Raw genomic sequence first — 108,913 nt, 5'->3', positions numbered from 1 at the left:
TCTGGTGTTCACTATAGACGTGGTTCTCTTTCTGGACATTTCACCATTGATGAGCTCTTTAAAACTCTTACCTACGCTGAATTATTTATAATGCTATTCAATATGGTTATTTTGCATAATGTTCCCTTTTGGCAGTGAATAGAAAATACTCTAGAGAGTGCAAAAGCAGTCACACCTGCTGAAAAGTAAGTAACGAGAAGGGAATTTTGTTGCAGAACCATTATGCCATAGACCTGGGGTGTACAATCTTATCCAGTACGGCCCGGTGTGGCTGCAGGTTTTCATTCCAGGTTGGCAGAAACTGCACTTCTATAGAAAGTTAAGATGAACTGATTTAAAGAGGTAGAATCAGGTGTGGCTCCTGCTTCGCTAGAATGAAAACCTTTGCGGATAAGATTAGTCACGAAGTACATGCAACGTCGTACACTCCTTTATTAGAAACAACTGCACACCCACACCTTAAATATACTGTACAATTATCCAATCAGCCTATCATCTAACTGTAGTGCAATTCAGATCGCGTAGCTGCAGACCAAGAGAGTTCACATCAAACATCAGAACAAGTGTGATCTCAATGAATTTGACTGTAACATGGTTTTTGAGGCCAGTTTGAAGATTGGAAAAAGACCAAGCAACGTTTTTTCCTATCTTCAGCTGTCCAGTTTCTGTGAACCCGTGCACACTGTAGCTTCAGATTCCTGTTGACCATACTGAAGCCGCTGTACTGAGATCATTTCTGAGCAGGTCTGGATATGGTGTGTGTTTGTAGACAGTCTGTGAGGGGTCAAAGATAGAAGTTCATGTGTTGTCAACACAAAAGTGCTGAGTCTTCATTCTGAGAGCACTTTGAATGCTCGGTGTATAAAAACACCCTTTATCATACTTGCTTCGATTGCTTTTTTATTCACAAGTGCACTAAGAGGTATGGCTTGATTCTGATGTTTCATAGTTTTGTTTTTTTTTTGTATTTGAGGTATTTTCATTCTCCTATAGGTATTAACTGGAGAAAAAAACCTAGTTGAACATTTTAGAAAAATGAAAATAAAGTGCTGGGGTAATTAAAAGAGAGCGTGTATCTTTAAATTTCTTTCAAGGAAACAGCTCTCAGAAATTCAGTGAAAGGTCAGATAAGGTGTCGATCCTTCACAGTTAAAAGTGAAAGTGAAAAGTTGATACCTTTAAATGGGCTCAGGTATTAAAAAAAAAAAAAGAGCAAATGATTTAATCAATAAAATTAAGCGTCATGTTTTCACGTACAAACTAACGTTTACTACCGAGGCATACTATTAAACTATAGTCACTCAAATGAGGATGAGGTTCCCTTCTAAGCCTGGATTCTCTCAAGGTTTCTTCCTCATATCATCTCTATGTCTATCACCTCTCTCGATGTTTCTAAACATCTGTCAAGCTGCTTTGACTCAGTGTCCATTGTTAAAAATGCTATTCAGATAAATTGAATTGAATTATATTAGCTTACTGGAATCAATGCCAGGCTAACCTAGAATTAGCAAAGAAAACGGAAGCTTAGTTAAATCAAGTCAGTTAAAACATTAGATAATCAATGAAATATATCTCAATTGTGTTTTTTTTTTTTTTAATATTAGACAAAGTTCATGCTTTCTAGGGAGGAAATGAGAACGCTGCATTTTATATACACAGTTATATTTCTATACCTGATGATCACCTTAGATTTTCACATGTAGAGGCTCTAGAGTTTACTCAGACTGGTGCAAAGAATCAGTAGTTCTGCAGAATGTAAAACCATGTTGATGAGAGAGGTCAGTAATGAATGGCCAGCTGACAGAAAGGCTAGAAGAACTCAATCAAAAAAACGTGATGAGCAGAAATGCATCTCAGAATGAACAACATGTGAACACTGAGGCAGATGGGAAACAGCAGAAAACCAAAAGAAATAACACTTCTGTCAGAGAATGAACAGAAAGAGTAGAAAGCTGGAGCTGTAGTGAGGACAGACAAACTAAAACTGGACTGTGACCTGGTCTGATGAAAGTTCACACAGATGATTGACACCATCAGCAATGAATCCACGAACCCAACCTGCCTTGTGTCACCAGTCCAGACTGGTGGAGGTGGTGTAATGGTGTGGAGAATGCTTACTTGTCACTTTATCATTTGACTCTTTGATACTGACCATGTGCTTTCTTTCATCACCACAATTTACCATCTTCTAGTGACTAATTCCAGCATGATACTGGACCGTTTCACAAAGCAAAAGCTGCCTCAAACTGGTTTCATGAACAAGACAATGAGTTCAGTGTTCTTCAGTGGACTTCACCCGATCAGAATCCAGTAGAACACCTTTGGGCTATTCACAGCATAAAAGTGGACCTAAAAACCTGCAGAAATTTAATGATGCCCTCATGTCAACATGAACCACTGAGGCTGCTATGAGATCAGATGCTGTATCCAGCGTTAGTATAGTGATCCTAATAAAGTGCCCAGAGAGTGTACATATAAAAATACAATATTTATCTAAATATAAAATGATTCATTTTCATGTTGGTTTTGTTTTTAAGAAGAAAAAGAAAAATACAGTGTGCAAAACCTGGTAGTACTGGTAGTTTGTTTATTTTTATTTCTTCTTTTAATACACTTTAGATCATAGGAAATATTTCTCCATAGTCTGGGATTATGTAAGCAGTGGTTCAGCTCTGCCTACATCCCGCCTTCATTTTCATGCCGGAACAGGTGAGGTTATTTGCCACTGAGAATCTGAGCGTCTCATGCTGGGATGTCAGTGGGCCAATCATACCAGAAGCTGCCTTCGCTACCATATAAGGCAACAGGCTGAGCGCTCACAGTAGCACACAGTGTGTGTGTGTGTGTGTGTTTCCCTGCAGAAGGCCTGCATTGTTCCTCACTCAGCCAAAGGGGATACAGATGCCAACCACATGTCTAAATATAGAGCCTAATTTCACAATAAAAATATGGTGGTCCCATCAAAAAGGGACTGACTCAATACTAATATAACCTCTCGGGGTGGACCAATGATTGCTGTTGTTTGTTTGTTTAACTGCTGATGTAAATATACTACTATTACTACTAAATGTACTACTACTACTACTTAACTATTGTAAGCTGAAGTAAATATATTTTTAACAGTGATGGACAGGGAATTAAAAAAAAACCCAAACAAATAAACTGATGCTGTTCTCTAAAAGGAATGTTGATGGCGTAAGTCATTCAGCCCAGCCCTGAAACCATTATCTGATCTTCTGATACCTGTGAAGATGTTTGGTTTTAAATCCCTCCCTCAGGACAGTAGGGGATTTTTCAAACCCTTTGGTGGAGATTTATAGCTCTTTTTATGGTAGTGTTCTCCGCCAGCTAGTTTCCTGCATGACATAATCTCTCGCTTAACTTTAGGTATCTGATGATTAGAGCTTGTTTTCATGCCTGCCAGTCACTTGAAGAGGAAGGACAATACAGTGCGAGAGGCAAACCTGTGGCGAGAGTGTGGAGCGATCTTGTCCTGAGTATTAGCGCAAGACTAAACTTTTCTCCTAAGTCATGATCCTTTCTGCTCTTCCTATAATCAGCTCACATTTGTTTTGTCAGTTATTGTATCACTTTTAACTTCCCTAACTGCTGTTAAATTGTGTGTTTGTGTTGTCTTCCATCTTACATCTAATTTCATTACTAGTCTTATGAGGTACTATATTACCAAAAGTTTTGGGACGTCTGCCCTGACATGCACATGAATGTAATATGGAGTTGACCCGCCCTTTGCAGCTATAACAGCTTCAACTCTTCTGGGAAGGCTTTCCACAAGGTTTAGGAGTGAGTATGGGAATTTTTGACCATTCCTCTAGAAGCGCATTTGTGAGGTCAGGCACTGTTGATGTCTCCACTCTAATTCATCCCAAAGGTGTTCTATCAGGTTGAGGTCAGGACTCTGTGAAGTTCCTCCACACCAAACTCACTCATCTTTATGGACCTTGCTTTGGTGCACTGGTGTGCAGTCATGTTGGAACAGGAAGCGGTCATCCCAAAACTGTTCCCACAAAGTTGGGAGCAGGAAATTATCCAAAATGTCTTGGTATGCTGAAGCATTAAGAGTTCCTTTCACTGGAACTAAGCAGCCAAACCCAATCCCTGAAAAATAACACCTGAACTCAATGATTTTGAGGGGTGTCCCAAAACATTTGGCAATCTAGTGTATTTTGGGGGTATTTGTACTCTACTTGAGTGCTTTTTAAACCGACTACTTATGTAATAACAAATCCATAAAAATAGTATATTTATCCTTGGTACATTTTTATTTAGACCTTCGAAGACTCTACAAGATACTGCAATCTCACAGGCTCAGTGGAGCATCTAATCATTTCAATGTAGCATCAGTGTAGAAAGAAAACTATCCAGAATTGTGACTTCCACAATGTATCCTCTGTAATGACCTTTTCATGCTACACAGTATAATCACTGAGCACTGAGTAGAGCCTCATTTTGCTCTCAAAACAGTCTCAATTCTGCATGGCGAGGATTCCACAGGATGTTGGAAACATTCCAGTCAGATTCTGGTTCATGTTGACATGATTGCATCACAAACTCTTGCAGATGTTTCAATGCATTTCATGCTTCAAATCTTCTGTACTGCTATATCACAAAGCTGCAAAGATCCCAAAGATCAGCAGGTATAGAAATCGTCAAACCAGCCTGTCTGGCACCAGCAATCATGCTACAGACAAACCCAGTGAGATCTCCTTTTTTACCTTGTTATGATGGCTGATATGAACGTTTCCTGAAGCCTGCTGTCTTGTATCTGCACAATGTTATGTATTACGCTGCTGCCACATGATTGGCTGATTAGATAACTGCGTGTATGAGAAGGTGTACAGGTGTTCCTGAGTATTAAGACTACTTTAAATAAAATAAAAAATAAGAAATAATTACAATTTTTGGATTTGTTTTCTATGAGAAAGTATCTACAAAAATGAAGGACAATATTTCTGTAGTATCTACAGAAATATTGGACAATATTATATGACTTGATTTGATATTACATGTAAAGAAATTCATTTACAACAAACATATTTAAAATATTTTGTTTTTTTTATTAAATATTTAAAATATTTTGCTAAAATATTGTCAAACATTGAATGACAATAATAAATGACAAATGCTGTTCTGTGAGCCTCCTGAAGTGTCTGAAGACTTAAAGGGATTCACATCATCATGAACTATTAGCAGTCAAGATATCTTGATGAACAAATGCATTCAAATGGGATGGAATGAAAGAAACACAACAGCCTGAACAGTGTGGTGGCAGCAATTTGTAGGTTTACAAAGCGATCTCCACCACCTAGTGCACAGAATCAGCATCGCATCTTCTGACCAGCTTTAGAGAGGAAACAGAATAGAGTTTCAGCACAGGGAAAGGGTTGAGGAACATGATAGGTTTATTAAAGATTCATGCAAATGGATCTGAAATAACAAACTGCTTTTCTTTCTCTCTCTGCTTCTCTCTCTCCACACACAAACCAAATTGCTCGAATGGATTGAGATCTAGGGAATTTGGAGGCCAAGTGATCACCTCAAACTCGTTGTTGTGCTTATCAAATCATTCCTGAACCATCTTTGCTTTGTGGCATTGTGTAGCATTATCCTGCTGAAAGAGGCCACAGCCATCAGGGAATACCTTACAATGCTTAGGTAGGTGGTATGTGTCAAAGTAACATCCACATGGATGGCAGGACCCAAGGATTCCCAACAGAACATTTCCCAAAGCATGACACTGCCTCATCCGGTTTACCTTCTTCCCATAGTAGTGCATCCTGGTGCTGTGTGTTCCCCAGGTAAGTGACGCACACGTACCCGGACATCCACGTGATGTAAAAGAAAACATGATTCATCAGACAAGGCCACCTTCTTCCATTGCCCTTTCCATCACATGCCCTTTGTTGCCCCTTTCAGTGGTGCACAGGGGTCAGCATGGGCACCCTGGCTGGTCTGCAGCTATGCAGTCCCCATACACAACAAACTGTGACGCCCTGTGTATTCTCACACCTTTCTATCAGAACCAGCATTGAAGATGCAATTTGTTATTCTCTTTATATAAGAGAGAGAGAGAGAGACTGTGGTATCGTTACTGATGCAAAAAGGGCTGGTTTCAGTATTTGTGAAATCTGAAACTGCTGATCTCGTGGGATTTTGCATGCACAATAGTCTCCAGATTTTACACAGAATGCATTACATTGTGCTGCTCCCACATTTCTGGCTGATTCGTGGGCTCATTTCATTATGTACTGTGTCCGCTATATATGGTTGAAATGACAAAAAAAGCTTCTTGACTCTTGACATGAATTGATTGGATAAATGTTTGTATGTACAATGGACTGTGATTTTATATATATATATATATATATATATATATATATATATATATATATATATATATATATATATACATACACATATATATATATATACACACGTGTGTGTGTTGCAATCTAAATTAAGTTGTAATGTAATATTAGTAAATATATTACACAAGTCGCCATATGAAGCATTTACAAGGTTCATTCATCCTCAGTGCTGGTTTGGATCCTCTTGTTAAAATTAAGTTGGTTTGTTTATATTTTAGGAAACAGCTACAGATGTACAGATGTCTAGATCTTGTCAGTTATGTATTTTTCAGTTTTTCCAAAGGCACAGCGGTAGGGGAAACCCCTTTTCTTTTAGACCACACCCACTTCAGGTCTAAATCTGAAGACCGCTATCGATATGAATATTGAGAGCACTGAACAGCTGCACCTCTACCACGCACACATCTGCCATTTTCGTCATTCATTGGTTTCTCAGAGTAAACTAACAGAACCGGTGTCTTGCTTTTTAAACTATTCTAACAACTTGTACTCATTACCAACAAAAATTCAGATGAAGCACACAAACCACAAAGCAAACTGGTAATTAAGGCACTTTTAATGGCACATGGCATCACCTGAGGCATTACACAGAGCAGCACCTTGATTTTTAACATAGGTGTACGAGTCTGTGTTCCATTACTGTCTTAAACACTCTTGTCCACTTCCACCTTAATGAACACCTGCTGTCAACACTTTATCAGCTCAAATAAAATCAGCTTGAGGGACTGAGCTAAGTGCTGCAAGACTTCAGCCCAAGAGGCACTGCAACTCCGTCCACAACAGCTGACTGTTTATTACAATGCTAAGCAGTTAGCAAGCTGATATGCATGGTTCAAAGGTAAAACTCACCATGGAAACGTTTCTATGCTTACGCTATATCCTGTTCCCTGGCCACATGTGTCAGATAGTAGGCACTTGTGAGTTGTGAGGGAAAGATGACAAGGGTGTATTAAAACATTAATGGAAAGCAGGACATCACCTTCACCAAGCTCATCATACTTTAATCATCCAGATACATTAAGGAAACTGAGCACAGAGTGGTACATTCAAACACCCCAGAGAAAAGCAACTACACTAACTAGGGGACTGCTTCGTGTTTTGGCTTTGGAACGCTTCAAATGTACATGATTCAAGAGGTAGCGTGGAAAAACATTGTGCTCGTCCTCATGCATCTTCAAACCTGGAGTTTTCACCTTGAAAGTTAGAACAGGTCAATGAACGACTGCATAGCCTGTGGAGGGTAATGATGCATTCGCCAGTAAACATCACAATAATCACAAACATCTGATCTGCTGTCCACAGCTTTTAGAGTAACCTTCTCAGTCACTTATCCTAATAAGGTTTAAAAGACAAATAAAAAAATTCGATTAGACTTTAAATAAGAGAAAAAAACAAAAAAACAAACAAACAAACAAAAAAACTCCCAAACACGAATAGAAATCAGACAGAAATGAAAGTTTAAGTTGTTGTTAACCAGTAAGGCATGTTGAGCTGTAGAAGGTTCTGAAGAAAAAAGGTTCTTGAAACGTCAACCTTCCACTGAGGAACTGAGATATTCCCCAGCTCTGTGCTTAACTCATCAGGAAACTGCAAAAATACAAACAGACAAGAAAAAGCCATTCATGTTAGTTAGAGAATAATTACTACATTTTAAACCAATCCAAAATCTGAAATGTTTCGAAATGTCTAAAAATACTGAAAAATAATCCATTCAGCTTTACCAGGATCGATGAATTTCGAAGCCCAACTCTTATGTATGTCTCGGTGATAAACAGTGTCTTGATTTGCATGTTATATTCTTAGCAATTTATGTAAAAGGAGCCAAAACTGTGTTATACAAATTCATATACACCGATCAGGCATACCATTATGACCACTTGCCTAATATGGTGTTGGACCCCCTTTTCCTGCGAAAACAGCCCTGACCAATCAAGCACTGTGTATTCTGACACCTTTCTATCAGAACCAACATTAACTTCTTCAGCAATTTGACCAACAGCAGCTCGTCTGTCCCCACGGGCATCATTGAGCCTTGGTCACCCGTTGACCCTGTCGCCGGATCACCACTGTTCCTTCCTTGGACCACATTTGATAGATACTGACCACTGCAGACTGGGATGCTCTGATCCAGTCGTCTAACCATCACAATTTGGCCCTTTATCAAACTCGCTCAAATCCTTATGCTTGCCCATTTTTCCTGCTTCTAACACATCAACTTTGAGGACAAAATGTTCACTTGCTGCCTAATATATCCCACCCACTAACAGGTGGCATGATGAGGAGATCATCAGTGCTATTTACTTCACCTGTCAGTGGTCATAATGTTATGTCTGCTTGTTGTATATAATCATAACACATTTTCATCACTTCAATCCTGGCTAAGGTAAGAGTAGTGTTTCTTTATGGAAACACATACATTGCTGTGAACCCAGGAGATCAGCAGCTTCTGAAATACTCAAAGCAGCCTATCTCTGCATGTTTTTATACACCATGCTGCTGCTGCTGTGTGATTGCCTCATTAGATAACTGCATAATTGTTCAGGTGTTCCTGATAGCGGTCTTTACTGGATACTTGTCTTACTAAAGCTAAAAAATGTAACATGACCTGAGTGTTACTTATGCTCTGGAGCTCGTGATACAACAGCCATTTAAAAAGCCTGGCTGTGGTTTTATCTAATCAAGTAATTGATTTCTACGTAAACACAACATGTGGACGCCACGTGATGTGCTTCAAATTGAGATGATCATGAATATAAAAATAAACATAAGTGTCATGAAAATGTGCTTTTATTGTAAACAGGACTATAATGGATATGAAGAATCTACCTGTAAGGATATCCATGGTATTTGGCCTTGAAGATGGACAACAGCCAGCTGAAGAAGAGTACCACCAGCCCAATTCCAGCCACACACATGACTAAGACATAAGAAATGTGAAAGGATCAGTGCAAACGTGTCCGGATTATGGCACTAAAACGTCATCTTGTACAATGCGACCCGGAAAGTGTATTGCTTGCCATTAAATCACTTCTAAAAGGCTTCACATCCTGAATGAAAGCAGAATAAAGGGACATACATTTCCTCTTCCCGATGTCCATATCAGAAGTCGCCGCGTTGTGGAGAAGCACCATTCCGAAAGTAATAGCTGCATCTGAACCAGGGCGTTAAGGTGTGTCTAAGAATGTTAATGTAATTATATTCTCCTTATACCACGGTGCTGTCGAATTCTCAAACTCTGAAGATAATTTCCCGTGACAGTAAATCATACAGAAGTCAAAGGTTTATAATAATGCACTAATGATACTGTTTCAATAACAACTCTTTCACATGGACCTGTATGTTGGACACCCCACAAAATCTAAGCCTTATAATAAACAAAGTAAGAAAATGTGTTAGAAAAACATTTAATCTTCAATATGAGAAGGATTTCTCTAAGGAAAAGGTTATTTAACATTTATGTTGTGGTCAGTATGTCTACTATGGGCATGTCCAGGACAGAAGACTTTTCAGTTCTTAGTAAAATGAAAAGCTGTTTGTTTGTCTCTTTAAGAGGGAGAAAACAACTGAGGTGAGGCAACTTGTCCTAACGATGTTTAACATTACTAGTAACCATAAATGGTTTAAAAAAAAAAGCACTTTTTGACATGATATAATACAGATATAAGCAACTTTGAGAGATAGGTAACTCTGCATTGGGCTGAACACAAGTCTGTGATTTTAGCACTCTGGAGCTATTTGAGAACTGTAGTCTTAACAATATATAATATAATATATGGATACTGAACAGAAGAACAATGTGTGTCTCGGCCACAAACTGAGCTTGACTGCTGCCGTGGATGTAACTCTGAAAACACACAAAGAAATTCCCATTCAGAATTATAAAAAAGACTTATGTTAACATTCTGGTGCTTGAACATTAAACTCACCACTTGACCACTGTTGGGATTTTTGTGAGCGTATGGAGGCCCTCGAATGTGGTTCCACATCTGACCAGATGTCATGATCAAAACAAAAAACTGAGGAGGTACAGAGAATATTTGTTTGACTAATTTAATGACATTAGCTGTGTAAAAAAAAAAAAAAAAATCAGCAGATTTGTCATTATGCTGTTGTTTAAAAGTTGTGGTGAAATGCAGTAAATGAGCAGATTGCAGGTAAGATGGATGCTTTACACAAAGAGATATAAAATTAGTGAGATGGTGGAGCTTTTCTGTGTGATTAAGTGTTTGTGTAAGTAGATTTTAAAGAATGATGCACTTCATATGACGCAGTATCTATATACACTAACTAGTGCTACTTGTCACAATACATTCCAGGAAACCCTGTCTTATCTCTTATGCTATAGCATGTGGGCTCAAGCCTAGCAGTAGCAGGTAGTCAACAACAGCATGCTGGATACAGGAGGAACATGTTTACGCTGTTTACGTATAAATGTGGTGAGTACTGACCAGTGCTGAGAAAGCCCAGACATTTTTGTTGTAGAGAAACTCGAGATTGTTGCGCCGCACATATGCCAAACTCCCAATGAGAGCCAGGAGCAAGCCCAGCATCAGTGGCCCAGCATAGTTTGGTGGTCTAATCACCCTGATCTGTCAGGACATACAACAATATAAAAAGGTCAAGCACAAACACAAAGCCTTCCAGAATTATTGGCATCCATAATAAAAGAACTAAAAATAATTATACACACAATAATTCATATTTTCTACTACTACTACTACTGGGGATGGGGGTAGCACAAGTGGTCTGGGTCGTTGACCAGAAGATCGGGGTTCAAGCCCCATCACTGCCAAGCTGCCACTGCTGGGCCCTTGAGCAAATCCTCCAACCCACCCTGCTCTAGGGGCGCTGCATCATGGCTGACCCTGTGCTCTGACCCAAACCTCCCGAGGATGGGATATGCGATTTCACATCACTGTCCACTAATGTATATTAAAAGAACCTCTTTTTGCTTTTGCTAAAAAAATACTTTAATTTAAATATTAATATTTTCTCTCAACATATGTGTCAAAATGATCAATTCTTAATAAATGCAAATAAACTATCATTCTTGAAAAAATGATTCTGGCTTCTGTCCCGGTCAGTCCCAGTGAAGTGCTGGTCAGTTATACAGAACTAGACCTGCTATATAACACTTTCTATAGTAAAATAGAAATGTTTGCATAACACTCAATCACTATCACACTGAAACCAAAAGGTTTTGAATGAATGTTCAACATCCAGATGTGCAATGTATTGTCCTGAAAGGAGATCTACATACACCTTTAAATGTATTGTTTTGGAAGATTACAAATGAGTTTAAACCACAAGCTTCTGCTGGATTACTTGCAACATTATACAAGACAGAAATGTTTCAAAACACTAAAGCAATTCTGCAAGTCGCACTGGTGGGAAAAAAAGCACCAGAAACATCAGGAAAATAACATATGTAACATTTTTAGGAAACGGAATAACTTACATGGACCTCGGTTCTGTCCGCAACCCATCGAGCGAGCTGCTCGGCCGCAAAGCCTCGAACCTGCAGCTCGTAGGTGTCTGCACGCTTGGGCTTCCCCTTGGGTGGGAAGTTGATGAAAGTGGGGGCCGAGTTCATATTAAGCTGGAGAAAGAGATGTGAATTAGTGCTGTTCTTTAAACTTTCTGGCTGTTTGTAAACAAAAAAAAAACCATGGTTACCATCTGAAACACATCTGCGCCTTCATCAAAATCCACCATGGCAAAGAAAATCTTGTTGGTGAATGCGCTCGAGTATCGCCAGGAATTTGCAAGGATTTGGTATTCATCATCCGCCTGCCTGTATACATAATGACAGAAGAGTAGCGGCTTAACAAAAATATTTAAACTATCACATGTCAAAGTGTTATAAACATGTTATATCACATTATTAACACTTTAGTGTTAGTGTCTTAATAACACAATGTTTTTAGAATTTGCATGGAATTATCAGTGGCTTAGTGGTTAACACGTTACTCTCAGGTTTGGGTTTTCGATTCCTGTTTTCGCCCTGTGCATGTGTGTGTGTGGAGTTTGCATGTTCTAATAAACATTCTCTATGCATACTCATAACATTTTCCTTGCATGATTTATATGTGTGAATAGCTTTGAGGGCTTGTGATTTAATTTTTAACGCCCAGACTCACTCCTACACTACCCTGATTGCTCAGGTTGGTCATCCTCACGCTCTATTACAGATTCCTCATGCTCGATTACAGATACTGTTTAAATGCCAGAACCGGAGCTCGAGGAATGGACAAAAAGGTGATTTAAGTTTTCATTAATGTAACCTGGGCCAGGGGTGTCCAATCTTATCCACAAAGGGCTGGTATGGGTGCAGGTTTTCATTCAAGAAGAGTTGATTAAACAGCTGGAATCAGATGTAGCTTCTGTTTAATTGGTATACAACCTGCACCAACACTGGCCCTTTGTGGATAAGTTTGGACACCCCTAACCTAGGCTATTCATGCAACTATACCTGTAGCATGCTGTTAGCCATGATATCTACACCTGATACACTATATTGCCAAACGTTTTGGGACACCCCACCAAATCATTGAATTCAAGTGCTGTTTTTCAGGGGTTGGCCTTGTCCCCTTACTTCCAGTGAAAGGAACTCTTAATGCTTCAGCATACCAAGACATTTTGGACAATTTCATGCTCCAAGCTTTGTGGGAACAAAGTTTGGGGATGACCACTTCCTGTTCCAACATGACTGCACACCAGTGCACAAAGCAAGGTCCATAAAGACATGGATGAGTGAGTTTGGTGTGGAGGAACACAGTGCACAGAGTCCTGATCTAAACCAGATAGAACACCTTTTGGGATGAATTAGAGCAGACACTACGAGCCAGGCCTTCTCATCCAACATCAGTGTCTGACCTCACAAATGCACTTCTAGAGGAATGGTCAAAAATTCCCATAAACACACTCCTAAACCTTGTGTATTCCCGGAAGAGTTGAAGCTGTTATAGCTGCAAAGTGCAGGCCAATTCCATATTACATTCATGTGCATGTAAAGGCAGACATCCCAGTTTTGGTCTGGCTCGCAGTCTCCGATCTAATTCTTACAAACAAACATTCACAGGTCCATGCTATCCGTGTTCCCTTTAATGAAGTTGTTATTATAGCAAAATTTGCTCATGATTCGTGACATAAACATAGCCAGGTGCCAAGCAGATGTTTATACTTGTTTATCCACTGAGTGATAAGTAGATTTAACTGGCTTTGTGGCTTATCACAAATATTTTGTTTTGAACCCAGCTATAACCCAAGCAAAGTATTCATCCTGTGTATCTTCTCACCTGCAGACTCCACACTGCCTCTGAGGCTGCAGGGCCGTGAACATGATGATGACGGAGTAGTTGCGTGGAGGCGCTCGAACAAATCTCCTGAACTTGTCTCCGTTCATTCGGATCACGGCTCTCTTCGCAGCCCAGTCCATCATCTGTCCCACTTTTTCAGAGAGCAGCGTCTGAGGACAATTATTCAACACAACACGTATAACTGACTTACTTCAGTTTTATCAGTCAGATTACTTTCAGAATGAAAGCATGGACACAATATACAATTTAGGACAGACAAATAAACCAACACACTATTTTTATTACTATTACTATTAATATTATTATCATTATTATTATTCCATATGTACAGCTGAAAGAACAGGGAGCTCTGTGATCGTCTAAAAGTCCTGTACTTACAGATCGGAGAAGAAAAACTCATTTGTTTACCATCAGTTCCTGATTTTTGGTTTGACTCGAATTTCTATCTGTACTATGTACAGCCGTGCTTCCTGAACAAGGACAAGCTCACCCTTTATCACTACACAGCAAGCACTTAAAGACCAGGCTCAATAATGTCAACCTGGATAAGCGTCATTTCAGCATACACTATATTGCCAAAAGTTTTGGGACACCCCTTCAAATCATTAAATTCAGGGGTTGTTTTTCAGTAGTTGGGCTTGGCCCCTTAGTTCCAGTGAAAGGAACTCTTAATGCTTCAGCATACCAAGACATTTTGGACAATTTCATGCTCCCAACTTTGTGGGAAAAGTTTGGGGATGACCGCTTCCTGTTCCATCAAAGCAAGATCCATAAAGACATGGATGAGCGAGTTTGGTGTGGAGGAACTTCACAGAGTCCTGACCTCAACCTGATAGAACACCTTTGGGATGATTTAGGGCGGAGACTGTGAGCCAGGCCTTCTCATCCAACATCAGTGCCTGACCTCACAAATGCACTTCTAGAGGAATGGTCAAAAATTCCCATAAACACACTCCTAAACCTTGTGTCTTCCCAGAAGAGTTGAAGCTGTTATAGCTGCAAAGGTCGGGCCAACTCCATATTACATTCATGTGTATGTAAAGGCAGACGTCCCAAAACTTTTGGCAACATAGTGTATTTTCACTTGCTGCATATTTACATTCACCTCACAACCCTTTTTTTTTTTGCAAGACAGAAACAGTGGTTTCTGTCTCTCCTGAACAGCTCATTTGTTTAGCTTTACTTCCGGACTCATTTGCTTACCTTCCTTTGTTTCAGGATAAGAAGGGTAGGAAATAAAAGGTTTATTCACACTGTAGAGTAGTGTAATTACGGAAATATTGGAAATGTAGACGTGGATTTAGTTATTTTATAGCTATTATATAAACAGGTAATTCAAGCCAACCATGACAGCTTACCTTTCTGATATATCTAGATTTTTGTGCATACTAGATCTAACACCTCAGTGCTAGACACACCTAGAGCTCACATTACTAATGCACTAACTAACAAAGGTTTTATAATGCACTGTGTAGCTCGCGCACATCCTGCATATCATACATCAGTTAGAGAAGCAGAGTGGCGGATGAGGTTTAGCTCGGCTAGCAAACACCGGGCTAAACGGATTAACTGACAGCTCGGAGACTTTAAAACAGCCCCATGAACTCTCCGCGACCACAAACATAACTCACTGACCTCTTTCTTCTTCTGTCCATTTGACGGAGCTCCGTAAAAGCACAGGACAAAGCAAAGCGCGAGCAAAAGTTTAAGCAACATTTCCGAAAGTGCCACGGCGAAGCACGAGCGCTACTCCCTTACACTCATGTAACTTTTCTATTGGACAGATTGGGCGCGTGCCACCGCCTTTCAAAATAAAAGAGAAGATATAAAATCTTATTGTATTTAGTTTTTTTTTTGTATTGTAATTTATTTTAAAGTTAATTCGAGTTTTTTAATTAGCTCTTAAACGTACGTAAACGTTATTTATATATTTAATTCCTATATTTGTATTTCTGACTGTAGGCTGATTTTGTATATTTATTGTTTGTAAGGTGAATACTTCATTTTTAATTCATTTACTCGTTTTTTTAAAAAAAAATACTTGTTCAAAGTTTATTTACTAATTTACAGACTTAATTCGTGCGTAATTTTATTGTATCAATATTTGTTTTCTTATTTTTATATTCATTGATTTTCAAATTATTATGCATTAGTCTGCATGGACAGTGTTATTTAGATAGATAGATAGATAGATAGAACTTTGTCATTGCAAAGTACAGGTACATAGCAACGAAATGCTGCTTAGCATCTACCAGAAGTGCCAATATTAGAAACTGTGCAAATGAACAGTACATCAATACAAGAGGACATCAGTGACGTGCTCTTCTGATTGTGTAGCTCGTCTGCCACTAGGTTTGATGTGTTGTGCTTTCTGACATGCTTTTATTTGCAAAGAGTGATTGCTTGAGTTATTGTAGACGTCGGTCACGGCCGGTCGCCCAGCCCTGTGCGGGGCTCGAACCGAGACCTCCGTGGTGTGCATGCTCCGGCACGCCATGGAGACAGACCCATACGCAGGATTCCACGAAGCACAGCTTTATTCACACAGACAGACAGACATGGGGAAGACGAACCTAATCACTAGACTAACATAACACTAACTAAACTAAAACAAACAAAACCTCTAACATAAACTCCAACATGACTTTAACCAGACCATGGAACATTCAACAATGACCAACAAAGATAGGTACGCAAGGATCCCTATTTAAAAGGCTACACATTAAGGTTAATTGGGAATAGGCGACACAACAGGGTAAGGAGAACAATGGGAAAGGCGTGGCACAAAATACACACAAAGAAGCAGGCTTCCAAGGTTCACCTGCCAGTGCCCTCTCCAGGCCTGGCAGGGAACTGTCCAGATGTTCCTGACAACATCCTGACAGCTTTAACCAGTCCAGCCATTTGTCTCTGATCTCTCTGACCAAAAATCCAAGAGATCAGTAGTTTTTGAAATACTCAAACCGGCCTATATGGTACCAACAACCATGCCACAGTTAAAGTCACAGAGATCACATATTTTCTTCATTCTGATATGCAAAATATGATGGGTCCATTGCAACTGGCCCGCCCTTGCAGGTACTCGGCCCTGCACCAACTGTGAGCCAGTGGCATTGCTTCTACTCTCCTTCTCTGTTCCTTTCAAGCATCAGGTCAGGGCTTGGCTACATCTCTGAACTGTACAAGGGTTGGTAGTTACAGCCGGTATGTGTATGGCGAATGTACATTATAGCAGCTAGAAATAATCACGCCCTCTCTTTTTTCTCTCTCATGGGGTGAGCATTACGGCTTGTCACGTTATTGAGATTACTGAGTCCTTACTCGGAAGAATGAACTAAAATGAAAGGAACAGCTTTCCACCTGACTGTTACTGAACAAAGCACTGACACTGGAGAATCTTTCCTAAAATTTTAAGTAAACTTTACATCATGCATTTAAAAAAATCCTTTTGTGATAGATGAGAGGCATGATTTCTTTTTCTGTATGGCTTTCATCTGAAGACAGATGTGACACAGATGCTGAGCACAGCTGAAATACAGATGTTAGCTAAAACAATGGATAGAAAGTTTTAAAACAATGCTTCTTGCTTGTAGACATACACACGGCACATTCGACATGTCCAGCTTTTAGTGATGTGTCGTTCATTTTGTACGAATCGTTAATATTACTCGGGAACAAGAAGTCGACTCAGAGAGCGAGTCGTTCATTTTGTATTGACTGCGCATGCGCGCGATCTTCATCTTATTCATCTAGTTTGTCTTATTCTAAATGTGATTAACGTAAGCCTAAGTAGATGTGTCGAGGTAATTGGCTGTTAACACGTAACACTGTAATTATATTCTGCTGAAATGAACGACGTGAACTCGTCAAAAGATCAGTTCATTTTGCTGAACAAGATTCAAAGATCCGAGTCACTAAAATGATCCGAACTTCAAAGATTCGAGTCATTAAAATGATCCGAACGTCAAAGATCCGAGTCACTAAAATGATCCGAACTTCAAAGATCCGAGACACTAAAATGTTCCGAACTTCAAAGATCCGAGTCACTAAAATCATCCGAACTTCCCATCACTACTCTTTAAAGAGCAGGCCAAACACCGGCGTCTCCAAACTCACGTCACTTTGACGTGATTTTTTCCCAACACCTGTAACCTGACAGATCAGGCAGTCTACACTCTAATTGGCTGTTCACGCAAACTTGCACAACCGCCGGCCAATAAGAAACGTCATACTTCATGCGAGTGTGAATCGTGAGCCAATCATAGCGCGGGTGATAGGATGCGTCGGAAAACGGGTAGGGGGAAAACAACGCCCCTTGACCCCGGAGCGTTGTGCTGAACATCCGGGCAACAGTGTGGTGGTGTAGTGGGGAAGATGGCGGCGCTGATCCTCCCTACTGATTGGATCAAAAATTGGGAAAAATCCGGAAAAAATGAGTTGTGAGTTAAATTTTACTCTTGAGACATGTAGCGAGATTGCAACGATTGTTGTTATCTGTCAGGTTTAACAGTTAAAACAGCGGATGTCGGCGCGGGTGAAGTGTATAACATCACTGTTACGGCTCCTTCATTGTCATTATATTCCATCCACTCGCACTAGTTAGCCTCTTTAGCATCACTAGCAGTATGCAATGCGGTCAGTGCATGGATATAAGGCAGTTTAGCATGCTCAGGAGCTAACTTAGCAGCGTCTCTGTACGTGCATATCTGCGCCGTGTTTTCCTTTTTGTAACTAAAAGAGCCAGAACTAACGATCATAACATCCTGTTAGCTCGAGACGAAGCTAACTAGCAACTAAGAAGCGCGTCTCATCGTACATATACATATACTTGTAGGCTAACATGCTCGCATTAGAGAGATAAACGTTCTGGCTTCCACGAGCAGATCTAATCTTCGCGGGCGAAAAAACTATGTACATTAAAAATATGCAGCTTTAAAAAATAATGTCGGCTCTCGTGTACTGCTAAAAACGGTTATTTCAAACCTATTCACATTTTGTTGGTGCATATGCACGTCTAAAAACGAAATCAATGCAAATCTATGAAGAAACTTTTTAAAAAATCCTACAAGTTAATGTGTTTTTGCGTGACAGGTTATATGGCGCTATACTGCCTGTTCGGTGCTCACGTGCACTGTCGGTTATCGGATAGTTAGCAGCCTCCACGGCTAAAGTCAGCTGTGGTTATCTCTTCAGCATTTAACTTAAATATGAGCGAACTTTACGGAGCTAGCGGGTTTATTGGCGAGTATTCTAGCTCTCGTTAATTCCTCTTACATGTAACCACTTACATAACCTCGCATTAGCTCTTTAGTTCGTTGCGCAAAAGAGTCTCGCGCACTTGGCTAATCAAAACGTTGCCCTTTTATTTTGTTCAATAGTTGCGCGCGTGCTATTGACCAGGATGCTCAGTTGTGTTTAAAACACAACAACAACAAAATGCATTCATTGTTACATAAGCAGGTTAAGCAGTCTGAATTGTTTTAAAAAGCACATTTGTAAGATGTTCGAGTAATGAAGAGAAGACAGTTAGCGCCAGTGCTAGCAGCCACACGTTTTGGCGGTACAAGCAGCCGACAGTCCTGACTCGATTCACCTTTTAACTCACACACACACACACACACACACACACACACACACACACACACACACACACACACCAGTGTTTTGTTAAATGTCATTACCAGTACACACACACACACACACACTAGTGTTCGTTAGGACGACATCTTGTTGCACTGAAACAAGTCCAGTCGGTTTAACTGTCACTAAAATATATATCTTTACTCACTGGAATGAAATGTCGTCTCCACACACAGGCGAACAGCACCCAGTGTTAATACACGACACTAAAATACCCCTGGTCTTATAATACTGGACTTCTGGGTTCAGATTTCCACCATGTAAAAACCTAGTCTAGAATTATAAATATTATTTAGTAAATCTTACAACCGTGTGGTGAAAAGTCAAGGACAAATTTAGGAGGAATGTACAGATGTCTCAGGCACATCCTTGTGACCCAAGACCAGAAGAAAATATCATTCTGTATGCAGAGAGTCTTTATGGTGGACATATTAATGTCCTATTAACACTGATACACTATATTGCCAAAAGCTTTGGGACACCCCTCCAAATCATTGCCCATTTGTTCCAGTGAAAGAAACTCTTTCAACACAATTTGGACAATTGACCCCTCCCTGTTCCGACATGACTGCACACCAGTGACCAAAGCAAGATCCATAAAGACCTGGATGAGTGAGTTTGGTGTGGAGGAACTTCAGAGTCCTGACCTCAACTTGATAGAACACCTTTGGGATGAGTTAGAGCGGAGGTTTAGGAGTGTGTTTATGGGAATTTTTGACCATTCCTCTAGAAGAGCATTTGTGAGTTTAGGCACTGATGTTGGACGAGAAGGCCTGGCTCACAGTCTCCGCCCTAAATCATCCCAAAGATGTTCTATCGGGTTGAGGTGCAGGCCAGTCAAGCTTCACACCAAACTTATGGAATAACCAACTTTTGGGAAACGATTGAAAACGATAATGTGGACGTGGAATGTTTTTAGATTAAAAATTTATCTGGATTAGTGTAGACGTAGCCAGAGTGTCCATGCTGAGTCCTATCCCCTATCTGAGGTACATACAATGGGCGTGTATCAGAACTGGACCATGAAGCCGTAAAAGAAGACGGCCTGGTCTCATGAATTACGTTTTCTTTTACTTCAAGTACGTGTGTCACTTACAAGGGGGAGAGATGGCACCAGGATGCATCATGAGAAGAAGGCCAGTGGTTTCAGTGTTCTGGTTGATCGGTGTATGTATGCTGAACCTGTGCTAGGGTCTTAGTCTCTTACATAAACCCTGAGATGTGCTGCTTCTCTCACCGCTTTTATGAACATTGACTTTATCTTATTCACCAAAAAAAAATCAAATGAGTGTGTCCTAGAGTACCCCTTTACTTTACTAAAATCCCAGAGATAGTCCAGTATAAATGACGTCCCTATGTTAAATCAATCCAACCTGGAAAAGATGTAAGAGCGTATTTGTGAGCATGGCCTTTCTAGAAAATGTCTTTGTCAGTATTTCATGTTCAATGTTATAAGCTGAAAGATAAAATCAGTGTGAAAAAATGTGTCCGATGTCAAAAAGCTGGAAATGCAGAATAACTGGAACTGCGTAACCATACAGCTCACACTAAACAAAAAGAAGAACAGTGCTGTATGGAATACAAGCAGAGTAAACAGCTGGCTGTCTCTACACGGGCATGATGTTGAGCTAGACTGAGTAGCAGCAGGATGGAGAAACCGTAACAAGTGTTTATCAAGTGCACCAGCCGGTTGCTCCAGCTTATTTAGTGCTATAAAGTGTAGGGAGCTAGTTGTCGAGTTCAGTGACGGACTGAAGGAAGGAGTAAGGATCATGTATGATGTCACGTTTGCATCGTCGTCAAAACCAAATTTCCATTATTCAGGTCACACCTGGTTAGTGCAAAGCTGAAGCTTATTACATTTAAACATTTCAGTCTATTTATCCTCTGTGCAGCTCAGCAGACTGTAGGTGAGACCTGCTTGTCCTGGATGCTCAGGCTGTATCCACTTCTTTTGTATTTTTCAAGCAGAACCTGCAGCAATGTAACACATTCCATTATTTCTCCATTCCTGTCTTGTAGCCTGCAGCTGTGTCGGGACCTGGCAGGCAAAGCCGATGATGAAGTGTTCCTTAAAGGTGAGTCAAAATGTCTTTGGGGATATACATAATTGAGTTTTGCTTGACTTTTACAGAATGCATCTCTGCTTCATGCACTTTTAAAATGATCGTGATTGTGAGTTTTGTACGTAAGAGCATTATGTAATTCTAACTTGAAATATCCTTCATAAGTGGAAGCTTCAATAATATGTTTTCATCTTGTAATTTTTACCTGATGGTGTAAAGCCTGGGTAGAGAGATGGATTTTTTAAAAACAACTACTTTATACACTATATTGCCAAAAGTTGTTAAAAAAAAGAAACGTCATTTTACATACACCTTTTAAATACACCCTGATGCACTGTATTGCCAAAAGTTTTGGAACACCCCTCCAAACAAATTGAATTCAGTGGCCCCTTAGTTCCAGTGAATGGAACTCTTAATACTTAAAGCAAGGTCCATAAAGACATGGATGATCGAGTTTGGTGTGGAGGATCTTGACTGGCCTGCACAGAGTCCTGACCTCAACCTGATAGAACACCTTTGGGATGAATTAGAGCGGAGATTGTAAGCGAGGTCAAAACTGGGACGCCTGCCTTTACGTGCTCATGAATTTAATACGGAGTTGGCCTGCCCTTTGCAGCTATAACTCTTCTGGGAAGACTTTCCACAAGGTTTAGGAGTGTGTTTATGGGAATTTTTGACCATTTCACTAGAAGCGCATTTGTTAGGTCAGGCACTGATGGACGAGAAGGCCTGGCTCGCACTGTCCACTCTAATTCATCCCAAAGGTGTTCTATCAGGTTGAGGTGCAGGCCAGTCAAGTTCCTCCACACCAAGCTCGCTCATACATGTCTTTGTGGACTTTTGCTAAGCCCAACACCTGAATTCAATGATTTGGAGGGGTGTCCCAAAACGTTTGGCAATATAGAGCATGTCTGACAGCTGCACTGTTTAAATAACCAGGTTTCACAGGGATTGATACTGATGTGGATTGTGTCTCAGTATCTGTGTAGGTAAGCCTCTCTAACAGTTTACATTAGAAATAAAATCAAAATATTTGAAATAGAAGAACATACATATTAGCTACAGCGATGAAGTGACATTTCGGGCACAGTAAGGCCAAATGTTCTGTTATTTTTGCTCCATTTGTGGAAACGCATCCTGAAGAAGCCAGGGGCTAGCTAGCTCTCATCCATTTGTACAGTCCTGTTAAATGCCTGTTCCTTTTCTTCTTTATCTGACGGGCTTTATATTTCATAGCCAAAAGTTATATTCCTAAAAAATGGTCTTCGCCGTGTCCACTGATGATGTCAGTAACACTGCTGTAATAACGTTTCAAACCAGTAAGTGGAATTTAAGGCGGAGAGCAGAGACGAGCGGGGTGGTGCATGCGGTGAAACCTCTGTATGGTTTTAGGAAATCTAGTCACTCTTGGAACACTGCTTGACCAATCGAATTAGTAGATTGCCTTATAATGGAATTCCAGGCTCTCCCAAATGGAATTATGAGCTACTTATAGATGGACCTTTTCATAAAACAGGCTGTGTCATGTCTGTCTCCACCACACAGAATAATAATAAGTTTTCTTTTTCCATATTTAACAAAAAATAGCTTTAAAATCAAGGAAGTTGCGCTCATTTGCTATTAATTTATTTGTAGTACCTGGGCAATTTTTACATTTGCTGATCATCATTCAAGTCCCCATAAATTGGCTTCTTAGCTGTGGTTTAATTCCATTCCATTTATGATTTATTTCCTTCCGAAACGGGAAGTCAGTGTGAAGCCTTGCTGAATTGTGTGACTCTCTGTATCCATGGCAAAGCGCACACACTGCTTCTGTTCATCTCACATGACCAAATCTCCCTCCTGATATGGAACACTAGCTCCACCCACTGATGAATATTATTACCATGGCAACCAGTTGCAGGAACACCTATTGCCGACTTGGTTCAGCGACTGGAGAAAGTGCTGTGTGTGTGTGTGTGTGTGAGCGTAGCATGAGGGACACAAACTGGTAAAACACTCCTCTGTGAAGGGCCTGTGTGTTCTAGACAACAGTTAGACCATCAGAGTTTTACCTAGAAATGAAAAGACACATCAATCGTTTTTCATGAATTAGAAAATTAAGATGAGATTTCTCTCTCTCTCTGTCTCTCCATCTCTCTCTGTCTGTCTCTCTCTCTCTCACTCTGTCTGTGTCTGTATGTGCCTGTCTGTGTGTCTCTCTCTGTGCGTGGCTCTTTCTGTGCATGTCTCTCTCTCTCTCTCTCTCTCTCTCTCTCTGTGTATGTGCCTGTCTGTGTCTCTCTCTGTCTCTCTCTCTTTGTCTATCTCTGTCTATCTCTCTCTCTGTGCGTGTCTGTCTGTGTCTTGTGTCTCTGTGTGTGTGGTTGTTTGTATGTGTATAATCACTGAGGGACAGGTTCAGAGACTAATTTAATTCCAGGTACACTTTGTTAAAAGATCTTGTCTGTCTGTAACACTAGTGCCTTTACAGAACTCGCGTCATTTAAGGGACGAGTCAGTGGACTACAGAATCCCAGAATTTACTCTTTCTGTTTGTGTCTGTGAAGAGTTAATGTCTGTGAATTAACATCATTCACCTCTCAAGAAATCGATGATTAGATGAACAACACAGAGGACAGAAAGCCAGCATGTTTCTTTATGATGTTTAGAAGCACATAGCTTCTTAGAAGACGCGTTTCTTTTAAATGCAGCATGGCTTTTCCCCATGCAGCGTGCAGACGAGGTAAACAGGGAGTCACTTGGGATTCGGCTGAACTTTATGTAGACGGAGCTTAATAAAAATATCCCTCTGGTGATACCCAATGTTTTTATTTCGCTTGAAGGAGAACATGGAAATGGTGGCATTATCGTGAATTGAATATTTTATTAAAAACAGATCCCATTAATAGATTTAATTAGCAGCCTAATTAGCCGAGGCATTATAAACAAATTGAATGCATGTGGAGGGTTTTGTTGTTGAATCTGTATTGTGCAGCGCTTTAATTAATCAAAGACAAAAAATGATCGAATCTGAAGAGGTGTTATAATTGAGACACTTGATGTATATATTTTTTAAAAATAATTTAACCAGCGTGTTCAGATTTAGAAAGAAATATTTTTTCTGTTTGTTTGCTGCTGTTATCATTTGGCACAGCACTGAATTGTGTGGCACACCACGGTGCAGCTTGTCCCCCAGGGTTCGGAGGACATGTAACCTAGATTCCTCAAAGGCTTAAAATAGTGTCTTAAAAAGCACAGCGGTGCCCCTCTTTCATTTTGTCATCAGTATTTAGAAGTTAACCCAAGGTTTGTGTTAACTGTGTTTTCTCTCTGCAGATCTCCAGATGGCCCTGTACGAGCTCTGCTGGCACGTCATCCACGGCGGTCTGAAGGTTGACGTGGCTGCCAGCCTTCTGGCTGATGTTACGGTGAGTCTCAGCACCTCACCAATGCCTTATTAAACTTAAGACCATCTGTTAGGACTTCAGCGTGGGGAAATCTCCTGACGTTTACTGAGCTGCAGGACAGTGCAGCCAAGCTAACTGCACGATTTTAGCCCTGATTTTCAGTCGCCGACAGGTATTTTTGGGAAATCGCAGACAAAAGTCCTGAAAGCGAGTGACAATTACAGTGAATTACCAAAGACGCTATCTGAGCGAGTTGTCAGTGTGTCGCAATTATTTGGCATGCTAAATATCTGGACCTGTCGGCGACTCAACATCGTGCAGTGTGAAAGGAGTTCTGACTGAAAAATACCCCCAGCCAATGAGAGAGCGAGATACAGTGCAGCGGGCAATTCGGGGAGGAGTTATAGACCATGATATCAGCAAGCATGGCTTCAGTTGGAGCACAATATATATAGTTTATAGGTTTTTATCAGTCTTAAATATAGTTATATCAGAATAAATAAGCTTTACAATAGTATCAAACAGAAATAAAGCAGAAATATTTGCTTGACCAGCCACATCAGCAGCAGCACATTGCAAAATGTGTCATTTGGTTAATTCTGCAGAACGCACAATTCTTGTTCCCCGCACAGACCATGTGGCTCGCAAACGTTTTGTGGTGTATCATTTCCAGTCTCGTGCGAGAACTCTGACATCACGTGTGATCTTGTTATTTCCTTATTGTTTCTCGCGTACGTTCGGTTGTGAAATGGGGTTTGCAGAGCAGACAGAGTTGTGGGCGATTGTTCCTATTGTGAAATCATGCAGTGTGAAAGCTCCTGTCGCTGATCCGTCGTGCAATGTGAACACGACAGAGACTGAATGCTAGCCTAGCTAGTCATGCAGTGTGGAAACAAGGCTAAGCCGACTGCTGTGAAAATCGTACAGTGTGAACTCGGAATAAAAACTGTCATGATTACCTGAATGCAGAATGATGCTTCATTCCTTCATGATGGGGAATTTTGTTTCTTTCCAACACGTCTGTATGAGGTACACATACTTTAAGGCTCTTTTTTTTTTTTTTTTTTTAACTTCTGTCACATAGGCAAACAAAATGTACATCAAACTCATTGAGATGTTTATGGACTTCGGCGTCACACAGCGCGTCTTTGTCTCTGCTGTGCTGCAGTGTTTTATGTTGTAGAGCCGCGCCTCTTCGTTCTGAAGTGAAAACAAGTCTTCGGACACTTAAGCCAAGTGCACACTACACGTCTTTCAGACTCTCTCTTCTGTGATCTGATCACGCTGTATGACTTTGTGTACAGTACACAAGCTCTCACACGCTACAGATAAACACGAGGGCTGTTTACGCAGAAGGAACGTAAGAGAAAAACGCGAAGGAAGGATGGCATCAAAACTATAGACCCTTTCTCTGTTAGTAAACATTGTGACATTTTTTGTGGGCGGAGCTTAGGTGTAGGCCGAAAGATTTCCCTGACCACTTTACAAGCGGTAGTTATCAAGTTTTGTTACTCTGGTTTCCAGACAGTTTCCTTTGTTTAGTGTCCGGTCGTTGGCTACCAGATAGCTAACGTGCACGCAAAGTTACTTAAGAAATCATTTAACTTGTTCCCCAATTTATGATGAGGTGGGCATGAATAAGAAATATTTAGATACGTAACCAAACCAGACCAACAAAAAATTAAGTTGTCTTTGTCACATATACATTCCTGCACAGTGAAATTCTTTCTTGCGTATCCCATCCTTGGGGGTTGTGGTCAGAGCACAGGGTCAGCCATGATGCAGCACCCCTGGAGCCGGGTGGGTTGAGAGCCTTGCTCGAGGACCCAGTGGTGGCAGCTTGGCAGTGTTGGGGCTTGAATCCCGATTGTCCGGTCAACAACCCAGAGCCTTAACCACTTAAGCTACCACTTGAGCTTTAACCTTATCTGATATGAAGTGTGTGCTGTAAACATGAGCATTTTTGATGATTATTGATGTCCTGTCCGCTTTTATTGCCTTTAACTAATATGTTTTCGTTTAAAAAGTGCCGAAACGTTTGAAAACTATAATGTGGAAGTGGAGCGTTTTTAGACGGAAACGTTGTTGTCAGATTTATCCGGATTAATGTAAACATAGCCTTTATGGCAGTGGGTTTGGTTAACAGCGCTATGTAAATAATATTTTGAATTGAGTGTAGAAAGTTGCTTTTTGCTTCTTTAACCTCAGTGTTTTGTTGTGGTCTCTGTATGACATTTCTTTAAAATAAGCAATGTAGAAACATTATTTTTTCTAGTGCTCCCACCCAAATTACATGGATAATAAACTGGATGTAGGATCCTGGATGTAATCAGAATTGATAAAGCTCATGTCTGCGTTCCTGTAAGATGGCTGTCCTCCAGCAACGTGATCGTGATGACGCACTATGTGAGGAAATCGCTCTTAGCTAGAAAGGTTTATCTTTGCTCAGATCCCTGCTGTGTTTACTTAGTATTATCTTTATAGAATGGTAGCTATGGTGAGATTAAAAAGTAAATAAGAACAAATCCACATGGTCCCTTTGGTTTAGTCTGTGTTTAAAACTGGATTTTGTTCACACTGCCATGTAAAGCTCACTGCTAATAACATGAACGCTGTGATGTGTTTGTTTTGTTAACAGGGAGTTAGCAAATGAAATGTTCTTGGTTATCAAGATGATGCCATACTTTATTTCACGGCTAACAGTGCTGCCTGTACAGGACTGCTGAGAGTGAAATGATTACAGAAATGGTCATAATCACTATATTGTGACCGTTTGAAAACTACTGTACCATGTATATTGAATAACCTGACCTCAGTGTAGAGGGGTGGGCAGATTACGAGCCCGGACAGATGGGACAAGTTAATTACAGGTCTGGGAAGACAAGGAGGTTGAGAATACCAAGTGCTTGTAGTGTAACCAGTGGTTGTAGTTCAGTGTGTTTCCTTTATTTATTCGTTCGACAAGGAATGAATAAACAAGGAAGAGGAATAAACCTCCTGGGTATTTATTACTGCATTCATGTATGTACACCGATCAGACATAACATTATGAGCAGTGAGACAGGAAGTGAATAACACTGATGATCTCCTCATCATGGCACCTGTTAGTGGGTGGGATATATTAGGTAACAAGTGAACATTTTGTCCTCAAAGTCGATGTGTTAGAAGCAGGAAAAATGGGCAAGCGTAAGGATTTGAGCGAGTTTGATGAAGGGCCAAATTGTGATGGCTAGACCACTGGATCAGAGCATCTCCACAACTGCAGCTCTTGTGGGGTGTTCCCAGTCTGCAGTGGTCAGTATCTATCAAAAGTGCTCCAAGGAAGGAACAGTGGTGAACCGGCGACAGGGTCAGTGACCAAGGCTCACTGATGCACGTGGAGAGCGAAGGCTGGCCCGTGTGATCCGATCCAACAGACGAGCTACTGTTGCTCAAATTGCTGAAGAACATTCTGATAGAAAGGTGTCAGAATACACAGTGCATGACGGGTCAGGGCTGTTTTGGCAGCAAAAGGCGGACTAACACAATAACAGGCAGGTGGTCATAATGTTATGCTCGATCTGTGTATACATACATACAAGCTGTGGCTTGCTTGGTGTGCTAGCTTATAAATGCATTAGTAATGAAGTGCACTTCCTGTTGGAATCCAGTGTGTCCCACTGCCCAAAACTTTACAAATAAAACCTTTTATATTGAAATTTCAGGTATCGGCACTTCCTGTAGTTTGACCTTCTCCCAAACCTGGATTCGGTCAGCTTATGGGAACTTGGTGTGTGTCTCAATCAGCTCTCTAGCTCCCTAGCTGGGGAACATCTGTCTGGCAAACTAATAAACATAATAAGTTACCGTAAACACAGGTTCTCTGACTTTTCTTTTCCTTTCCTCTCAAAGTAAATAAGGCAATCAAACCAAAATTACTGATACACAGACTTCCACAATGTTACATAAATGTGTCCTTGCACAAAACATCACCCTGACAACATTTTTAATGAGTATCTGAAATACATCTGGAGCTATCGTCAGATCTGCTGTTATAGGGTATTAATCAACACCTCCTGACCGATCCGAATCACTAACTCAATCAAGCTTGGGTCTAATCGCCCGTAACAAATGCACACAAACAATTTCCACCCCCAGGCAAACAATCCGTTCCATTTTCCAGCAACGCACAAGTGCAAGGAAATAAAGTTGACTTCAGGGAGTGAGGGAACATCCTTCACCCGGTGCTGTAGGTCGAAATTAGGTTTGGCGTCAGCGCCGTGTTCTTACCACGCTGACGAAAGACGTGAAATGGCTTGTCACCGAGGTGTCACACACTCATTTAAACTCCGAGATCAGATCTGGAGTGCGTGATCGTTGCAGTTGCTTCTTTCATCTGCGGCGCCGGGAAGCACGGGCACGTCACAGATCGCTCTCACGGCTGCCGTGACAGTTTCTCTGAGATGATGAAACTTCCGCACTAAGCAAAGCTGAAATGTGCTGCTGATGGATTACCCGCTTCGATTTGCTTCCTGCCGATGCACTTCTATGCTTTTCTTTCGGATTAGCTTCATGTGCATCAGTCAGTGTTGAGCCCAAATTCAGCATTTCATTACAAACTAGCGAGTTTTCTTCACTCCACATCAAGGCATTGACGTGACCCTGAGATCACGCTGCTTTAAAACCTATTAGTCATTATGCTCTCTGAATTATTGCTGTAAACACAAAGCCATGGTGACGTTTTGTTTTCACCCTATAATCCTACCCTAGCCTCTGCTTAGATTGTTGCACGATGATGTCTGTTTGAACTGCAGCTTTATAATCGAAAAATACGGCTTAGAGAGCAGTGACGAACTGCTGCTTTATGACTACTGTGTGATACGGCCTCTGAATTGTATTGATTGAGCTAATCCTGATTTTGTTTCTGTTTCAGGAGCTGAGGGAAGAAATGCCTTCTGTTTTAGCTGATGTTTTCTGTGTATTAGGTGAGCCTGGTTACTCATTTTTATTTTATTGTTCATTCTTTTTAATTTATTAATAGATTATGCAGTATTTTGAATACCCGGGTCGTGAAAATGATAAAAAAAAAAAATAATAAAAAATCAACGCTTCATAAAAAATTAAAAAATAAACAAAAATGTAATATGAATTGAATTTTTAATTCAGGGTTTAATTATTAGCTGAAAAGCTAATGTTTTTTAATGGTTTAAAGGTTGTTTAAATATTAATTCATAAAATTATACATAAACTTACAATTAGAAGTATAATTATAATATAATAAAATATGTAAATATAATTAAATTGATTTTTAGCACTTTAATATTATCTTAATTATTTATTTATTTATTTATTTTTTAAGTTGCAAGTTTTTTGTACTTTACAGCATTTGAGCATTAATATGTATTGGTGTCTTTTTTTTCCCCATCTGTAAGCACAGAGGGCAGTAAAAGTGGTCTGCTGTCATATTTATGCAAATGTGGGTTTGCATTTAAATATATTTCTCATGTTTCACTGCCACAGTGTTGTGCTAAGTGAAACACTAAGATCTTTTAGTTGTGACACATAAACTACCGAAGGTGAACAGTTTTCTTAAGCAAAGATCACTACTTGAAGGAAATATTTTTTTCCTACACTTCAGAGCAGTTTTAGGTCAATGGTATGTCTCTCTCTGGTGTCTCTACACTTCCCTATCAGCAGGATGTGAGTCCATAGCCCAGCACTACCAAGCTGTCCCTTGCTGTTGTGTCCTTAACCTTAATCTGCTCAGTTGAAGCTTGCACCCTGTTAGCATTTGCCACCAAACTTTTAAAGCTTTTCAAGGCTTTGAATAGGACCGTTTCTGGGCCATTTTATTATTTCTAGCCAAATGAGCAGCAGCCAAACCAGCTCTGTGGTCAAGTTGTTGGTTTGCTGACCAGAAGGTCCCAGGACCACCAGGCTACCACCACTGGGCTCCTGAGCAAGGGTTTTAACCCTCAACTGCTCAATTGTGTGAATGAGATAAATTTAAGTCTTCGGATAAGGGCATCTACCAAATGCTGTAATGTAAAATATTAAAATTCTCCTATGGTTCGGAGGTAACCTATTCAAATTCAAGTGACCTGTCAGGTCCCCTGAACTCCTCTCTAACAGAGCTTAGGGTTGATGATATACTTAGACCCTGACCCTGTAGTATCAACGTAACTGTGCACACTGTAAGCTCTTAGCTGTTCCGGATAAGAGCACATGTCGAATGCTGTAAATGTCATAAAGATAACAACTCCATGAAGTCAGTAATAAATATAAAAACTTTGTTGATAATATTGACTTCCGCCGATGTAACCAAAAAAAAAAAAAAGAATTGTAGACACCCTTCTGACATTTTATGGACCCTACTTTGATGACCACTGATCTCTTTCAGCGGAAAATGTGTACTTTGCAGTGGTTAGTGTTCAGTTGGGGTCAGTTAGTTTGCAGTGAGTGGGCTTGACTACATAACTGTATATACTCATCATAGTCCTTCATGCAGAAGTGGAGGATCAGACCTGTGGACCTGGACCTGATCCCACACCTCCACTAACCCTCCTCACTAACCCTTATCCTAACCCATGAGCCACATTACGTTATAGAACAACTCATTTTTCCAGTCTATGGGTAAGTCTTATGGTTAGACTGGTCCAGGTAGGAGGAGCCAAGTCAGGTCCGACTCCACCCACTGGACTTTTGGCTCTGCAACACGGTGTACACTGATAATAATAGGACTATTATCCTTTATTGAAAACTGTGCTTCTCATATCCTGGTTACTTTAACCCACTTCTCCTGTGCAGATATCGAGACCGGATGTTTGGAGGAGAAACACAAGCGAGACCATTTTACTCAGCTGGTGGGAGCGTGTTTGGTAAGCAGCTTTGGTTTCCACCTTCCTCCATCACTGCTGCCTTCATGACTGCAGTGCAGCACTGCATCTAGGTTCATACGCTAGCGATCACCACTGTGTGGCAGTGTTGCCCTGTCCACAATGCAGAATCCACCATGCCTTTCCCCAAGTGCTGCAAAACATCCAGAAGCTTGCAGCTGCCCCCTTGCGATAAATAATTTCCCCTGCGGTGCATACAGAACTCTCGGATTAGCCATGATATATGGGGATATAGTTTGACCTAAATTGTATCCGGTTAAACATATATCTCAAAAACTGTTTTCCCTGTGGAGTCGATACAGTTGCATCCTAATTACATGTGAAATGGTTGAGCGACAGAACTTCAGACATTTGAAGGAGATTTTTGAACAAAGTCTGAAGCCAGAACAGATTTCCAACATGACCGACTAATTTCTGCTCTCAGGTGAATGAGTCATAAAGACAGTCAGTCCTTTTAAAGTGGCTGCAAATGACTGAAAGCAGAGTGCCAATATAGAACGTCTAATTTCATTGCTTCTTCAGGCGTACTTCTCTCGCAGATATATTGAATATGACAATGCTGCAGCTGTGTATTTGTTACCACAAGCCGCTCTGTGAATTATATATTTTGTTTTGCATTCCCCCGCTCACTAACTATATCTCCTGGATTCCCAGTGTTGCGTTTCTGACGCCGTCCTGAAAGAGAGGCTCGACCCCGACACGCTCGAGTCCCTCGGCTTGATCAAACAGGCACAGCAGTTCAACCAGAAGATTGTCAAAATCAAGACCAAGCTGTTGTGAGTAATTGAACTGCAATGCATTCTCGCTGTACTCATTATCAAGCTGTCTTCACTGCCATATCTTGTGTGAGTTTGTGTGTGTGTGAAGGTTTAAAGGCCTGATTATTTTTTCTGCATCTGTAAATGCGCACATAATAACTCGTGCTTTAGGGGGCAGTGACTGCTCAACCAAATCAGACTGGAACAGAAAGCTGAGGAGAATCCTGTCATGGATGGGAGAAATAAAATGTGGGATGCAATGATGAATTTGTTAACACTGTACTTCAGAATTACTGAATTAGCAGCTCTCTGAAATCGAAGCCAAAATCCATCTTCCTCCAACCCTGAGCTACAATACGCAGACGATCAGGCCAAAAGTTTGTGGACACGTCTGCTGGTTGGTTCACCTATTTCTTAGTTAGATCACTTTGCTACGATAACACCATCCACTCTTCTTGGAAGGCTTTTCATTAGATTTTAGAGTGTGGCTGTGGGGATTTGTCCATTTGGCCACAACAGCGTTAGAGTGATCAGGTATTGATGTTGGGTGATAAGTTTTAGGATGCAGTCAGTGTTCCAGATCATTCTGAAGATGTTCAGTGGGGTTGAGGTCAGAGCTCTGTGCAGGACACTCGAGTTCTTCCACGCTCCTGTCTTCATAGAGCTTGCTTTGTCCACAGAGGCACTGTCATGCTGGAACAGGTTTTAGCTATTATTTATACAAAGACATTTTAGACAATTGATAGCTGCTTATTTTGGTGGCAACAGTTTGTGGAAGAACCAAATATGGGTGTAGTGGTTAGTATACGCAGCACAAGTGTTCAGGGTTCAGTGGTTTTGTGTCAAAGCAAATAAATTTGGGAACATCATGGTTACTGGGTAGGATGTATCTCTCTCTCTCAGACTGCCTCAGTTCTTTGCAGTATGGATTTTGCAAGGTGTTGCTTGTTCAACATCACCACCAGCCTGAACTGTTAACACTAGGCAGGTTGGGTCCATGGATTCGGACACCTAATTTTGGTCTTGCCATCTGCATGTCGTGGCAAAAACTGAGATTCATCAGACCAGGACTTCTTTTCGCAATCTATTTTTTATGAGACTGTGATTCCAATTCCAATCCCTGTCTTCTGCCTCAAGGCTGTGCTGACCCTGGGTGTAAAGAGGGCTTATTTAAATTATCGTAGCCTTCATGTCAGCTTGAACCTCCTTTGACTATGTGCATCAAAAAAAAAAAAACAGGATGATTTTTCCATCCTGACCAGGCATGTCCAGTCTTATCTGCAAAGAGCCGGCATATATGCAGGTTTTCATTCCAATCAAGCTTTAGCCACACCCGATTCCTCTTGTTTAATCAGTTGATCTTGGCTTTCAGCAGACTCAGGTGTGGCTTCTGCTTAGTTAGAATGAAAACCTGCACCTTCACCGACTCTTTCTGGGTAAGATTGGACACCCCTTGACATCCGCATGGATCTAAGATCAGGAGTTTCTGAAATGCTCAATCCAGCCCGGCTCTCACCGACAGCCATGTGATTTCCTCAGCTCAGAGTCTTTACCTGATTTTAAGGCTATCTGCATGACTTTGCTGATTGGATAACTGCCGGAATGAACAGGTGTACCTAATAAAGTGGTGGAAGGCCATGGTGGCAGCTGTATAAATCAGACTTAAGGTACGAAAACTTTTGATCCATCGCCTTAATTAGCAGAATGAATTTATACCAGCATCAGGAGGACAATTAGGCTAAAATTAGAAAATGTGGCCTTTTAAATGATTGAAAATTGGCACCTACAGATGACAAGTGACAAATGAAAGGAAGGAACGTGAAGCTGGCTGGGGTTCAACAGGAACTGTAACTAAAATGGCGTTTACATTTATCTACGGCAAAGTCATCTGCTCATTGGATAGGTGACTCACGACTGCTGATCAGGTGACATCCAGCTCCATGGTGGCTTTGCTAACCTACAATTTAATTAGCCAATCATAACATGCTTCATACACTATGCTGCCAAAATCTGCCTTTACATGCACATGAATGTAATATGGAGTTGGCCCACCCTTTGCAGCTATAACAGCTTTAACTCTTCTGGGAAGGTTTTCTACAAGGTTTAGGAGTGTGTTTATGGGAATTTTGACCATTCCTCTAGAAGCGCATTGCTGAGGTCAGGCACTGATGTTGGATAAAAAGGACTGACTCACAATCTCTGCTTTAAATCATCCCAAAGGTGTTCACAGAGTCCTGACCTCGACCCGATAGAAGTTCCTCCACACCAAACTCGCTCATTCATGTTTTTTTGGACCTTGCTTTGTGCACTGGTGTACAGTCATGTTGGAACAGGAAGGGGTCATGCCCAAATTGTTCCTACAAAGTTGGGAGCTTGAAATTATCCAAAATGTCTTGGTCTGCTGAAGCATTAAGAGTTCCTTTCTCTAGAACTAAGGGGCCAAGGCCAACCCCTGAAAAACACCTGAATTCAATGATTTGGAAGGGTGTCCCAAAACTTTTGGCAAGGGTAAAACCTGGTAGGTTTTTTTTTATTATTAAACTGTTAGTACTGATGCTCGTGTAAAGAAAATCTTTAGCCATTATAGCATCTCAGGGTTTTTCTGCTCTACAGACATCAACCAAAGAAGTATAGAACTTTTCTACCAGCCAGTTTGGCACGGCTTGGTGTATTACCCATAATCCTTCATGCTGACTCTATTTCCACCGGCACACGAGCCGGACCTAAGAACCCGTGCTGAATTTGGTTACTCTTCTTTGGCCTGGTACCATGGGAGCCAAGCCAGCGTGTCAAGCTAAAAATATTGCAGCCTTTCGACTATTTCTGAGACATCATCACAATTTTATACCACAATCAAACGTTGCTTATCGTAGCTCCGAGATAAATCCGCCGTTTTCAAGTTGAGGTCAGTTTCCTGTGTGCTTGGTTTGCATCCTACACAGCGTATTCTAGCCCAACACCCTGAAAGAGAACCGAATTTTCTTCCTGAATGTGAGAAGTTTTGTGTAGTAAAGAGCACGGAGTATGGAGTGTCATTAATGCAAAACAGTAGCAGCTACAAACCACAGAAATCAGAACAAAATCACTTCAGCTGCAGTCGAAAGGTACATCTCTATATATACCTGGCACCATTCTGATAAATGTGGATTTTTTTCCTAGAACATTGTGTACAAGCATCAGACGGTAATGAAGCACACACAGGATGTTAACGCGTGTGAGTGTCTCAGACCCCCTACAGCCTGCTGGTGCTGGGGTTTTAAATAGCAGAAGAACAGAACAGGATATGGAAATTTTGTAGCTCAGTGCTAACACGCTGGCTTTCTCAGGCACTCTGATGAAGAATAGGGTATCTAGGAGTTTTTCTGGCCGTCTTTAAACACCCAACTCGCACTGTCTGTCTGGTTAACTTCGTGTCCCTCATGCGCTCTTTGTGACCCCAAACTGAGCAGTTCACTTCTCCAGCTCAAGTTATGGAGATGAGGAAAATCAAAAGTCTTCCTCGTTTGTCCTTCACAGCCATGACATGGGCTTCTCACCACTACATGGTGCATAGTGTAGAGACTTTTAAGCTTCAGGCACACAGCTCACTGAGGGCTTTTCATAAAGTATGATTGATTTTTTTTTCCCCCATTCCTTCCACTTGCCCATGCAGCCATTTAGTGAAGGTTTGCTCATTTGTTTTTTCGGTAAAGTGTCTGGTTGAGGGGGGTATAGTTTACTAATTAAAACCTGTGTCTGGGATATTGCTTATTGAATTTATTACTTGTTACTAGTTGTTCTTTCGGATGCTCCCTGTTCGGGGTCGCATTTGGGCTGCATGTTTGGATTTGGCACAGGTTTTACAACTGTAAGATGTCCTTCCTGACGCGACCCTCCCGTTTTATTCAGGCTTGGGACCGACTCTGAGAGTTTATCAGTTGTCTAGAATGAAAGGTAAAAAATAAAAGTATAGCCTAATTTCCAAGCTCTCTCCGGTTCGTAAAATATCTTATGTTTGTTTGGAAAAGTGAAGGCATCATTGAACACCGCTCCGCTCCTGCACTCTAGCTTTGGTTCTGTGAGAATCTATTGCTGGTGCTAAGAGTCTGGTAGTTTGGTGCATGGCTGCTGGAGCCAGACATTATTGCTCCACTTTCTGCTTCACGCCGACTTGTCAGACAGGGAGAGTGTTAAAAAATAGAAATGTTTCTTGTAATCTCTTGTCTTGCCACGTGTTACCACTTTGATTTGACGACTGCAAGGCCTCTTAACTTTTTTCATTTATTGTATTGTCTTCCTCTGTCGCGTTTGTCTTGTTTCCTTTTCCGAAGCGCTGCCTTGTGCGTGAGTGTCAGGAAAGCACTGCAACTCTGTAATTTGCCCGCCACCTCATTTTCTTTTATACGCAACGCACTCCACAGGGCTTCCACTGACAATGATTAATTTCACGCCTTTGTGTCGGTCTGTCTCTTAGAGTTCTTATCAATTTTGGAGCGCTTTCTGCACTGGAAGGCTCGCTTACCTCTCTGAATGGGGCTGTGCTTGTCATTTACCTCCCTATCCCACGCACGAGCACACTCGCTAACTGTTAAATGTGCAGAAATTGCTGGAGAAATAAATTCTTCACATCATCTTTGCTTCAGCTCCACTTGCAAGTCTTGTGTGTGTTCGTTTTTGCCCCAAGGGCAAGAAATTACATTCACTGCGACTGATTCGCTTCTGTTTTGCAGAACAAACTCATCTAAAAAGTGCTGATTTGGCGCCATTTGTGCCAGTTTCCTTTACTGCCAGCTGAATCTGATCAGGAAAAGCTAAAATGTTGAAATAAACCAATAAACCATATCATTAAAACCACTGACAGGTGAAATGAATGGTATTGAATATCATGACCTCGTTACTATGGTAAGTGTTGAGAGGTGAGAGAGACACTACATTGTCAAAAGTTTTGGGACACCACTCCAAATCATTCAATTCAGGGGGGTGGGCTTGGCCCCTTAGTTCCAGTAAAAGGAACTTGTCATGTTGGAACAGGAAGGGGTCATCCCCAAACTGTTCCCACAAAGTTGGGAGCATGAAATTGTCCAAAATGTCTTGGTATGCTGAAGCATTAAGAGTTCCTTTCACTGGAACTAAGGGGCCAAGCACAACTCCCGAAAAAATAACACCTGATTTGGAGGGGCGTCCCAAAACTTTTGGCAGTATGTGTGTATTAGGCCGTGAGTGAAAATTTGGTTCTCAGAGTTGATGTTTTGGAAGCAACTGGGTCAGAACATCCTTAAAAATGGGAGGTCTTTTGGGGTTTTCACAGTATGCAGTGGTCCATACTTTCCAAAACTGATCCAAAGAAAGATGACCAGTGAACCACGACAGGGTCACGAGCACCCAAGGATCATTAAAGTGTATGGGAAGGGAAGGATAGTGAAGGATGGTTTGACGAACATGACTTACAATTTTCCAAGCTCGAGCATCTGTGTCATATGCAACCAAGTCTGACAAGCAAACAAGTCTGATCCATGGAGGTCCTGTTAACTTAATGGACCAGTTGCTAACATCTTGGTGTCTGATACCAGCTGATTTGGTGTTGCAAGGGGGCCAGTATTAGGCAGGTGGTTTTAATGTTATGGCTGATCAGTGTGTTTATGATGCGGGTCAGTTATCAGTTGTGCTGCTGATTAGTTGGTTGGTGTATTTTTGTCATTCCTGTGAGAAGTCAGTCGATGGTTGCTGCTCTGATGTCACTGGGTGTCTGCGCAGTTACAGTAATGTTTAATGGGAAATGTTCCAGTGATCAATGGTGTATGTGTAATCCTGAAAACAACTCAGAATTGGGGTAAAAACTCGGTTAGTTTAGCTAGTTACATCCAACAGCGATGACCTTGTTGCCGGAGTTGGTGTAAAAGTTGAAGCTTTGGAAGCTAACCTGTTTGAGCAAGCAGCTGCATAGACTAAAGCATTAAAGTGCTGCTGCATCACTCTCTTTAAGTAGAGAAGAAGCAAGGGCTAATTTCTGCTCTGATCATTGACAGCAGATCAGATTAGAAAGATAGGCAAGTTGTTCAAGTTGAGTTACATTAAATGTATAACACTTGAGTATTTGACAGTTCAACTAGCTTCACACCCTCCTGCACACTTTTACAGTCTGCTAATCACAGATAATGATGGATTCTTAATGCTGTTGACCACCAGTGCACAAAGCAAGATCCATAAAGACGTGGATGAGCGAGTTTGGTGTGGAGGAACTTCAGAGTCCTGACCTCAACCTGATAGAACACCTTTGGGATGAATTAGAGCGGAGACTGCGAGCCAGGCCTTCTCGTCCAACATCAGTGCCTGACCTCAATAATGTGCTTCTAGAGGAACGGTGAAAAATTCCCATAAAAACACTCCTAAACCTTGTGGAAAGCCTTCCCAGAAGAGTTGAAGTGGTTATAGCTGCAAAGGGCGAACTCCATAGTAAATCCATGTTCATGTAAAGGCAGATGTTCTAAAACTTTTGGCAGTATAGTGTAGGTCTGAAGAATAAATTGGCCTTAATTATGCATCCTATGACTCATTTAACTGCTAAATAAAAGCAATTCCGCTCATCTTTTTCAGCTTATTTCTTTGCCTTCATAGCAAGCAAACAGTAAAAGGTCAATGAACGTGATCTCAAACACAGCTCAGAGTGATGCTTCCATTTAGTTCACTGAGCTTTTATGCTCTGCAAAACATATATACAAGCTGAATTAAAAAGTATAAATTGTGCTATTGGACCCGAAAAGGAGCCATGTTGCTGCCTCTCTACTGGGAAAATGAACTTCACCGATATGGTGGTCAATAATGTTAAATATTTGATGCTTTTGTAATGAATATATGGTTTATTGTGCAGTCTGAAAGTAGCTGACAGTAAAGAGCCACTCGGGCTCCCTGCAGTGCTGTTGTAGAGGCAGTACACACATGTGGAATAAAAAAAAAAAACGCCCGCTCTGTTATAGCAAACCACACAAAGAAAGAAAACTGTGCTGCTGGTGCAAGTTATTGTAGGTTTTTATAAGCTTAACCTGTCGCTTTGGAACTGCCATCAATATCACAGCGCTGCAGAATTCTGAAAGCTGATTGGTGGTGATGAATATAAACCTTTAAGGTGAATTTATATGGGGATAAAGGGTTCATTCTCATATGGTGTTGCTTCTTATGGACATTATTTGTGAGGAGAAGATGGATGGATGGATGCATAGATAGATATTCTTTATTGATCCCATGAGGGAAATTTGTGTTTTGTTTGCTCCAGTGTTAACTATTCATGTTTTCTGATATGGGGAAGTCTTCACGGTGAAAGAGAGGACAGAAATAAGACCAACAATGACAGGAAACAGAATTATAAATGAACAGAAATATTGTTCCTTCGAGTGCTGGCCTTTATCAGGAATAAAGCACTGCTGAACATTCTGAGAATAATGAGCTTCATGACATAACATGGCTGTTGATGATTTTCCTATACTTGCATTCCCTGTCCTGTTTTATTCCTTATGTAGTGAACAAACCAGATCAGCTTTCCTGAGGATTTCTACTCGCCCATGGTTATCCCGAGATCTGTTATTAATCCGTCTAAAATAAATGAATGCACGAATCTGCGCTTGTCACACCCTCATAATCTCTCCTCACTTCTCTTGCAGTTACAAACAGCAGAAGTTCAACTTGTTGCGCGAGGAGAACGAAGGCTACGCCAAGCTAGTGACAGAGCTGGGCCAAGATCTCTCAGGAAACGTCACCAGCCATCTCGTTCTGGAGAGCATCAAGTCTCTAATAGGTACCGAGCTCTTTATTACACGCCACTCGACCCATAAGCTCCGCTTGCCTTTCACTGCCTGGTATTATCTCGAACCTCATGTATCTTCGCTTCCGTCGATCGGTAATACATTTCTCCCTCGCCTGTAATAGAGGCCCTGACCTGCAGTAATTACAAAATCATAAGCAGAAGTAATCTGTCCCGATGAGAAACGCTCAGTGATGCAGCCACTAATTCAGTCTGTTGCTGCAACTTTGGAATATTATTACTTCCATCGCTGTGAGCTGTGGGTTACTTGACAGAACTTGACAGATTAGAGCCGCTGCTGCATTCCTGCATTCGTCACTACAGATTTATCAGAGCAATATTTTTTTTTTTGCACAAATTACATTTCTGATGCCAATCCATTAGCTAATCCGCTCTTTAGTGAAATTAAATCCTTTATCTGTGCAGGATGTTTCAACTTGGACCCGAACCGCGTGTTAGATATCATTCTGGAAGTGTACGAGTGCCGTTCGGACCAGGACGAGTTCTTCATCCCTCTGATCAAGTCCTACATGTGTGAGCACCAGACCCTGTGCCACATCCTCGGCTTCAAGTTCAAATTCCATCAGGTGAGCTTGCCTTTCAGCATCAGTGTCATTTACACAGCGGAAAACCTGCACATAAGCAGGATCTGATTTCCAGACATGTCTGACGTCTGTAGGTACTTATGATCGATTTCTAAGTGACATGAGATATCTCAAAGATGGGAATGCACATGTTCCTCATGCTGCACATTCCACGTGTACTACCTATACCTGCACTAATACGTCACATGACCTTAATCAGTCTCTCTAGGATTCTTTTTATTTTTCTGAAATATTTCAGCAATATTCAGAGGAGCTTGCAGTTTTTGTTTATTTATTTATTTATTTTTTTAGAATTACTGTACAGCAGATTTTCTTCAGATTTTCATATTGATTCACGTTCATCAGTTATGAGTACAGCTCTCATCGCTTCTCTTACAAGTCCCTGCAAACAATATAAAGATTTTATTTTTCTGCTTGTTTTTGTTTCAAGTTAAACAGTTCATGACATTTCTTCATGAGGAAGAGGAAAAGGGCAACACTTTTTTTTTTTTTTTTTTTTTTTTTTCCCCCCTTGATGTAATGGAATATATCGGATATAACATCAGAATTCTGGCTTTATTTCTGCTGCTGATTATTTAACTTTCCAGTTTGTCAGAATTACTGATGTGAATGATTTAGACAAGGCTGTCGTTGAGTATGTTTTATAATACTGCTTTTGTCTGGTTTCATATTCAAAGTCACGTACACAATCATACACAGTATGAAATTTAGTGAAATCGGCCAAAATAAAGAATAAAAGTATCCAATAAAATGACGATAAAAATAGAATTTGTTGTACAGATGGGAAAGGTACGGTGGCTGAGAAGTGCAAAACTAAATAACAAATCCAAAAACTAAATAAGAAATCCAAAAACGCAAGGATAATGCAGACAAAAGGTAGGTATAGTTTGCGAATGGAATTCTTACCACTGATTGGACGAGACGTCGGTCACTCAAGACGTACAAGAAGTAGGAAATTGTGTAGCCAACTTTTATTCCTTGTACGTGTCTGGAGTTCTGAGTTCACTTTACATCTTTTTTTTTTTTTTTTTTTCCCCTTCCGGTAGTGCAACTTTTAAAGAAAACATTATATTTATTAGAAAATGGAATTTATTCCATGCTACACTCAACAAAGACATTCATATGCCGTGATTTTGGATATACTGATAGTGTATCATGGCATACAACTTGAAACTGATAGTATAAAATGAATGAAGGGAGATTTGACGTGATGTCAAGGTTGAAAACACTAGCTTAATTTCCTAGTAGGATTTCCAAGTTGAGGAGATGTTTATGGTTCATCCTGATGGAGTTACAGACCTCTGTCAAACACTGTATAAAAGCCTGATATACATTACTCTATGTTCCTGATTAAAACTAATCCAATCCAAACAGCACTGTGGAAGCCTCAGTGTTCAAACGGCTACAGGAACAGCACCAGAGTGGTTCTACAACAGCTTAAGGGACTCAAACTACCAAAAAATTTCGACGATGTTTTGTTTAGTCTCCAGTGGATCCAGTACTAAAGCTTTCAGACGTCTGGTTATTATTTTAAGGAAACACCGGCTCATGGAGTTGCTTTTACAAGCACAAGTAACAATTTATTTATTTACACTCTATTACCAAAAGTTTTTGGACACCCCTTCAAGTCATTGAATTCAGGTGTTCCAATCACTTCCATGTCCACAGGTGTATAAAATCAAGCACCTAGGCATGTAGACTGCTTCTATAAACATTTGTGAAAGAATGGGTCGCTCTCAGGAGCTCCAGAAGTCCATTAGTGAAATTTCCTCACTACAAAATATTCCACGGCCAGCTGTTAGTGATATTGGAACAGAGTGGAATTGAATCACGCTTCTCTGTCTGGCAATGCGTAGGATGAGTCTGGGTTTGGCAGTTGCCAGGAGAACGGTACTTTCCTGACTGCATTGTGCCAAGTGTAAATTTGGTGGAGGGGGGATTTTGGTGTTGGTTTGTTTTTCAGGGGTTGGACATGGCCCCTTAGTTCCAGTGAAAGGAAAGAACTTGGCTGGCCTGCACAGAGTCCTGACCTCAACCTGAGAGAACACCTTTAGAATGAATTAGAGTAGAGACTGTGAGTCAGGCCTTCTCATCCAACATCAGTGCCTGACCTCACAAATGTGCTTCTAGAGGAATGGTCAAAAATTCCCATACACACACTCCTAAACCTTGTGGAAAGCCTTCCCAGAAGAGTTGAAGCAGTTATGGCTGCAAAAGGCGGGCCAACTCCATATCGCATTTATGTGGATGTAAAGGCAGACGTCCCAAAACTTTTGGCAACATAGTGTATTTTATTTATTTGTATTTTATTGCAGCAGAAACATCTGAACAAACACCAGCACGTTTCAGTCAGTAATTCGTGTGGATCGTGTGTAGTGTGCAAACGCTGTTAGTAAGCGTGTCATCCATTTCCCTGCGCTGAACAGAGCTGATGATGCTGTTGAATTTAGGTCCACGTTTCCAAACCGCATAAATTTCTGCCTCATTTATTGAGCAAACAAGAATAAACTCATCCCGCTGACTTGTACATTCTTTTGATTTACACAAACACAAGTCACATTACTCAAAAAGGGTTTTAGTCAGCGCGAACATCATGTGTATTCGACACTGTAGTATGCCTGAGGAGGAGGAGCAGCAGATGAGCTGTACTGACACGAGCGCGGGTATTAGATTGTGTGGGGGTTTTTTTATATAGTGTTGTACGTACAGAGATGTTTATTAATCCGGCCAGGATTTTGTGATCGCAGAAATGAATGACAAAAAAAAAAAACTTGGAAGAGTTCATTCAACACAAAATAACTTACAATAAAATCAAGCATGTTGTTTGGCAAAAATAATAATAATTAAAAAAAAACCCACCTCATTTATAATATTAAAATAAATAATAATATAATTATATAATTAATTATTTCATTAAATAATTAAATAGTTATTTACTGTGTAACTATATAATTATTATAATTTATATTATAATTAAATAATAATAATAAATTTTAATTCACATGTTTGGTACTATTTTGCATTTGCTGTAAGGATATTTAACTGTCTCCTAATAAAACATTGAAATCTTCATCCCTGTGCTGGTTTTAACAAAGCAGCTGTGATCAGGCAGCAAAAGCCGCTTATGAAATTACAAGGAATTACGAGGTTTTACCATTAAAACGGCTATTTAACGACTTAATTAGGAAGCGCATGAAGATATTTTCGAGGCCTGACCGAAGGATTAAAAACGTGGACTGGAGCAAAAGCTTTAGCTCCGCAGCAGTAACCAAAACAGGACAAAAACTAAACTGCACCATGCCTGGAGAGTTCTCTGAGGCAGTACAATGTTATATTATTTTTTTATCTAACAGGACAGATTTTTAAAATATCCTGAAGTGACTTATTGTGTATTAAACATGATTACTTTAATACTGTTTGCTGTTAGGGTTAAAGGCCATGTCATGTGCAGTAACAATGCCTGGTTTTCTCGTCAGGAACCAAACGGAGAAACACCATCGTCTCTGTACCACGTCGCCGCTGCTCTTCTCCAGCACAATCTAATCGCCCTGGAGGATCTCTACGTACATGTACGTGATGCTTTCTGTCTCTTTACAACTTTTTTCCAACCAAGATATCATTTTTCAGTGTTGGACGAGGAGCAGGAAGTAGCAATTTATGACGAGAATCAACCAAATAAAAACATGCCTTTTGATATGTGTGCTACAGAAATCATTCCCCTAGCATATGCAGTGAATTATTGTACAGGTATACAGGATTAGTAGCATCCTTAAAAGAATAATACACACAGTAAGTCAGAGCTTGTTGAAAGCACAGTCTATGGCCGAGTTTGAACCTAGTTCTAATGAACAAGTAAAGAAAAACAAGTAATGTGTGAAATATAGAATTATTTTGTTATATAACTATCGTTATACACCAATCCGGCATTACATTATGACCACTGGCTGGTGCTGTGAATAGCACTGATTATCTCCTCATCATGGCACCTGTTAGTAGGTGGGATATATTAGGCAGCAAGTGAACATTTTGTCCTCAAAGTTGATGTGTTAGAAACAGGAAAAATGGGCAAGCTTAAGGGTTTGGCTAGACGACTGGATCAGAGCATCTTCAACTCTACAGCTCTTGTGGGGTGTTCCTGGTCTGCAGAGGTCAGTATCTATCAAAAGTGGTCCAAGGAAGGAACAGTGGTGAAGTGGTTACAGGGTCATGGGCGGCCAAGGCTCATTGATGCCCATGGGGACCGAAGGCTGGTCCTTGTGGTTCGATCCAACAGACGAGCTACTGTTAATGCTGGTTCAAGGATGTGCCTTCAGGGATCTAGTGGAGTTTATGCATTGACCGGTCAGGGCTGTTTTGGCAGCAAAAAGGGGACCGACACAATATTAGGCAGGTGGTCATAATGTTATGCCTGATTGGTGTATAATAATTAGAAAAAAGGTCAATAATTATGGAGGGCATATAGTAAGCGGTCCATCTAGTGGCGGTCTTTTAATCCTCTAATAAAGTATAAACATCTCAATCTTTCCTCTGGAATTTCCTGTCCTTCATAGTGGCTTTCTGATTATGCAAATAGGGATTATGTCCAGGCACCAAGCTTTAGGTCTTTATTTTTTTTGTCGCTCTAGCTGATCCCTCTGGACTCCAGCATCGTGGAGGAGCACAAAAGGGAGATCCTGGAGGCCAAGCAGATCGCCCGCAAGCTCACCATGGTGGTGGTGCCGTCGGAGAAGAGCGACGACAAAGAAAAGGAGAAAGACAAAGAAGAGGAAAAGAATGAAAAGGTATTCACTCTTGTGCTTCATTCTGCAGGCCAGAGTGTTCTTACTGTCCTGATAATCTGGCACGATACACTTCTGAGAGAACGCTGTGGTTTGCCAGCAGTGCTGTGAGATTAATAACGCTGTTGTATGTGATGCATTAACTGGCGATGCTCTTTTTGCGGGCTGACTACGAGCACGTGTGTAAGCACATCACGCCGTGTCGCATCGTATCAGATGCTGTATAGGAGCTTAATATTATATTTTTGCTCTAAAACTGATCACATCTTAAGACCTAGAGACTTGAAGGATGCCCTGATCAGCCACACGGTGGCGCTACAGTTATCAAAACTACAAAAAATGAAAAAACTGTTGAAATCTGTCATCTTAAATCAGGGGAATATTTGGCTAAAGACAAACAATTTCATTTCCATTACAAATGTTTTGCTTTTTGATTTTTTTTTTTTCCCTCCTTGAGGGTTTGATGGAATTTTTTTTGCAGTCTAAATTTATTCGGGTATTTTTTTTAGTTTTTAAAGCATCAACAAATATGATGATCACGCCAATCAGAGGGTGTTTTGTTGCATTGACCTTAATGAACAGTTTTAGAACAGCACCACCTACTGCTCATGGAATATCAAATATTATTGTTTCTGCTTCTAACTTCTGTATAATGTCCTGTGGTTTCTTTACATTTGGGAAAGCATACTAAGTCAAACAATACCGGTTGTATTCTGTCGGCCATTTCAGAAAGATGCTCCAGTACTTTGGCGTATTGTTATGAACCTTGTTGTCTCGGTCCATTTTAAACTCTTGCTAAATATTACACAATATCCTTTTACACGTATATATTTCCTTTACGTTCCTACCCTAGTCAGTGCTGCTCCGTTACCTATATGGTGTTCTTTCTAAAATATTATTAAATGCATGGACTCAGTATCAGTCTTTGTATCGCTGCATCTGCAGAGGTCATCTCAGGAGCTGAAAACATCCGCTCTGAGGTATGATTGATGGAGCGAGCGAGAGTTCAAAAATGTATTTATTTATTTATTTCCTTCTTATTAATACAATTAGAAAAGGAAGCTATCTGAGTGCAGTCCCCTGAATGATAACTTCTCCTTCCTCCCGAGGATCGTATTGAGAAAACACAATGCACGGCTAACATATAATACCTTACTGTAATAGCCGTTTAATCCCCGACTTCCTTAATTATAGGATTTCGAGTCAGCGGCTTCTTCTGCCCTTCATCAGTCAGGGCCGTGCTGCAGCGAGAGACCGCAGGGACTGAGCGTGCTGCTTTTCGAGCAGAGTCACCGGTGTAGAGCAGCACCTCATTAAACACACGAGACAGGGCCAGCGTGTGATCAGATCCACATCTGCACGAACACAGACAGACACACGCACTCACCGGTGCTCGTCGCCGCTTTGTGTGCGTGCCCGCAGCGGGCTGGCGCGAGCGTCAGGTTTAAGCTTTACACAACGGGTTGGGCTAATCAATGCCTGCAGTGCTCTTCAGCCACCATTTTGCCCAAGTTAATTGTTCTGCGGTAGGTCGTTGGCGTTCTTGTTTCAGCAGTGCGTGTTTCGAATAGATTGGCTCCTTGCCTCACGCCGATTGACGAGGAGAGCTTTCGATTGTGTTTATTTAGCCCAGAGTCCCCTGGGCCCAGGTAGACTACTGCTTATTGCACACTATGTGCATTTGTCTGAGCGTGGCGTAAGGCTCGTACTTCACAGCCTCCGCTTTTCTTTCAGGACCAAGTTAAAAAAAAAAACCCTCTAATGCGTAAATCAATCCTCAGCACTTCTTAATGCTCACAGGACATAGCTATTTGTGAAGGAGTAGCTCCCTTCTTCACCTCTTTTGTTCTTTCATTTCTCTTTCCAGCCTCCCAATAACCAGAAACTGGGCTTGCTCGAGGCGCTGCTGCAGATTGGAGACTGGCAGCATGCACAGAGCATCATGGAGCAGATGCCACCCTTCTACGCCACCTCGCATAAATCCATAGCTGTAGCACTGTGCCAACTGCTGCACCTCATCGTGGAGCCTCTGTACCGCAGGTACACACACACACAGACGAGTAGTAACTGAATCAAGCCTTTTATTTTAAACAGTCTGGATTAATATCAGTGCAAACTAACACTTTATAAATGTGACACAGACTTAATTATGGAAAGAAGCTATATAAATATATATTTAGTATTTAATCAGTTTTTCCGTGCAGAAATGAATGCGCTCTGTGCATGCTGCTTGAGTCAGTGACTGGGAGACATGTGGGAACTTTTATTTTCTGTTTATTAATGTTTCCTGATGATAATAATCTGTCGATACTCATTTGGTCATTGCTTTTAGATGTATCATTAAACCCCACACATCCCTATAGCTTATTATATCCCAAACATAGACTGTATTACAGCTGAAAAGCAGCTTGCTGCTGGATTTCTCTCTTCAATCTGCCCACTAATTCGAGTTGTTTTCACAGAGCCGGGGTCCCTAAAGGCGCTAAAGGTGGCGTGTTGAAGCTGCTAAGGAACAGGCAAGCTCCTTCTCCCGTCGAGAGTTTCGAGGATCTCTCCAAGGACGTGTTCACCATGCTGGGCTACCTGGGCCCACACCTCTCCCATGACCCCATCCTGTTCGCCAAGATCGTGCGTCTGGGCAAGAGCTTCATGAAAGAGGTGAAACACTGTGGTGTGGATTTAGCAGGGGGACACACAAAGCTGAATCTGTTATCACTATATGTTGAAACAGCTTAATGAAGCAAGCGATCACATGAAACTGCAGTGTAGCTTTGTGTTTTTGTTTCTTCTAAATGGACCAAAAAATCGTTTTCTTTCTGCTTGCTACATTAGGTAATGTATGTGCAATAAATAAATAATCTGGAGATAAAACATGAATAATTAGCCTGATATATTAATAATAGTTCAGGTATTAATTATATTCAGGGGGTTGTTTTATACTCAAAGGAGCTGGCAAGTAAAAATATCTGAAATGTAGGTAAATTCGACTAATATCTTTTTAATCTATTTTTTTAGTTAAATATTATACTATTAAGCAGATTTCTTGGTAAGCTTGGAAATCTTATTCTGTTATGTTTTTCTGTTATGTTTAAGTATTTCTCTGTAATTAGTAAATATGTCTAGAAATAGTGGCTTTATTTTTATTATCATTTCTTAAGGAGATATTTTAAATAATCTTTCCTTTATTCAGATATGTTCATTTGCTCAAATGGAACTGACCACTGCATCCGATTCAGCAGTTAAAATGCAGGAGCAGAGTCTCAGGCATTAATTAGACCCAGTTCCTGTGAGGTGCTCTACCCTTTAGACTGTGTGTTTTTCTCTAAGCTAAATAGTTTTTTTTCCATCTTTTAATTTTTTAAAAACTAATATATTTAGTGGATTTTTAACAACAACAGCACAAAAGTCCAGAGCAGCATCAGGAAATAGAGAGAGTCATTTTATTTCTGTGTGTTTCAAGTCCACACTGTCCATATCAAGCCTGTTGGAGAGCGTTGTAAGGTGGTCAGAAGAACATCAGGGTTTCATCGAATATGCGGTCAGGAGATTTAGTTTTATTTCATTTTACTTTAACTCTCATTCCAAGCCTCCTCGTGGTCCAGCGGCAGGATCTCGTGCTCTCATTGCCGTGGCCCGGGTTCAATTCCTGGGGTAGGGAGCTAACCCAGCCACTGAATAGTTAACTCTCAGTGCCGGTCCCAAGCCCGGATAAAATGGGAGGGTTACGTCAAGAAGGGCATCCGGGGTAAAACCTGTGCCAGATCCAAAAACGTGGACCAGATGATCCTCTGTAGCGACCCCGAACAGGGAGCAGCCGAAAAAACAACTAGTACTTTAACTCTCGTTCCATATTAAAAAAGTCAGTGTATGCTTTTAATAGGAAATATTCACAGGTGAGCATTCCACTTATTTAAAATCCAGGAAGCAGGTAAACTATAGATTCCTTTGTGCTTATGTTTAGCAAAGCTGTGTGCTAACTCGCTCTTCGGCGCGTTAGTTTTGGTAGGAAAGCTCCTGATATGCTTTATTTACCTGCATTATATTCAGCATTTAGCGCTGTGTAATGAGGGGTTAATTTGTTTTGGGTACTGGCCGCACTATTAATTTATTGCCGTGGCGTGTGTTATGACAGGCACGTTTGTTTACCAGCATTCCCCCTCATTGTCACTGTGCCCTATTGCTAATCGCTAAGCTCCGGCACGCTAATGGCCCTATTAATTGTTTACGTGCCTACATAACTGCTGCTGTTGAGCATATTGTTATTACACAGACCAACACTGGAGCAGGAGGAGTTTGGCTTTTTTTTTTAATCTAGATTTTGCATCCAGCTCTTAATCATATAATACGCCGATCACTTCGGGACAGGAAAACCATCAACCCCTAAAGCCATTAGAACACGATTGCCAATTAATATTTATTTATCCATTTATAGTTACATTTTGCGTCGTGCAACATCCACACAAGAAGTTAGTATCAATTCAGTATCACTGGAGCGGTTCCTGTACCAGTCTCTTTCTCTTCACCTCTCTTTTTTTTTTCCCCCTCTTTCTAAAGCTGCAACACTTGTACAAAGCGCTGACTCTTGAAATGTCTTTGTTTTTGTAAATCCATTTATTATTAGCCTCAGGTTATGTGGAACAGCTGCCACAGAGGTCCCTGGGAATTAGCTGTTACTATAGAAACGATAGCGTATTAGAAGCGAGCGCCTTAATATAGCCCTGTGATTTGCTTTACAGCTGGAACAGCTGTCGGAGCGTGCTGTAGAGTTTATCAACACCTTCAGAACGATCGAGAATTCAACAGCACCCTGCGATAAGAATAGTGCAGTTCTTTTACAAGATGTGTCAGAAATCAGCGTAGAAGCACCGCTTCGGTCGGTGGTCAATACAGGCATTGGCGTTCCAGCGTGAGACTCTGAACTGCTCTGTATAATTAGGCTTGTTTCAATGTAGCACAGAGTGCGCTCTTGTGTAACTCAGCAGAATCAGTAGGGATGTAGTGCTGTAAGCCTTTATTGATCTGCATTTGAATGATCTCTCTCTCTCTCTCTCTCTCTCTCCCCCCTCCCTCCCTCCCTCCCCTCGTCCCTTCCTCTGCCTGCTAGTACCAAAGTGAAAGCAAGCAAGATGCCAAGGAGAAAATGGTGAGTCATGGGACATAAAGGGAAGTTATGAAGCATGTAGTGGGGGAACAAAGGCACCGTGGTCGTTTAGATGAAATCAAGCAGAAGTGTGGAGCTTGAGCCACAAGTTTCCGAAGGGAGAACGTAGCGCATTTGAACAAAGCTTCCAGCAGGACGAACTCGATCATGTTTAACACACTGTGATCACATTCTTTCGTGATGTGTAAATTATTATTTTTTTTCCATCTGGCACTTTTTCGTTTCCTAGCGCACAGCTACATTAAGTACAGCGAAAAGCCCATTTTCATATTTGCCTTTTGATTCTGCCAGGATTGCTTCTGCTGTGCGTCTTGTGCCCGATCATTAAAATACACACTGCATATAGGCTATTTGAGAAAATGACATATGGCGGTGTTATCCAGCCGCGATCCTGATGCCACCGAAATTCCTCCCGTAAAGCAAGCTGCAAATAAAAGCTCGGTAGTCTGTTTGAAAAGGCTCTGTATCGCAGCTGCACATGATCTCTGCTCGCAGATGTGGAGCACGGAGGCAAAATAAGCAGATGTACATATAAACCGCACACATGGGACAGACGATGTGTACTTTAAAAGAGCTGTACTTTTTTTTTTTTTTTTTTTCTCCCTCCCTTTTCTCTAATCTCTCTCTTTGTCTGTGACTCACAGGACACACTACTCAGCTGTTTCCTCAGCATTGCTGACCAGGTGCTGCTGCCTTCACTCACTCTCATGGACTGCAACGCCTGCATGTCAGAGGAGCTCTGGGGTTTCTTTAAGCTCTTCCCTTACCAGCACAGGTACTGGAGTCTGGATGCACCTGCAATATGATTTGGTTCTGTTTTAAATGCTAGAACATGTCCTACGGGTTCTCTCCTAGCTACAGCTGTCCAAATTATAGCAACATGTATGAAAATATCTCGAAATTGATTACATCACCACCCCCGACGACCCGCCTCTCGGCCTCTGTGTACGACTGTTCACAACAGGGTTGTCACGGTAACCTGTTTCGCATCGATTTCCTTTTTCTTTTCCCTTCCTCCTGCCCTGCTCTCGTTCTCATCTCCCACACATTTCAGAAGCTGCCATTGAATATAAGACACCATTTATGAAGCTTATTTGTTCGAATCGTAGCTTAAAATATTATTTATTATTAGCTGTAACATCTGAAATACAGCAGATTGCAGACTGCTTCTGTTTAGTTTGTAACAATTGTATATAGTAAGCAAGCTTAAACACTCAGCTGGATTTTTTACAAATTTCTGCACATGGACCAATACATTTGATCATTTATGCATGTTTCCTTCAAACTGGGGTTTTGTGAGAAATTGATCTTTTTTCTCTCCCTGCTTTTCTGCTTACCACAGTTGTAAAGAGTGATGATTTGAGTTACTATAGACTTTCTGTCATCTCAGACCAGTCTGTTTATCCTCATATGATCCCTCGTGTTTCAGCTTTTTATATTTATTTATTTATTTATTTATTTATTTATTTATTTATTATATAAATGCACATCTCTAGAAATAACTGCTTAAATGAGCAGATGTAAAGGTGATTCTTCCTAGTGATTTATCATGTCTGAATATTCTAATCCCTAGAGCAAGTTCCTATGCTGATATGTACTTTTTTTTATTTAGGTATCGGCTTTACGGGCAGTGGAAAAACGAGACGTACAGCAGCCACCCTCTGTTGGTGAAGGTGAAGGCCCAGACAGTGGACCGAGCCAAGTACATCATGAAGTAAGCTTGAATTCCCAGAATGCATTTATCCAGCCCAGAATTTTATCCATCCTCTTAAAATCCAAATGCATGTACAGCTTGTAAAGGATGTACACATCTTTTACCTAAGTGTAGGAAGAGTAATGTAAGCTTCTCCTGTATGTATTAGTGTATACATCTGTCTTCTTTCGGTCCTTTATCTTCCTCCTCCTGCTTTCTTCCTCTTATTTCTGCTCTTTCTTTATTACACATTACTTTACCTGCATTACTTTTCTCTTGTTATTCTTTCCCTCTTTACTGCATCGTCTGCTTTCTGCTTTTCTTCTTCTTTATTATTGTGTAATTTTTCTTCATCATCTTCCTTCCCATCTGCAAATATAGATGCCATTAGCAGTTACAGGTTTAGTTTCGTTTATTACAATTAGCAGCTTTTCTGCTCTAGTTTACTGTAGATTTTGACACAGATCTCACACGCACAGTACAGCATGTGCTCAGCTGGAATATACAGAGAAACCACTTTTTCTGCTGTACACTTTCTTTATTTTGCTTATTTGTCCTTGTCGGTGGTTTGCCGTTAGTTTTAATCAGAGTTGGCAGTCTGTGTTTCCCATGAGACATCAGCTTGGTGTGCAGGCAAAATGACAGTGTGTTCCAAATGCTGCTGCTTCTCACTCCGTTACCTCCAGTGATTCTAGCAGTGAGACGCATTCTGTGGATTTTTGAAGGGGGATGTTAGTCATTTTGCAACAGAAGGACTAGTTTTTGCATGCTGATGCTGAAGACCCAACATAGCCTGGTTGTTGGTTATGTTTCGAAAGCATCAAAATAGCCAATGATTAGATCAGTTGAATCTAAACATAAGCAAAGCTTTCTAACCCCCATGGAGGTGTAACTGTGCCCCTCTAAGGGATACTGGCCTCAGGCTACGAAGTGATGACAGTCTGGACAAATATGATGGAGAGATTCTGCAAGTTTGGTGCACTGCAGCAATGCTCACAAAGCCTGACCAATGATGGGGATCAAGACTTGTTTCTGTCACGCCTTCAAAGATCAACCTCTTGTGCCCTTTTCATGCGTCATCCCCACCGGACCTGATGGCTCTCACTCTCTGGACGAGAAATATGAAAGTAGAGTCCATCAGTTATCCTGACAGCTTTGCCGTAGCTGGAGAAACGCCGGCTAACAGAGATTGCTCTGCTCCTGTGTGTCCTGCCAGTGTCATTTCTGTTACACTGGTCAGCTTTTATACATGGACAACTAACCTCTGAATAAAGCAACTCAATCTTTCTGTGTAAGCAAGAACACAAGTCCTAATTCTTGCGATAAAAGTGAACATGCTCGAGGCTAATTCACAAAAGCTCCCTTAAGTCGCGTGAACTGTTTTTCTTCTTGAAATTCCGACTAGCTGTTATTACGTCAATGAAACGCTCATGCCAGAGAGCTGAACCTGAGCAGAATTATCCGCTTCATCACAAGTATCTTCTGTTTTGTGTTGACTATTCATTGTTTAATTCCACTTAAATCTGATTAGTTTCTATAGCATAACATTGTCCAAAAGCAGCTTTCCAGAAATCCCACTGGAAATGTAGAGCCCTAATTAGCAAGCCCAGGGCGAGGTGGCGAGGAGGCGAGGAAGAACCCACGAGAGGAACCAGACTTGGAAGGGAACCGGAAATTGACAAGAGATAATGAGATCGTAAATCATTACAGTATACATCACTATAGAGCATGGGTTCTTAACTCCAGTCCTGCGGACCACCTGCCCTGCACAGCTTGATGTTTTCCCTACACATCTGATCCAACTGATCAGCTAGTTATTAAGCCTTTAATGAGGTGGGCCAGATGTATTGAGAGTAAGGAAAACATCAGACTGTGCAGGGCAGGGGGTTCCCAGCACTGGAGCTGAGGACCCTGTTATAGAAAAATGGCAGCTGTATGAAATGTTACATAATCAGTCCATCTAAAGAAGCATTTAAATAGTTATATTTCTTTTAATTCGATTAAGATCCATTACTTTGTTTACATTAATCATCCATAATGTTAAAACTGCTTGTTTACCATTGTGTAGATCCCTCATAGTGACCTCCAAAATGGCCACGAGGTTACTCAAGGTGTGCTGTGGAATCTGGCATCATGGCTAGCAGCAGATCCTAAGAAATCCTCAGGCCTGGCCATTGTAGGCACTTTTGTTCCCTTGCTTGTGTACATCATTATCTTGCAAGACACTTGGGTACCAGAGTGTCACCAGAAAGGTGCCAAAATTCATTGCCTTTATTAGGGTATAGAAGTACAGTGGATTTGTACTGCATGGTGGTTTTTCTTTCATTAATTAATTATTAATTATTTTGGCTTTTCAATTATGTACCCTATTAAATTTGTTGGAGCATTGATCCTGTGACTTCTTTGCCGGTGTTCAGGTATCTCACCAGTGCACCTTCACACCCACAACAGGAAAGGCTGTATGCATATTTTGTGTATTTAATGCAGCCTCGGTCCATTAGGTAGAGAAGATGATGGCTCCTGCAGCATTTCACGCTACAGCCGAATGACAGTTAATGCCACTCTAACTTCTGAGGAGTGTATAGAAAGATTCTTTATTCAGCACGCTAGAGGTAATATCAGTAATGTACAAGTAATGGGTGTGGAGAAAGATATGATAAGACAGGGCTATCAAGTAAGTGTGTGTGAGAGAGAGAGAGAGAGAGAAAGAGGGAGCGAGATGGAGCAGTGGAGTGTGTGAGACTATGACAGTGCCGCAGAGGATCAGTGTATGCACTGAAGCAGAAATGAAGCACCGCTGTTGATTCTTTAGGATTAATAAATGCCAGGGAGTGTATACACACACACGCGTGCGTACACACACACACTCAGAGTAGCCATTAGATTCTAATGATGGCATCCATTCTACAGGAGACTGAATCCCAATGTTATCTTCTCTTCAAATTTCTGGGTTTGTTCAACCAAAATTTTCAGCATGCTGCACTTGTATAAAAGACTCCTCCACATGTGTGTGTTCACAAAGCGCCCCTCACCCCACCCCACCCCTTTTGCCCATTTCAAATGGAGTGGCTTTATCCATTTTCTGCCCATAAACCAGGATGCGTCATTACAGCTTGCTTATTGTGCTCTGAAGCCTAAGCAAACCACTCACTTAGGCTCCCTAGCGCAGTTAAAGGATGAACAACCTCTGCTTGAATCCCAACACCCCTCCCCCCTCCCTCCACCTCTCTCTTTTTTTCCACACCATTGACCATCTCTTTTACACCTTCTTTCTTTCTTATATTTCTGTTTTTGACCACGGCACCAGGTTTCCTCATTAATTCCGTTGACACTCGATTCCCAGCAAACTCGCAGGCCTTAAAAGCGTAGCTTGCCTAGCGTCACACTCATCCCAATTAAATTCCCTTCAAACCCACAGCGTGGGTGTGTGCCGCAGTGAGCAGGAGCGCCTCATCAGACGTGCTAGAGCGGCTCATCAAATGTGCTAGAGCCTTCCTCTTTCACAGTACACGTTCATTAAAGCTGTCTCGCTCTGCAGAGGGACTCTAGACTCCTGGAGCTTCTTCCCCATTCCGGCCACTGCATCGTTATGTGACTTTTGGGAATAATCGGTGTTAAGATGGCTGACTTTATTGAAAAAAGGAGAACAGGCAGTGAAGGCAGTTGTGAACAGGCAACTGTGAAGCATCACAGAATATACTCATTCATCTAGGTCATTTGAAATGTCTGATGTTAGTAAGTCAATGTGACTGATTTTGTAACACAGTATGATTATAATCTCTCTCTCTTTCTCTCTGTCTCTCTCTGTCTCTCAGGCGATTGACCAAGGAAAACGTGAAGCCATCGGGGAGGCAGATTGGCAAGCTGAGCCACAGTAACCCCACCATTCTCTTCGATTACGTGAGTGTTTTATCACTCGTGACGGCCGTAACGGCTGGCCTGTCTACCAGCAGGCTTTTATTCAGACCCTTTTATTATCTCGCCATCACTTTTCATTGCTCCCCAGATTAGGAAGTGCATTTAAATACCAATCCACTGTCTGAACAGAGTGACAAAAGCAAATTTAAATACAGCTCCTCTAAATTTAGCTCCTCCACAGCCAACGATTATACAGACAATGAATCATGACAATCCTGTAAGCGTTGAAACTTTTGACACTCTTGACCAAAGATTCGTAACTGCTTTATTCAGAGATGAGTCACTGGAGCTGAATTGAAAGCTTTAGGAAGTGTTGATCTGCCTGGGACAGTTTTCATTCTCTTAACAGAAATCTAAAGATGTTTATTCATGGTTTTACAACAAAAGCTCTGTAATATATTTAATCCATCAAGAACCTCATCGGTATCTTCAGCCTAGTTTAATAATAAATGAAGACAGTACAGTGCACAAAGGTTTAAGATTTGGTAAGGTACAAAAAGGGACAATATTTGGGTTTTATTTCTTAAAGCATTGAGAAACACTTTGCTTGCACACCTGAGGGGAGAAGAAAAAACCCTGTTGACTGAAGCGTCTTCAATTTTATTGGCCATATACACAGTATGACTCACAGTGAAATGTTCTAGTACTACACTTTAACACCACAAAGCTGTACAGACAAAATGTTTGAGCCATCAGTACCGTCAGCCTCTACAGAACAAAATGTCAGGCTTTTATACACTTCCTCCAGCCCCGACGGAGACGAACCAAACGTCCAGGAGGTGGAGACAGCTCAGTGTGTTTCACAGGCAGGCAGAGTTGGATCAGCTCCACCTCATTTCATTCTGCAGTGAGGACTGTCTCCAATGGGAGGCACTAGGTCCATCCGTTTCCGTTTCACAAGAGTTGGAGAACGGCTCTTTCAGGACATGTCGTCATGCAGGAATACCTGTAAAGGAGGAACCCGATGTCGTATAAGAAGATTTTTAGCTTTGGAGATCAAGCTGTTTTGTTGTGAGCTAATTACTGCGCTCCATGCTTTATGTAAGCCGTGTATTTATATATTTATAAAAGGCATTCTTTCTCCTTCAGTCAACATAACAACCTGTTCTCTACCATCAGGGGAAAGAATGTGGAAATAGGAAGTAATGTGATGAGTTTGTTACTCGGTGTGCAGCCCTGAGAACTTGTAGCGTTCGCACCTCATGTGGATTGACTGTACAGGGGTTAGATGGAAGCAGAAAAATGCAATAGCGATAACAGCCTAAAAGAATAACTGTGTGTGTATGGGATCTCTTCTGTGCTAAGCTTTCTGCTGAAGAAATTCTTACTTATTTCTTACATATTTTCCACCACATTATGTGCAAGCTGTTTCCTGCTAAAACACTATTTCGCATAAATGACACTGCTGCTTTTTGAAAGAAGTCAAGCAAATGTCTCCTAATCCTGCAGCAGCGTAAGATATTAAATCTCTAATGGCGTTCTCATGTGTGTTCTTTAGATTCTCTCTCAGATCCAGTGGTATGACAACCTCATCACCCCTGTGGTGGACTCTCTGAAATACCTCACCTCTCTCAACTATGATGTACTAGCTTGTATCCTTTTCTCCAACTCCCCTTTCAGGAAGTACAGCCTACCACCTACCCCTGTGCCAAATAATAATCCTTCTCAGCCCACGTATATACACACACACATGCACACACAGGAACACAGGAAACTTGCTGATACTCTCAAAACTCCAACCCTGTTATTTGTCTCCGTTCAGTGACGTGCAGTAGCTCACCTTGACTTGAGTTACACCCAACTGATGTTTCCGCTCTGTTAAAAAAAGGAAAGAAAGACAGCCTAAATGCCCCGATTCTTGTTTTTAAGTGTTTAGCTAAAAATACAGCCGCTCGTGACTCGTGATTTTGCTTCAGTGTGGTTATTATGTTGATGACAGTGCTTTGAATATATTTTGAACACATTTAAAATATGTAAATGACTCATTGAGATTCAAGACTGCTGTGTTATCTGAAAAGAGATGTTGTAGGCCTTGATTCCCTTTATAGATTGCATTATTGAAGCTTTAGCGAACCCGGAGAAAGAGAAGATGAAGCATGACGACACTACCATTTCATCTTGGCTTCAAAGTAAGTTTTGGCTCGCTTAAATGTCGCCGTAACTACTTCAATGATTTTATTTTTAGCATATATACACTGATCAGGCATAACATTATGACCACTGAGAGGTGCCGTGAATAGCACTGATTATCTCCTCATCATGGCGCCTGTTAGTGGGTGGGATATATTTGGCAGCAAGTGAACATTTTGTCCTCAAAGTTGATGTTAGAAGCAGGAAAAATGGGCAAGCGTAAGGATTTGAGCGAGTTTGACAAGGAACAAATTGTGATGGCTAGACCACTGGATCAGAGCATCTCCAAAACTGCAGCTCTTGTGGGGTATTCCTGGTCTGCAGTGGTCAGTATCTATCAAAAGTGGTCCAAGGAAGGAACAGTGGTGAACCGGCGACAGGGTCATGGGCGGCCGAGGCTCATTGATGCACGTCGGGGAGCGAAGGCTGGCTCGTGTGATCCGGGCCAACAGACGAGCTACTGTTGCTGAAATTACTGAAGAAGTTAATGCTGGTTCTGATAGAAAGGTGTCAGAATACACAGTGCATGATGGGTCAGGGCTGTTTTGGCAGCAAAAGGGGGACCAACACAATATTAGGCAGGTGGTCATAATGTTATGCCTGGTTGGTGTACTGTGTGTGTGTGTAAAGATAGTTCTAATATGTTTACGTTAGGTAATAATGGATTTTAAAAACGTTTTTAACAAATAAAACTGTAAAGTTGTTGAGATGGTGAAGAATTCTGTAAGGATTTGTTTATTTAACGTCGTGAACGGAATCTCCGGTGTTGTAACAGACAGAGAGCTTTGTGTTTGCTCATAACATGACATGCTGCATGGCTAGTGAGGGAATGAGTGTAGCTGCAGGAACATGTCTGTCAGACATAATGGAACATTAAATAATAAGCCTTAATGGTTCAAAAGCACCTTATGTAGTTTGTTAAAACATTTGCACTGTTGCCTCACAGCAAGAAGGTCCTGGGTTCAAATCCTGGGTTTGAACAGGCAGTGGAGTTTGCATGTTCTCCCTGTGCCTGCATGGGTAGTCCGGTTTCCTCCCACAGTCCAAAAACGTACATTAGGTTGATTGGTAATTCTAAATTGCCCATAGGAGTGTGTGTGTGGTTGTCTGTCTATATGTGTGATGGACTGGCCTTAACCAGTCCAGGGTGTACTCCTGCCTTTCACCCAATGTGTGCTGGGATAGGCTCCAGCAGATCCCCGTGACCCTAATTAGGAATAAAGCGGGTATAGACGATGGATGAAAAATCATTACCAAATATTCCCCATTCTCTTCTTAGTTATATCATAGAGAGGTTGAATTCTTGAATCTGATTGGTTCATTCACAGAGCCATGGCTGACCCTCCACATAATCAAAGACTAACTATAAACGGATGTTGATCTTATTGTTGATGACATTTATTACCAAAATTCAAACATTGCAGTTGCTGGTTGGAAAATCTACCACAGCACCACACTCAGGACTGTATATGGTTATTCCTAACATTATTACAAATTACTAATTATTGAAGCTTTTGTGGTGCAATTTTTATGTTCGTTGTAAGACAAAAGGCTTAATTTTAAGACTTAATTTATCCCACGTTTGCTCTCAGTAAGGAAACGGTTTCTCTCAGTAAAGAAACTGTTCATCTCGGCTCTTTACAGGTCTGGCCAGTCTTTGTGGAGCAGTTTTCCGGAAGTACCCTATCGAATTGGGTGGCTTGCTGCAGTATGTGACCAATCAGCTGAAAGCAGGAAAGAGGTATTGTTTTGATAAGCTGTTGAAATTGAACACAAAATCCTTTTAAAATCCTTAGTAAGCACTATTATATTCATTTTACATGATATCTTGAGCAGCAGGTTTAGTTCAGTAGTACTGTTTTTGTTGAAATCATTTACACTCCTTACATCCTGATTGAAATGGACCTGGGTCAGCACCCGAGTCCCCCATTTCAGACTAATTTTCTCCTTAGTTTATACACCCGTTTCTTAGACTTCCCTATTTTTAGCAATGCTTTCAGTTATCCGACCCGTGTTTGTTTCTTCCCTCCAGCTTTGACCTGTTGATCCTGAAGGAGGTGGTGCAAAAGATGGCCGGGATCGAGATCACAGACGAAATGACAGCAGAGCAGCTGGAGGCCATGACCGGAGGAGAGCAGCTTAAAGCAGAGGTGCAGCAGCCCTGAGCCCACAGTGTGCTCTTTAGAAACGCTTTCTCTTTGTGTGAAGAAAAGGTTTTCTAGAGCTACAGTGATAACTCGATCAACCCACCTACATCAGTGAGGGGAAAAAATGTAGTCAACATTTATTTAACCTCGAAACAAGAAATGTCATAATGTAAGACAGAGTAAACCTCTGTGCTGTGGGGTGGGAAAAAGCTTTATTCCACTAAAGCCGGAATTGGTAGCAGCGGATTGTTGTACAATGCTGTCTTCTTATCATAAATATAAACAAATTGGCCTTTTGAACACCCAAGAAACAGCCCAGCTGCTTTCACATGCGTTTTGCTTCTCAGTTAGATTGTAACGGGGATCCAGGCTTGAACATAGAAAACGTGAAATCTTTCAATTTTTAACATTCAAGAAGCTTATTTTTTAGAATGATATGAAACATAGATGCAGGCTTTAAAATACAAGAACCCTCCAGTTCTTTCTCGAGAAAAATAAAATCCCAGAAATGTAGGAGTTCTTTTATATAAAGTGAAGGTTGGGGCTGCTCTACATTATCTTAGGTTAACAGGACAGGCTGTACTTGTGTCCTGTCCTCGGCAATGTTATTCTAATAAGCTTTTTGCCCAAAATACCTCATCGAGGTGACCTGAGTTTTTTATTGTGCTCCAGAGATGCTGCAAGAAAATCTGTGCTTGTGGTTTGTAAAGTAAAACGAATCTATTATGTTTATTATAGGTTTTGACCTTATATAAGACGAGCATGTGTTTAAATACTGATTGTTTGAGCTTTGTCTGTGTGTGTAGGGAGGATACTTTGGCCAGATCAGGAATACAAAGAAGTCGTCTCAGCGCCTGAAGGACGCTCTGCTGGATCACGAGTTGGCTCTTCCTCTCTGCCTGCTGATGGCTCAGCAGAGGAACGGCGTGGTTTTCTCCGAGGGAGGGGAGAAACACCTCAAACTAGTGGGCAAACTGTATGATCAGGTACGCAAGCAGCCAAATTACATCGCTGAAATGTGCCAGACTCTCTAATGAAGCTTTTTTCCTAATCCTGACGTTTTTTCAGGGAGTTTGTGAAAGCATTTCACATGAACACACACACACACGTTGAAACCCACAGTTTGCCTCTCTTGTTACCCAGCTGCACAGCTCAATTACTTGCTGGGTAAGCCAATGCTCTGTTCATTTCCTCGACGTTTTCAAGACCCGCCACAATTCACAGCAGATGGTGCTAAAAACTCCACATCATCAACTCCATTTTGCGCAGGCATACAGAATGATCCTGTCTGTTGAGCGTATATCTCTCTCTCTCTCTCTCTCTCTCTCTCTCTCTTTTTTTCTCTTTCCTTCGCACCCCTCTCTGAATGTCACAAATTAGAGCTTTTAGCAAATGCACCCTCACATCGTAGAATTGTGGGAATAATTGCCCGCGGTGTGAATGTGCAACACGCTTTTTCCCATGACCTCGGCAGGGAAGCGGTTTAATTAATAATTTGGACTTGTTTTTCTCTCTCCGCGCAGGAAGTTGCGTGTGCCTCATTACAATCAGCCGAAACACGTCAGGCCTCCCCGCGATGCCCCGTCGAGATTGATCGACTCATCTCAGCCATTGAATGCACTTTGAAATGTGATTGCATGATTTATGCATAAAGCCCCCTTCGGCATGTCAAAAAAAAAAAAAAAAAAAACAACCCTGCTTGCACGGTTATCAAAAAAAGCACGGAATTAGTAGCTTGTGTGGCTCACTCTTATTTTATATGCTTTAACTCCGTAGACAGTACAAGTTGTGATCTTGATGAATGGTGTTTATGAAGCAGTTCCTTTCAGTGAACAAATGAAGCCACGGGCCTTCAATTTGTTTTCCAAATAAGGATGTACATAGATATTTATGTGAATTGGTGCTAACGTATACTTTAGTGTTGATTAGATGTACAGTGAAGGCTGTAAGAAGATTATAAAAGAGTTCTTTGAGTTTTTGTTTAATATCGTGCAGAGGCAAATATTTACGTATTGATTATATGCATCAGGGAAGCAATGAAGACCCCCACAGTCACCACCACCACACTTTCTCGATCAGCGTTTCCCGAGCGGAGATTGCCACATGCAGAGGAATCTTTCAGATTTTGACCACATTAATGATCCCCTACTCTAAATGAGATCTGATTTCTGCCTCGAGTGCACAAAGTGGGAAGCCGGAATTGTCACTTTTGGCATCCTTTTGTTCCCACTACTAAGTCTGGAAGAAAACTGTTTATCTCGTTGTCGGTCTTTTGCTAAAGGCATTCTGGCCTGCTATTTGTGAATGGATATTTAGCTCTGTCTAGTCAGTGTTGTAGATCCTGAAGAAGCTAAAATGTTGATATACACCAATCTGGCGTAACATTATGACCACCTGCTTAATATTTTGTTGGTCCCCCCTTTTGCTGCCAAAACAGCCCTGACCGTTCCAGGCATGGACTCCACTAGATCAGATCTCTGTTGTGCTGTGGTATCTGGCACCAAGATGATAGCAGCAGATCCTTTAAGTCCTGTAAGTTACGTGGTGGGGTCTCCATGGGCCTCCCTTTAGGTCTTAAAGGTCTTACAGGACCTAAAGGATACTTTTGATAGATACTGACCACTGCAGACCGGGGAACACCCCACAAGAGCTGCAGTTTTGGAGATGTTCTGATCCAGTTGTCTAGCCATCACAATTTGGCCCTTCATCAAACTCGCTCAAATCCTTACGCTTGCCCATTTTTCCTGCTTTTAACACATCAACTTTGATAATCATAATGTTATGCCTGCTCGATGTATTAATTGATCTAAACTTAAAATTCTAGCTGATGCATCATAATGATGCTCTTTCTGCTAGTAAGCTTGCCTAGTTGACTAGTAGTTCTGAGTTAAGGACTAGTTTTATTACTAGTCATTACTAGAGATTAGACGTTATTACAATATTTTCCAATGTCAAATTTCACAAACTGTATACCGTACGGTCCAAGAGTATGTGGACGCCTGACCATCACACCCATATGTGAAGCTTTCCCGAACATGTCCCACAATTGAGGAGAATTCCTACGTAGCCAGGGGCATGTCAACTGATCATGAATAATATTTGCCTGAAGAAGGCGTGGTATTGAGTGGGGTTGAGTTAATTCAGTCGAAAATCATCAAACCTCAGACATTAGAAAATAACAACCTTTGACTGTGACCTTCATTACTGGCACACAGTCTAATAATTGCATGTTCATTTCATTCATCGCTCTTTCATCTGCAATGCAAGCCACTTTTTAGGGTAATAATGCCACGAGTAATCATCATGATCTACAACTTCTTCCAATTTAACTTACTAGTGAAACTCTCCCATTATGGCCAGAAATTAAAATGTTCAAAATATCAGGCTTCCGCTGAACCAGCATACTTTTTTTTTTTTTTTTTTTGGTCAGTCTTTCTTCTTGCTCACTTTTCATTCATCTACATTCACTACTCATCACTGCGACGTCACACCTCCAGCTTCCCAAAGACAGACGTGAATTAAAGCCTACAAGTGAAGCCAGCAAGGACACAGGAAAGTTGCAGCTCCAGATTCCCAAGAGGAGACGTTTCACTCGGAAACGATTAGAGCTGTAAAAAGCAAGACCGACCCAATCACCAGACTACTTTGATGTTTGTTTCTGTAGCTGCTCTCTGACCGAGGCTACTTTCTCCCCCCTAATCTGTTAGCTTCTGGATCCCTTCCCTAGTCTTCACTTTGCTGCAGTGTGAGCCATCAGTGCATAGGTTGAGAGGGCTAATTACAGCTTCAGACTCGTTGAAGCACTTTATGAACTTCATTTATGCAGAGGATAAAGTGCAGTCAGTGAAATGATTATTCTACTTCATTTGCAGTTTTCAGCCATTACCTTTCGTTGTGCAGATGTTGAATGTTGAGTAAAAATTTGACCTTGCTGTTCACAAATATTCAATATTATAATTGCCTTTAAATGGTGTTTTTATACTTATCTTCTAGCAGCTACAAAATAATGAAGAAATTTTTCCAGTTAAAACTTTTTGTTTATGAATTTCGTTTCTTCTGGTTAGTTTGAGAGAACTGTTTTACGAAAGGTGATGTTGAGCCCTTGGTTGCTGTTGTAGAAAGGACATTATTTAGTTAGTTATATTATTTACTGTCCAGCGTCACCCAAATGAGCATGCGGTTCCCTTCTGAGCCTGGATTCTCTCAACGGTTTCTTCCTCATATCATCTAAGGGGTTTTTTTTCTTGCCGCAGTCACCGCAGGCTTACTCATTAGGGATAATAGAGTAACTTTAACTTTTAAACTTAATTTTTTTTGTTTCTATATTTCTGTAAAGCTGCTTTGAGACAGTGTCCATTGTTAAAAGCACTATACAAATAAGTTGAATGTAATTGAGTGTTATGGGCAGCGTGGTAGCTTAGTGTTTAAGGTGTTGGACTACTGATTGGACATTTGAGAGTTCGTATCCCAGGTCCACCGCTGGGCCCCCGAGCCAAGTCCCTCTGGATAAGGATGTCTGCCAAATGCCAGAAATGCAAATGTTATGAAACAGAGCACAGATAATAGGTAATTTCATGAGAAAGTCTGTCATGTCACTTGTTCAGGAAGTAAAGTTTCAGCCGATATCATTAGTTTTCGGCAACACAATTGTACTGTGAATGGCAGGGGTCACTGTTCTCCGCGTGCGTTTTTGATGACTGAGGGTTGATGGAGTCGAGTGACTGAATAAAAGAATACTTAGGAAGAGGACTATAGCTGTGTCCCAGAGGACATACTACAGACTCTGCACTTAAACTGTGTGTGTTCTATGCCCCTGTCTAGTGTATTATTTGAGCTGATCTAAAATTCAAACACAACCACTTTTTACCAGCTGGTAGTATAAGCAATGTCCCAGACGATGGCAAATGATGTCAAACACACATTGAATAAGTGCATCATCTGCTCTGTATACGATTTGGGATGCGCCTTATATCTTTGTAGACATAATCCTTGTCCTCTGTAATGTGCCACATCCCAACTACTAAAAACAAATAGCTGCATTTCCTATGCTGCCATGCTGGTCATTTATCCCCACCTGTGGTGATTAATTCCTTCTCAACAGCGCCTGCATTTACCACTTCACGAAAATGTTCACGGGACATATGCCGCTGTTAAATGTATTGCATTCGGCTCGCCTTTTACCGAGTCTTTGTAGGGGGGAAAAAACAACTTTGTTTAGTCTGCATGCTCATAAGCAGCCATTTCACCTACAAAGAATCGGTGTTGTGTATGTTACAAGTGTTCACACGATTGTTTCACACACTGCATATTGACATATTCCAGACTTAGAATATTTTCAAGACTTGCAAGCAAGACCAGACGCAGGGTTCATCTGATGCTTCGTCGCCTTTTATTTTTCGTCTTTGCTACTTAGGAATCTCTTTCCAGCTCTTCTTCAGCCCATTAAATTGCTTTACTGGCCATTGCATTGATTTCCTATGGGGGGATGGGCTCCTGGTGATGAATGGCTTTAATAAAGCAAGGTGCAGTTCCACAAATAAATAAGCAACCTGAGGATTTAGGAAGAGAATTTGCCCAGGAGCCTTTGGGAGAGCCTAATGATGAATGGTCCACTTTTTTTTTGTCCTCTTACCTCTAGTGTCACGATACACTGGTGCAGTTTGGCGGCTTTTTAGCATCCAACCTGAGCACCGAGGATTACATCAAGAGAGTTCCTTCCATAGACGTGCTTTGTAACCAGTTCCACACTCCCCATGATGCTGCTTTCTTCTTATCCCGCCCGATGTACGCCCATCAGATTATGGTGAGTCACAGACACTTAACATACATTTAACGCACTGTTCAGCATATGGGCTAAATTCCATTACTGTATCTAGTCATGATTGCATCCTTTTAGTATTTAAATTGGCTACTGATGTTTCTGTTGCATAAAAAAGGCATGTTAGCAAAATCTGCAGAAGTAGATTGAAAAGCAGAGAAATGCTGAAGCATGCCCCTCCTTCCTCTCAGCCCCTCCCCTTGTTTAATGTGATTTGCCTCCCTGCGTTCTCTGTGCAACTTTCTCCGTATCTCCTTTGCAGCACATTGTCAACGCTGCATTTTACCATCACTTCTGATGCATGCTTTTTCATAAAAGTGCCACCAAATTAAATCCCTGGCTCCAGCTGTGTAGCACAGAGCTGCTTAGTGCCACTGATTTATTCCGGCTCATTGCCAAGCAGAGCTCAGTCTCTGGCCTCGGTCCGGGAGCCATGCCCAGTCCGGTTTTATTTCACTGACACGGCCACGGCTCCATCCGTTTCTTGTTTTGCTCCTGAATGGGCTAATCGTTACGCTTTCCCTTCCAGGCCAAGTACGACGAGCTGAAGAAGGCCGAGAAGGGAAACCGGCAGCAGCAGAAGGTCCACAAGTACATAGCGGCATGCGAGCAGGTGATGGCGCCTGTGCACGAAGCGGTCATCTCGCTCCACCTGCCCCGAGTGTGGGACGACCTGCGTCCGCAGTTCTACGCCACCTTTTGGTCACTCACCATGTATGACCTGTCTGTTCCTCATAGCGCCTACGACCGTGAGGTCAACAAGCTCAAGATGCAGATGAAAGCCATTGAAGAGAATCCAGAGATGGTAGGACTGCCATGGCTTGAACACATGACTAAGACACCATATGTTTTACAGATTTTACAGACTTTAGATGTCCAAATATTTAGTTTCTTTAAAACATTTCAATGTTCTAGCATATAATGCCTTTATAAAAGGAGAATTGTATGCATAAAAAATGTAACTGGGGTTGTCAGAATATGAAACAGTTAGATGGCAAGCTTTAATTACATATGATACATATGAACTTTCTACAAATTTTGATGTCATGAAAAATATCAGCACAAAAGGCCTGTTTCTGATCACTTTTATAACCGATAACATTTGTTCTGACCCATTTGTGATTATACACTACTGTTTACTTTTCGTTAGAAGAAATTAATCTGTTGTAGTTCTGCTGGAACCTCGCAGAGATGTAGATTGCTTAGAATAACAGGAAGAGTAAAACAACTGCTGAAAAATGAAGAGCGGCCAGTTGGAGACTGAAATGGGTGGAGTCACGAAATGGGCGGGCCACAAGATTTTATTTTTGTGTAGCTAAATAAATAGTGGTGTGTGTTAATATGCTATTTAACAAACCTGTCACCAGGATGGATCCCAAGCATGTGAAGAGGAGTTACGACCATTATAATCATTCTCAGAAATCGTGACGAGTCATTAAAGCAGGCCTTATCGATAACCAGAATTTCTACCTGTTGAACTTGTGTGATAAACGCAGTGATTTTCACTGAGAATGTGTTGTTTCTGTGACAAAGCCGCTGAACAAAAAGAAGAAGGAGAAGGAGCGGTGCACTGCGCTGCAGGACAAGCTACTAGAGGAGGAGAAGAAGCAGCTGGAGCATGTGCAGAGGGTCCTGCATCGCCTCAAACTGGAGAAGGACAACTGGTTACTCACCAGTGAGTACTCCACTCCTCATTTCTCTCACTGCATCATACTTTCTCATCCTGTGTGGCTCTGCCAACAAGCCCAGCATACCCAATACGACGTTCTTCTCTCCTGATAATTCCCTAGTCTTTTCTCATGGTGAAAAATATTTAGGACACAATTCTGTTTAAAACAGGCGTGCTGTGTTTTGTGCACTTGGTTTGTTTAGCATTGCTTGGTAGCTTTTCACCGTTCAGAAGGGCACAAATTATCTCAAAACTACAAACACTTCCCATACTTCTGCATACTCTTCTGAAAGGTATAACTTAGTAAGACTATCAGTGTCCTGCATTCAAATTAAATTCTATGTTCATTTAATATGGTATTTGGTTTCAGGATTTGGCTCTGCTTTGTCCGATCCTAAATCCCAGTCCTCTCTTTCAGATGGTAACTGTGACCTTAAAACTGTAAGCCTAAAACCTGCTGCATGACGTAACTCAAGTTAGATGTGATTAACAAAACTATCATCGCTATATTTAAGCCATTTTGCTGAAGCCAGAGTGCGGTTATACTGAATATCGTCTGGCTGCTATTCAGTAAAATTGTGCGATTGTGATATTACTAGAAATGAATATAGAGTTATACGTTCTGTTTATTTTTGTTCTAATAGCAGAAATAGAATCTGAAGCCACTCTCACTTCGTAGCACATCATCTAGATGGCTAGCTAGCGCACTTTGATTTGTCCGTGAGCGTTAGAGGTGCTTCAGGTGTAATCGCATCCCTTCATTTTCATTTGATGAAGCTACACTATATTGGCAAAAGTTTTGCCAAAAGTTTTTCAGGGGTTGAGCTTGTTCCCTTAGTTCCAATGAAAGAAACTCTTAATGCCTCAAGACATTTTGGACAATTTTATGCTTCCAACTCCCAAACAGTTTGGTGATGACCAAGGGGTTCCAACATGACTGCACACCAGTGCACAAAGCAAGGACCAAAAAAACATGGATGAGCGAGTTTGGTGTGGAGGAACTTCAGATCCTGACCTCAACCTGATCTTTGGGATGAATTAGAGCGGAGACTGTGAGTCAGGCCTTCTCATCCAACATCAGTGCCTGACCTCACAAATGTACTTCTAGAGGAATGGTCAAAAATTCCCATAAACACACTCCTAAACCTTGTGGAAAGCCTTCCCAGAAGAGTTGAAGCTGTTACAGCTGTAAAGTACGGGCCAACTCCGTATTATATTCATGCAGATTTTTGAAATGGCTCTTAGTTTCCACTCTAATTCATCCCAAAGGTGTTCTATCGGGTTGAGGTCAGGACCCGGTCAAGTTCATTGACGCCAAACTCGCTCATCCATGTCTTTATGGACCTTGCTTTGTGCAATGGTGTGCAGTCATGTTGGAACAGGAAGGGGTCATCCCCAAACTGTTCCCACAAAGTTGGAAGCATGGAATCGTCCAAAATGTCTTAGTATGCTGAAGCATTAAGAGTTCCTTTCACTGGAACTAACGGGCCAATCCCAACCCCTGAACAACAACACCGGAATTGAATGATTTGGAGGGGTGTCCCAAAACGTTTGACAATATAGTGTATATTCCTGAAAAGGTTGGTTTGTCTTGTTCCCTTATGTCACCAAAACTACTATAGTAACGTTATGTGGCAAGCAAAGACCACCGGAGTCAAGTACCCAGTGTAGCATCTCGGTGCAGTTATAAGAAATAGAGGCATTATTAGAATGCTGCTCAAATTAGTGAGGTACCGACTAATAACTGTTTTATAATAGCGTGTGTATATAGTAGGGTGGCTACTGTTTCATGAGTTCATTAGGAAAGGGCCACATTGAAACCATACCCAGTATTATTATTCTTATTATTGTTGTTGTTGTTATTATTATTATTCCTCTTCATGGTTGGCAGATCCGATATATGTTAATGTTGCATGAGTTATTAATGTGTAATCAGTGCATTTCTCTGCTTGATCTGTTTTCTCATTTCCTTCCCAGAATCCACCAAGAACGAGACCATCACTAAATTTCTTCAGCTGTGCGTGTTCCCACGCTGCGTGTTTTCAGCCATCGACGCCGTCTACTGCGCCCGTTTCGTCGAGCTCGTGCACCAACAGAAAACCCAGAACTTCTGCACACTGCTTTGTTACGATCGCGTGAGTCTTTTCGGAACTTTTTCAGCGCTCATCCAAGCAGCCGCTGGTTCTTTCAGAAATGAGCGAGCACATGCATAATGAATAGCTGTTTGGGTAGCGTTGGAAAGGACAACAGCCAAAGCCAGCAGCCTCACACTGGTTTGTGTTTGTGTAAATGGCAATTTCCTGCTGGGCCTAATTGTGCCAAGTGTTTGATAATGTGCATTAAAGCAGCAGCGTGTAAAAAGCTTGTTTATGGTGATGCCGGAGATATGTCTTACAGTGTATTCACAGCCTCTTGTTTCGCTTCTGTCTTCCTACCTCGCTTTCCATCATTCTGCCTTTCTTCAGGTGTTCTCTGATATCATCTACACCGTGGCGAGCTGTACTGAGAACGAGTCTCGGCGTTATGGCCGTTTCCTGTGCTGCATGCTGGAGACAGTGACGCGATGGCACAGCGATAAAGCCATCTATGAGAAGGTGCAGAACTGATTCGGTTTAATCCACAATTCAGGTGGCCATGTTGTGTGACAGTTACATAATAATCTAAATTTCCCCTTATTATTTTCAAATTTATTCAGCATTCAGTGATAAAAATACTATAATACCAGTACCTTTTGTTTTCAGTGTAGCATGAACATTTATTCTTGGTGTTCTCTGTGTACATGCCAGCTGAGTGACTCAGTATTGGCATGAACGACCTTCTGTTTTTAGAACTGCAAATTCAAATGACGTGTTCCCGTCGCTATGCTTTCTTTGCCAGGAGTGCGGCAATTACCCAGGGTTCCTAACCATTTTCCGAGCCAGCGGCTTTGACGGAGGAAATAAGGCAGACCAACTCGACTATGAGAACTTCAGACACGTCGTTCACAAATGGCATTACAAGCTGACTAAAGTTAGTGCTTCTTGCTCCCCCCCCCATATAACCACTTTTAGAAAAGCTACATCTTTATTTTTTAAGGTTAAATATTTGTTTTTTTTTCCCAGTCTTGAATGGATTGAGAGTACAGTAACAATGGGAATGTAATTAGCCAAGTCATTGTGAGGTTTTTAAAATATTTTCAGGAATACTGTCTTTATTCCATGTTGTTAAATCTAGTGCTGTTCATAGAGGCATTATGCCTGTACTAAGGGCTTGTGCTTTTTTTAATAATACATTATGTAGGGGGGAAAAAAATCACAAGGTATTGTTATAGGAAAATAATGAATGTTTTGAGGTAAGGTAGCCTTCTGTCACTAACATCCTGAAGTCTTTCATCGTGATGAATGGCCAATTGTTACAATTTCTGACTTGCTAAATAATGAAACAATATACACCGACCAGGCATAACATTATGACCACCTGACTAATATTGTGTTGGTGCCCCTTTTGATGCCAAAACAGCCCTGACCTGTCAAGGCATGGACTCCACTAGATCCCTGAAAGTGTTCTGTGGTATCTGGCACCAAGACATTAGCAGCAGATCCTTTTAAGGTGTGAGGTGGGGCCTCCATGGATCGGACTTGTTTGTCCAGTGCATCTCACAGATGCTCGATTGGATTGAGATCTGAGGACGTTGGAGGCCAAGTCAACACCTCAAACCTCGTTGTTGTGCTCATCACACCATTCCTGCTGCAGTTTCCCTGATCCAGTGGTCTAGCCATCACAATCTGGCCCTTGTCAAACTCGCTCAAATCCTTACGCTTGCCCAATTTTCCTGCTCCTAACACATCAGCTTTGAGGACAAAATGTTCACTTTCTGCCTAATATATCCCATCCGCTAACAGGAGCCATGATGAGGAGATAATCAGTGTTATTCCCTTCACCTCTGTGTTCATAATGTTATGCCTGATCAGTGTACGCTTCAGTCACCTGTTGAAGGCAGCTGAAAAAAAACAAAGCTAAAACTATATGAGCTCTTACTGTAAATGGAGTAATCAGTTTTCCTTCATGTACACCAAATGCTAACTATGTTTCCTTTTTTTTCCCTCTGGCTTTGGCGGATGTAGTGGACTGAGTACTACTTGGTTTTTTGCGCTCACTTGCAGCACTATGATTTGTAGTTTTAATGCCATTAAATTAAACTGGATGGTACTTGGAAATTTCCTGGCCTGTAATTTAACAAATAATGTTGCCTCTTGCCTTGAAGAAGGCTTCTAGACCCGTCGCTACATGCTGCGTTTAGTCATCATTGTGTGTATCCATAAAGTAACAAAATAATGACAGCTTTTGGGAAAAAAGCTCTCAAAGATGTTGCTGGTATGGGTCCTTTAATTTAGTTTCGTACCATCCTCGCTGGGAGCCCATTAGCGGGGGGATAAAAGAAATCAGTCCATCCAAAAGGCCAGATATTGCAGGCTGATTAAATGGGCTATTATAATGCCACCTACAGACATAAAGCCTGTGTATGCCACAAGATCATGCAACTTGTAGTCTTCTATAATTAAATTCAGAGTCTAATAATGTGATTCTCATTTTGATGCAAACTGATACCTCTGGTCATAACAGGGGTGAAGGGGAAAGCATGTGGAGTGTTTTGTTATGCAGTACAACATTTGCGTATTAATATTTAATATTTAAGTCTTTTATTAGGAACATCTGTACACCATTCATGCAGTTATAAAATCAGCCAATCATGTAGCTGCATGAAATTATATAGATATGGGCCAGCAACTTCAGGTAATGTTCATCTACCATCAGAACGAGCGAACAATGTGAGACCGGTTTAATATTTCTATACCTGCAGTTCTCCTGAGGTTTTCTTGCACAAGTCTCAGACTGAGAGTAAATAAAAAAGCAGAAGTTCTTCAGAATGTAAAGGCTTGTTGGTAAGAGAGGTTAATGATGAATGGCCAGACTGGTTCAAACTAATAAAGTCTACAGTAACTCAGATCACTATTCTGTACAATTGAGCAGAAAAGCTACTCAGAAGAACATTTTGAGCATTGAGGTGGATGAGCCACAACCGTAGAAGACCGTGTTTCACTTCAGTGAGCCAAGAGCAGAAAGCAGAAGCTGTTGTGAACAGACAAAGGAACCTGGACATGGACATGAATCTCATTTTCAGAGTCAGAATTTGAAATGGCATGAGTCTATGAACCCAACCTGCCTTGTGTCACCAGTCCAGGCTGTTGGAGGTGGTGTAATAATGTGGGTATTTGATATTTACTTGGCACTTTGGGTCTGTTAATACCAATCAATCATTGCTTGAATGCCACAGACTATTTGTTGTTGACCATGTGCATACCTTTATGGTCACAATTGATCATCATCTTATGACTGCTTCCAGCGTGGTGATGGATCATTTCACTGGTGAGCTTGACAATGAGTTCAGTGTCCTTCAGTGGTCTTCCCATTCACAGATCTGAAACTAATAGATTCGTAGAGGTTCACAGCATGAAAGTGCACCTGAAAAAATCAGCAGAAATTGCATGATGTCATCATATGGACCAGAATCTCACAGGATTGTTTCCAACACCTTGTGGAATCCATTCCATGAAGAGCAAAGAAAGGCCCAGTATTAGGATAGTGTTTCTAATATATATCTCAGTGAGTGTATTCTTTAATAAGTCTCGTATTTGTGTGTTGTTTTCTAGGCTTCGGTGCACTGTCTGGAGACGGGCGAGTACACCCACATTCGCAACATCCTCATCGTGCTGACCAAGATCCTGCCGTTCTACCCAAAAGTGCTGAACCTGGGCCAGGCGCTCGAGTGCCGAGTGCACAAGATCTGCCAGGAGGAGAAGGAGAAGAGGCCTGACCTCTATGCTTTAGCTATGGGGTACCTTGCATTCTGACCGGGCTGTACCATTTCTGGAATAGCTGTTGTTTTTTTTTTTTTGTTGTTTTTTTTTTCAGGGTTTAACTGGTGGCAACAAGCAATAATAATGCTGAGAAATCTGGTGTTTTTGTATTAAGATGATGTGACATTGTTTTGCTGTCTGATTTGTTCGTCTGCACAGTTTTCAGTAGAATGGGTCGGTATGGCCTTCAGAGGAATCGAGCAGTAATCACTGTGTTTGCCACGATGTTTGCCATTCCTTTTCTGTTCCCACTCTGCAGCTTAGCTTCTTTTTAAGGCAGGGCTCGATCCTTGCAACCGACTTATGGCACTGTATTGTCTTATTGATGAAATCAGGAGTCTGGAGTGAAGGGTAATCGTCTCTGCTTTGTGAGCAGCTCACTAAGTGGAGCGAGGCATGATGCTCTTGCTTTTACTTTTTCCTTTTTTCCCAAAAGCTTATATTTTAGCTCCGTTAATCCAGGCGATGGGCAAGAACGATGAGGTCAGCTTTGCTTTAAGAGCCTTCCACATCGGAGCATAATGAAGTCCATTAATTCACCTCAGCCTGTCCTGTCTCGATAAATGTGATCTTATCAGTCAGAACAAGGTTTTTCTTTTCTCAAGTCTACTCTAGGTTTGTCTTTTGATTACATTTCGGCAGGCGCTTTTATCCAGTCTCAAAAACAGATCCTCGTGCTAGGACTAATAAGACTCCAAAACTCTATTAGAGAGGAATTAATACAGCGAGTTGGTAAACAACCATTCAAGTTCTGTGTGCTCCAGGCTGCTGGCTTTTCCGGCTCTGCTAATTTACACCTTTAATTTTTGGTTTATGGCTTAATGCTTGTCACATGACCAAGGGTGTTTATCAGAGAAGTTGAATTTGACATTTGTTGATCAGTTCGTTCCATTTAAGGTTAATGAGGAAGTGATTTCCGCTGAGTTTGGGAATTTTCACCCCTGAGGGTTTTAAAAGCTCCAGCCTTTCCCTATGGGTTAATTGAAGTGACAAATGATACGCAACTTGTTTATGCCACCAGCGTGACTTCTACTCTAACCAGGTGGAGGGCAGTATTGATCTTTTGCACTCGTATAGATGTACACAATCAACAAGAAAGCGGGAATCAACATTGCAAGCTCTAGGCGAATACACTCCAAGCACTAAGGAAATCATTTTCCAGCTTATAATCTATTGCTGAATTCTAAACCAGGATACTCCTGCATTTGTTCTTGTTGATCATGTCACATCAAGTAGTGCTGTAGAAGATGTGTGACTCTGCACCACTGTGTGCTCTGTGATTTTTAACCGTGTATGTGACTTGCAGCTACTCTGGCCAGTTGAAAAGCAGGAAAGCTCACATGGTGCCTGAGAACGAGTTCCACTACAAGGAGCCTGCGAGCACCGCCAACCCTGGCGCCCTGCAGAACGGCCCAGGCAGCTCCGGCAAGCCTGGCACTGCCACCCCTGCCTCTGCCAACACTGCAAAAAACGAGGAGGGTGCTGCCGAGGACACGGGTGAGTTCTATATCCAAATGTAGAAAACGCTTTATAGTAGGATCCAAACATTTTTTTTCTGTGTGATTGGCTGCTCACACATCATTTTGACCTTAATGCACAGAGGAGTAATTGGTTCTTAATGCTAGGTTTTAGCTTAGTAATGATTAAAGTAGCATCCTTTTTAAAAGAAATGTTATGGACCTACAGTATAGAGGTGACTATAGACTTCGGGACCATATGTATTGTTATTGTTATATAAAAATGTATTGAATAATTAAAAAGAAAATAAAAATAAATCACGTTGAGCACCAACCTCTGCACAGATGCTGTGAGCAAGTGTTCTTTATTTATTATAAACATGAAATTTTTTAATTAGGAAACACCAACAAAGCTGTGCTGCACCTTTTCCATATCTCTTAATGAGCATTTTTTTTTTTGCTCAAATACAGATGTTTAGCTGTTCATTTGTGGATCTAGGTACCGGTGTGCTCGAATACTTATGATTAAGATTGTTTAAGCCGACAATCTTACCAGCAGCCTTCACTTCAGCCCAACAGCACGGACTCCAGTCATTAGCTTCGCAATCGATACAAATACATTTTGACAAGATAATTTTTTTTCTTTCTCTAGAACACTTCATCACATGAATTTAATTACTGACTGAATGACTAGAGAGAGAGAGTGAATGATTTCATGTCTTTCTCTGTGTTCAGTCTTTCACTCTGATGCCTCGCATTGTGTGTGCTGTGGTCATGTAACGGCGTCTGTGTGAATATGACTATAGGCAATTGGTGTAATTAGAGATCACTATATACCCTGAAATAAATACCTTGTTCAGTAGAAGTACAGTCTGTCCTCATTAAGGCTTTAGCGCAGCAATTTCTCTAGTGCACGTGTTAATACGCTGAAAAATAAACTTGATGCATAATATTCTGCCCTAAGATTCCTATTGTTGTAGTGCATTTTTACATGACCTTACTGAGCTTGGCTTAAAAGGCCAGTAATTACGATTAGATTATTCCTGCTGGTCAGTAAAGTTGGCATGTAGTCTAATTTCTTGAAGTTTTTATTCTAATATGTTTTTCTTTCATTCACATGCTCCTAATGATGACCATTCTGCCAATAACTTCATTAGAGATTTAATTAATTCATGCATTTTAAAAAACACTATCAATTATGAGTAGATTCTGACGGAGTCTCGCATTTTTCTGACGTTTTTTCGCTTTTAAAATGCACTTTTTTTTGGCCAAGTATCTGAAGCAAGTGATATAATGCTATGGTTTAATGCTAAAGAATGCAGTATGCATTTGATACTTGCAGACAAATCTAAGGACAAATGTCAGGTGGCTCAGAAAACGGCCAGCAAGAACCCAACCACGGCGAATAAAGTGAGCAGCAGCAACGGCAGCAGCACACCTAACAGGTACACCTGGGGTCTGCTCCCAACACACACATGCATACACACACACACACACACACACACACACACCTGCAGCACAACCCCCTCTAAGAGCACTGCAGAATGATGTACTGCTCTCATCTCTTGGATAATGTTATTAAAAGGTTAGTCCCTGAGGCAAGGAAGTTTAGCACCAGCTTATTATTTCAAACTACTCGGCAAATAAATCAATCTTTTATCAAAGTCTACCTTTCTTATGAACTGCATAATCAAATTTGAACAGTGTTCCAGGCTAGAATCTGCTTACTGTTCTATTAAATTGAGCTATTGCTCAAAGAACCCTTTTGAAAGAAGCCATCTTGGTGCGATATGGTTGTTACAACATCCAGACGATTGCGAAAGATCTTTTAAATTGGATGTATAAAGCATCATTTTGAAAGGAGACATCAAAGCCAGTTGTACAGGAAAAGAAAGGGTCTCCATTAAGGCCCATTCAGGACCAGTGCGAATGTAATGAGTTCGTAATGGTTCCTACAGGCAAGGCTCTACTTCGCCGAGGTCAGAGACGGTGCCGTTGTCAGATACTGGAGTGCAGTATAATTCACCTCAGTGCAAAGGAGCAAGAGGTCAGGATGCTGCTCTGGGATTTATAGTTAACATTCAGCGTCCAGAACGTATTCAAGACGTTTGGGGAACGGAATGAAGTGAAACTATTCACCTGCAAGTCTGTAACATTTATAGTGAATGTAATGAGACTTGATTTGTTGACAGTACAACAAACTGTACATGTAAAATCTCAGGATTTAGAATATATATCTTTTCAAGTTGTAGATCTTGCAGAACAGGAAAATGTTGAACCAAGTCCTCAAAATGTATACACTGTCTTTCTTACAGCATCAAAGGGAGCAAAGAGAAGGAGGACAAGGAGAAGAGTGTGAAGGAGAAAAAGGAGAAGAAGGAGAAGACCGCTGCCAGCACTCCAGAGGCCAAGGCAGGAGGGAAGGAGAAGCAGAAGGAGGAGAAAGCGGGTGACGCCAAGGACAAGGTGCCCAAGGCTGAGAAGGACAAGAGGAAGGATGACAAGAAGGACGAGAAGAGCAAGAGCGACGCCAAGGCTGCAGACAAAGAGTCATCCAAGGAGCGAGATGTGGCCAAAGAGGGCAAGCTAAAGGAAAGCAGCAAGGGCGAGAAAAATACTGGGTCCCTTAAGTCCCCTGTTCCCAGATCAGAAGGAATCGAGTCTGAACGGGGTATAGCACATTTTTCCAGTTTGTGATTAATCATTTCATCACTATACAGTCTGAGGCCTTGAAAGGCTTTAGAGTAACGATGCTCCCTTTAGCAACTGCATGACTTCAACAAATTATACATTATCTCTCTTAAACTTTAATGAATCAAGACTAATGTGTCCACAATACATGGGAAAATTTGATCTTTTCAGCACATCCAAGAGTAAACATCTTTTACAGAGGTTTTTTAAAGAAAAGTTTAACATTTTGGCTAATCAAAATAAGCAAGCAAAGGAAAAACTCTATCATACAGAAGATACAGCCATAACATTATGAGCACTGAGAGTTGAAGTGAATAACACTGATTATCTCCTCATCATGGCACCTGTTAGTGGGTGGGATATATTAGGCAGCAAGTGAACATTTTGTCCTCAAAGTTGATGTTAGAAGCAGGAAAAATGGGTAAGCGTAAGGATTTGAGAGAGTTTGACAAGGGCCAAATTGTGATGGCTAGACCACTGGATCAGAGCATCTCCTAAACTGCAGCTCTTGTGGGGTGTTCCCAGTCTGCAGTGGTCAGTGGTCAGGGCTGTTTTAACAGCAAAAGGGGGACCAACACAATGTTAGGAAGGTGGGCTTAATGTTATACCTGATTGGTGTATAAACCCACTGTATATCTGGAATGCCATTAGAATTGATGCTAATGAGCTAATTATTAGGTTAAAAGGTAACAGTTTGACCCCAAAGTCAAAATGTTTTTGCTCACACAGTCACATAGTGTTGGATGCTGATCCTTTTTTATGATTCAAAGAAGGAAAAAAACCCCTCTGGCACGGAAGATTATCCTCCAGGTCTCTTAAAATCCTAAAATGCTCAGGCTGTGACGTGGTCAGGTAGCTTTAAACAATCCTTTGGAACAATCCTGGAACAATCCTTCCAAAAAAATGGACAGAGCAGGATTGTGCAGTAAAGATTTTACTTGCTGCTCAGGTTCTTGGTCTGCTAAGCCCTTGCTACCTATTATGGCCCATAAGTCAGTTGACCCAGTTCCCTTTTCAGGATGGGCAGCAAAATCAGTGGTCACATAGTCTGCCCTTATAATCTCATCCTCTCAGAATCTCACTATGCAGAAAACAAAATGTTTGATATAAAAGGAACATTGTGTGTCTTGTTTTTAAAGAGGTTACTCATCATTTAATGAGATTTGCGGCAGGGCTGTAGAAAGATTGTCTGCAAGATCAGAAAACGGCTTCTTATAAAAGAAGGTGGTACTTGGCTACTTTCTGTGGCCCAAAAGCAACAGCCCTCTCAAGCAACTCTCCAGAGTCTCTCCAGTTATCCTGGAGAGGCTTCATTAGTGCTTTTCTTAAGATTTGGGCCCAGGTTGTAGCCTACTGGATGTCTAAATTGGAGGGTAATGGTCATTCATGTGTGGTACTACAGTCATATTCTTAGGCCAGACCAGGACATGACAACTGTGGAGAGGTTTAGAAAGTTTTACTCTTTACTTTATAATCTGCTTCCCACCCTGTGAGAGACTCATCCTTTCTCACAACATTCAGGTGAATGGATCAGTATGTGGTTCCATCAACGACAGATGAAGTATTGGCGACATGGCACAGATGACCACAATGGCACTCTGTTTGGCTTGTCCTTTACCATGGATTTGGCTAATGAGTGACACCTGGCTAGGAGTTTTAGTCCGGGGTTGCCTTCTTGCCCTGTAGCGTGGCATTTGGCCATCTCAAATCAGTGTTAGAGAATTCTTAAACAGGCAGCTGGGGCATGCTCTGCACCATGGGACATGGATAAAACGTAGCACTTGTATGGAGCAGAAAAAACTGTAACCCCACTTTTGCCGTTGAGAATTCTTTACGGTTTTGTCTGTCACTGCAGCACACTAGAGAAAAGCTTTTGGTCTTTATGGAGAAGAGTGTGAGAATGACGTACACAAGTGTTGTAGCAGGTGATATGTGGGATGTCAGGCTATTGTGTGTCATGGCTGTGACTTGTCTCTTCTTTAGATAGATCTGCTGTCATTGGTGGTCCCACCTGAAGCTATTCCAATAATGAGATATTGAACAGAAGTTTAAAGGACAATCCAAAAAAAAATTTTTTTCCTCAGTATGTAATAGTGGGTTTTAAATCTTAAGCTATATCCTGGGTTCACACCATGGGCTAGAGGAGTTCTGTATCATCAATCTAATAAATAGCACCAATGCCTGGGATTTAAAAAAAAAAAGCATTGAACTTATTGGCCTGTTTGTGTGTGTTTTTCTTTCTCCTTTAGAACAAAAAAGACGAAAGCTCGACACACACTCTTCGCCCTCACACTCCTCTGCAGTTAAGGTTAGTATGGCCTGAGGAGGGCCGTTTTCCTCTTGTCCCCTCCCTCCACATGCCAGAGTTCAGGGGAGGCCTCTGGAACCCAGCCTTCATAGGAGAGCAGTAGGGGGGAGAAGTTATACCATCACATGGACTATTTTTTTGGAGAATCTATTTTTAATATGTAGAATTTTTTTTTTTAATAATAGAATTCAATGGACTTGCCAAAAAAAATGTAAACCGTCACATGAGATTTTTTGCTTCCCATTTTGTATATTCTATGCTGAAAAAAAACAGCTCTCAAGTGCCTTGGAAAATATTTTTCTCACATAAAGCATTTTTTTTTTTTTGTAAATATAGATATTATATTTTTGTAAATCACCCTTCAGCCTTTTTTGAATTTTTAAAAAAAAAAATAAATCTTTTGAGAGGCTTTCTTCGGCTGTAGCATTTAAAATCCACCAAGAAAGAGTTAAAGTAAATAAATGAGATCCACCACTTTTTAAGCACCGAGACGAGCGAATGTGTTTTTTTTTTTGTTGTTGTTTTTGTTTGTTTTTTTTTTTTTTGCTGGAAGATGTCTTGAGTAGAGCATCCGGGTCAGAGCGCCCTGGCATCCCAGAGCGGTTGGAATATGCGTGTTCTCCTGCTTCCTTAGCTGTGACCTCCATCCTGGATCCTCCTGATGAGACCGAGCTACCTTTATTCCTCCCGTCCTTTGGCTCCAGTGCTGTTTTATTTTTTATTTTTTTCTCCTCCCCATTTTTTGGTGGCCCAGAGGTGCCAAAGCTGCAGAAAGTCGTTTTTTTTTTTTTGTTTTTTGTTTTTTTTTTTTTGGTCCCCCTGCTCCCCCAGATCTTCGCATCTTCAACAAAAGGCACATATGCCTTCCAGCCATCCAGGGAAAACCCCATGATGCATCACCAGCAGCAGCTGCATAGTGAGAGGGAGGAAAGGCTACCAGGGGAAAAAAGCATGGGCAAAGCCTTTCCAGAAGGAGCTGCTTATCTGCAACCAGGGAGCTTGTTGTAATTCTATATGCACCCTAATTCCATATGCACCCAATCACCAAGACCTTATAATAAACCAACAAAATTCACTTATATCTTACATACCAGGGCACTTTAATGTAGCCCTGGAGCATCCCTCCAATTCTGAAGTTAATTATCTCCTCCAGCACACACACCACACTGACTTAGTAGAATGTATTATTTATTTAAACCAAAAAAATTATTGTATTTAAACAACCCATCCCAGTATAGCACACACTACAGTTTCTCCAGGCACATCTAGCCTCAGATTCATCCTGCATAGACCACAATTTAGCCTCCAGTTGTTTCCTCCACTAACCATGTCAAAGTTCTAGTCTTTGAAGGTCTCTATGGGGATGTGTTGAATGGCGGCCAACCTTCCCCAACCCCCCAACCCCTTTCTCCTGCTGTGTGCCAACTTCTTCAGCTCATCTGTCATCTCCGTTCATTCCTACAGGACAATCTCAATGACTTCAAGGACTCAGCCACCAAGGTGCATATCATTTTCAAATAATATCCTTTTCCTTTTCAAACATGTTTTTGTATACAGATTGATGCACTGTATTTGAACGTGGTATTTTGGGGTAAATCTTCTATCTTGGATTAATTAAGCACTATCACATGAGCAAGAATGCTGCTGTACTGGATACCAGTGCAGGTAATCAGTACCATTTGCTGATATTCAGTATAACAGCACCATCGTGAGTGTCATAGTGCTTTTTTTTGGTATAGTGGTATAGAAAATTAAATATCGAGCATCCGACATTTCAGACTTGTTGTAGTTACTGAAGAAGCCACAGCTGGATAGAGCATTGCATTTTGTCATGTGATATATAGTAATGGTTTCAGTGCATTGCGTTATTGCAAATCTTACATAGACTGACATACAGTGATGTCACACTGCTGTTATATAAAACGTCAGTGGTCAGTCAGGTTGAAATGTGTGGGATCACAGCGTGGTGTCATTCTTGATTCTGATTGGTCAGACGGTGTAGTTTTAATCTTTTTTTTATATAGCAGCATGATTCAGGCAGTGGTTCCAGCTGTACCATAAACGCTGTGTTTATATTAAGCACTTCTTTAATTCTTTATTGTTTCTATGGTAACAGCACTTATTGTAGATACGGATGTGTGACACGCAATCAAAGCCTTAATAATAAATGAATGTGTCATGTGGATGGAAAACCTAACTGTTGGTTTAGTTGGAAAACCTAATTGTTGGTATTGTTGATGTAACATTTATGAATGTTTCCCCCAACATGAGAAAAGCGTAAGGAGAAAAAAAGTTCCAGTTTCTCAGTCACATAACAAGCTGCCTTTTTTTTATTATTAAGAGAAAGAAGAGGGAGAAAAAGCACTAGACCTGGAGCAGCGGTTAATAACGACTATAACATATATAACAACAAGAGCTAACTAGTCTTCTGGATGCTCCATGTTTACAACAGTAAATGTAACTAAATAGCTGAAGTGCAGTCATTTTGTTTATTTATGACTGGTATGTAAAGGCTGTGATATAAGTGAATTAACACACTTCAGGCTGTCACTTGGCGTCACGCTGTATCATCCACACTGTCATTGTCTAACAGTGATGCATGTTGTGCTGTACAGTCAGTTTTTTCACCCCTTCTTAATGTTAATTAAGTTAATCTCCGAAACCGCTCATGGGTGCGAGTCGCTATCAGATGCCAAGTTAGTAAGAAGGGCAGAGTCACTCGTGTGAACTGCTTCAATTATCACTTTTTCCCCCTCAGATGCAAAATGGTTGTAGTTATATATACACCTTTAAAGACTAACTAGCCAAACACTGATCAGCGGGAAAATTGCTCGTTTCATGTTTCTTGCTATTATTTATTTGTACAGTATAGAAATGTCAATTTGCTTTTATAAGACCGAACATGATAGCAGGAGTAGGTGAAGCCATGGTGATGAGTATTTCTTCTGTTGCTGTATGTTAAACTGTAAGTAGGAATTAATCCAGCGGTTGGGGTTTTTCCACTTTACTGTGTCGTACCGAATTTCCTGGTGTGAACGTAGACTTCGGGTCGGATCTGGAAAAGCTTGTGTAGAGCCAGGTGATTATTAAGTATTGCCAGTTTACTCAGTAGGCTTTAACATGCTGATAAATGTAGCCCTGCTTCCTTTTTGCCTCTTTTTTTTATGAGATGAACCAACACATTAAACAGATTTTCCCTTTAAATTTACCTAAGGTATTAGGTGCTTGGAACATTTTGGTTTGAGTTTTAGGACTTTATAAAGTCAGCGCAATAAAATCACTTTAACAAGATTCTGCTCAACCTGCACACGGTAAAACCGGCAAAGCCCTTCATTAGCCCAGAATTTGTGCTTCTCTGGAAAGAAATCACATCTTGTATCTCATAAACTACCTTTTCCTTGCAGATTCCCAACACACACATGCACACACATCCCTGCACACAAACGCTTCACAATCTGCTAATGTAATTTCTTTCCCACAATATCATCTATTTTCTCTGCTTGCTCCTGCTCTCCTGAGCCTCACTTAGTCTTCTTAGCATCTCATTGGACGCCTTGCTCGCTCTGATATTCCTCAGCTCTCTTCCGCTGGTCGGCTGATAAGAGTTTTTTCTTCCATTATGGCCACCGAAAGCAATGGCAGGATATTTGAAAATATGCTGATGGTGCCTCTCTCAAAAGCAGGATCCAGCAGAATTTTTTTTTTTTTTTTTTTTTTTTGCAGGCTGCCATTTCCTCAGCAGGTCTTTAAGGGTTTCTCAAATAATGTGTGAGATTTTATTAAAGCAACTTTGCTTATGAGGCCAGCTGGCTGGGAGAGAGGATTTACATTTTAAATTTGACTATTTGCTGTAAATAAGACCTTCTTTTAAATAGTCTTTTATTAATTTGAATGATAGCGGTGTCCAGTATTGGTATTAATTTGATGATATCAGGTTTAGTATACTGTATGTACAATATAACACAGATGGGGAAATTAAGGGATTCCATTTAAAAGGAAATTAAAGGGGGAAAAAAATATAGAGAGAGTGCTAGAAAGCTGTAGAGCTCTGTGAGCCACCTGATCAGCTTCAATGCAGCATGCTGTAAACACTAGATGGCTAGATTTTGCACTTGTATAGTTCTCTCTGATTGTAAACTCCAGGTAAAGGGAATCCTGGGTTATTTTGTTTCACACTGCTCATACCGTACCCGGGCTTAAGAGTTAATCCTGGTCATTCACAGTCTGACGTTTCACTCTGTACATTACATTTCTAAACCCCACCTTATTTGCTGTCATTAGCCATGATTATACATACACTATATTGTCAAAAGTTTTGGGACACCCCTGCATATCATTAAATTCAGGAGTTGTGGTCCATAAAGGCATAGATGAACAAGTTTGGTGTGGAGGAGCTTGACTGGCCTACATAGAGTCCTGACCTCAACCTGATAGAACACTTTTGGGATGAATTAGAGTGGACACTGTGAGCCGTTCCAAAACTGGGACGCCTGCCTTTACATGCACATGAATGTAATATGGAGGTAGCCCAACTCCTCTGGGAAGGCTTTCCACAAGCTTTAGGAGTGTGTATATGGGAATTTTTGGCCATTCCTCTAGAAGCAAATTTGTGAGGTCAGACATCGATTTTGGACAAGAAAGCCTGGCTCTCAGTCTCCACACTAATTCATCCCAAAGCTGTTCTATCGGGTTGAGGTCAGGACTCAAGTTCCTGAATTCAATGATTTGGAGGGGCATCCCAAAACATTTGGCAATATAGTTTAAATATGGCATGCAACCAGATAAAATAACTGCTAGTCTCGTGCTTTCACTGCAGTGGAAAAAAGGACAGCTCTGAGTTCTATTCCTGAACAGATATCTTTTACAGCTTTCTAATCTTTTTTTCCGACTTAAGTTTGTTGCATACTTGACCAGACCTTCGCTGATTATACAAAATCCACTAATTTTTCAGTCTCCCCTATTTCCCTCTTGTTTATTTTGAACACTTCTGTGATCTTCGCCATCTGACGCCACCAGGCCGATATTGTTAAGTGTCTTGACGTCCAGGTTTTCACGTGATATGATATATGCAATTTAATTTCTGATTAAAGCATGTAGCCGTACCTTTAACAGCACATCATTTCACACTGTACACATTTGACACCGCAATGCAAGGTTAACAACACAAAAGCTGTGCTAACTCTGCTTCAGAGCAGAGATTTCATAACCCCTGTTAAAAAGCAGTACTCAACCCACTTCTAAATTACAAGTGTAAACCTTTCTCTCCCCGGGGTTAAGCAAGGTTTAGAGTGACGATAACCCAGGGTTAATTGCAGTGCAAGAAGTCTTTAGATGTCTCTGGAACTGTACTGGAGCCATACTTCCTAAAGATTTTCCCTCACTTGGTATTTTGATGATGATGATGCTGCTGGTTAAGAGTCTGTCTAACCCTTTACTCCAAAATCTCCCAACTTCCTTAATATCTGGCGATTGGAAAAGGTCATAGTGTTATGACCTGCAGGGTTTTCATACTTGTTAAAGCATTCGGTCAACCCTTGTGCCCCGAGCACGGAGGGCGGAGTCATCCTGAAAGAGAAGCCCTCGGGATCAGGATTGAAATGTTTTATCACAGGGTAAAGGTGATCAGTCAGAAGAACTGCTATTGATTTGCAGTGACTCTTCTGTCAGAAGGAAAAAGTGAACCCAAACGACGGCAGCAAAAAAAAAAAAAAAACCCTCACGGCATGAGAGACCATTTCTTCTCTCTGTATAGAAGATAATATCCAAGCTGTCAGAACAATTTCAAACTTGAACCCCGTACGTCAGACCACGGGGCAAGCAGTAAAATCAGTTACAGGGAATGTGAAGGATCTTTCTGTAGCTTCTAAACCAAGCATCTGCTTTAATGCTGAAAAACCGAGGACAAAAACATTTAAGCTCAGGGAAATGATCAGATCTGGAAGATTTTAATCTATCAGAAGGACTGAGTAGTAGAGAGAAATCTTTTAAAATAAAAATCTAATACTGTAACCTGCCAGTGGATTATATATATCTTTAGTTTTGAAGAACATCAGTTGCAGTGATAAAACCTCGTCAGCCATTTTCCCCCCAAATGCCCTTTCTTATTCTCATTTTCAGCATTCTGGCAGAGAGAGACTGTTTTAGACAGTGACCTTTAGAAACCTTTTCTCCAGGCTCCCTTTTACCAGCGTCTGGGCGCCATTTGCAGCATTTTCATGCACTGGGATTATTTGTTTTTAACTCGCAGTCATGAAACGATCCTATTATGTAATAATAATAACAAATAAGTTTGGATGTAATCTCTACTTATATTTATGTAACATTCTACTCATTCTGTTTGATTTCTTCGTTTCAGTTAGATGTTTTAAGTAAGGGTTAAATATCTCAAATAATTACCACTCCAGAGCACTTTCCCTTTGGTTGTGGTTGTGTTGATTGTCGTAGAATGTCAGCAAAAAGCAAGCAGGTTTCTGTTATCGTGTTATAACAGGTACAGTTATTCCTTTACCCAGCCTCTGTTTGCTCTCCCTTTAAGTTAAAAAGCGACACAAAGAACACAGCTTGGCGCAACACTAAGGATGCGTCTCAGTCAACTCTCTAGCTCCCTAGGTGATGAGTCAGTATATGGGGTGCATGAGTTGGAGTTGGAAAGACTCCTGAGTACCGATCTAGGAAGCTGACTGAGACCAAGCTCTCACACCGGAGACTCCAGTCATATCACTATATCATCAGTTCCACACACATTTTACTCTGTTTCTTGAAGCGTCCATTATACACATCCCACTATAGGAAGCATAATGGATTAGAACACCTACATTAATAGAAACCTGTGATGTATCTTGCAGTGAAGCTACTGTTATAAAACCAAGCAAAGCTTATCCAGAAGAATCGGGAGTCCCACAGCACTGTGATATAAAGTAAATAATACAGTATAAAAATCTTTCACTCTTTCACCAGTCGTTTTATCATTACAGATAGCACAACTTGGCATGATCAGGTTAGCTTTGCTAGTTGAGTTTAGCTCAGTAATATTATGTGTAATTCTCATGGAATTACTTTTGTTGTTGCTTTGTTGTTTTTCGGAAGCGTTGTTCAACTTCTCACTAGCGCAATTGTAGCTCTTTTGGGAAATCGAAAAAATAAAATTGCACCAAACCGCCTGCCTGTTTGTTAGCGGAAACGCAGCTAATTACAGCTCTGATGTTTGAAGAAAGCTAATTCTGTTCTCTAAATGAGGTGAAACAAGTGACTTCAGTTTATCATTTAAAGTCCATATTGAGCTTTCAGTTCGCTCATACAGGCAACCTGCTGAGTTTGAAAGCATGAAGATTTTATGCACCTTGGCAGCGAGAGGATTTTGTAACAGTCCTAATTAGGTGCCAGAAAAATGGCTTCACAGCTCGAAAGGCTCTTTTAAAGTCCCGTGGTACAGTCGACTTCTTCGGCGCTAACAAGCTTGTTCTCTTTTTCTTTCTCTCGCTTGCTTGTCTTTATTTCGCCTTTTTTTTTTCTTTTTTCTTTTTTTTACCTATTGAGTAGCAGAGAGGATTCAGCAGGTGATTTATTGTTAGTAGCTTACGCTGACAGATTGTTGTCAATTACCAGAGAAAGCCTGAGCTTTTACGATCCCGCGGCTGTCCTCAGGCACACTTTATTACCAGCGTCATCTTGGTTCTTATGCTCGTTTTGTAGTAGCTAACCTGCCTTCATATTGTAACAGTCACGCTGGATCATTTTTCTTATTTGTCCTACTCGTAGGGATCAGGTTATACTGTGGTGACAAGTTTGAGTTGCATAAACAGGAAAGACTTGTGCACAGGCTAGTTCTGATTTTTCTCAGAGATTCTTCAGGTTTTGTTTTTTTTTTTTTTTTAAGGCCTGGATTTTGCTAATAAACCCCACCGTGAATTAGCACTAGAGGAAGGCCAAGTTAGAAAGGCATTATTCATATAAAGGATCCACTTTTGTAGGCAAAAGGAATAGTTCTGCAAGCAGCTTTCGTTGTCATGCTTCATGTGATGTGCTAATGAGATTTTCCTTGCCCAGATTTATTTGGGAATTGTTAGACATCGTCAGCTTCCTTTCAGGACCTTGATGTGATTGTGTGTGTGCTAAACTGATCATCATGGCTGTTACGGTTCTGTAGTGACATGAAATGCAAGGTCATTACGTACAGTGTCGATCAAGGACATAGGGACGCGGGTTTGTGTTTACAGATGGCTTGCACATGCCGTTATCTCTTCCTCTGTTCTTTAAATGAATATTCCATACATTAACTCTTCACAAGCACCAGTTTAATGACCGAAACCTTATCCTTCTTAAGGTTAAGTAGCAAAACCTATTGAATAAATTAAGCATCCTAAGTCTACTTAGACCACACTGCTTCTGTTTCTTGTTTTTTTTTTTTTTTGCCGAACCACCGAGCAGGCAAGCCTCTAACTGGCAATTTGCTTGCTGACTCACTCACCGAGTCACACTCACTGACTCGCTCCGTCCCACTTTTGGGGAAAAAAAAGTGCACGCACATGGAGTCTAATCTAGCTAACCGAATTTTGATACCTTCAGCCAGCAAGCAGTGAGTGATACCTGGGACATTCTGTGTGAATCCTTTCTTCAGATTTCATTGAAAACATACACTGATCAGGCATAACATTATGAGCACTGAGAGGTGAAGTGAATAACACCGATTATCTCCTCATCATGGTATCTGTTAGTGGGTGGGATATATTTGGCAACAAGTGAACATTTTGTCCTCAAAGTTGATGTTAGAAGCAAGAAAAATGGGCAAGTGTAAGGATTTGAGCGAGTTTGATGAAGCGTCAAATTGTGATGGCTAGACCACTGGATCAGAGCATCTCCAAAACTGCAGCTCTTGTGGGATGTTCCCGGTCTGCAGTGGTCAGTATCTATCAAAAGTGGTCCAAGGAAGGAACAGTCGTGAACCAGCAACAGGGTCATGGGTGACCAAGGCTTATTGATGCACATGGGAAGGCTGGTCAAATTGCTGAAGAAGTTAATGCTGGTTCTGATAGAGAGGTGTCCTGATGGGTCAGGGCTGTTTTGGCAGCAAAAGGGGAACCAACACTAACAATATTAGGCAGGTGGTCATAATGTTATGCCTGGTCGGTGTACATCTTGTGTTAAATGAAAGGGTATGAGGATGTGACGGGTGTTTATGGCTACATAGTGGCTCTGTTTATCTCAACCAATTACATTACTTTATCAATTACGTTATTATTAACAACCGAGAGATGACCAAAGTGCTGTATGAAACCGAGCATAACAAATAACGTAACATTTGTGGCAAGTTTTCTCGACTGCTACGTTGTTTACGTGTGTGAATGCCTGTTTTGCTAGCATCCCTGTTCTGTGCTTAGTGTACATTTCATTACGTGTAACGTTATCTAGCAAGCAGTCAATGATTTGTTTTTCAGCAAGTAGCAGACTTCTACTTTATTTACTGATAGTCACTGAGAGTAGAGGTAGGCTAGCTGAAGTTAATTAAACTGTTGTTTCCTAAGGGGGTGTGTCCATGTATAAAATATTGTTATAGGAGCTAACATCATGAATAAAGGAGTCTGAGGTTGTACTTGTGGTATGAATGCATTTGTAGCTACATACTGGCCGTGTTTATCTCATTATGTTTTTGTTTTACGTTCTGCCCTTTTGTAGCTAGAGCTATCCAAGTGGCACAGCACCTCTTTTAAATCACAGGGCATCAACCAAATCTCTAAATTATTTCTCAGGGACTTCTAATGAGACGGATGTATCGATTAAGCCCCAGATAAACAGCTGCCTTGCGGTTGTTGAAATGCTGATGACAACACTGACTTGTCTTTTTCTTTAACTAGTCTATTTCTTTATGATTCACTATTAATATTGCTGCTATTGGGGTACATATATGGCAATTTTTTACTGAATCCGTAGCTTATTTACAATGAATGAGGCACATCATTGTATTTAGGTGTACATGTTTTGCTGGCTTTCTCATGCCGCTAGCAACAAACCCATGCTAGGTTTTATTTTTATGATATTATGGTGTTTAAGCAGTATCTTAAATGTATATTATTGTATTTTATTGTATTATTATATTGATGTATATTGTAGTGTGTTAATGGCTGACCCTTAACTGACCTAATGGGCAATTAAAAACTTGGTGCCACGGATTGCACTGTGAGTGAATTCAAGAGTCGACACGTGAAGCAAATTTCTCGCAGAACTGAAGTGCTCTCATTTGACCGTCTCTCTGCACGCTCAGTTCACTTCTACACACATGAGAAATTTGTGTACATGCAATTCATGGCACCTTGCAGTCATTTTTAATGACCCCTGATCAAGCAGCTCATCATTAGAGTCACTGAGATGTTTTATCATGCCGCTTGATTGTATTAGATTGTGTTTTGTTGCTTGAGCTGTAGGACCTCGTCTGATAAACCTTACACTCAAATATACAGCGTCTATGTAACAGGTAGCCATTCAGACAGTTGATGTATATGACTAATGCTTATTTATCTGGAAATGCGTTTCTGCTGTCGTTTTAAACAGTGCACACGATTCAGAATAAAGCTTTGGTCGTACTGTTAGTTGTTGCTAGCATGCATGATAGAGATGCAGTGAGCCAGCACCAATCTGAGGTGTGATGTTCAGGTGTCAAGTCGTGCAGAGAGCCCAGCACAGCTTCAGTACATCACGCTAATTTCCCGCTTTACTGTATCCCACAATCCCTCAGCAGCATCACACCAACAACAGCACCGGCCTGACCAAGAGCGAAGCTGAGAAGAAAGAGTCCGACAAGTCCAGGGACCGCTCCAAAGAGAGGGACAAGAAGGAGGAGAGGAAGGACCGCAAACGAGTGAGTACACCTCTGCCCTTGGCTGGGTTTATAAAAAAGACAACAGTGGATGGAGGGGAAAGTGGGGATTGTGCATGTGATGAAATTCTGTGTGTCATTGTGGTCCTTCAGGCTTCAAACAAGCCTTATTCTATAATGTGAAGTTTGCTTGGTGTAAACAGCAGATATTGAGCTCCTGGTGTGTGAGAGAGCGTGTGGCAAGAAGCGGCCCGGAGTGTTATTTGCAGTTCTGATTTCATTTTTGTTTTATTTCTCTCTCTCTCTCTCTCTCTCTCTCTCTCTCTCTCTCCCTCATTCTTTTCTCTTTCTCCTTTTTTTTTTTTATTTTTTTTTATTTTTTAAAACCCCAGGACTACTCCAACAGCGACCGTGAGATGAGCCAGGAAGCCAAGCGCCGCAAAGACGAGAACGGAACAAGTGAGTCGCAACCGCTTTCATTTGTTTGCGAGCCAGAAAACTCTTTCTGAGGCAGAGGCAATCAGTGCACTTGTGTGTGTGTTATCTTCTTCACCCCGGCTGTTGCCTATTCCTCACAGGCTCCTCAAAGCACAGTAAGAGCGCCAGTCCGCCTGATTCGCCCCGCTCCAACGACAAGGACAACAGCAAACGCTCCAAATCCACCAGCAAAGACAAGAGCGACCTAGCCAAATCCGACAAGACCTCCGGAGGCAAAAAGGTAATTCATTTGCACTTGATTGAAAGAGATACAGGAAAGCAATACGGTTTCAACACACCTTCCTCGACATCCACTTAGAAGCCCACCTACATGTGGGGCACTTGCGGAGCAATGGGAAGAGAGTGTAGCAATCTGCCTTTAGCGGTAAGAATAACGTAGCTGAACCTTCTTTTCAAGGTATTTGGTCACGTTCAGTCGTAAGCTGTCATGTTTAGATGGAGTAGTTAGCAGCTTTAACCTAGTTTGCAGCGAAACAACTGTTATATTTCGAAATAAGCATCGTATTGCTCCTGCTTGTAGTTACAGCCAGCTTTCCCATTTTTACTGTTTTGAAAAGGATATTGCATCAGACCACAATATCGTCTGCTTTCCCTCTTCTACTATGCAGTCACGTTGACTGAATCCCTCGGGCCTTCAAGGCTCGTCGAACAAATTTCACTTGAGCCGATAAGAGCGGCTCCATTTCTTTAAGTTTCTTAAAGTTAAATAAGCAGGATTTATTGCTCTGTGAGCAGGAGTGGAGAGTAATGCACAGGTGTAATTGTTTGAATAAACATTGCACATTTCCTGCTCTTATACACACTGTTACTCGTACTTTAGTTAAGCTCAGGCTCCAGTGTTTCAGCCTGAGCTAGACATCAGACTGTTTCACTAATATTACTAGTTATTTATTTGATTCAAGCAGTGGATTTGCATCGTGGTTTCAGCATCGGCTGAATCAAGTTTAAATCCAAAAAATCTGTGATAAAGACAAAGGATTTTTTTTTTTATTACTGACATGAAAAGAAATCTGTCCCAACAGGAACACAAAATACTCCCAGCATTAATAATAAAAAAAATGCTTAGCTCAGGATACATACTGAAAGAAAATATTAAAGGCAACACACCAGCATATTTTACCCACTTTTATTATTGAACAACATGTATAAAGGCTGTATATAAATATTATATACACTATATCGCCAAATGTTTTGGGACACCCCTCCAAATCATTGAATTCAGTGGTTGATCTTGGCCTCTTGGTTCTAGAGAAATGAACTCTTAATGCTTCAGCATACCAAGACATTTTGGACAATTTCATGCTCCCAATTTTGTGGGAACAGTTTGGGGATGACCCCTTCCTGTTCCAACATGACTGTGCACAAAGCAAAGACATGGATGAGCGAGTTTAGTGTGGAGTCCTGACCTTAACCCAATAGAACACCTCAGAGACTGTGAGCCAGGTCTTCTCGTCCAACATCAGTGCCTGACCTCACAAAAGCGCTTCTAAAGGAATGGTCAAAATTTCCCATTAACACACTTAAATTTTGTGGAAAGCCTACCCAGAAGAGTTGAAGGGTGGGACAACTCTATATTACATTCATGTGCATGTAAAGGCAGGTGTCCCAAAACTTTTGGCAGCATAATGTATAATCTATATTAACACAAAAATGCAAAATCCTCAACTGTTTTTTTTGTTTGTTTGTTTGTTTGCTTATTTACAAGACTTCGTAGAGGTTTATGTCCTGTGTATTTCCACTTCCGGAGCCTTTTTTCTGCTTTAGCTTATGATTTTATGTATAAAATCATATATGCTCAAGCTGGGCTTGTGCAAGTTTTCATTTAAAGAGATCACAGTAAATGATTTAATTGCCAGGAACGATTGCCCAAGGAAAAAAAAAAGGATAGAAAATCAAGCATTTGAGGAGAACAGGGGAAGTGTAACAGTATTATCAGCCAGGCAGTCGGGAGCTGTGGCAATCACAGAAACTCAGCTGGATGGTGGATTTTGCATTAATACACAGTAAACAATACAAAAACGTTTTGATAGATCTTTTTGGACGTCGGTTGTCTAATGTTCACTTGGCCCACGTTTTCTCTGTCGATTCTGAAGTATTCTATTGGACGCTTCTCTTTAATCTTTTCGGGTCATAATTTCGATTTTTCATACAGCTGAGACACTAAAGAGGCGTCTTGACCGGAGTCAAGATACAGTATTTACTGTAAAGTTATACAAGTCAAACATACATCAATAGATTTTCCATCAATTTAATGTTCTGATTTTTTCCCTGGCAGAAAGCATTGAGTTAGAGGAAGCAGGACGAGCTTCCAGGAAGTTAAAACGTTCAGCAGGCTGTTCTGGATTTCAGTGTTGATTGACTCATCACTCTTTTTATTGAGGAAAACAATATTTAACGCATTTTTGAATGATAAACTGTACAGCCTTGATTTTGCAGAATTGCAGAATAATCGGAGATAAACATCCCTGGATATTGTGGAAAAATAATATTGTGTTATGAAGATTGCACAAGCCTAGCTCTGACTGAACAGTTCTATCTTGTGTTAGTTAAAAGCCCTTAATGATTTACACACACATCCACAATGTTCAAACGTCGTCTCTTTCAGGCTGATTTACTGTAAGCTCCAGTGTTGCTCATTTTTTTCTTCTTTTTTTTTTTTCCCCCCCTTTAATCGCTAGTCAACGTAGCAAGCCAGTAAATGTTGTTTGCTTCTTTCAGGTACACGATGGAGAAGTGTTGCATTCTGTTCATTTGCAAAGGATCTCGCACTTCTTTGAAAGCTCTCTCATGGCGCCTCATTTGTTGTTTTTTTGCTTTATTAAAGGAATCCAGGCACGACAAAGAGAAATCTGAAAAAAAGCGAGACAGCACCGGTGCGAAAGAAGACAAGAAACAATATCCTTTGATGTAGACACATTAGTGAGGTATAGCTGCATGTCCATTGGTTTTGCTGTTTTTCTGTAAATATATTTTCTCCTTTCACCAATTCCATGAATCCTTTTCAGTCCAAACACTGCATGAGATCTTGTCTCAGTAGATCATGCTGCGGTCTTTTTGATGATGTGTGTGTTGTACTGCTGACACGTCCCTTCTGTGTCCCTCACGTCACGACTTTGTCCTTAACGTTTCTCACCCATAAATCATCTGAAAAGCACAGATAATGTAACCTGACATGGACAAGGTAAGACATGAGCAGAACATGTGAACATTAATGCTCGTGTAGTGTTTTCACGTGACATGGTGAAGGATCGATTTAAAGAAGCCATGTTTTGAGCTCTGTCTCAAAATATCATTTTGTGTGCTGGATATCAGCAAAGCTGTGAATATGCTGCTGCTCCATAAGCAACAAGTTCAGTTTTCAGACTTGACTAGAGGATGTAAGTGTTGCCAAGCAACACTTCAATTGTTTCCAATCCAGAGACTCGCTTATATCAGTATTTTCACCTTTCTGCTCTGCTATTATTGTCTGACAGCCAGTAATCATTTCCATCTAATCTTGTTACTTTTATAAGCGAGTCCATGTTTATACGTGTATATATCTCAGTGTATATATATGAGACGAATCAACATTTTAGCTCAAGACCAGCATACACATGTAATACGTAAATAATCAGCATAATATTGCACATAATAGCTGGAAATAGATTAAAAGGTTCACAAGGGAGGTGGGGGGTCAGATTTTCTTCTGTAGAAGAGGAGATTTTAAGAGATGATTTTTGATGGATGGTAACACCAAAAGTTTGTGGACGCCTAACCGTCACACCCATATGTGGTTTTTCCCCAGATTATTACCATAGAAATTGTATACAATGTCTTTGTATGCTGTAGCATTACACTTCCCTTTACTGAACATGCTGTTCCAGTACAACACCCCTGTGCACAAAGCAATGGCTTGGAAGATCTCTGGCCTACACCTTTGGGATGAACTGCACCCATTACTACATGACTACACCCAGGCCTTTCGTGCTTGACATCATATCCTGACCTCATTACAGCTCTCATGGCTAAATTGGCAAATCTTCACAGCCAAAATGTAGTAAAAGCCTTTGCAGAGTGGAGATTAAAAACTGGAATAGAAACAAACAAACCAAAAAGCATATATGGATCTGATGGTTAGGTATCCACTAAGATTGTCCTAATTATTGCTAAAAAGTTGCCTAAAATCAATCACATTTGGCATTTTCACTGGCAGTAAAATTGTTAATAATGAAGAGCTGAGTTACTTTAAACATGGCACTGCCATGGGATGCCTCTTTTGCCCCCAAGTCAGTTTGTGACAAGTCGGCCCCGGTCCCCTGTAAGTGCTATTATTGTGAAATGGAAGCATCCAGGAGCAACAACAGCTCATCCACAATGCATTAGACCAAGCAAACACACAGAGCGGGGCCATTGAGTGCTAAAACACAGCACATAACAGCCTATCCTCTGTTGTATCACTCACTACAGAGTTCCACACTGCCTCTGGAAGCAAAATCAGCACACACACACTGCGGGTCTGGAGCCTCATGGAATAGGTTTCCTTGGCCGAGTAGCTGCACAAACGCCTGCAGCCACTATGCACGATGCCAGGCTTCGGATGGAATGGTTTAAAGCACACCACCACTGGATTCTGGAGCAGTGGCATGTTTCATGCTTTACTAGCCACAAAGCTAGGTTTTGGCGGATGGCAAGAGAACACTATGTACTGGAATGCATAGTGGCATTCCAGGGAATTAAGGTTTGTTTCTCTGGGTTTGTTTCCTTAGTTCCAGTAGAGAGTAATGTTAATGTTGCAGCAAACAAAGACGGTTTTGGTGACAAAAAAAGCCCATTTCCTCTTCTAGGATCATTAAGACATGCTGTGTGAGGTATTCCAGTGGCCTGCACAGAACCCTCACTACAATCCCACTGAACACCTTTACCATGCATTGAAACGTCACTAGCTCTTCAGGCTTTCTCATCCAACATCAGTGCCCAAGTACACAGATAGATACTATTTTGACTGAATGGGCTCAAATTTGTAAAGACACACTCCTAGAAACTAATTATACAAGGTTTTGGAAGAGTGGAGGCTGCTCTAGCAACAACTGGGAGTCCAACTGGTTATTAATGTCCATATTCATATAGATGTGATGGTCAGGTGTATCCTAACACATGTAGCATTTTGTTTTATTTAATTCCACATTGCTACAATTAATCTACATGTTACTGTTAGCAGTCGAATTTGCTCATCAGCCCATCAACACTGGTTTTGTTAGATTGCTGCTCCAACATGTAACATTATTTTGTCACCCCCCCCCCCATTTAATTTACTGATTTCTTCACATATTGTGTTCATATACAGGCAGCAACAAAGCACATTGCTAGGCATAGCCCTAGGCATAACATTATGACCATTATGGCCAAATATTGTGTTGGTCCCCCTTTCGAGGCACGGACTTCACTAGATCCCTGAAGGTGTGCTGTGGCACCAAGAGGTTAGCAGCAAATCCTAGTAAGTTCTGTAAATTGCAAGGTGGGGGCATCCATGGCCTCCATACTTACAGGACTTAAAGGATACCTTTGATAGATACTGACCATTGCAGACCGGGAACACCCCATAAGAGCTGCAGTTTTGGAGATGCTCTGATCCAGTCGTCTAGCCATCACAATTTGGCCATTGTCAAACTCGCTCAAATCCTTACGCTTGCCCATTTTTCCTGCTTCTAACACAAATTGTTCACTTGCTGCCTAATATATCCCACCCACTAACAGGTGCCATGATGAGGAGATAATCAGTATTATTCACGTCACCTGTCAGTGGTCTTAATGTTATGCCTGATCGGTGTATAATTAAATAAATAACATCTCAGTGTTTCATTCTTCCTTAACTACAGCAGCATTCCAACCATTACATTTGTTCTGTTGATTAAAGAATGAGATATTATAGAGTTTTTTTTTTTTTTTTGTAGTTAAATGTAACTGTGAGGAAAAGTCCTTTCTGTGATCGCTCTCTCCTTAGCTTTTCTTTACTCTGTCTTGAAATTGATTAGAAGGAAGCGAAAGCCACATAGCCTGGAAAGCCGCTTTACCGTTCCAAAGCCCTGACACTAGAGACTCCTTCCATCAAATCTCCTTCCATAAACACTTCCTTACTTCAGCATAATGATGAAAATTTTGCATAACATATTAGACAGTCACACCAAGACTGGGTGTCAGACAAAAGCAACTTACCTGTGCATGTCCATTTTCTTTTCTGCCTTCACTGTATGTCGATGTCCTGAGCAATCTGACCATGACTGTGTACCACATGAGGATTTCAGATGCTTTTCAGTCCAATCACTACAACTGTTCTCATGTCAATAACGTAGCCCCCCACTCACAAAAAAAAATGATGTCCTTCTTTTTCTTCCTCTTCAGAATTCCCCGCTGTGCGCTTTGACGAGTCCGAGCCCCATCCACCCCTTTCAGCCATGTCAGCATCTCCGTTCTCTTTCTCCTCTCACCGTCTAAGCTGAGGATTTGTTCGCACCCTTTGTATTTTTGGCTTGCCTGTAGTAATTTCCTAGAAATGTCGTAGCTTGTATTTTAACCTGCCATTTTTTTATTGTAACATTTTCAGTACCACGCTGAAAGTTCATTTCTGTAAAAAAAAAAAAAAAAAAAATTTTTAGCACAATGTGCTGCTGTATTTCACAAAAACGGAATCGGGGTCAGAATTATGTTGCTCTTCAATCCAATTACATTTTTATAACCAGTCCAAAAAAAAGGGGTTTCTTTTGTTTTGTTTTTTTGTTTTTTTGAGCAAATGAAATTTCTCAGCCTCAGTTTGATTTCCAGTTTATTTATTTTTCTCTTCCTTTTAATCCATATGCGGTATTTAGACGTAGGTGTTTAAAGCAGTATGCACAGTCTATTTGTATATTATGTATACATAAATAAAACGGATACTTGTAATACGTAATTTCCTCAACTTTTATTTGGAATTTAAGTCACCTAAACAACTCGTTGTGTTTGCTCACGGTTTTTTTTTTTAAAAAAGGATTTCTATAGAAAGAACCGGAGGCTCGGTTTCTTCCTGAATAAATGGACTACGTGAAAAAGAAAAGTGTTAATCTCTTTGAGAACTACTTTTGAAGTTTTTAAAATGCCCTCACGTCGACCAGTGTATGCCTTTTTCTAAATAAAGATAGTTTTTTTCAGTGTGTCATATTCTGCTTTCTTTTGTACTATACGATGTGCTCGAAATGTGTTTTTCTGTGCAAACTGCCCTTTTTAGACCTGTGCAGAAATATGCAGAAAGCCGTGAGGGTTTGTTTACTCTCCTCATAAAACTCTTCCTTTATTTGCTCTGAAAGCGATGGATTATTACATGCAGGAATATTTTACTCCAAACCCCATTTCAGGCTTTGATCATTTTTATCTTATTTTGTTTTTTTTCAACCATCAGGAGGATATGTGAGGACACTTCGGGGTGTGCTGTTATTTAGGAAACGAGTAAGTCTGAAGTTGAAATAAAATAAAAATAAATAAATATGCTAAGTAAAATAAGTCCCAAAAAAATTCTCACCTGCTGAGGGAGAAAAAAAATCCATCTCTTTCTTCACCAGTAAAGATGATATAAGCCAATTGACTTGTGTTGAACTATCTGATATTAGGGTCTCTGACACGCCTGGAGCTCCGCCCCTTCCTCCCGTCCTCACCTGATTAGTAAACTCTGATCTAAGTCGTCTTTGTCACGTATATATTACTGTATGGTGAAATTCTTTCTTCACATGTCTCATCCTTGGAGGTTAGGATCAGCCATGATACAGTGCCCCTGGAGCAGGGTAGGTTTGAGAGCCTTGCTCAAGGGCCCAAAGGTGGCTGCTTTGCAGTGCTGGGGCTTGCAGCCTGGTCTTCCGGTCAGTGACCCAGAGCCTTAACCACTTGAGCTACCACTGCACCCAATCTCTCACCTTTCCTGCTCGAAATATCACTTTCCTTTAAGGAAAATGGAGAATGTTCATCAGTGTGAAATCAAATCCATTAGATGAATCCATTAGACATGTATGGAGTTACTCTCGCTGGTATGTTAGAAAAAAGGGAATGCTAACAATGATCAAAAAGTAATTATAAAAGTTACCACAGTCTGCATATATCTACATGGTTTTTATATTAACCACCAAGCAAACAGCCACTTTTCAGCATAAAATCCTGTATAATATTCTGAGTACTGCTTTTCAACTTGGACACTGCGAGAGATCTTAACTGCTGCCACTTAGACCTGAAAACCAGTGAGCGTAATCCACTTTGCATACAGCTTTCTGCTTCCTTACTAGTTTTCATTATCTTTATTACATCATGCTCCTTTAATCCGATCGTGGACAGCGGTTTATTATGGGTTATGATTCGCCCCTGACATGTTTCATATAAAGAGCTGCAAGTGATTCTAGTAAACGACTTCTATTTGGAGAAAATATGCCATTTTAGATTTATCCTTTGGTCATTCTCATGCCTGATAGGAAAAACACACCAGTCAATGCTACGATGATAAAGTACCTTGTCTTTTATTGCCAGATCGTGGTGATGACTCTTGGTCCGTTTAAGGGATAAATTTATAAAATAAGTCATAGATATCAACGCAGTTCATCCATCTCCAGTTAGGAAGTCTGACATTTAAGTGACATGATGACAGTCGCACTGCGCTTATCTCCTCGCTCCTGTACTGAAGCGTAAACAGCATAAATCTATAGTCACAAACAAAGCTGGTGGTGTCTCTAGTCGAAGACTCTTGTAGCTGTTTGTTTTGCTCGGTTATATAAATAAGTTATTTTTTCCAGTTTCCAACTATAGCAAATTGCTATAAGTCTCCAGATATAATGTCCTAGTCTAGTGTCCCCGTGTGAAGAAGAGAGATTGTCTGAAGATATTTAGAATGTAGTTTCATCAGAATGGAAAATAATCGAGTAGAATTTTTCTTATAGTGAGCTTTGGTTACAGTACCACATTTACATCTTGTTTAAATATTTACAGTATGGTGGATTTGAAGCAGTGGTACCGAGCAAAATGGAAAAATAAGCCGTGATGGTGAGCAGTGGCTCTGCATCAGGAAACAACAGTGACTCGTGATTGGTTGATGGGACATTAGGCTCTCTCATACACAACTTAGTCAGGCTTTACATACTGGTACTGAATCACCTGAATATGTGTTTTTAAGAACTGAGGGCAAGAAGCCTTTATTATCGCCACAAGTACATTACAGCACAATGGAATTCTTTTCTTCGCATATATATAGGAGCTGTGATGTGAGCTGGAGAGCTAAATCAAGTGCAGGATAGATCTTTTTGAAACAAAGCCGGTTTGTAAGTTCACCTCATATACACTACTCACAAAAAGTTAAGGATATTTGGCTTTTGGGTGAAATTTATGGAAAATGTAAAAAGTTCACACTACAGTGATATAATATCATGAAAGTAGGGCATTTAAGTAGAAGCATGCAATGGTGATTTCCTCATCTCAAACAAGTTATTGAAACAAAAGCCAACAACAGTGGTGGGTATACTACAACAAAAAATGTCAATGTCTCAATAATTCATGTGCCCTTGACCATCAATTACAGCTTGACAACGACGTCTCATGCTGTTCACGAGTCGACTTATTGTCTGCTGAGGCATGGCATTCCACTCTTCTTGAAGGGCAGCCCTCAGGTCACTGAGGTTCTGGGGGGCAGGGTTACAAGCCTCTACACGGCGACTCAGCTGATCCCATAGGTTTTCTATGGGATTCAGGTCTGGAGAAAGTGCAGGCCACTCCATTTGAGGTACCCCAGCCTCCAGCAGCCGTTCCCTAATGATGCGACCTCGATGAGCTGGAGCATTGTCGTCCATGAAGATGAAATTAGGCCTGTGTTGTTCATGCAGGGGCACAATGACTGGATTAATGATGTTATTCAGGTAGTATTGTCTTGTCACTGTACCATTCACAAGATGTAGGGCAGTTCTGTATTGAGTAGACACACCTGCCCAGACTGTAACACCACCACAACAGTGGCTGATACATAGCGCTCTCCTTGTGGTCTCCAACATTGTTGTCGGCCATCATTTCTACTCAACGTGAATTCACTTTCATCAGAGAACAGCACTGAGGCCCACTGGTCCCTCGTCCAGCGTAAATGCTCCCTGGCCTTCTGGTGTGGTCAGGTACCCTTGCAGGTCATCTAGCATGCAGACCACGCTGATGTAAACGGTTTCGAATGGTCTGACATGACACTTGGGTGCCTCTCACCTCCCTTAAATGTGCCTGGAGTTGAGTGGCATTCATCATCTGGTTCCGCAGGGCACTGTTCACAATGAAGCAGTCATCAACGTGGGATGTGGCCAAAGGACGTCCACTTCTATGCCTTTCTGTGACTCTTCCAGTGTCTCTGTATCTCTGTCGCAACCTGCTGATGACACTCTGTGACACTCTAAGCTCAGTGGCCACTTCCCTCTGAGAACATCCTGTTTGAAGCCTCACAATGGCGAGGTACTGTTGATCAATTGTTAGGTGTGGTCTTAGTCTCATGATGTCAAAATGTGAACAGCATGATGAAGAGGACAGTTTAAATACCAATTCTAATTGAACCAGAAAATTTATTGGTCGATTCATGGATCAAACGCCAGTTGTCAATTTTGCCGTTAAGCACAGCAAGTTATGCAAAAAGTACTGAAACACTGAACAGTTGGACATGTGCATTCAAAAGTGTAGAGAAGGTCGAATTAAGTTCACCTGTAAAGGTTATAGTGCATTTTAGGTGCATCCTGAAATTTCACCCGAAAGCCCAATATCCTTAACTTTTTGTGAGTAGTGTACTATATTGCCAAAAGTTTTGGACACCCCTCCAAATCATTAAATTCAGGAGTTTGGCTCGGCCCCTTGGTTCCAGTGGAAGGAACTCTTAATGCTTCAGCAAACCAAGACATTTTGGACAATTTCATGAGGATTTGAGGATGACCCCTTCCTGTTCCAACATGACTGCACACCAGTGTAAAAAGCAAGGTCCATAAAGACATGGATGAGCGAGGTTGGTGTGGAGGAACTTGACTGGCCTCAACCCGGTAGGACACATTTGGGATGAATTAGAGCGGAGACTGCGAGCCAGACCTTCTAGTCCAACATCAGTGCCTGACCTCACAAATGTACTTCTAAATGAATGGTCAAAAATTCCCATAAACACTCTTAAACCTTGTGGAAAGCCTTCCCAGAAGAGTTGAAGCAGTTATAGCTGCAAAGTCTGGACCGACTCCATATTACATTCATGTGCAGGTAAAGGCAGACGTCCCAAAACATTTGGCAACATAGTGTATCTGTTGTAACATGTCAAAAACATGTGCAAAATGTCCCCTATGATGGACTTTGAATGCACTGTGACTCTGACCAGGATGAAACTGATGAATGAATGAATGAATGAATGAATGAATAATAAATTCAGAAGAATGAGCAAACATTATTATGAAATACTATAAATATGGCAATGATGAATGTTTTCTATGAACACAGTTAGAGAAACTGCTAATCATTTCACATAACAGTCTTTCTTATTAAAATGTTCTCTCACAAATATATGTGACAATTGACACTCGTTAAAAATATGATAAATCAATGCAAACACCCTTGAAAATGTTTGTTTTCTATATCTAAAATCCGTCATTGCCTTTGTCTGACTCGAGTTGCATTATGAATATAAAGATATACAGGCAGTTCAAATAAATGAAGAAACACATCAGCTCCATAATAAACATTTCAAAAGGATAGTGGAGGATGGTGAGATTGGCAAAGACAAGTCTGATGTAGTCCAGTGAACAACCCCTGTTTCTACTCAGTTTACTGAACAGATGCATCTTTTACAGGAACTCAGTGTTTAATAATGTATAGACTGTGACTGTCGTGCACTCTGTGGAAGCCAGCTCCAGGTTATTCAGTGCACTCTGCTGGGAGGTGAGTGCTAACAAACACTTCCTGCTCATTTGAGAAGAGCTGAGATGTAGGCGTGGGTGATTACACTTGTGTTCAGTCCAATGCCATGACTGACAGCATTTGTTATATACAGTATAGAAAGGGAAAATATTGCTGAAATCTTTAAGGATATTCTGCGGTATCATATTTTACTTTCTGGGCAGGAAATATCTCCAGACTGGTCTTGTACAGTATGTGTCTTGTACAGTGTCTGTGTGTATGACAAGTTGAACTAAAAGTAGTTTCTGTAGTACATAATTTATTTTATTTTTTATTTTCTTTACAGCTATGTGCAGTGGCCTGGGCAAAGTCTTCCCAACCCTGATATATAGTATTACTGGAAACTACAGGCTTTCCTGATCTGAAATATCATTCTCTTAGCACATATCACAAGTAAAGTTCTTGCATTTTAAAATCAGGCATCACCCAAAAGTTTCTTGAATGGTGAAATTATAAACATGTCCCCAATATTGTCCCTCTTTTGCCACAGTCGTCTGTGGCCAGGAGCCAAGGGAGCAAAACTGGCTGTGTTCTCTGGGGTGGGAGGGATGGCATTTTCCTCCGAGTGTGTTATGCTGCCCTGTGATACAACGTGATCAGCAGTTCAAAAAGATGTGTCTGTCTGGCTTCACGTGTCTTGAGGGAATATTGTTAGCTCCCAATCCTCTCCAGTTGGGAACTGTGATGTGATGTAGGAAAGCTGCATTTTGGGTGGGAATTGTCATTGGGGAAAATGGGGGAAACAAACAAACAAACCAAAAAAAAAGATTCCATTCCAGCTTGTAGACATTTTGACAGCTGGTATTAGATTAGAAGCTGAACTAAAAAGGTCCATTTCGCTGCAGCATGTGCTGTAGCTATGACCAGAGTGACATTCACTGTGTAAAGAAAGCACAAATAGCTAGCATGGGTTTAGATATCTGCAGGAAGATCTTTCTTTGTAGAAAGACAGTCTATACAGTTCCTTTTCATTTAGGTCAAATCCATGTCTTTATGGACCTTGCTTTGTGCACTGGTGATTGGAACAGGAAGGGGTCATCCCCAAACTGTTCCCACAAAGTTGGGAGCTTGAAATTGTCCAAAATGTCTTGGTACGCTGAAGCATTAAGAGTTCCTTTCACTGGAACTAAGGGGCCAAGCCCAGTCCCCTGAATTCAATGATTTGGAGGGGTGTCCCAAAATTTTTTGGAAATATAGTGTATTTATGGTTTTATTACTTTTTATTAATTGTGGGGTCGAAACACTGTATATTACAGACCTAATTTGTCCAAAACTCTACTTTTTGGTTTTTTGCCAGAATTTAACCACCACAACATCTGATAAATTTTCCCCAGACCTCCACATAGATTACAGTTACAAATTAGCAAGCATTTGGTGCTGGTCATTATCTGATGATGATGCAATCAATTCTAGTGACACGGTCATCCCAGGCCCAGATGCTGACGTGACTCCTGACTCTAGCCTGATGAGCAAGCTGTGTGATTTTCTTGCAGGTGAGAACCCTGATCTTTGGAGATGAGAAATGATGCAATCTATTCAGCGTTCTTGCTTCAACCAAATGATGGGATATTGTCCCATGCAGCATGTATGATTCAAATCCTTCAAAAGAAAACCAAAGCTCCTCAGTAATCAGTGATTAAGCAAACGCATGCTTCCGTTGAGTTGAAAGAAAGCTGGATTTCAGCACTATGAAACATAATCAAAGATCTACAGTGCATCTCTCAAGCAGCTCCTTTATTAAACCCCATTCACTTAGACTGCTGAGTGTCGGGATACTGAAACCTAAAATTGTAAGACCCCAAATTTTCAGCTATTTAAAATACAATACAAGGCCTGAGTAACTCAGGTTAGCATCATTTCCTCAATTGTGACCAGTCTCCTGGCCTCTGCAGATGAAAAATGACTCCAGAGCATGATGCTGCCACCACCGTGTTTTACTGTAGGGAGGATAAGTAAGAAGTAGATGAGCAGTACCTGTTTTCTTGTGTGTCATCAATCAATCAATCTTTTTGTCATGCCGTCAGAGTCCATTAAGTGCCTGCCATATACCTCTTACTCAGGAATGGCTTCCGTCTAGCCACTCAAGTCTGATTTATGGAGTGTTTCTAAGAAGTTTGAGCTTTCCCATCTCAGTAGAAGCTCTGTTATTGTGGCCATCGGGTTCTTGGTCACCTCTTTGATCGAGACCTTTCTAGCCTGAGAGTTTGTAAGCACTAGGAAGTGTTCTGGTGGTTGTAAACTTTTTTCATTTCACAGTAATGAAGCCCAATGTGGTTTCGGGCATGTATAATGCTTTAGCAATACTTTTATACCCTTGACCAGATCTGTTTCTCAGACAGATTGATTGCTTTTCTCCTGAGAATTCCTTGCACTTCATGTCTTTTGGCCTGATATGCACTGAATTATGGGAACTTATACACTTAGTTGTATGCCTTTCTAAATCATGTCCAATCAATTAAATTTACCACAGATGGATTCCAGTCAAGTTCTAGAGACTTTTCATGGTAATTAAAGCAAACAGGATGCACCTGAGCTCGAGCTGGTGTGCCTTAGCCTGAATACTAAGAGTATGAAGGCTTATCTAAATGCTAGAGTTCAGCTTTTGCTTCTTAATAAATTTTCTAAACACTTCTAAAATCGGGTTTTGGCTTTGTCATTATAGATGCAGATGTGATCTACAGATCATGATGATACAGATAAGTAAAATCTTTTAGTATGAAATCTAGCATACAATCAAGCCACTGTAGATGGATCTATGGCGTACGTTCCTGGAGATTTTGATTGGTCCGTAGGCGTTTTATTCATATCTCTTATTACTTTTCATTACAAGTTATGGCTTTATTCTACTTCTGATGTGCAAGCATGATGATGCTATTGTTTCTATAGTGACATAGGGACCTGTATGGTGGCTGCACTGCAAAACAAAAACCAAAAACAAATGAAAATCATGTATTTGGTGATATAGTGATGTTTTCTGTAAGTTTTTGGAAGGAGTCTCCAGTGTCAGCACTGTATAACAGTCAGAACTTCAAATCTTCAGAGCGTCGATCTTGCACTTTATAGTTTCTAGGCAACATGATAATACTGCCATAACAGGACGGTGTTCCACTCTAGCAATAAATGTAACTGTAAACGGTTCAAAAATACTATAGTGTAATAGCTGTCAATTCTTGTGTTATAAGAGACCTCAACCATTTATCTTTGACCATCATGTATGATACATCAAAAAAGTTATCAGTAGTTTGGGTTTCAACTCAAAACATGTCCTGCCTTGAAACATCATCTATTAGTGAAGCCCTTAAACAGAGACAGGCTTTAAAAATTTAATGTAAATAAATAAATAAATAAATGTTCACAGCTAATCCTAAAGAATTAATGTTCAAGTCTCAATACTGAGTGTCTGTGTATTTCTGTTTATCCACAACGATCAACAACCAGATCAACAAGATTACAGTCAATTTCAGACCAAATAACAACCTGTCTAACGGAAAGTTGTTTGGGACGTGTTAATAAAAAATAAAAAAAACTCTTCTACAGTCATGGAGGTTTGGTATTATCAGTTCAGCCACTAAATCATGAAAGAGGAAGCACGCAAAGCTGCAGCAGTCTATTCAACGGCGTATTATTGACTGAAGCCAAGTTCATCGACTACATTTAAAGGAAATTGTTATGATTGCTGTCAGGGCTCGTTTGCAAAATGAAAAAACACATTAATAGATGATTAAATATGGAAGTAGTCACGATACTTGTTATTGGAGAATATCTACAGTTTAGATCAGGAGAAGCATGAGCAGAGCTTTTAACATTTGTTTAAAAATCCATTTACAAAAGCACTCTAAATGATTTCAATAATTATCAGGTATCAGTTAGCAGATGACAGGCAGGTCTGCTAAAATATAAAAAGGTAGTGGCACTGACATTTTAACTCATGCTAATCGTGCATAGTAAAAAAATAATAATAAACCCAAGATTTTTTTTATATGGGTTTTATTTACAAAATATATTAAAATACTTTGTACAAGGCCTCACTAAAGAGGTTTCAGTAAATTAGACCCATGCATGCATTTCTGTCTTTTTTCGTCACTAGGATGCCTGCTAAGGTTCTCTGGGTTGAGGTGCAAAAACAGGAAAGGAAGAAAGGGTAAAATGTCAAATAGAAAATTGTCTTACTCCTCTTGACCTTTCTAAGATGTAAGTTTCAGGGCTTAATAGGCAATCACAAATTTTTCACATGCAGATTTCCAAAAAAAATAAAAATAAAATAAAATAAAATAAAAATAAATAAAATAAAATAAAATAAATAATTCAACTCAACTGTCAATCCTGCAGGCGGCTAGAAAGTCTGTTTTAAACAAATGTACATTTCTTCATAATAGTTTAGTTCCTTTTTTAAATTCTTTGAAAGCTTCTTTTCTATATAAAACCTATCTTTCCATGGATTCAGGATTGTTAGCGTTCCTACATCCTATGGAATCACAGTTTTTTTTATATTTCTTATAGTAAACAGAAAGTGTAAGAGCAAAATGTAAATGTGCTAAGCTTTTAAGATTACCCCTGTTAACACCATTTATAAATCTATTTTAAATGTTGTCATTAATGCTATTTTACTAAGTAGGTCATCCAACACTAAAATGATTGTAAAATGAAACTAAAACCCAAAGCTTTATTGAAATGTTGAGTATATTGAGAAAACTGCAAGGTACTCAAATACTACATTTTAAAAGCCATGTCCTTTTTTTTTTTTTTTTTTTCCACGGATTGCAGTTTTATCTACATGTAGATGATCCATTTTTCTGTACTGGAGCTTCGGTTTCTTGTACAATAGACATTTATTTAAAAAAAAAAAAATAATAATAATAATAAATCCATGTAAATTAATTCATATACTCTAGACACACACGTCTTTTTAGAACTAAAGTGAGTGTAAAGTTGTGTAGAATGCAAAAGTGATCCTTTCATTTTTTTTTTTCAGTGTATATATTTGGTCATTAATTTTACACATTTGTGCAATACCAATAGCCGGGTAAATTTGATCCTAACTGGATTCTCTGGGGGTCTGTCTGATTAATACGATTTGTTTCTAAATATTTGACAAATCAGCAGCATCAAATGAAAAGAAAAACAGTACAAAAAAAACCCCTAATAAACAATGACACTACTCAAGTAACAGCATATAATCTCAGTCTCTCACA

General features: G+C 40.8%; 3 protein-coding genes across 7 annotated transcripts in view; 1 reads left to right on the top strand and 2 right to left on the bottom strand.

Moving 5' to 3' along the window:
• Window positions 1–6,921: 6,921 nt before the first annotated feature.
• magt1 (magnesium transporter 1) lies at window positions 6,922–15,479 on the bottom strand. The gene is made up of 10 exons (XM_058396620.1): window positions 15,341–15,479; window positions 13,685–13,854; window positions 12,063–12,180; window positions 11,845–11,985; window positions 10,835–10,975; window positions 10,313–10,402; window positions 10,167–10,230; window positions 9,463–9,537; window positions 9,213–9,303; window positions 6,922–7,973 (listed from the first exon to the last, which is right to left on the bottom strand). The coding sequence occupies exons 1-10, from the start codon at window positions 15,419–15,421 to the stop codon at window positions 7,958–7,960; spliced, it is 987 nt and encodes a 328-aa protein (XP_058252603.1). The 5' UTR covers window positions 15,422–15,479; the 3' UTR covers window positions 6,922–7,957.
• Window positions 15,480–18,026: 2,547 nt separating this feature from the next.
• Window positions 18,027–98,947, top strand: thoc2 (THO complex 2). Of its 4 annotated transcripts, none has more exons than XM_058396610.1 (39): window positions 18,027–18,144; window positions 21,368–21,423; window positions 24,730–24,821; window positions 29,713–29,764; window positions 31,587–31,657; window positions 32,330–32,451; window positions 40,068–40,201; window positions 40,634–40,794; window positions 44,289–44,381; window positions 45,438–45,593; window positions 47,458–47,630; window positions 48,053–48,248; window positions 50,695–50,733; window positions 51,396–51,526; window positions 52,364–52,465; window positions 56,260–56,344; window positions 57,861–57,954; window positions 58,411–58,491; window positions 60,137–60,233; window positions 60,525–60,642; window positions 61,446–61,625; window positions 66,278–66,442; window positions 66,987–67,262; window positions 67,991–68,132; window positions 70,104–70,261; window positions 70,592–70,720; window positions 71,004–71,135; window positions 73,817–74,001; window positions 75,330–75,520; window positions 76,823–76,925; window positions 77,796–78,151; window positions 80,421–80,479; window positions 81,944–81,979; window positions 91,212–91,331; window positions 91,682–91,748; window positions 91,868–92,007; window positions 94,612–94,682; window positions 94,921–94,968; window positions 98,166–98,947. In XM_058396610.1, exons 1-38 carry the CDS (start codon window positions 18,080–18,082, stop codon window positions 94,946–94,948), a joined length of 4,656 nt encoding a protein of 1,551 aa, XP_058252593.1. In that variant the 5' UTR covers window positions 18,027–18,079; the 3' UTR covers window positions 94,949–94,968; window positions 98,166–98,947. The 4 variants fall into 4 exon arrangements, with proteins under 4 accessions (XP_058252593.1, XP_058252591.1, XP_058252592.1 ...); XM_058396608.1 differs by having other exon boundaries at window positions 91,209–91,331; XM_058396609.1 differs by lacking the exon at window positions 98,166–98,947 and adding an exon at window positions 96,234–98,134 and having other exon boundaries at window positions 91,209–91,331.
• Window positions 98,948–108,558: 9,611 nt separating this feature from the next.
• Window positions 108,559–108,913, bottom strand: part of gria3b (glutamate receptor, ionotropic, AMPA 3b) — a 123,995-nt gene continuing 123,640 nt past the window's right edge. For both annotated transcript variants that reach the window (XM_058396614.1, XM_058396612.1), the window contains exon 16: window positions 108,559–108,913. This exon is cut by the window's right edge and continues 584 nt beyond it. The gene's annotated coding sequence lies outside the window, so the exon portion shown is untranslated.

Source organism: Hemibagrus wyckioides, linkage group LG08 (genome assembly GCF_019097595.1).
Source record: "Hemibagrus wyckioides isolate EC202008001 linkage group LG08, SWU_Hwy_1.0, whole genome shotgun sequence".
In the NCBI taxonomy this organism is placed as follows: Eukaryota; Metazoa; Chordata; class Actinopteri; order Siluriformes; family Bagridae; genus Hemibagrus; species Hemibagrus wyckioides.
The sequence above is the reverse complement of the archived record's forward strand: the minus strand, read 5'-3'. Positions and strand labels throughout refer to the sequence as shown.

Excerpts from the sequence above, each read along its gene's own strand:
- magt1 (XM_058396620.1), bottom strand. The coding sequence starts at position 15,421 with ATGTTGCTTAAACTTTTGCTCGCGCTTTGCTTTGTCCTGTGCTTTTAC. Across the intron at positions 9,538-10,166 it reads ACACATTGTTCTTCTGTTCA|ATGCAGCTATTACTTTCGGA; the intron begins GTATCCATATAT and ends GCCCTGGTTCAG. Across the intron at positions 9,304-9,462 it reads GGACATCGGGAAGAGGAAAT|TCATGTGTGTGGCTGGAATT; the intron begins GTATGTCCCTTT and ends CTTATGTCTTAG.
- thoc2 (XM_058396608.1), top strand. The coding sequence starts at position 18,080 with ATGGCGGCGCTGATCCTCCCTACTGATTGGATCAAAAATTGGGAAAAA. Across the intron at positions 24,822-29,712 it reads GCCTTCTGGCTGATGTTACG|GAGCTGAGGGAAGAAATGCC; the intron begins GTGAGTCTCAGC and ends TTTCTGTTTCAG. Across the intron at positions 56,345-57,860 it reads CCACCATTCTCTTCGATTAC|ATTCTCTCTCAGATCCAGTG; the intron begins GTGAGTGTTTTA and ends TGTGTTCTTTAG.